General features: G+C 51.2%; 10 protein-coding genes across 18 annotated transcripts in view; 5 read left to right on the forward strand and 5 right to left on the reverse strand.

Moving 5' to 3' along the window:
- The window catches only part of NLK (nemo like kinase), a 168,833-nt gene extending 158,474 nt beyond the window's left edge, over window positions 1-10,359 (forward strand). Inside the window, exons 9-11 of the mRNA XM_039253362.1 lie at window positions 5,219-5,417; window positions 6,325-6,418; window positions 8,510-10,359. Of these exons, the coding sequence (XP_039109293.1) occupies window positions 5,219-5,417; window positions 6,325-6,418; window positions 8,510-8,564 (348 nt within the window). The 3' untranslated portion in view covers window positions 8,565-10,359. The remainder of the gene's footprint in view (window positions 1-5,218; window positions 5,418-6,324; window positions 6,419-8,509) is intronic.
- An 18,174-nt stretch (window positions 10,360-28,533) lies between these two features.
- On the forward strand, window positions 28,534-36,660 carry TMEM97 (transmembrane protein 97). The gene is made up of 3 exons (XM_039253228.1): window positions 28,534-28,767; window positions 34,236-34,380; window positions 35,406-36,660. Exons 1-3 carry the CDS (start codon window positions 28,642-28,644, stop codon window positions 35,663-35,665), a joined length of 531 nt encoding a protein of 176 aa, XP_039109159.1. The 5' UTR covers window positions 28,534-28,641; the 3' UTR covers window positions 35,666-36,660.
- A 108-nt stretch (window positions 36,661-36,768) lies between these two features.
- On the reverse strand, window positions 36,769-43,734 carry IFT20 (intraflagellar transport 20). 6 transcript variants are annotated; one of them, XM_039253254.1, is made up of 6 exons: window positions 43,577-43,732; window positions 40,119-40,303; window positions 39,819-39,947; window positions 38,310-38,395; window positions 37,630-37,733; window positions 36,769-37,186 (listed from the first exon to the last, which is right to left on the reverse strand). In XM_039253254.1, exons 3-6 carry the CDS (start codon window positions 39,943-39,945, stop codon window positions 37,105-37,107), a joined length of 399 nt encoding a protein of 132 aa, XP_039109185.1. In that variant the 5' UTR covers window positions 39,946-39,947; window positions 40,119-40,303; window positions 43,577-43,732; the 3' UTR covers window positions 36,769-37,104. The 6 variants fall into 6 exon arrangements, with proteins under 6 accessions (XP_039109185.1, XP_039109179.1, XP_039109169.1 ...); XM_039253248.1 differs by having other exon boundaries at window positions 40,119-40,340; XM_039253238.1 differs by having other exon boundaries at window positions 40,119-40,361.
- A 207-nt stretch (window positions 43,735-43,941) lies between these two features.
- Window positions 43,942-54,497, forward strand: TNFAIP1 (TNF alpha induced protein 1). 2 transcript variants are annotated; one of them, XM_039253207.1, is made up of 7 exons: window positions 43,942-44,102; window positions 47,266-47,583; window positions 48,153-48,322; window positions 48,738-48,827; window positions 48,904-48,956; window positions 50,102-50,297; window positions 51,873-54,497. In XM_039253207.1, exons 2-7 carry the CDS (start codon window positions 47,379-47,381, stop codon window positions 52,107-52,109), a joined length of 951 nt encoding a protein of 316 aa, XP_039109138.1. In that variant the 5' UTR covers window positions 43,942-44,102; window positions 47,266-47,378; the 3' UTR covers window positions 52,110-54,497. The 2 variants fall into 2 exon arrangements, with proteins under 2 accessions (XP_039109138.1, XP_039109148.1); XM_039253217.1 differs by lacking the exon at window positions 43,942-44,102 and adding an exon at window positions 46,865-47,092.
- Window positions 54,498-54,664: 167 nt separating this feature from the next.
- POLDIP2 (DNA polymerase delta interacting protein 2) lies at window positions 54,665-63,329 on the reverse strand. The gene is made up of 11 exons (XM_039253194.1): window positions 63,113-63,329; window positions 61,693-61,774; window positions 60,735-60,832; window positions 59,977-60,073; window positions 59,728-59,803; window positions 59,423-59,530; window positions 58,807-58,943; window positions 57,779-57,805; window positions 57,510-57,635; window positions 56,458-56,537; window positions 54,665-55,705 (listed from the first exon to the last, which is right to left on the reverse strand). The coding sequence occupies exons 1-11, from the start codon at window positions 63,271-63,273 to the stop codon at window positions 55,591-55,593; spliced, it is 1,107 nt and encodes a 368-aa protein (XP_039109125.1). The 5' UTR covers window positions 63,274-63,329; the 3' UTR covers window positions 54,665-55,590.
- Window positions 63,330-63,460: 131 nt separating this feature from the next.
- TMEM199 (transmembrane protein 199) lies at window positions 63,461-67,743 on the forward strand. 2 transcript variants are annotated; one of them, XM_039254043.1, is made up of 6 exons: window positions 63,461-63,693; window positions 64,745-64,818; window positions 65,160-65,249; window positions 65,778-65,820; window positions 65,941-66,053; window positions 66,347-67,743. In XM_039254043.1, the coding sequence occupies exons 1-6, from the start codon at window positions 63,483-63,485 to the stop codon at window positions 66,440-66,442; spliced, it is 627 nt and encodes a 208-aa protein (XP_039109974.1). In that variant the 5' UTR covers window positions 63,461-63,482; the 3' UTR covers window positions 66,443-67,743. The 2 variants fall into 2 exon arrangements, with proteins under 2 accessions (XP_039109974.1, XP_039109984.1); XM_039254053.1 differs by having other exon boundaries at window positions 65,995-66,053.
- A 2,295-nt stretch (window positions 67,744-70,038) lies between these two features.
- Window positions 70,039-70,908, reverse strand: SEBOX (SEBOX homeobox). The gene is made up of 3 exons (XM_039252107.1): window positions 70,878-70,908; window positions 70,559-70,719; window positions 70,039-70,419 (listed from the first exon to the last, which is right to left on the reverse strand). Exons 1-3 carry the CDS (start codon window positions 70,906-70,908, stop codon window positions 70,039-70,041), a joined length of 573 nt encoding a protein of 190 aa, XP_039108038.1.
- A 1,551-nt stretch (window positions 70,909-72,459) lies between these two features.
- Window positions 72,460-75,397, reverse strand: VTN (vitronectin). The gene is made up of 8 exons (XM_039251658.1): window positions 75,266-75,397; window positions 75,055-75,174; window positions 74,655-74,978; window positions 74,429-74,568; window positions 74,013-74,169; window positions 73,652-73,804; window positions 72,894-73,238; window positions 72,460-72,656 (listed from the first exon to the last, which is right to left on the reverse strand). Exons 1-8 carry the CDS (start codon window positions 75,327-75,329, stop codon window positions 72,544-72,546), a joined length of 1,416 nt encoding a protein of 471 aa, XP_039107589.1. The 5' UTR covers window positions 75,330-75,397; the 3' UTR covers window positions 72,460-72,543.
- Window positions 75,398-77,114: 1,717 nt separating this feature from the next.
- Window positions 77,115-96,288, forward strand: SARM1 (sterile alpha and TIR motif containing 1). Its single transcript, XM_039252374.1, has 9 exons — window positions 77,115-77,584; window positions 82,902-83,520; window positions 85,752-85,964; window positions 86,222-86,313; window positions 86,430-86,665; window positions 88,853-88,955; window positions 89,034-89,223; window positions 94,159-94,280; window positions 94,362-96,288. The coding sequence occupies exons 1-9, from the start codon at window positions 77,115-77,117 to the stop codon at window positions 94,489-94,491; spliced, it is 2,175 nt and encodes a 724-aa protein (XP_039108305.1). The 3' UTR covers window positions 94,492-96,288.
- Window positions 96,289-97,723: 1,435 nt separating this feature from the next.
- Window positions 97,724-104,265, reverse strand: SLC46A1 (solute carrier family 46 member 1). 2 transcript variants are annotated; one of them, XM_039252383.1, is made up of 5 exons: window positions 103,997-104,265; window positions 102,473-103,325; window positions 100,459-100,542; window positions 98,863-99,019; window positions 97,724-98,314 (listed from the first exon to the last, which is right to left on the reverse strand). In XM_039252383.1, the coding sequence occupies exons 1-5, from the start codon at window positions 104,222-104,224 to the stop codon at window positions 98,257-98,259; spliced, it is 1,380 nt and encodes a 459-aa protein (XP_039108314.1). In that variant the 5' UTR covers window positions 104,225-104,265; the 3' UTR covers window positions 97,724-98,256. The 2 variants fall into 2 exon arrangements, with proteins under 2 accessions (XP_039108314.1, XP_039108322.1); XM_039252391.1 differs by lacking the exon at window positions 100,459-100,542.
- Between the last annotated feature and the right edge of the window lie 31,749 nt (window positions 104,266-136,014).

The raw sequence follows: 136,014 nt of genomic DNA on the forward strand, positions 1-136,014 counted from the left end.
GTGCTCTCTCTCTCTCTCTCAAAATAAATAAACTTTAAGAAAAGGAATTCCATTAAGTCACTTGAGATAATATTTACCCATTTTTATCATCGCCTTATAGAACAAGGCCAACCAATATATGTCATTATGTTCTTACAGATTCTTTTTAAATAGGCCTGATGCTTTAGTAGTTTATGACTGATAGTAAGGATTCTTCTCTTTCCAGTTTTGAGGGTTCAGTTGGAAATAGATACCATTTTGAATGAGTGTTTCATTCTGATTTTAACCTGCTAAGTTGAGGGTTAGCGATACATTATGAAGAAATGAGGCTTTATGGGTGCCTGGGTGGCTCAGTCATTTGAGCATCTGACTTCAGCGCAGGTCACGATCTCGTGGTTCATGGGTTCGAGCCCCACGTCGGGACTGTGCTGACAGCTCAGAGCCTGGATCCTGCTTCGGATTCTGTGTCTCCCCCTCTCTCTGCCCCTCCCTCACTCACACTCTGTCTCTTTCTCTCAAAAATAAACATTTTTTTAAATGAGGTTTTTTTAAAAATATCATTAAAAATAGAACATTAACCATAATTAAATCTGTTTATTTAATCCAGTTAGTCTGAAATAATTAGTTAATTACTTTGCTGATCTTGGGTTCACAGTCCCTTGCCACACGTCTGCTCCTGGAGTGAACCATTCCTGGAAATCCTGGCTCAGTTCTGTGGTTTAGTCCAGGATGGCTGTGGTGATGGTATCAGCTGTGCCCATGAGTTTACACCCTGGATCCAGTAGTCAGGAGCACCTGACAACAGCCCTTTACTGAGGTTCTTGTGATGCTTCTCATGGAAAGTCTAATTCTCCAGCTTGTAGTACAAGCCTTTACACAAATATAAGGAGAAAGCAGAAACCACTAGTGGATGAGGTTAAAGGGCTCTGGTTCTTTTATTATTACAGTATCAACAGTGTTGGAAAGGATGGGGTATAATAAATAACCAGTTTATAAAGATGAAATTAACTATTAACTCAAATAGCGAAGGCATTAAACAAACCTCCAGGGACCTTAACTTATCTAAATGCAATAAATAGTTACAAACAATATTTTTAACGCACAACAATAACTATTAGGAATTTAGATAAAATTTGTCACTTTTTTCCTCGTGACAAGCACACATCTATTATCTTGCATACACGTCTCCTATCATCACATATTCTTTTATGCTCTTTAAAAAAACACATATGTACTTCGACCCAAAGGTATTTACACATCTTTTTTGACTATATACTATTCATTCCTCTATAATGTATTAAAGAAGAGCCTTTGTATATTAAAATTATGTTTTCCAGTTGTCCAAAAACGGCTTATTAACTCAAATTAATTATTACTAAGGTCTTAATGTTAACTAAGAATCAGATTAAAATTTAAGGACACATTAAGCCCTTGTGATTTGTAGCATCCTAAAAACTAATTTCTTTTTAGAAGCACTTTACCAGTGCATTGGATGGGGGTGGGAGGTAAAAAAAAAAAAAAAAAAAAGACTTTACCTGTTATCGTTCATCTAATGTAGTTGAATCCATAATTTTGCTACTCCGTAAGCTTAGACAAAATGGTATTAGTCTGTCTGACCAGCAAAATCGGTAAAAAAAAAAAAAAATCAAATTAAAAATGATTAGGCTTTTTGTGAGAAAACAAACACAAACCTTGTAGAATATTGTGGTAGCATTATTTGTACCTGGCAGTAAAATCAGGAAGAAAACAGATGTTTTAAAAATGCTGTACCGGGGCACCTGGGTGGCTCAGTCGGTTAAGTGTCCGACTTCGGCTCAGGTCATGATCTCACTGTTTGTGGGTTCAAGCTCGGTGTCAGGCTCTGTGCTGACAGCTTGGAGCCTGGAGCCTGCTTCAGATTCTGTGTCTCCCTCTCTCTCTGACCCTCCCCTGCTCACACACACACTCTCCGTCTCTCTCTCTCTCTCTCTCTCTCTTTCTCTCTCTCTCAGAAATAATTTAAAAAAATTTTTTAAATTAAAAATAAAAATGCTGTAACAAAAAAAAATATGCTGTAACGATTAACTCAGACTGATTTGTCCAGAGTCAGCTTGAATAGGAATATCACGTGGTCTCTTTATCTTATACAATTACATACCAAATATTAAAACTTTTAAGATATTGAAGAGAAATATTTTGCTTCTTACTCTGTACCCTAGTAACTTAAGGAGTATTCTTTTAATCCACAGTTAAAGCTTAATCTTTGAGTTACAACTCTAGCAAGAAAACATTTCTAAAGAGCCAACATATTTAATACATAAGGAAGAATAATGTTTTAGAAATCTTTCCATTTCTTTGTATATGTCTTTAATGTGTTGATATTGTTTCTGAAAACCAGCTGGAATAGGAGTTTGCCCCTTTTGCTTTTTTCTTTATGTTTATTTTAGTTTTTGAGACAGAGACAGAGTGTGAGCAGGGGTGGGGCAGAGAGCAAGGGAGATACACAATCTGAAGCAGGCTCCAGGCTCTGAGCTGTCAGCACAGAGCCCGACATGGGGCTCGAACCCACGAACCATGCGATCATAACCTGAGCCTAAGTTGGGCACTTAACCCGCCACCTAGCCCCCCCTGCCCTATTTTCTTTTTAAGAAATCTCATAACATGATATATTAACTCCCCTCAGAAGTATACAATGTACATCAATATGTTCACTTAGAAATATTTTGTGTTTGTAAAATGGAAAATCTTATTGGGGTGCCCGAGTGGCTCAGTCATTCAGATGCTTGAAGTCGGTTAAGCATCTGACTTCGGTTCAGATCATGATCTTGCGATTCACGAGTTTGAGCTCTGCATCGGGCTCTTGTGCTGACAGCTCAGAGCCTGGAGCCTGCTTCGGTTTCTGTGTCTCCTCTCGCTCTCTGCCCCTCTCTCACTCATTCTCTGTCTCTCTCTGTCTCAAAAAATAAATAAAACATCAAAAAATTTTAAATATTTTTTTAAAAAATGGGAAATTTTACCATCTCTTCAAAACTGAAAGAGCCAGCTTTGACAAAGCAACAAAATCTAGGGTAGCAACAGGTGTCCACACCTACTATAAATGTTGATCAGTTAAACAAGGTATGTATGGCATGCAGTTAAAAATATATAGGACCTAATTAAGTACCATCAGGTCCTTCCAAAGAACGTTATTGAAAATCTGAATCATTTTGTGATCTCTTTCTCAGTCGAGCAGGGCAGTTCTTTTCAGTGTTCATACCCCTTACGTAATGAGTCTTCTTTCTTTAGCCTTGTTTCAGAAGTCATAAAGAGACATTAATTTGTTTAGAGAAATAGAAGTTGATCATCACATGCTAGGAATTTGATTTACTTTTCGTTCAAAGGCTTCTCTTAGGTAAGACAGTTCAGAGGCGCCGTGTTTGTGTGCACAGAACATCCAAACACAGCGCGTGCTGTCAGTAGTTGGGATAACACCAAACCCTTTTCAACCCTGCATTCTGAAGTTTTGGAAATATCAGAATCCACAGACCAAAACAAAACAAAAAAATACTTAACAGGAAAACCAGATCCCGGCGACTGGCGGCAGCTGACAGGGACCCAATTTCTGACATCTGCCACCTGACAGAAATGACCTAATGGTCAGATAATAAAATTAAAAACCCAGATTCAGGGGCGCCTGGGTGGCTTAGTCGGTGAAGCGTCCGACTTTCGCTTAGGTCATGATCTCGCGGTTCGTGGGTTCAAGCCCCACGTCGGGCTCTGTGCTGACTGCCAGCTCAGAGCCTGGAGCCTGTTTCAGTCTGTGACTCCCTCTCTCTCTGACCCTCCCCTGCTCATGCACTCTCTCTCTCTCCTAGAAATAAATAAAAAAACATTAAAAAAAAAAAAAAAACCCAGATTCAATCACTGTTGCCACCAGTGTGTTCACGATTGGCCACGCTCAATCATAAAAAGAAATAGACTGGGCCAGGAACCAGCTGCAGTGTGCAAAAGCCTGCACCTGAGACCAGCCAGAGATACTGAGGACTCGGAGGGGCCCAGTCCTGGGCAAAGTGTACTCTCTGCAAGCTTGTTTCTTTTGGCTCTGGACAATAGGCCTTTATCCCAGTGGAACCTCCAGTAATAGCTGGACCCATTTAGGAAAAAAAAAAAAAAAAAAAGTTCACTTGCTAAGATGTCCCAGCGAGTCAGGCTGCAGAGGGGCGGGATCACCAAACACGACACAGGACAGGTGGTGAAGGAATAAAGCTGCGGTTGTCCAGTTTACACCTTGTCTGTCCGTGGTGGGTAAACAGCTTTCTTCTGTGATTCTCAGATCCTGAAAAGTCATGACATGCCTTTTAACATCAGCATGGCACAAAACCAGTGATAAAAGTGTTTGTAAGGATCTAGGGTTATGAGAAATATTTGATACTATTTCGTTATTTGGGGGACCAGAAGCAGCCAGGATGATCCAGTTATTTTTGGTTTATTTGAGTGGGGAACAGGTTTCTTTGTTTTTTATTGTGTTGCGTGAAGTGCTTGATTATATCGGGAGCAGGGCTCAGGGTCCATTCTTGTTCTACTCTGTACTGAGTCCATCCTTAAATACCTGAAAATGTACCTGTGTGTCCACTAACCCAAGAAGAGGAGTGACTTTTTTTTTTAATAGAGAAACAAATTTATGGTTTGCATAAATCTGAAACTACTACATGAAGTACTCTAGTCTGAGGTATTAGAAAACCACAGGCCAGAGCCGGCTGTCAAAACGTGGCATCCAGACCATTCTCTGCTGCCTAACGCCACCGGCTTCATCACAGGCTTCGGCTCCTCAGCTGGTATTCCCAGAGGATAAACATTTCAAGCAGCTTTGTAAAATTGCCACCATGATCACATCTCTACCGAATGCTGAAACATATTTAGAAAATAAAAGTGTTATTTAAAATGTAAACTTATCCTCTCCAAAGCATTACATATTTAAATGTCATGGTATTGGCCATGTTTGACAGGCGCATATCCATTTCAAGGTCGGAACTCTTGGGGATCTTAGCAGAGTCACTTCCGAGTACTTTATGGTGGCACTGGGTGGTCGGTTGTCCTAAGTTACATACTCCCTCTAACACTACCTCCCCGCCTCTAAATTCAGTCACCCCCTTATACCCAAGATGTCCCGTAAGTTAAGGATGGGCTGTGAAAAACAGTCGCTGTGTCTTATGAAAGATCCTGTGTGGACAGTCGTGTTTATCTGTAGTGTTGATGTGCTGGTCTCTGAATTTGATTTCAGTCCAAAAGAATATCCGCTAAGGATGCCTTAGCCCACCCCTACTTAGATGAAGGGCGACTCCGCTATCACACGTGTATGTGTAAATGTTGCTTTTCCACCTCTACTGGAAGAGTGTATACCAGTGACTTTGAGCCCGTCACCAATCCCAAATTTGATGACACTTTTGAGAAGAACCTCAGTTCTGTTCGACAGGTTAAAGGTGAGTATCTTTCTTGGCCCCCAGCCAGGTAGGATAATAATGTTTTTCATTATGTGGCTGTGAAAAGGCCGAGTCCGGGATGGCGACCCAAGTTCCTCCATATGTTTATTTTACAACCTCGCGTATAGCTGTTTGGCCAGGGCAAATATGCTCAGAAAGCATATAAAAACCCTGATTTAATAGTACAAGTAGAAGGTCAGGCAGAGAAGCTTCCCAAGATTAGTTACTTAGTGAGTGTGACTCAAAGCAGTTAATGTGTATTCATTCAGTGTGGTTTCATCAGATGAAACATACTGTTTTTTGTATAACACGCAAACTTTACAAAGGATAAATGTCTACTGAGGGAATCATTCCTTTGGACGATCACAGGAGAGGGGAATTTCCGATCGGCTATTCTGAAAATTCCCTGCCGCCATCTCTTCACCAGGGTGACAGTGGAGATCAAGGACATCCAACATTCTGAATGACTTTAGACATTTTAGGGCACTTACAAGGGAGCGGTCCTCAAAGTAAACAGCCCAAAACTATGTACCTAAACACCAATTGAGGGGCTTTTTCAGAGATGTTTTTCAAAAAGGCAATAATTACCGGTAATTTAAAAGATCCCCTCATCATGCCAAGCCTTTGGGACTGCTCTCCAATTTACAGACCATTTTCCTTCTCCCACTGATGGGGTTTCCAATCCATATAATGCCACTTGGCAGGGAAGGGGGTTTGCCTGTGTTTGGCAGCCACTGTCATTTTGGTTTCGAGAAAGTTCCATTGGAGTCTGCCTGATCCGTGTTATGTGCGTTCAATCTAATGACGCCCATCGGAAAGGCCTACAGAGGCGGCCTGTTGGCTGCCAGTGCACTGCTCCCGGGCCTGCAGAGTGGCATGGGTCATGTGACGTTTGCTTTCTCCACAGAAATTATTCACCAGTTCATTTTGGAACAGCAGAAAGGAAACCGAGTGCCTCTCTGCATCAACCCGCAGTCTGCTGCTTTTAAGAGCTTTATTAGGTAACTATATGGATGTAATCCTTACTTTCTCGTGATTAAAAGGATGCCACTGTGATTTGGCGGTGCAGCATATTTCTGGTTTCATTTAGATGAAATCCTATGGAGAAAAAGGAGGTTTTCTTCTACGAGTTTTGGCTTTAGTCCAAAGCAAATTAAAAACTGTAAGCAGTCGTTTTTAACGCGGACGCCAATTCGTCGGTTGCGTCGGGCTGGCGCGTCAGCAGTTTTGTTCCCCGGTGACGTGCATGGGGAGCTAGGGGCCCTCCTGCTGTGGTTGCATGGTGGCCGCTGCCCTCGAGTGAGACGTGGTCATCTGGGCTCCCACCGCCATCCCCACCACCTTAGTAACCGCTGCAAGCAAGGGGGATGATTTTATAGGTGTGAGGCTAGTGTGTCCTGTTTAGAGTTTTGTTTAAAGAGCTTTATGGCCGCTTCGAGTCCAACAAGCCTCATTCTCCTTGTCTCTCTCTCTCTGCCCTTTCTTCGCCATCTCTTTTTCCCTAACTCCTTGCATCAGCTAAGGTCCAGTCAGGAGAAAGAAACCACACCCAGTAATGTGAACAGGGAAAATCTAATAGCAAGAAGCATTGCCTAGGAAAAGATGGTTAACTTCTAAAAAGGTGCATTCGAAGATTCCGGAGTGTCCCAAAGTAGCAAATGCAAAAAGCAGGTACTCCCTGTAGACCGAGGGAAGAGTGAACGAGGAAGAAATCAAGAATTTGGAGGAGGCCCCCCCACCCAAGGCTAATAATAAGATTTGGACCTCTTCAGAGAGGATATGGCTGTCGTAGGAACACATACAGCGTGAGGGTGGTGAGGAAACTTCGCGAAAAGAATGGGCAGAACTGGTCCATCAGAGAGGCCTGTTGGGTTGCAGAGAAGGTGGCCAGAAAGTTTAGGTAGAACAAAACTGGGCCTTCCATGTAAAAAACAAAAAACAAAACAACACTAGAACCAAAAAAACAAAACACCCCACGCCAGAAGCAGGAAGGGAAGCCGCTTCCTGCTGCTGTGACCGTGCAGTATCCCCCCCCCCGCACAAGGCAGGTGGCAGAGGCCAGTGCAAGCAGGGTCTGCTCCAGGATCACAAAGCGGGGCAGAGAAGGACGGATCTGGAGCTGGGAAGCCACCCTCTTCCTTCCCCACCTGCCTTTCTGCCCCTCCTTCTCCCACTTGCCCTTGCTTCCCTTTTAACTGGCCTTGACGTGGTATTGGAAGTTGATTGAATTTGTTAAACCCAAGTCAAGAATTTTTTTAAATGAGGGTGACTTGCGTTTCTTGCATGGATTTGTCTGTGGAGAGAAGGAACTGGGTCGCCTTTTTAGGTTTCTCTGTGGTTTAAAAGGACTTCGTTTTATTATTTTCCCCTAAGAGTCCGTGGCCCAGCCAATCACGTGTTTCCGTACCTTTCAGGTGCCCGTTATTCAGTATCCCGGGCCCCCGGGAAGCAAAGCGCTTACACCCCCCACCCCCACCCCAAGTTTATAATCTAGTTAGCAGAATTAGACAGATACGTGAAATAACTGAGAAAACGGATCTGTGGATAACAGATGCCAAGTGATTATCCATTACTACTGAACTAATACTTGATAAAAGAGTGCTTAGGAGGCTCATTCAAAATAGGCCCCCACAGAAAGTCACTGTATTCTGAGAGGCTGCTTTTAAGTGGATCATTCTGCATCCTTTAAGGTTATTTTCCTGGTTGGTTATAGACACGATTGTTTACAGTACCCACCATTGGCTTCATATTACGAACTAGGCGCGGTGGAAAAACACTTCCCATACATTATCTCACGCGTTCCTCACAGTAGCGGGTGAGGTGGACGGCATCCTCCCTTCTGGAAAAGGAAGGTGAGAGGAGCTGCACAGCGCCCCACAACGAGTCAATGACCTGTCGTTCTCAGGCCCATCGCTGTCGCCTCGCTTACAGGCGCAGATTCTTGAACGAACAGTGAGACGTTAAACAAACAAAAATCCAGAAACGGGCTTTAGGATTTTTTGAGAGGCAGGGAGGAAGCCCCACGTACTGACTCGCGCTCTTGCCCTTGGTGGCATCACCGCCGGTTTCACCGTGTCTCCGTTTTCTTCCAGTTCCACTGTCGCCCAGCCGTCCGAGATGCCCCCATCTCCTCTGGTGTGGGAGTGACGGTGGAAGATAATGTACTACTGAAGATGTAATGTAGCTTTCCACTGGAGTCTGGGATTTGCAATTCTGGAGGTTAATCATGCTCGTACTGTAATTTTACTAATGAAATTTTAAATTAACAACCACTACTTGTATGATAACGAATAATATTTAGAAATGTTACTAGACTTTTAATCTTGTAAAGTGGTTGTGCTTTTAGAAGAAAAATATTTTACCCGGAGTTGCACATGTTTTATGAATTCAGTGCAGCTGTTATGGCCCACGTCAGAACAAAAGAGAACTGAACCAAATTTGGGGTTTTGGGGTTTTGTGTTTCTGTTTTATTTTGTTTTCGTTTTGTTTTTTTAATGAAGTGAGATTGTTCACACACACACACACACACACACACACACACACACACACACACACACACACAGGACAGTCGTCCGTTTTGATATTTGAGCCATTCCTGAAAATTTGGGGTTTTCTAAAATGAGAGAATCTGGAAACCTTGCCTGCGACCAATCATGGCGCCACGTGAGCTGATCGTGGCTGCACCTGGGGGTGGGGTGGGGGGGTGGGGCATGCCACCTAATGATCAAGCCCTATAATTAGCTTCTCATTAGAGCCGTGACGGTGATGTGTGCTGTCTAAAATCCAATGTTGTGGGTAGAGAGAATGAGTTTGTGACTAGGAAAGACGAAACTTCTGTTTTCCTTACCCAGTATAAATATATATATATATATTTAATCTATTTTTATTAGAAGTTTTTCTGCTCTTTCTTACATAAAAGAACCCCCCCCCCCAAGCATGCATCTTCCACGTGTGTAAATAATTCATTTCTGGGCTAATTTCAAAAGAATCCCAACATTGCTGTATAGAGAGAGAACTAGCTTGCACATTTTAGGTCTGTGAAAATTTGTGAGACTTTTCCTGCACTGGACAGTTTAAAAAAAATAAATAAATAAAGACAAAGACGAATTTTTAAAAATTTTAACGCCACAAAAAAAAGGCACATAGGGAATTATGTCAAACGTGTTTTGTGTCCTTAGGCAAAGCTGTGGGAGTCTTGAAATGTCACAGTAGTAAATAACTTATTACTTTTTGACAAATTCTTTTTTTCTGTTGGAACACTGAATTCTTCTGTGCATATGTATATATGAATACAAACTGAAGGCCTCTACCTCCTGGAGTTATACAACTTGGCTTGTTTACCTCCACATTGCTGATGATGACTATTTTTTTTTTTTTAAGTTCAATGTGGAGACTTGAAACTTGAATGTCCCTTCCAACTTTTATATTAAAAATAAAAAGACAAGAACATTGAAGATCGTTTTTCACCTGTACAAGGAATACTAATGGATCGTCTTAAAATTGGTCTAGGAAAAAACCTTGGTGTGTGTTATGGACAATTAACTGTTAAAGTTATTGTAAGTTATCTGTATTTAGCAGAGTATTTTCATCTTGAGTGATCTGAGCTGACTTTGAAGACTATTAATAAGTTATGTTTGGAAGTTTTAACTTCAATGAAGTAATTATTTGCTGTGAAAGAAACAAACATTGAATTACTAAACAAAGATGGTGCAATATCTTTGTTTTTTTTTTTTATGAGGCTCCTGAGAATCACCCCCAACTGAAGCATTTCAATTCACTTGAATGAGAAACGTGTTTAGTATCAAAAGAGCCCAAGAAGACACTGGTGTGAAAGGTACAATCTCAGAGGTTGGTCAATTAACCGTGGCACACTTACTGGTCACTTTGTACAATGTAGATTTGAAGTACAGTGGTGAAAACATTAAATGTGACATTTGAAAAAGATGTGTCATCTTTTCTTAATTCGATTCCCTTCCTTTGTCTTCTCTTCAGTACAGCTCTTGTCCTGATTTGGCGGTTTTAAGACGTTTCCTATTTGGAGTTCTGTTTGGATCTTTGAGGAAATTAGTTGTGGCTTTTAAAAATCTTTCCCGAAACTTACATTGCCAAAACACGTATCTAAAACTTAATTAACTAACATTAAAGACACTGTGAGTCAAATACATAGCATTTGAAAGTCTTTCCAGACCTTAGAGTCTAACCCAGTGGTTTTCTCTCAAGCTTTTTTTTTTTTTTTTTTTTTTTTTTTTACAAAGAACCCTATTTTCAATGTGAGATCAGCTTTCAATACGTGAGCGTCCAATACATTAAATAAATACAAGTGGACTGCTCTGGATGAAGCAGACTGCCGAGGACTTGACCTCACCCTCCTCTTCGTCTCCACCTCCTGCCCCCGGCAGCCCAAATGTAATTCCAGCTAAGGAAGAAGTCCCAGCCGGGTGGTGGGTAATTACGACCTGACCCCAGACTGCCTGACCTCAGAACCCCTTCCCTGTGGCGGATAAGGCAACATGACTCGAGTTTGTAGACGGTGTATGTTTACCCCTATCTTTTCTTGATTTAGCAAAATGAATGGATTTTTATCCTGACAAGAAAGGAGTGGACTCTTCCAACTACTAATACACACACATGTATTAGTCTGTTCATCCAATAAACTTTCGAATACCTACTGAGTGTAAGAATTACCTAGAAGGAAGCCTTGCTGATATAATAGTGCTTAAATAGGAAAACTAGTTTTTATCACTTAACAAGAGAGGATTATGAACTGCAACATATAACACTTTAAAACTAATTCTTCCCAGATAAATACTAGACAGAATATACTGACCTGTTCCCACTGGAAACTGCTCAGCCAACCAAGGGATGTGTGCCTCAGTTTCTTATCTAAAATTGTTGGTAACTGGAGGGCACCTGGGTGGCTCAGTCGGTTGAGCATCTGACTCTTAATGGCTCGAGTCATGATCCCAGGGGCATGCGATCGAGCCCTGCATCAGGCTCCACACTGAGCATGGAGCCTGCTTGGGATTCTTTCTCTCTGCCCCTCTCCCCACTTGAGCACGCTCTCTCTCTCTCTCTCTCTCTCTCTCAACAGGCATCTTTTCATGTGCCTGTTGGCCACCTGTATGTGTTTTTTGGAGAAATCCTTATTCTTCCCCTCTCCCAATTTTTAATTACACTGTTTTTCTGTTGAGTTGTATGAGTTCCTTGTATATTACAGATAGTAACCCTTCACCACATACATGGCTTGCAAATATCTTCTATTCAGTAGGTTGCCTTTTTGTTTTGATGGTGGTTTCCATTGCTGTGCAGAAGCTTTTTTGCTTGTTTATTTTTGCTTTACCTCTCCTTATTGGAGTCTGATCCACCAAGATGCCCCTAAAATCAGTGTCAAGGAGTTTACTACCTGTTTTCTTGGCATTTTATGTTTTCAGGACTTTAATCCAATTTGAGCTAATTTTTGTGTATAGTGTAAGATAGTAGTCTAGTTTCAGTTCTCTTGGCATTTTATGGTTTCAGGTCTTATATTCAAGACTTTCATTCATCTTGAGCGAATTCGTGTGTGTGGTGTAAGGTAGTGGTCTAGTTTCATGGTCTTGCACGTGGCTGTCCAGTTTTCCCAGCACCGTTTATTGAAGAGACTGTTCTTTCTCTATTGTATGTTCTTGGCTCCTTTATCATAGATCAATTGTCTCTGTATGTGTGGGTTTATTTCTAGGCTCTCAATGATGTTCCATTGGTCTGTATGTCTGTTTTTGTACCAACACCATACTGTTTCAGTTACTGTAGCTTTGTAGTATGGTTTTAGATCGAGGAACCTGGTACCTCCAGATTGCTTTGGTGATTCAAGATCTCTTGTGGTTCCATGCAAATTTTAGAATTACTTGTTTTAGGGCCGCCTGAGTGGCTCAGTCAGTTAAACGTCCAACTTCAGCTCAGGTCATGATCTCCCGGTTTGTGGTTTCAAGCCCCACATCGGGCTCTGTGCTGACAGCTCAGAGCCTGGAACCTGCTTCCGATAACTGTGTCTCCCTCTCTCTCTGCCCCTCCCCTGCTAACACTCTGTCTCTCAAAAATGAATAAACATTTAAAAAAAAATAAAAAGAATATGTTAATTTTAAAAATTAGAATTACTTGTTTTAGTTCTGTGAAGTATATATACCATTGGAATTTTGATAGATACTCCATTGACTCTGTAGATTGCTTTGGGTACTATGAGCATTTTAACAGTATTAATTCTTCCAGTCCATGAGCATGGAATACTTTTCCATCTGTGTGTGTCCTCTTCAGTTTCTTTCATCAGCATCTTATAGTTTTCATTATGTAAGTCTTTCACTTCCTTGGTTACATTTATTCCTAGGTAATGTATTCTTTTTGATGCCACTGTAAATGGTATTGTTTCTCATTTCTCTTTTTGGTGTCTTGTTATCGGTATATAAAAATGCCAGCTATCTGTATTGTTTTGCATCCTACAGCTGTCCTGAATTATTAGTGCTAAAAGATTTTTGGTGGATTCGTTAGGGGTACATATGTATACACACACACACAAATACATACATATCTGTATATATACACACATACATACAGATACACATATAAACACATATATACATGCATGATATATACATACATACGTGTCATCTCAAATAGTAACAACTTTATTCCTTTCCAATTTGGATGCCTTTTATTTCTTTTTCTTACCTAATTGCCATGGCTAGCACTTCTAGTACTGTGCTGAATAAAAGTGGCAAGAATGTGCATCCTTGTCCTGTTCCTGATCTTAGAGGAAAAGCTTTTAGCTTTTCACCATTGAGTATGATGTTAGCTATAAGAGTCTCACACATGACCCTTCTTTATGATGCACATTCCCTCTACACTCACTTCGTTGAGAGTTTTTATTATAAATGGATGTTGAATTTGGTCAGATGCTTTTTCTGCATCTGTTGAGATGACCGTGTGATTTTCTTTTCTTTTGTTACTGTGGGTATCACATTGATTGATTTGTAGATGTTGAACTATCCTTGCATCCCTGGAATAAACCCCACTTGGTCATGGAATGTGATCCTTTTAACGTATTGTTGGACTTGCATTGCTAATACTTCATTGAGGATTTTCACATCTGTGTTCATCAAGGATATTGGTCTGTAACTTTCTTTTTCTGTGGTGTCTTTGTCTGCTTTTGATATTAGGATAATGCTGGCCTCATAAAATGTATCTAGATGCTTTCTCTCCTCTTCAGTTTTTTGGAAGCATTTGAGAAAGATTGGTATTAAATCTTATTTGAGTATGCAGTAGAATTGTCCAGTGCAGCTGTCTGGTCCTAGACTTTTGTCTGTTGGGAGATTTTTCATTACTGTTCATCCTCCTTTCTACTGATCAGTCTCTTCCAACTTTCTATTTGTTCATGATTCAGTCCTGGAAGATTGTATGTGTCTAGGAATTTAATTTAGCCTTTTTTTTTCTAGGTTGTCCAGCTTGTTAGTGTATAATTATTTTCCCTACACTTTTAAAGTGACATTTTCAGTGAATGACCAGTGCCCAGAATCTTGGAAAGAAGTGGTAAATTACAATGTCTTCAGGTTGCTGGTGGTAGAAATTTTAGCAAGTGGACCTTCTTGCTGAAAGTCAGCATTTATGTTAGGTAGCTGACTTCAGAGATCTCTGATACAGTGTTCAGTCTCCTCATGTCTCAGGGAAATAATCAAAGAGCTCTATAAAGAGGGGCACCTGGGTGGCTCAGTGGGTTACTCATCCAACTCTTGATTTCACCTCAGGTCATAATCTCATGGTCATGAGATCAAGCCCTGTGTCAGGCTCCGCACTGAGCATAGGCCCTCCTTAGGATTCTCTCTCTCTCTCTCTACCCCTTCCCCACTCTAGCTCATGCACACTCTCTCTCACAAAACAAATACATTTAAAAAAAAAAAAAAAAGATCTCTAGGGGCGCCTAGGTGGCTCAGTCAAGTGTCCAACGTCAGCTCAGGTCATGATCTCACGGTTCGTGGGTTCGAGCCCCATGTCGGGCTCTGTGCTGACTGCCAGCTCAGAGCCTGGAGCCTGTTTTGGTCTGTGTCTCCCTCTCTCTCTGACCCTCCCCTGCTCACACTGTCTCTGTCTCTCTCTCTCAAAAATAAATAAAACATTAAAAAATAAAAATAAAAAAGATCTCTAAAGAAAGATGGGTTTCACTTTCTAATAACACTAATTTTCATAGCTGTGAATGAACCTATCTTCATCCGAGCCAACCTATCTTCATCCAGTTCTTAACGGCAACAGTTATGATGGTTTTAAGAATGAACAGCTTTACTTGCTCGTCTTTGAGAATGCTTATCCTTGAGAAGAAAAGCCTTGCAAAGACAGTATTATGGATTCCTTTTAAAAACCATATGGGTTTTGTGTGTGTGTCAGGATTACATCCACACGGTACCACCCACAAAAGCCTCATGCAAAGGGAATCGCTCTCCCTTAGAGTCAGCCACCCCTTTCTTTGCAGCTTCTGTGGGCCATTCCGGAGACATTCTGCATAATGAAGTTTGTATGTTTTGATAGGAAGGACAGGACACTCTGCACACCGCCCTGCCTTCTTCACATGATATATGTGCAAGATTGTTCCACGTGAACACACAGAGCTAAAGCTTCCCACTTGAGGCACTTTTTTCTATTATAAAGGTGAACAGTCATTCAATTAATTTCCCCCGATCCGTGTTTCTGTCCTTTGTCATGGCATTTTTTTTTCCATGAGGACAAGAAACCAACAAACCCAGTTTTCCCCCGGGTAAGCCGTCGCTCCTCGTAGTCCATGTGTTTTAAATCACCTTTATTACACATTTTCTTAAAAGACAAGTATTTAAACCACAAAAAAACAAACAAACAAAAAAACGGGTACCTGGGTGGCTCAGTCAGTTAAGGAGCCAACTTTGGCTCAGGTCATGATCTCACAGTTCGTGGGGTCAAGCCCCGCGTCGGGCTCCGTTCTGACAGCTCAGAGCCTAGAGCCTGCTTTGGGTTCTGTGCCTCCCTTTCTCTCGGCCCCTTCCCTGCTTGCTCGCTCGCTTGCTCTCTCTCTCTCTCTCTCTCAAACAATAAATAAATAATGAAACATTTTTTTAAAATATTTTTTAAACCATTTTTTTCCAGCTCGCCAAACACCCTAAGAAAATCAAGAGGCATTTAGTTGTATAAACTCTCAACAGGTTCAGATGTGGCCCTATCTACTCATTTGACTGCCTTTTTTTTCATTCCATCCTGTTTGCCAAAAACTTGTGTCATTCAAGAGTTCCTCGGTCATTTTTTTAATTAATGTTTTATTTATTTCTGAGAGAGAGAGAGAGGCAGCATGAGCAGGGGAGGGTCAGAGAGAGAGGGAGACAGAATCTGAAGCAGGCTGTCAGCACAGAGCCCGACATGGGGCTCGGACCCACGAACTGTGAGATCATGACCTGAACCGAAGTCAGATGCCTAGCCGACTGAGCCACCCAGGTGCCCCAAGAGTTTCCAAGTCATTTTACCAACAAGGACCTTAAAAATTAATATGCCTTAGGGGCGCCTGGGTGGCGTAGTCGGTTAAGCGTCCGACTATTGCTTAGGTCATGATCTCGCGGTTCGTGGGTTCGAGCCCCGCGTCGGGCTCTGTGCTGACTGCCAGCTCAGAGCCTGGAGCCTGTTTCGGTCTGTGACCCCCTCTCTCTCTGACCCTCCCCTGCTCACGCTGTCTCTCTCTCTCTCTCCTAGAAATAAATAAAACATTTTTTTAAAAAAATTAATATGCCTTGGAGCATCTGGGTAGCTCCGTCGGTTAAGCACCCGACTCCTGACTTCGGCTCAGGTCATGATCTCATGGTTCATGCTGCTTATACAGAGGTAGACAAGTGTGGAGCCTGCTTGAGATTCTCTCGCTCCTCTCTCTGCCCCTCTCCTGTGCTCTCTCTCAAAACTAAACTTACAAAAAATTCACGTCTTCACATACATCATACATACGGCAAATAAAGACCAGTAGAATGCCCACCTCTTTAATGTCCGTGCTCTTGGCTAACTGTCAAGAATCAGGTGATGTCAAGTTCTACAACCAGTTGTGTTCACTGGTCTTTTTAAGTACAGCGAAAATATTTCCAGCAATACAGATAATTTCATATTCTAAAAGACAAACTCTATTAAACACCTAGGAATTCTTTATGAAATATAGCAATAAGTAGCTAAGCTTACAGAAAGAGGGAAATTTTATGTTTTTGTTTTTGTTTTTTTATTACTGAGACAAAGAAACAGAGCATGAGCGGGGGAGGGTCAGAGAGAGACACAGAATCCAAAACAGGCTCCAGGCTCTGAGCTGCCAGCACAGAACCCAGCACAGGGCCCAAACCCACAAACCGTGAGATCATGACCTGAGCCGAAGTCAGGCGCCCCAAGAAAGAGGGAAATTTTAAGGACCAAAACCAAAGAGTACTGGAGCCACTGCTTCCCTGACACTATTTGCCAACAGGTAAAAATATATAATCTATAATATGCCTATATATTTATGGCAGCCACCAATAATAGCTAGTATTTATTGACTGATTACAATGTGCCAGGCCCTGTTCTAAGAACTGTACAAACACTAATTGTACAACAAGCCCATAATGTGGGTACTATTATTAGCCCCATCTTTCAGAGGAAGAAACAGACTCAAAGAAAATGCCCGTATTTGTCATTTAGAGTTCAGATTTATGCTACCATGGAGGCCTGGGAAATGCAAATCAAAAAAAATGTTTTTTTAAGTTTATTTATTTTGAGAGAGAGAGCACACTCCAGCTGGGGAGGGACAGAGAGAGATGGAGAGAGAGAGAATCCCAAGCAGGTTCTGTGCTGTCCATGCAGAGTCCGATGCAGGGCTCGAACTCATGAACCATGAGATCGTGACCTGATCTGAATGAAGTCAAGAGTCAGACACTTAACTGACTGAGCCACCCAGGCGCCTCGCAAATCAATGGCCTTCAGTTAATGGAGGCCTGGGGTGCCTGGCAAAAGCAAACATAGGTGCTCTTGTTGGGGGTGCATCCTTAATTGAAGCCTCAAAAGATTCCAGTAGATAAAACACACCCAAAAAAATGAGCTCATAATCCCAAATTACAAAACATAAGGAAATAAGTTGCTCTACATAAGAGACAATTAATTACAAACCAAGTACATCAGACACTGGAAGTACTGGATGCAGAATACAAAATGATACGCTTTGGGGTGGTTTGGTCAGTTAAGCTTCCGACTCTTGATTTTGGCTCAGGTCATGATCTCCCAGTTCATGAGATCAAGCCCCATGTCAGGCTCTGCACTGACAGCACGAATTGGGATTCTTTCTTTCCCTCTCTCTGCACCCCCTTCTCTCTCTCAAATTAAATAAACTTTAAAAAAATGATTATGCTTTAAAATACTGAGAAATGAAGGTAGAATGTTGAACTTAAAAAAAAAACTAAACAAGAAATAAAAGTCAACCGGGGTGCCTGGGTGACTTGGTTAAGTGTTCAGTTTTGGCTCAGGTCATAATTTCAGGGTTCGTGGGTTCAAGCCCTACATTGGACTCTGCTGACAGCTCAGAGCCAGGAGTCTGTTTCAAATCCTGTCTCCGTCTCTCTCTGTCCCCCACCCCCACTCACACTCTGTCCCTCTCAAAAATGAATAAACGGTAAAAAATAGAAAAGTCAGCTGAACTATGACCCAGCAAATTTGAAAAATAATAAACTTATACAAATGAAAAGAAAGTCATTAGATGTAAAAATGGATCTATGGATAAGTTAAAGAGTTCCGTTGAACACTGTCAAACTTGTGAAAAATTACCCAGAATACCTAATGTACAGCAGAAACAAATTGGCACAGGAAATAATAAAAGACATTAAGAGACTTGGGGGATAGAGCGACAAAGATCGAATCTGTATAAAATTGTGGAGTCCCAGAGGTAACAGATGATAAGACAAAATTAAGTAGCTGAAATACTCCTGGATTTTGTCATAGGGAATCACTGAATTTAGGAAGCACACTAATAAGCAGGATAGATCACGTGTTCTAGTGGAAATGCAGCATGCCAAAGCGGCCTTAAATGTAACAAAACAATTGCCTAAAGAGAACAGCATTGGAAACTCAACAGCAAGAATCGAAGCGAGAAGACAACAGAATGATCAAGTCAAAGTTTCAAGAAGAAAGAAATCTTAACCTAGTCACCAACTATCATGTAGTACAAAGACCTGAAAATAGTTTCGTAATACACAAATTCAGTTTAATCTGCATAGGTCATTACCGTCAGCAAAGGCACTTCCAAGGATGTCCCTCCAGAGGAATAAGATCTCCTGTGCAAGAATGGTGAGCCTAGGGGCGCCCGGGTGGATCAGTCAGTTAAGCGTCCGACTTTGGCTCAGGTCACGATCTCACGGTTCGTGGGTTCGAGCCCCGCGTCGGGCTCTGTGCTGACAGCTAGCTCAGAGCCTGGAGGCTGCTTCGGATTCTGTGTCTCCCTCTCTCTCTGACCCTCCCCTGCTTATGCGCGCGCTCTCTCTCTCTCAGAAATTTTTTAAAAAAAAATTTTTTTTAGAAAAAAGGAATGGTGAGCCCAGAAATCGGTGAACGTGTGGGGAAAACCCAGGGAGCGCAGACTGCACAGAGCAGTAACGGTGCCTAGTGGGGAAGGGGATAAAATCAGGGACTGTCTAAGCTGCAATACACACCCACAGGGATACACAAAGACTCCAAGAGTCCCACAGGCACATATTTTTAAGGGAATCAACTTCAGTATGTTTCTGCCACCCTCATTCTCCAGGGTGTACCCCCCCCCTTCACAGTCCCCATTCTGCTTCACCAAAGATCTACTTCCTACACCGCAGTGATTCCCGTGGCGCAGTGGCTGTGCGTGTAAAACTCCTGGTTACCAAGTAAAAGGGACAACAGGAAACTGTTTATAAAGCCCTCGCCTCTTTCATCTCCCTGCTCTCAGACAACACATCAATCGGAGAGACCGATAACCTCTGGGAAGCAAAGCAAGGAGAGCATTAGGAAGAAATATTGAGACTGGCAGGGTTTTACTTCATTCAGGCGACAAATTCATACCGCAGCCCTGTTAAAATTCCGAAGTGAGCGGGTTTTTTTTTTTTTTTTTTTTTATGGAAACGTGTATAAAACGAAGCCAGACTTTTTCTCACAGAAACTAAATCTATTTTGACTGCCTGGTGTGCCAATAAGGGCTTTCCAATCCGTTCATATGGTAGTCATGCTTTCCATAATTAGAATTAGCTGGAATCGGCAGCCACCGAGTTCTGACAAAAATGTATTTAAAGCGGAAGATTAAAAAATTATCAAAAAATATTGTGCAAACGTTGGCGAGAGTGTGAGAAGTTGGGATCCTTGTGCGTTGCTGGTGGGAACGGAGAACGGCGCAGCCGCGATGGGAAAGTGTGGCGGCTCCTAAAATTAGAATTATTCTGTGATCCAGCAATCCAGTTCTGGGTATATATATAAAAGAACTGAAGGCAGGGACTTAAACAGATAGTTGAACACCAATGTTCGTCGCATTGATTCCCAACAGCCAAAAGGTGGAAAGAGCCCAAATGTCCATCCAAGGATGAATGGATACACAAAATGTGGTGTGTAGGGGCGTCCGGGTGGCTCAGTTGGTTAAGGATCAGGTCATGATCTCAAAGTTCGTGAGTTCAAGCCCCACGTCTAGCTCTGTGCTGACAGCTCGGAGCCTGGAGCCTGCTTCAGATTCTGTCTGTCCCTCTCTCTCTGACCCTCCCCTGCTCATGCTCTCTCTGTACACACTATGGAATATGATTCAGACTTTAAAAGGAAGGAAATGCTGACATGCTATGTAGGTGAGCCTTGAACACATCATGCTATATGAAAGAAGCCAGACACAAAAGAAAAAAATATTGTAGGATTCTACTTCTGTGAGGTACCTAGAATAGTCAAACTCCTAGAAAGTAAGTATCCTGGGTGCCAGGGCGGGCGGGCATGAGTGGGGAATGGAGCATTAACGTTTTCGTAGGTATGGACCCTCCGTTCGAAATGATGAGAAAGTTCTGGAGATGGATAATGGTGATGGCTGCGCATCAGTGTGAATGTACTTAGTGCCCCTGAACTGTACACTTTAAAATGTTTAAAATGGTAAATTTTGTGTCTATTTTACCATTAAAAACATAGGTATATACGGCTGTGCTGTCCTAGAAACAGATGTTTAATCGTTAGATCACTCATTTCATCTATTTTCAAAGTAATAAAATCATTTTAAGGATATAAAATAAATTAATTGTAAATGGAAGGACTCATTTCTGGACTCTGCATTCTATTGCATTGATTTCTACGTCTGCCTTTATAGTAATCACTAGTCTTGATTATTGTAGCTTTCCAGGAAGTTTTGAAATCAGGAAGTGTCAAGTCCTCCGACTTTGTTTTTTCCAAAACTGTTTAGGCTTTTCTGAGTCCCTTGCGTTTCTACGTGAATTTCAGAATCAACTTGCTAATTTCTGCAGAGGCCAGCTGAGCTTTCGATAAGAATTGCATGAATCTGTAGATCTGCTTGGGGCATTTGCCACATAAATATTAAATCTTCCAATCCACGAACTTGAGATGCCTCTCCATTTATTTAGCTCTTCTTTCAGTTCTTTCAAGGTTTCCTAGTTTTCAGCATGCAAGTCTTACACTTCCTTTGTTAAATGTATTTCCAAGTAGTTATTTTTGATGGGATTTTCTTAATTTCATTTCCAGATTGTTCATTGCTCATATATCAAAATACAACTGAGGGACACCTGGGTGCCTCAGTCGGTTGAGCGTCCAACACTTTATTTCAGCTCAGGCCATGATCCCAGGGTTGTGGGATCGAGCCCCATGTTGGAAAGACAGAGCACTGAGCATGGAGCCTGTTTGGATTCTCTCTCTCTCTCTCTCTCTCTCTCTCTCTCTCTGTCTCTCAAAAGAAAAAAGAAAAAAGCGGGGGAGGGGTGCCTGGGTGGCTCAGTCAGTTAAACATCAGACTTTGGCTCAGGTCATGATCTTGTGGTCTGTGAGTTTGAGCCCCACATCGGGCTCTGTGCGGACAGCTCAGAGCTTGGAGCCTGCTTTGGATTCTGTGTCTCCCCCTTCTCTCTGCCCCTCTCCCATTCACGCTCTGTGTCTCTCTCTCTCAAAAACAAACATTTTAAAAAAATTTTTTTAATTTTTGCTGAAATGTCACCCCTAAAGTATCTCAAAAAACAAGGCCATTATCCTAAATGGCCTAACAACAATTCTACTGTCATACCTAAGAAATTTAACAATTGGTGTTTTTCCTAATATCCAGGACATGATCAATTTCTCTGATTCTCCTCAAAGTTTTATTTATAGCTGGACTTCCCCCCCCCCCCAATTGAGGATCTAACCCAGGATCATGTCTTGCATTTGGTCATCATGTCTTTTGACTTCTGCTTTTTCTTTCGTGCCACTTGGCATTTATGAAGCTGCAAAGCCAACCACCACGTAGAATGTCCTACAAAGATCTGGATTTTGCTGACAGTTTCCTCATGATCAAAGTTAAACGATTTGGGGAAGACTCTTACAGAGGGGAGGTGGTGTACTTCCCATCCCGTCAAATCGGGAGGCACAAACATTCGTCCCATTTCGGGTGTTTGATCTGGCAAGCTCGTAATCGCCAGATCTCTCCCTTGTAAAAGGACCCTTTCCCTTTGTAATTAATAAGTAACCTACAGAAAGTACTTCGAAAGACCACATCTTATTCTGCAACAAACTCATCCAGGGCCCTCACTGATGATCTTTGCCCCAGCTGTTTACTATGCTAGTGTTTGGGAAGTGGTGCTTTCCTAATTCTCTCATTCTTTGTACGCTTGGCTTTTTCCAAGTAGATCCAGCTATATAGTGAAGGGCTCATCGAAATTTCTCTGGGTATCTGAACCTACCTTCCATGAAGGTTCTGGAACTGCCCTTAAGGGAATCTGTGGCAAAAATGGTTTGTGGGTCACGGGAATCTCTCCTCCTTCCCTGGCGTGAGCCCAGACTACGTCCCCAGGCCCCTGGGGGTAACGTGCGGGCATATGTCAAAATTCTCTCTTCAGAGAGGAGCATCATTTCCAGGCCCGGGCCTTCGGACGACGATGTACTCCCTCCGTGCCTTCTTTCTACTTCCTAACTTTGACCGTGAAAATGACAGTGCCTCAGAATAGGAATCCGTAAACTACAACCACCACACGTCAAATCTAGGCCCAGTGCCTGCTTTTTTTCCCCCTCAATGCCAGTTTTTGTAAATAAAGTTTTATTGGAACATGGCCACACCTGCTCACATATGTATCGTCTGTAGTTGCTTTCACGTAACAAGTGGCATGGCCCCCAAAGGCGAAAATATGTATTGTCTGGCCATTTACGGTCCACGTTTGCCAATCCCTGCTCTAGTATTAGTAGGGACTCAGCAAGAGAAATGTTAACTCGTCCATTCAATGGGCCCCTTACTTCTACAACCCAGTAAGTGTATTTGAAACACATCTATCTGGAAGAAAGCCTGACCCTAATACCTCCGGCTCTTTCCTTTAACTGTTAAACTTCTGGAAACACAAGATCTAGTTACACAAATTCCAAATCTTGCTTCCAGCCCCCGCCCACCCACCACCACCACCCCCCGCCCCAGCAGTCCGCCTTGCACACGGGGAACAGAGGAGTCTTCCCAAGACCCCACCCCAAATCCTTCAGGTTCAAGTTCTCCCACGGTCTCTCTATGGCCCTGGCGTCAAACCTAATGGGCTCTTCGCTTTCCAGACTCAGTAACCTGACCCTTCCTCCCCAAGTCAAACTTAGCTCTGCTTCTACCGAAGAACCAGAGCTGGGACCAGGGTGAGGGGAGTGAGACACCCCCCAAGGGGCAAAAATAAGTTTTTGGTGGGTACCAAGAACTCAGTGATCAGGATAGATAATGCCTTAATGCGATTTTTTTTTTTTTTTTTTTTAATCAAAATCACGGGGCGCCTGGGTGGCTCAGTCAGTTAAGGATCTGACTTCAGCTCAGGTCATGATCTCACAGCTCATGAGTTTAAGCCCCACATCATGCTCTGGGCTGACAGCTCAGAGCCTGGAGCCTGCTTCAGATTCTGTGTTTCCCTCTCTGCCCTTGCCCTGCTTGCACTCTGTTGTGTGTCTCGCAAAAATAAACAGTTTAAAAAATTAAATACAGTGGGGCGCCTGGGTGGCTTAGTCGGTTAAGCGTCTGACTTTCGCTTAGGTCACGATCTCACGGTTCGTGGGTTCGAGCCCCGCGTCGGGCTCTGTGCTGACTGCCAGCTCAGAGCCTGGAGCCTGTTTCAGAGTCTGTCACTCCTTCTCTCTCTGACCCTCCCCTGCTCACGCTGTCTCTCTCTCTCCTAGAAATAAAATTAAAAAAAAAAAATTAAATACAGTAAAATCAATGCAAAAAGATCTATGAACAAAATATCCAAATTTTAAATGAAGTCTTTGTGAATTAGCCTCCACCTGCTCTGCCTCCTCTCAAGTTCACATGAAAAGGAGGTAATCACTCAAAACAGCTGGCCAGCTTCCTTCTGCCTCAGTGAAACCCCAGATCTCAAGAGAGATCACTCAACCTCCCCCTCCTTCCACAGCCTCCTTGCTACAGCTCTGGCACCCACGGAATCTTAGTTGTTGTTTTTTTAAGTGTATTTATTGTGAGAGAAACAGAGACAGCGTGTGAGCAGGGGAGGGGCAGGGAGACACAGAGGGAAGGAGAATCCCAAGCAGTCTCCGCACTGTCAGTGCAGAGCCCAGTGTGGGGCTCAGACTCACAAATCATGAGATCATGACCTGAGCCGAAGCCAAGATCCGGACGCTTAACCAACTGAGCCTCCCCGGCGCCCCAGAATCTTAGTGTTTGTTACTGAACACAAAACGTTTTGGTTCCGAGGTGTGAAGCCATCTGCTGATTTGACAGCCACGGTGGCTTTCCGGGTCTCATCATTTTCCACGAGCAGGTGACGATCTCCATGCGGCAGAGGGCTCTTTTCCTATTTAGTTCGCTCAACAAGGACCCCAGCTTTGTCGAAGTAAAATGAAGGTATGGAAGGCACAGTCTTCACTGTCCAGGAACCCACAGTCTCAGCAAAGGTGTGCAGAGACACGCACTCAGATCAGCAGCGCTCAGAGCGAAAGGAACAAACGTGTCACCGAGAGTGGCACAGAGAGGCTCAGAGCCGGCAGCAATGACACCATAGAGGCCAGCAGGGGAGGAGGCCTTTGGGAGGGCCTTGAGACGTGTGGGTGCATTTTAAGTAGCCAGGAAAGTGACCGAGAACAGAGGAGAGGCGAGAACTCTACAGGTGCCGCTAGAAGGGCAGCGGGTCCTTCCCCGAGCACAGCCGAGGTTGCGATGCCAGAATTCCACTCCCCCCACCCCTTGGGGGCCGCTGCGGGACTAATGGTGTTTTGTCTCCTCACAATACGAATAATTTTCAGAAGGTGCTGAACACTGCTTCTTCTCACTCAGAAAGACGGGGTGGCAGCTCAAGCCCCCCCCCTTTTTAAGTCATTCGTTTTTTGTTTTTTTTTTTAAGATTTAGGTATTTTTGAGAGACACAGGGAGACAGAGCACGAGTGGGGGAGGGGAAGAGAGAGAGAGGGAGACACAGAATCCAGAGCAGGCTCCAGGCTCTGAGCTGGCTGTCAGCACAGAGCCCGATGCGGGGCTCGAACCCACACACTGTGAGATCATGACCTGAGCTGAAGTCGGACGCTTAACCGAAGGAGCCACCCAGGCACCCCTAAAGTTATTCTTTGACTTAGCCCTTGCTGTGGGTGAGGGGATCTGCTGACCGACCGGCCACGTCCTCCCTCCTCCCCAGGGCCATCCGCCTCCCCCCACTTCTCTGACCTCAAGTTTAGAGCTGCACTGCTCCCACTAAAGGAATTTCAAAGAGAAGACTGGCAAGTGCACAGAGTTGGGGGGGTTTTTTGGACTGAAAAGCCTTGCAGGGAAAGTGCTTGGCCTTGAAAGTCTTTATCTACAGATAACAAACTTGGCTGGGGGAGAGGTTTTCTGAGGAGCACTCAGATCAGCAGCTGCACACTTACCATGGTCCCCGGAAATCCCAGCTGGGGGGTGGTGCCTGCACACTCTCCCCCCCACATATACGCCCCCCCCCCCAGCAGGCAGTTCTAATCAGCGTGGAGTACAGCCTATGAGGGGCCGCCTTGTCCTGGAAGCCACCGTTGGGGCGGGGCAGAGCACCCCTTGCCAGGTCCCTCGGGAGGAAACTGCGCGGAGTGTTCCACCTGCGCAACAGGCCCTGGGCCGCCAGGACTTTGTGTTCTGACAGCCTCCGACCAGCCCAGAAGAGAGCTTCACCTCCCTCCCCGGCTAGGCTCTCCTTCCACCGGACTCTGACTCTCCTCCCTAGCAAACAGCCCGCTCCTGTCCAGAGCCGAGACCCCTCCAGGCCCTCAGGCTTTCACCTCCTGCCAGAACTGACACGTGGCTCCCCGCCCTCCAAGGTCATGGCTTCCCCACAGCCCTCTCCCGTGGAAGCCGTTCTTTTCTTCTCCCCGCTACACCAGCCTCCCTGCTCCCCAAAGCCACGACCTCCACTCTCTGAGCTTGAGCCATGCCTCGGCCCACGCCCACCTTCCCCCCCCCACCCCCCCGGGAACTCCCCTTCCTCTACCCTGGCAACTGGCTCCCCAGCCTTCTCTGCGCCCAGGTGGTCCTGGCAGGCCATCCATCCAACACCTCGGCTCTCTGTCCCTTGACTCCCTGTCCAAACACCTTCCCCTCCTCTCCATCTCGGCCCACACCTTCCCCTGCACGTGAACCCCTTCCCGAAACCAAGAATTCCGACATCTTGGCCCCCTGTCATGGTCTCCCAACCTTCTGGCCTCTTCATCCAGTGACTCCCACCCCGCCAGCACTGCCTCCTCCGCCTCACGTTCACGTTCACATTCGGCCACACCCTCAGGCCCTCGAAACGCATGCTTCGCCTTTTCAATCACCTTCTCACCCTACGTCTCAAAATCACCACTGTGTTTCCTTTTTGTTTTCTTTCAACTCTTTTTACAGTTTACTTATTTATTTTGAGGGGGCAAGGGGCAGAGAGAGAGAAGAGAGAGAGAATGCCAAGCGGGCTCTGTGCGCTATCAGCCCCAACACGGGGCTCGATCTCACAAACCATGAGATCGCGACCTGAGCAGAGGTCGAGTCAGCCGCTTCTCCGGCTGAGCCACTCCTCACCACTGTCTTTCTGAACCCCAGCCCTGGGTGAGAGAGAATGCGCACAAGAAGGGGAGAGGGGCAAAAGTAGAGGGAATCTTTTTTTTTTCTTTTTGAGAGAAAGAGAGAAAATCTTAAACAGGCCCCACGATCAGCGCAGACACGGACGCAGGGCTCAATGCCATGAATCTGGGATCAGGACCTGAGCAGAAATCAAGAGCTTCTTGGCTCAGCAGCCTAGAACCACCCCGCCCTCCACGCCCTCAACAGCCTTTGTTCTAAGCAGACCCCACCCTGGAGAAGAGCACACGGCCTCGGAGACTGGGCCTCCAGATCGGCGGCCACCCACCTTGGCTGGGCCCTCCACACTGCCACCACTCTTTCTGTCCCAGTCCCAAGGGCCCATCCTGGGGCACAGAGCTCCTCTGCTGTAACCCTAAACCTTCCATTCTCTCCAGCTCCCGGGGAGCCTTGAGCCACATTCCTGGCCTTTCTTCCTCCTTCAAGAACAACCTCCCTCCCTCCCCCAGAAACTTCAAACAGCATCCAAACAAGCAAAAAGTGTCCTCGTCTCTCTCATGAGAGAAATAAATAAGCCGTCTCTGGAACATGTCTCCAAGCCAGTGCCCCTCCCCCTCCTCTCCTTCCTAACCAGGGGTCTCCACTCCCCGCCTCCCTTCCCCACTTCCTTACTGTCTGCTGTCATCTGCAAACCCCCCACCACCACCACCACCGCATACAGGGCCACGGCAGGGGCCACTCGGTGTTGCTCTGACCCAGCTGACCCTCCTCCCCACCATGTTTGTGACATCACAGGCCTCTTGTGCACCTGTATCCCATCCCCCTCCTCACCCACCCCCGAAGATGGAGCGCCCTTAAGACCCTTAAGAGAGGCTCTTTGCTGTCAACACCAACTGCCAGCAAACGCCGATGTCACACTAAACTGCGTCTCCAGGCAGGTTCCTCCAACGGCCCTCTGACTTCTCCACTCAGATGCTGCAGAGATTGCCCAGGGTCAACACAGAACCTTCTCTTGGACCCACTTCTTCGGCCCCACTCCTCAGGGAATGGCTGGGCCTAGCAGACAGCTAAAGATCAGTATTTGCGGAACCAGGGGGCGCCTGGGTGACTTAGCTACTGGCGGACTTGGCTCAAGTCATGATCTCACGGTTTAGCTCTCACGGTTAGCTCTGCGCTAACAGTGCAGAGCCTGCTTTGGATTCCCTCTGCCCTACTTGTGCGCGCGCTCTCTCTCTCTCTCTCAAAATAAATAAATGAATTTAAAAAAATCTTTGCAGAATGAATAAATCCTCCCCCATTCATCACAGCCAATCCCTGTCCCCGCCAAGACCTGCCCATCCTCTTACTATATCCCTGTGCTTCTTGCTTAATTGAAGCTGACTCTCTCCTAGGCAACCTTCGGAAGGCTTCCAGGCCCCTCAGGTTCGGCGGGGCTGGGACCTGGCGGGTGTTCCCACGGCCCGTGAATGCCGCACCGGCGCATCACAACGCGCTGTGCGGCCGGCCCGGGTCTGCGGCAGCGCGGCTGCAGTAGGAGCTCCACCTCCACGAGCGCCCGTGGCCCAGCACACAGGGGCCGCTCAGTAACCGTCACACGTCTGCAGTGATTCAATGGGGTGCCGAGCGAAAGGGACCACAGCGCGCCACGTAGTTAGCGGCAGAGCCCGGCGGACGTCAGCCCGGCGCGTCCCGCTCAGTCCGCACGCCGCATGCCCGAGGCGGCCAGCGAGGAGCTCCGCCCCCGTTCCACGCGGCGCCCCCAACGGCCAATGGAAATGGACTGCGGGACACCTCCTCGACACGCTATAGTTGTACGAGCCAATGGGCGTGCCCTGCGGCGAGCGCCCCGCCCGCCGGGGCTTTGCAGCCAGCCAATGGGAGTGGTCGGCGTAGCCCTTCCCGGGGGCGGGGCGGGTGGTCAGGGCGCGGAGTCCTGGGACCCTGCGCGGGCCGGGCCCACTTCCCACGTCGGCGTTCCGGGCCAGCGCGGCTTCGGCTCCTCACCGGCGCGACCAATCGATAATGGGGGCTCTGGGCGTCCGGCGCGGCCTGGAGTGGCTACTGGGCTTCTACTTCCTGTCGCATGTCCCCATCACTCTGCTCTTGGACCTGCAGGTGGTGTTGCCGCGCGAACTCTACCCGGTCGAGGTGAGGGCGACGGTCGGTCCAGACTGCGGGGTCGCTGAGCTTGGGGCCTCTCCGCGCGCTGCGGTCCCTCCCCGGCGTCCCCAAGACCTCTCCTTCCCCGTTCCCGCCGCCCCCGCCAGGGTTCTGCACACACACCCCTCCCCGCGCCTTTCCCTCCCTCCCTTCCCATGCCCCGGCCCCTCCTTACCCTTCATCTCAACGTCTTGCTTGGGGTTTTCGTTGGCCCAGAGCGTTCCCCAAGCTGCTCTGGTCCCTTTAAAGACAGTTCTTCCCTGGGTATGCGTGAGACTCTCACACCCCACCTCTGGTCACTTGTATTTGAGGGACGGAGCCTGGATGAACCAGTGTCCCAATCGCGTGTTGGATTTGTGTGTTCTTTGGAAGAGCTTTAAGATAGCGTCTGATCCCAGAGAAATAGTCCAAGTAGCATTAGACCCACAACACAGGGCATTCGCGGGTCGTCGTTACCTCAGTCTTGGGCTCCAGCCTCTTCAAAAGCTCGGAAGTAAATTAACGACACCTTTGCACGTCAGCCCTTTTAATTAGGTTCAGGGAAGACTGATCACTTGAATAGAAATAGAGGCGAAAAGCCCCACGTCCTGGTTGTTGACGAGTAGTCTTTATCCCAGACTTTGCTTTAATGCTTTGCATTTCTTCAGAGCCCCTGTTTTCTTTTCCCTGGTCTTTTCATGTCTGGACCCTGTAGCCTTCTTCCCTGGAGACCCTGTCCTGTCCTGGTCCACACGGTCTGCACAACTGGGGGCAAGATGACTTGTCTGCCTGAAGATGTGACTTTGCCTGTTCAGGTGCTTTTTCTCTGCAGAGCAGGAGTTCTTGACCTAAGGCCCCTGAGCGCCTGATGGGGTGTGCAAAACTGCGTGTGCCTTGTGTTTCTGGGAGGAGCGTCTCTAGTTCCCATGGGCTTTTCCAGGGGTGTGACCATGCTCAGCGATGTATTCCCACTCCATAGTCGTCTTGTTTGCTCCTAGATCCCAAGCATAACTGGGAAGACCTCTGACCTATCTTTCCTTGGGAAAAGTACAGGGAGGGTGTGCAAGTCCAAGAGCATCGGACTGCAGTCTGGAGCCGTGGTTCTTTCAAGAAATGCTTCAGCGGCTTGGGCAAGTCAGGGCTCTGTAGCCTCACCCGCCGAGTAAGAGAGTGAGTTAACTTACAAGCCCAGGCACACAGGGTGTATTCGCTTCCTGTTGCTGCTGTAACAAACTACCAGAAACGTAATGGCCATAAACAGCATCTGTTCTCTTAGGGTTTGGGAGGCCAGAGTTGCAGGCGAATCTCGCGGGCGCAGGGGGATCTTGGAAGGTCCCTAAGGGAGAATCTGTTCCTTGCCTCTTCCCGTTCTGTGGTGGCTGCCGGGGTGCCCTGGCTTGTGGCCATATCCCTTCCATCTCAGCCTCTGTCACCGTTTGGCTGCCGCCTCTTCTAGAATCCAGTCTCCCTCTGCCCCACTTTTACCCAGGCACTTGCGGTTACATTGAGAGCCAGCCAGGTAGGCAGCATGACCCCTCCCCCGCAGCTCAGGACCCGAGACCCTGAACTTAATCACATCTGCAAAGTCTCTTTTGCCCTATCAGGTTACGTTCAGAGCTTCCAGAGATCAGGTGCTCTGGGAACGGTTGTTCGGCCTGCCACACAGACCCAGGTGGCACCCACTTTCTCAGCAGGTCGCCACAGCTCCGCTCCAGCCGCTAACTGCGTTGAAGGAGCCTCAGCTGTGGGTTTGAGTCTGGGTGGCCAGCAGAGCTCAGGCAGCCTGCCCGTTTAGGCTTTGATGTGATCAATCCCTTTAACGCTGGGCACCTACACTACTCCAGGTATTCTAGACCCAACAGCTGCTGCTGCTCTATCTTTTCCGCCTGTGCTGTCCCCACAAGCCCTTGCTTTACCACCCCCAGATACGGCGAAAATGTGTCCCGCACCGTAAAGACCGCACTTAAACTTCCATCTTTGATTCGGGAACGTTTTCTCAGTTTTTATTAATGACGACTTACTTGCAAAAGGTCAAGGGCCATTGCAAGTAGGACCTGGCCAGAAATTGTGTACGTGCGTGCCGGGTGTCGGCGACACACGGGCGTCCTGCTTTGGAAGGGCTCTTGTCTCTTCACTCTCGTTGCCTGGGACTAGAGATTGATGGTGGTGTTGCTTCCTTATGGGGAAGATCGTAATAAAAGCCTTGAGTTGTTCGCAGACTCTCTTTGAAAAAAACGCCAAATCTTAACATCCGTTGTGTCTGCCATCCCTCAATAGGAGGGATTGCCCCTAGAACGAAAATGCTTGTGGAGATCACATAGTGGTTGGGCTAATCTTCCTCGCTTTGAGCCCATCAACACTTGGAAAACCTCTTACTGTGAAATGATATCGAATTTAGGATTGGAACGTGGAGAGGAGGGGCAGAGCCCTCTAGTATCGCCAGCAGCTGGGCCTCGTTGGTTCTATTTAAATAAGGATCAAGTGAGCTTGTGGGTGTGAAGTCACCTGTGCTCTCATTCCCAGGTAGAGAAGTACAGGATCATTCGGTGGCACTCCTGGCTTAGAAATCCTTGTGCAGGGGCCCGTGCGTGACTCAGTTAAGCAACCGGCTCTTGCTTTCGGCTCAGGCCATGTGATCTCATGGTTCATGAGTTCAAGCCCTTCGAGAGAGAGAAACCCTGCTTGGGATTCATATTGTCTCCTCCTGTCTCTCTCCTTCCCCCTGTCTCCCTCCCTCTCCTTCTATCTCTTCCCCTCCCCCCTCCCTCTCCCTCCTTCTCTCCCCACCTCTCCCCCCCTCCCTTTTCCCCTTCCCACTCACGAGCCCACGGGCTCTCTCTCAAATAAATAAACTTCATCAAAGAAATAAACTTCCAAAAAATGGACTGTGGCCTTAAAAAATATAAAATAATATAACCTAAAAAAAGAAAAAATCCCTGTGCATAGGCCAGGTCAGTAGTGTAATGGATAACAATGGTAAGTTGAGTCCAATGTGAGTCAGGTATAAACCGTTTGGGGAGACTTAACCTAATAAGAGTAGTTTTTGAGGACCAGTTGCTGAGATCTTAACAGGATCAAACTTGAATTTCTCCATATGTGTGTTAATTACGTTCAGTTAAGTAACTGTCACATTTACTATGTGCTTGCCCTTGTTCTAAGGACCACGTACATCAACTCAGTTTATCTTCCCATTCGTGAAGTAAGTACTGTAATGGGCAAACAGGTTCAGCAAGATTTAAGTGCTTTGCCCAGAGCCAGCACTCAGAGTCAGACAATGTCCGTCACGCTGCCAGGGACCTGTCCTTTGCCTTCCATCTGCCCTTAGTCCAGGTCTGGCATCGTGAGGCTCATAGGTGACTGGGGGCAGGTGCTAGGATCCTAATGGATTATCACATGAGCTGACTGATTCCGTAATTTTAAGTTTGGGGGGATTTTTTGGTCGTTTTTTAAAAATTTTTTTTAATGTTTATTTTTGAGAGAGAGAGAGTACAAGTGGGAGAGGGGCAGAGAGAGAGAGAGAATCGAAAGCAGGCTCTAGGCTCTGAGCTGTCAACACAGAGCCTGGTGTGGGGCTTGAACCCACGAACGGTGAGATCATGACCTGAGCTGAAGTTGGATGCTTATCCCACTGAGCCACCCGGGCACCCCTTGATGATTTTAAGTTTTGATCTGAGAGACTGTATACAAATTGAATAGAAAATGAAATTCAAACCAGAATGCCTTTTCATTTCTATGGTAAATCCTCAAAGCAGGTCATTCTCCAGTATTCTTTTAAGAAAATCTAGAGAGCAAAAATAGATCTTAAAAAGCATTGGTCGGGGCGCCTGGGTGGCTTAGTCGGTTGAGCATCCGACTTCGCTTAGGTCATGATCTCGCGGTTCATGGGTTCGAGCCCTGCGTCAGGCTCTGTGCTGACTGCCAGCTCAGAGCCTGGAGCCTGTTTCGGAGTCTGTCACTCCCTCTCTCTCTGACCCTCCCCTGCTCATGCTGTCTCTCTCTCTCTCCTAGAAATAAATAAAACATTAAAAATATTAAAAAAAAAAAAAACATTGGTCAAGGTCGCTTGTTTTATGGATGAGGAAAGAGAGCCCAGGAGAGGTGCAGTGACTTAACCTTCATGAATTCTCTCTGCCACCTGACCATCCTGAAAGGTGCCTAAAAGGAAGCTAAGGGTATTGCTGTGAATTTCAGTATCAAATCAATTACAAATTCGATATCACTCGGTCAGTATGTTGGTAATCTAGCCGGAGCCTTCCTGAAATTAATATCATGCTGGCAGAATGTTTGTTTCTGGATATTTGCTTAAAGCTTTGTTTTAGCTGTTTCACAATGGTGAGCCTTTATCTTTTGATTAAAAATTAACAGGAAAAATATTGCAATGGAAAAAAATGGCTTTTCCATTGCAAGCTAAATCCTTACATCAGAAGTTCCCTTTATTTGTCATACTATCAAGACATATATTTGGCTTTGGATATGCATGTGTCAAGACCGCGCCATCTCTGGGATGTCAAGTGTGACAGACTATGCTTTGGGCCCTTAAAGGCACAGAATGGGCAACCTCAAACCTTCCTGCTGCCTTCCTCTGACGGTAGCCATGGGTCTGCAACTTTCCCCCCACCCCTTACGCGAGCGCATGAGTCGGGGAGAGGGGCGGAGGGAGAGAGAGAATCTTAAGCAGGCTCCAGGCTCAGTCCCACAACTCTGGGATCATGACCTGAGTGAAAAATCAAGAGGCAGTCACTCAACGGACTGAGCCACACAGGCGCCCCTGGATCTGCCTCTTTTGATTTAACAGTGTAGTTAGGAATGTGGGCCCCAAGCCAGAACGACCACTGCTAACCCGCAAGCCTTGACATAGCCTGGGTGCTCTATAGTTTGTGGTTTGGGTAGTTTGTTCTACAAATACCCTGCGGGTCTCCTAACAGAAGTCTGCAGAGCTACAATAGTTAAGGATGAGGAGGGACTTGAGATTTAGGGATTCCGTTGTCTGAAATTGCGTCTTTATAGCAGCTAAACTTCTCTCCCTTCCATTCCACGCCACCCCCCCCCCCCAAAAAAAAAAAAGACAAACTCCATTCTTTTCTGTATTTGAGGCAGCCTGGCCCTGAGAACTTGGTGTGCAGCTGCTCCTGTTCAAGGACAAGTGTTAGGATTGCTTCCATGGCTGTCCCTGATTTACCAGGAAAGATACTCTTGGCAGCTACATTGTTCCTGTGTGTTAATTTCAAAAATAGCCTACTAAGCGCTAGGTATTGTTGCTCCCTGCAGTGGCTGACAGGGAGAGCCAGTGTGGCCACGGTAGCAGAGGGGCTGGCAGAGCTGAGGGAAGCTTGGAGGAGGTGACATTCGAGTCCCAGCTAGGGAGTCCTTAGGAAGGGGCCATCTGGGCTGCCATGGGGCCTTGAAGGCTCTCCCGAGGTGCGGGGAGGGGGAGCTGCCGGGTGATGGATTCATCTGTTCTCTCTCTCTCTCCTCAGCTGAGAAACCTGCTGAAGTGGTATACCAAGGAGTTCAGGGACCCTCTGCTACAGGATCCCCCGGCCTGGTTTAAGTCCTTCCTATTTTGCGAGCTTGTGTTTCAGCTGCCTTTCTTTCCCGTAGCAGCCTACGCCTTCTTCAAAGGTTGGTGGCGGGGGATGTATCCCATTTTTGCTGTGACATCTGGTCCTGGATGTCTTTTGGGAGAGTGTCTCTGAGAGTGGTCCCTGAAGTTTGTATGAGGGTCGTCTAGGGTGGGGCGGGAATGGCCAGGAGAGATCTTGTAAAGGGACATCGATGTGGCTCAGGTGGATGCCTGTGGTTAGTGGAGCCGACTGACTGCTCAGTCACCTGGAAATCTTTCCAGGTGTGGGGCGCCCGGTGGCTCAGCCGGTTAAGCATCCGACTTCGGCTCAAGTCATGATCTCACGGTTCGTGAGTTCAAGCCCTGCATCGGGCTCTGTGCTGACAACTGAGAGCCTGGAGCTGCCTCAGATTCTGTGTCTCCCTCTCTCTTTGCCCCTCCCCCACTCACTCTGTCTCTCTCTCTCTCTCTCAAAAATAAGCATTTTAAAAAAGTCTTAAAAAGGATTGAACTTGTTCCTTTTTATTGTCTTTTTTTTTTTTTTTTTTTTTTTTTAATTTTTACCCCTGCAGAATTTATTTTAGCACTGGCTTTTACTTTGCTGATTTGGGTAGCACCAAGCTAATCCCTGAAGGGCTTAACTTCTCATTTATTCTTAGAGTGTTCCCGTGAGGCTAACGCTTTTATAAAGATGGTGGCCATAAACATGTACATGGTAACTGAGCTCGGACCACCAGTTTCCCACTGGAGCCTCCAAATCCATCTTTGAACCCCGAGATCATGACCTAAGCCGAAATCAGAAGCCCCACTGAGTTTTTTTTAACCGACTGAGCCTCCCAGGCGCCCCACTAGAGTTTTTTGGAATTAAATTCCACCCCCCACGCTCAGTCCTGGGCAGTCGGTGGGCTAGAGCCCCAGCACTGTGCGTTAGACAGCGTAACACATCGGGTTTTGCATTTGTTTGCACTTAGACAGGAGGCAGGTTCCGTGGAAACGGGGCAAGCGTGGAGAGTGGTGGGCCCTGGAGTCGCGCCCCGACCTAACGCTCCCCTCCTTCTCTTCTCCCCCCCACCCCCGACTCCAGGAGGCTGCCGGTGGATCCGCACCCCTGCAATCATCTACTCCGTTCACACCATGACAACGTTAGTGCCAATTCTCTCCACGTTGCTATTCGAGGATTTCTCCAAAGCCAGTGGCTTCAAAGGAACAGGACCTAAGACTCTGCACGAACGACTGACCCTCGTGTCTGTCTATGCCCCCTACTTTCTCATCCCTCTCATGCTCCTGCTTTTCATGCTGCGGAGCCCCTACTACAAGCATGAGGAGAAGAGAAAGAAAAAATGAGAGCGGTGACTGCTGGCCCGGCGGGAGCTGCCCGGAGGGCAGTTTCATGGTGGACCCAGGATGCGGAAAACTGCTCAGACCCCATGTTTTTCAGTAACGTTTGAAACACACCAGCAACACCCCAAAGCAAGGCACTAGCAGGAGCCCCATCAAAGCCTCCCCTTCTGAGAACACTGGCACCTGCGGCCCCGTCGCCTGAGGATGGACGAAGGGCGCCTCACCGTGTGCCCAGGTCCCATAGCAACCAGGAGCAGACCGGAAACTGGATGGACTTCAAGACACGTGGCCTGCCTGGCACATTCCTGAGTCACTTGACCCACAATGGACAGGTGACTAAACCCGATGCAGGATTCTCCACGGCCTGTCATTGACCAGCAACAGTTTCAGGCCACCGTTCAGTTCGAAATGATGCCTCTTTAATACTCATTAAAAACGATATCCTGGTGTGTCTGCCTTCACCTCTGGTGCGGGGAACGGGTTCCGTGAGAGGTTTAAACTTGGTTTTGCTCAATGGGTAGCTCTGGCCTGACTTTCAGAAATGGGTTGAACTGGAAGGTGTCTTGTTTCTGTCTTAAACAGGTCATCCGGGAAAAGATTTTCTTTCAAGTCTCCTTAAAAACCTTGTTTTTACAGACCGTCTCCCGTAAGGCCCGCTCTGAGGTCTGGGGTCTCAAAGCCGAGCCAGAAGCGTGCTTCTTGTGGGATAACGTCACCCTCCCTGAGAGGTGCATCGTCATTCCTGGCCTGTCCTCTGAGTGGAAGGGCAGCTGGGTGTGACACGTCTGTTGTGTCAGTACGGGGTCTCTTCACTGGTGTTTCTTAGCTTTCTCTAAATTTGTGCTCAAGGCCAGCTGAAAAACAAACTCTGTGTGACGCATGGAAAATGGCAACTGGCCCTTCCTCTTTTTATCTGTTTTGCTCGCAAGCCATATTGGTCTGCTTGAGGGGACGATCGTGTGCCATCTGTGTCTCGTCCAAACAGAGGGAGCCGCTGACCCCTGCCTGGTTTGTTTCGTGGCCTGGGGGCTCGAGCGGCCCGGGTTCCCTGACAAGGCGTTCAATGTCCACTTCAAGGGCAACAGGAAAAGAGGCAGGTCAAGTCATTTGAAAACAATAATTTATTGCTCTTCCTTTGAAAGCTTTGTGAATTTACAAAAAAAAAAAAAGATCAGAATGTACAGACAGCTCAGTTCAGGCTAAGAACGCCCAGACCACCGCGCCCACTGGGTAATTGACCAGCAGATGTCTGGTGACATCTGCAGCAGGCCACCCCCCCCCCCCGCCGGCCCCCCGCTTGCTTACTGCCTGCGGAGGTGCTGTGTTTTCCCCATGCCATCTCTAAGGGCACACTTGGGCCACTGGTCAAGTCACTGGGATGGTACAGAGGGGTTTTGGGGGGGGTGTTTTTTGCCCGCCTGCTATAAAATGAAACCTTCAGTTCATTTCTGAAAAATAAATTGGTCAATAAATTCATTTTGTTCTGCTTCTACTTTACACAAAGCTTCATATTCAACCCGATACCTGAAAGACAAAATTGTTAGAAGCCCTAAAAATGGGTGAAAGAAACCAGGGGTTTGATTCTTCTAGAGAAGAATATATGTGATTCAAACGATCCCAAGAAATGGTGTGAGTTCGTAATGAAGCAGTTAGGGTGAGAGAGAGAGAGGAAGAGGCAAAGCCCCCCCAACCCAGGGCCACTCTTCCTTTAGGGGGACTGGCCAGCTTCATGGACAGTCGCTCCCTGAGCTTTCACACTCTCAAACTACCAGAGGTGGTTTTGTATTAAGGTGTTCTTTTTCCTTCTCGTTAAACATGGTTTTATTTTTTTAAGCCTTCAAATCAGAGGACAAGCGAGACACTATTCCCAAAAGCACGATGATGAATAAGGACGAAGGTGGCCATTCAACAGGGAAAAATAGAATTGTAGTTGAGCAAAGAGCTTGCTTTACATCATAACCTCTTACCTTTCAAGCTGCATTTTTTTTTCTGCTATCAGTGCTTGCAGTTGCTGCTGCTGGGCCTCTCGCTGCTTTGCGATGGATTTGAGCAAGTTCCGAGCACCGATGGCCTAGAGAAACAGTGTTGCCAGAGAAGGTCATGGCTTCATCCAAACCCTCTTCAGCTAAGTCCTCAGCCAAGGAAGGGCCGCATGGGGGCTAGCTCAGTGCCCAGCCGGGGAAAGACACTCGAGCCCCAGAGCTTCAGGTAAGAAGGGGGATTAACTGCACGGTCCCCCACGTGCCCAATGGGACCTGCACTGCAGCTCAGGAGCAGGTCTGCGAGTATCCCCGGCATCTGGCACACGGTGTTAGTGGCCTATTTGGGGCACCATTTAGCCCTGTGACCTTTGCCAGGTCACTGACCAGCCTCCCCCCCCCCCCCCACACACGTATGCCGCCTTCACTTACAAAAGCAAAAAACCACCCATCTCAGTGATGTGACCATGAAAGGAAATAATAACGTGTACTAGCATAAGAGTTCGATAGGAGGTTAACTTGCCTGGGAACTGCCACTTAAAATCCTGTTTTAATGAACTAAAATCATCCCACACCCCCTCCTCAAGTAAAAGTCAAGTGGGCAGGCGGGAGGCTGGTGAACCCTGCGTCCCAGGCCAAGACTGAGAAGGCATGCATATCCCTCTTACCTTCATCTTCTCATTCTCAGCTTCTTTCGCAAGCTGGTCAACGAGCTCAATTAAACCACCAACTATTTTCTGAAACTGGCCAATTTCTTGTAGGGAAAGAAGAACAAATAAAGTGTTTTATTTTCGCTGCATTATCATTCCCTTAGTGTTCCCTTGTGGCGAGAAAGCAGGCCGAACAGCCCGTTCTCACTGGTGTCCAGACAGTTTGGAGCGTGCTGGCCCAGACTCTTCCACCCTCGGGCTAACCCCCGAGGAGGGTGGAGGGTGGCCGGTGCTCGGAGCTAGACCAGGGCACACTTGGACCTCGAGTCCCAACTGAGCCAGCCAGTGACTGTTAACCTCTGTCTGAGAGGCTCCTGGTGGGCCCATCCTCCACACGGACCCCTCCTGCCTCCCCAGGAGGGAGGGGAAGCGCAAAGGGCATGTGCAGGGAAGGACTGACTCACGACGTGAATACAGGCCTAGATTTCAGTTAATGGTGGTGGTGGGGGCCGGGGTTTGCCTCCTGTGACCAGAGCTAATAAAGAGCTCACAGCGTTTTAAGTTGCCTAATCTCCCATTCGCTTTTTTCAATGTCCTTGGGTGTGGTGGGACCTCGCTCGTTCTACTGAGGAGCGAACTGGACCCAGGGAGGAGGGACGACATGCAGTCGGAAGACTGGCCAAGGAGGCCAAGCTACCTTTTGCCCGTGGAGCTCTCTACAGACTACGGAGTGCCCGGAAGGCCCAGAAATCCCGCTTTCACTACACGTGCTCTACTCCCTGCCCTTGGGCTTGCTTGCCTGCTGGGACACGAGGTGTCTTGGGGATCTAGCTAAAAAAAATGACTTCACTGAAGTGCCTGGGTGGCTCAGTTGGTTAGGCGACTGACTTTGGCTCAGGTCATGATCTCACGGTTCGTGGGTTCAGGCCCCACATCGGGCTCTTATGCTGACAGCCTGGAGCCTAGAGCCTGCTTCAGATTCTGTGTCTCCCTCTCTCTCTGCCCGCCCCCCCCACTCATGCTCTGTTTCTATCTCAATAATAAATACAATTCTAAAAAAAAATTTTTTTTAATTAAAAACAAAAATGACTTCACTGAGTCCTCTGAGCTACTTCTACAGACTCTAATTAATCCATTTTCACTCCAAGTGATGATAACCCCGCGACTGAGAAAACGATTTCTTCCAAGAAATCAAATCATGAGTACGTAGCTCTCTCCCACCCCCAAGCCCCAGTTCTGCTTCCATGAAGTTCTGCTTCCATGAAGGTTTCCGAGAGCAAAACGATCAAAAGACGGGACAGCCTCTCTACATTTCACCATGTGTTTTGATTGTGCTGTGCGTGGGACCACGTGAGCGCACGAGAGGGGCAGGCGGACGAGGGGGTTAGTACATGGGAGCTGATAAAGGCCAGGCACGACTCCCAGAGGGCCGTGACTGGGACAAGGGCTTCGGGCGGGGGCAGGGGTGGGGCACAGTTGGAACAGCTCAAAGCTGAGTGGCCCCACGTCTCCCCAGACGACACTCACTGTCCACAAAGTCCTTGCACTCTTCCTTGAGCTCCGTGGTCTGCTGGGTAACCTCGGGGTCCAGTACCCGCAGCTTGTTCAGCTCATCAAAGTGCAGCCCTGCTTCACCCAAGATGTCCTTGGCCATAGCTGTGGAGAAACCAGCCTGAATCCCCCGTCACCTCCCAGCCACCCAAGGAAATGTCTGCTCCCGGCCCAGCCCCGCTCCCGCCCCCCCCACCCAGACACCAAGGCCAAAAACCCAGACGTTCCTCCTCCGAAGGCGCCCCTTCCCTCTGCCTCCATCTCTCCGAGCCTCACCTGTTTCCCTTCCAGCTTCCCTAGAGAAGAGAAGTTCGGCTCGGAAGGGCTGAGAGTGGCAGCCGGGAGGAGGTGTGTCATAGGAGCAAAGGTCAGGAAAGAGTAAAGTCCAGCCGCTTGTCACAGGCACCGTTCATTCAACACACATTTCTTGAGGGCCTGCTACAGGCCACCACTGCTAGATGCTGGGGGCACAAAGATGAGTGGAGCATGGTGCCCGCCCTGGAGAAGCACATAGTTTAGCTGGAGGAAGACAGACACGTAAACTGCAAAGTATACTGTGTGAAGTGCTTTCACAGAAATATCACTCAGGTGCCGGAGAACAGAGCAGTCAGCTTGGGGGGAGGGAGGAGCATGGGAACGAAGTGTGAGCAGTCATAAGCGTGCTTAGCCCCCCACTGTGTACCCAAAAGGACATGAGAAAGCTTTTCAAATACAGTACTGGGATCGCACCAAAAGCAAAGTCACGCCGAAAGCAAAAGAGGAAATCTGCGTGAATTTCAGATTAGAGTAAAAAAATAAACCAGGAGAAGACCATTACCCACGATGTACACCACAGGCCACCGTACACTTGCCTGAACTAGGCCCATAGTTGGTTCAGTCTCCTTCTAGCAGAAAACACAAAAAGGAAATGACGTACCAGCCAGAACATACCAAGTAAGGAGGCTGGGGAAAGGCGCTCCAATCAGAGAAAACAGCGAAAGCCTGAAGTCACTGAAAGAGTATGAAAGGACTGACGGTGTGGCTGAAAAGGTCGCCTGGCGCCAGATCAGGAAGATCGTGTGCGCCAAGCCACGGAATTGGGGTTTCCTTCTGCAGGCAGGAGCACCACCAGGGGTATCCTTTCCCCTCCCAGGCCACCTCACGCCCCTGGTCCAAAGGATGCCTCGATTCTGGGAAACGCTGAAAACTCACCCTCATTCTGGCTCAAAACAAAATAAAACAGAGGCGCCTGGTGGCTCAGTCGGTTAAGCGTCCGACTTCAGCTCGGGTCACGATGTCGCGGTTTGTGAGTTAGAGCCCCGCACTGGGCTCTCCTTCAGATTCTGTGTCTCTCCCTCTCTCTGCCCTTCCGATGCTCATGCTCTGTCTCTCTCTCTCTCAATAATAAATAAAAACGTTAAAAAATTAAAAAAAAAAAAAAAAGAATTAAGTCCCACAGTGATCAGGACTGAATTTTCAAGACAGCCAGATTTATACGTGAAATCTGATTTTTAAAGGAAAGCACTGAATTCAAAAATTTAAAGGAAGTACCGCATCCAACACTGCGGGTCGACTAATGCATGTCCATACACTGGGTATGACGGTGGCCCAGAGCCTCTCACCCACCGGAAGGAAAGAGGCTAGCATCTTCTTCCTCTTGCAACATTTTAATTATCCCAGGCTTCCTTTTAATCAAGCTTTTTATTTTTTTATATATAGTTGTCCCTTTAAGTCCTTCTTTTTATTTTTTGTTTTTAAATTTTTTTTTTAATTTTTTTTTTTATGTTTTATTTATTTCTAGGAGAGAGAGAGAGAGACAGCATGAGCAGGGGAGGGTCAGAGAGAGAGGGAGTCACAGACTGAAACAGGCTCCAGGCTCTGAGCTGGCAGTCAGCACAGAGCCCGACGCGGGGCTCGAACCCACGAACCGCGAGATCGTGACCTAAGCGAAAGTCGGACGCTTAACCGACTAAGGCACCCAGGCGCCCTTGTTTTTAAATTTTAATCCAGCTTTTTTTTAAAAAAGCTCTCTCTTTTCGGGGCACCTGGGTGGCTCAATCAGTTAAGTGTCCGACTTTGGCTCAGGTCACGATCTCACGGTGTGTGGGTTCGAGCCCCACGTCGGGCTCTGTGCTGACAGCTCAGAGCCCAGAGCCTGCTTCGGATTCTGTGTCTCCCTCTCTACCCCTGCTTGGGATCTCTCTTTCCCTCTTAAAAATGAATAAACGTTAAAAAAAATTTTTTTAAAGATCTGTTCTCTCTTCCTGCTTGTTCCGTGACATTAACACATACAGTCTGAGCACCGAACACCTACCAGGGGATTAATCAGACCCACTGCTCTAGAAAGCTTCCAGTAACCCGAGGGAGCAAGTAATCTTTTTCGACGGCCACTCCCGTCCCTGAGAGGAGGCATTTAGTCAGATACATCTTCTGCGCCCCCGCCCTGGAGACACAGTACTGAATAAGATGCTTTAGTTCCTGACCTCTGGACAGAGAGGAAACAAAGAATCACGAACTGTGACAACAGTATGAGGAAAAGCACAGGGTGTCATACGAAGCTGCTGCAAGAGGACACAACCCATATGGGGCCCGGAGTGTCTCAATAAAAGCCCCAAAGACCATCCCAAAGTTTGCCAGGCGGGGAGGAGGCATTCCCGGCAGAAGGAAAACACTAGGTGAAGATCCTGAGGCTGAAAGAAAGTTGACGCATTCCAAGAACCGAAAGGCCAGTGTGGTTCAAACCCAGTGGACAAGGTGGAGTGCGGAACAGGGTAAGTCTAGACGGGGAAGCCAGAGCTGGTTCACGGCGGGCTCTGAAAAGCGCAGTCGTGAGCTTGGATTTTCTCATAAGGGTAGCGGACAGCCCGCAGATTCTCAGCAAAGTGGCACAGATCTATCTGCCTTCTGGAATGATCACTGAGACCCGGGATGGAGAATGAACTGGAGGGAACAGAAGAAAGGGCCGCACCTCCCTTGTTCATCACTGTAACCCTCGCATCTAGCACGGTGCCTGCACACACCGAGTGCCTGCAACTCGGCAAATGTTTGTGGAAGGAATGTGGAAAGAGGAAAAAGAAAAAAAAAAGAAAAGGCTGTTGCGGTAACCAAGGCTTGGAGCTGAAACAAAGCGGTCCACTTCGCGATGTCATGTGAGTCTAGGTGATAGCATTTAGTAAAGGATTGAATGAACGTTAAGGGTTTGGGGACGAGAGAAGAAGAGTCGGCCAAGATTCCCTTGGATGCGGCTTGAGCGCCAACTGGATGTTTGGAGGGCAGAGTAGTGAGATGGATAGGACGGGAGAAGGAGGGTAGGGTGAGGGTTCACGGCCAACTATCAGATTCTCTCCCGACCCCCACCACACGTGCGTGTCTGGGCATCTGAGGAACGCCGGGCACAAGAGCCGCACGGAGCTCCCCGGCGAGGACACCGGCGACACTCTCTCCGCCCCCTGGCTCTCCCAGGTCCACTCCCCGCACTGCAGGCGCCGCGGGCGGGGCGAGGGGAAGGGGCGCGGGGCGTACAGTTAGGAAGACCTGGGTGACGGAGCTGGCCGTCCACACTACGCAAAAGCCTGAACCGCAGTTTCCTCACAAGACGGTGGCGAGCACCATCAGCGCGTTTAAGCTCCAGGCCCAAGCTGGGCGTGACACCGCCCCGCAAAGAATCGCGCGGAATCCCCACGTTTTCTTTCGGCCTGTCAGGTTCACTCGTCCCGGGGTCCGCCCGCGTCCCCCGACCCGCAGTCACTGCCTACCTGCCAACCCCGTAGCGGCGGCGCGCTGCGGCCCGGGCTGCTTGCGACAGGCAGTTTCTCTCCCCGGTTAGCGGCAGCCGGTGCCTCCTCGCCCGCCGGCCTCAGCCGCTGCCACGGATACTGGACCTGTTTACCCACACGTCATCACCTGACGGCGGAAGCACTCACCCTGCCCAGCCCGCAAAGCCTGCTGGGAAACAGAGCCCCACGAGGGGGGGGGGGGGGGGGGGGGGGGGCGACTGCCTACAAGATCCAGAGGCCTTTGCGCCGGAAAGGCTGCAGGAAGTAGCTGTGCGCTCTCCGCGGGCCCCTCCCTCCCCCGTGATTGGGTGCCGGGCAGGACCGGCCTCAGAGTCCCGGGCTGCGCGGGGCGGGCGGGGCTGCGCCGCGGCTCGGGGCGGGTACGCGCGCGGGCGGAGGATGTGAGCTCACAGCCCGGGATTGCTGGCGGGCAGGCGGCCACAGCCCAGGGCGGCACGGGGTCGGCTTGCAACCCAGCTAGGAGGAGAGGCGCCCCCCGGGGACGGTGAGAGCCGGGCTGCGGATGCCCTGGGGGACAGGATGGACGGGCCCGGGGCTGGAGCAGGGAGCCCCACCCAGTCCTGGGGAAAAAGGCGTGGAACGGCGTAGGGGAGATGGAGAGCTCAATCTTCCGCTGGGATGGGTGTCAGAATCGGTCCGTTTCTCGGTGGTGAGGAGGGGTGCAGGCTGGGGAAGACCACAGAGAGGTTGGGTCCCGCCAGATCTTTCCAGACCCTTTGGACGAAGCCTCAGATTTATACCTAAGATTGCTGCTAGATCCCGCCCCCTCCACCCGAGATCGGCCGCCCGCCCCACCACCACCTTGTGTGATGGATTTCTGGGTCCTTCTTCCTTTAGGACCCCACCTTCTTCCATGGCCGTGGTTGTTTTTCCTGCCCTTTATTCTGCTTAGGTTCCCATTAGCCTCGCTGAGAGAGACGGATACGCCCTCAGCCCCAGGCAGGCATCCCCAAATATCCACACACAAAGTCCGGAAGGAACAGCACTGAGGCTATCCGTGGAAACTTCATTCTCACTGGAATTACTTTCTGGGGCGTCACCTGCCACAAGATTCCTGGAGCCCATTGGCCTGGGAAGAATCTGAGCGGGCGGCATCTGAGCTGACGTCATCTGGGGGCTCAAAGCAGCCGCTTTGTAGGCTCCGTTGGCCACCGCCTGGCCTTTGAGTTCCTTTACTTTGGCACAGCATAGGTCCGCTGTCTTTATCCTGGGGAAATCGGGGCGAGACACAAAATACGCGCGGAACTTGCTAAAACCTGTTAAGGAGTGGATTTATTCCTTTGGGGTGGGTGGAGGAAGGTGCGGCAATTTCCTACTATTCGTGTGTTACTTACTCATGGGGCATTCCGCAGGTGAGAGATCATCTCATCCTCCAGGCAAATGGGTCTCAGAAATTCAGAAGAAATCCTGAACTGCACACAGCACCCATTCTGGCCCTTTTTTGAGACATCCTTCCTAGGGACCTACCTAAATCTTTTTGGGGGACAATTTCAGTCTGACAAACTGACATGGATTAAATACTTCTAACGGTGCCTGGCGTTGTGCTAAGCGCCCCTGTAGACAGTAGAGCGGTAAAGTTGGGGAAGCACCACCTTGGCTCCTGGATTCTACTTGCAGGCGCAATGTGTAACTGTAAATGTTTGCGTGTCGTGATAACTACATGAGGTAGTTTCACCTCTTCTCTGGCTCCGTGACCAACACTGCAGTCCAGGCCTTCATCTCTTGCCTACGCTGCTGCTTCCTCTGGTCTTCCCACTTGCTCTCTTGCACCCTTAACGGTCCTGTCCGTTCTCTACACGGCAGCCAGTGATCCTTTCGAAGTGTGAGTAACTCGGATTCTAACGCTCCCCTGCTTAAGACAGTCCAGTCGATTGCCGTTGCAGTTAATGCAAAATGCAGACTCTTTAAAAAATTTTTGTTTCTTTTTATTTATTTTTCATTTTTTTAATGCTTATTTATTTTTGAGAGAGGCAGAGCGCAAGCGGGGGAGGGGCAGAGAGAGGGGGGGACACAGAATCCGAAGCAGGCTCTAGGCCCCGAGCTGTCAGCACAGAGCCCGACGCGGGACTCAAATCCCGCGTCTCACTGCACCAGCAGTGAGATCACAACCTGAGCCGAAGTCGGACGCTCAACCGACTGAACCACCCAGGCGTCTCCTTCCTAAAATGCAGACTCTTTAGTAGGATCCGGCCCCTGCGTTACCTGGCTTTACATCAAGCCAAGATGCGCACTAGACATCTTGGCCTTGTTTCTGTTCTAAAACTCGTATCTTGACTGAGAAACTTTGCACTTAACTCTCCCATCTGTCTGGAATGCGCTTTCAGCCTTCAGCTGGAATGTCGCCTTCCCAAAGAGGCTTTCCCTGTACCAATTAGTACTAAGCCCTAGTCACTCTCTTATCACCAGCTTATTTACTGCATTTCTTACCTTCTAGAATTGCTCGCTTATGTGTTCATTGGCTAGCTTATTGTCTGGCTTCCCCCTCCCTAGAATGTAAGCTCCATGAGGCCATGACTTATTCTCTTCTGTATCCTCAGTGCCTGGCACATAACTGCCAACTCTCCTTATTTTTGTTCTTGTTAACATTGTGATGCTTCTTTGGACTCCTTCTAGGCAAGGTCAGTATCTTTTCATCCCTCTGTCTCTACTGCTTAACATAGTAGGCGCTCAGTATTGTTTTATTGCTGAATGAATCAAATGAAGTAATGTATATATATTAAGTCCCTAGATTAGTACCTAAACATAGTAAACACGCAGTGCATGCTGGCTTTTTTTTTTTCCCCCGGTGAATGAATGAGTTAGTGATTCCTTAGGAAACCAAAGCATTAAGGCAGAATCTCGATCACAAGGGGTGAGCTGGCTGTGCCCTCCTTTGTGTCCTTGCTCCTCCCTCCTATAAATGCCTATCGGCGCTTCAGTTCCCAAATCAGTTGCTTTCAGATTTATCATCTGATCTTTTGGAGCTCCTTCTCCCCAGTCTTGTGGGCAGAAAGAAAGGAAGAGAGAGGGCTGGGCCTCCCCTCAGGAACAAAGAAGCAAAAATAGCCATCCTGTAGTTGTTCTCTCCTGAAACCTGGTGACAATTTCAGGAACTTGGGACAAGGCTGGAGCCATGAAAGGGGAAGGTCAGGAAACGCCACTGGAGCCAGTGTAACCTCTGCCAGGAACACTGGGCCGGCGGCCTCCAGCCTGGCTCCTTCCATGCTCTCCTGAAGCTGCTTTTACTTTCCTTTCTGAAGCCAGACTGGAAAGGGCTGCTTCTGCGCCTGGAACTTTTAGAAAGGAAGTGCATCCTGTCCCTCTGGCTCCTGGGAACCTTGGGGAGAAAATAACTGGCATTGGACGGTGGATTCCCAGGGAGCAGACTCCCGCTGCCCTATCTGTTCCTCCAGCATCTCCGACTAACTTCAGGGGTTTGCTAGACCATTTGCCGCCTAGAGCTGAGCCGAGTCTCAGGGAGGCTCTGCTGAGCTGGTGAGCGGGCTCTGGGGGACTGTGCTGGCTCCTGGTACCGGAAGCAATAGCAGGAGGGTCTTCCTTTGCCGTTTGCGTGTCAAGGAGAGAATGGCTACGTGGTCTCCTGGCCCCTCTCGGCCTACGGCTGTCGCCCGCTGACTCCTGTCTCCTCTCCCGTCTCCTGCTCACAGTGCCGAGAGTATGAGGCTCTGGCCTCCACTGGCCGCTCACTCGTGATCCTTCCACCACGGCGGAGCCTGCCAAGCCGACCTCCTGCCGTGTGGTGATCTACCTGCAGCGGGAGATGTCAGGGGACACCTGTCTGTGCCCAGCGTCAGGCGCCAAGCCCAAGCTAGGCGGCTTCAAGGGAGGAGGCCTGGGCAACAAATACGTGCAGCTCAATGTGGGCGGCTCCCTCTACTACACCACGGTGCGGGCGCTGACCCGCCATGACACCATGCTCAAGGCCATGTTCAGCGGGCGCATGGAGGTGCTGACCGACAAAGAAGGTGAGGCATCGGGGCTTGTTGGGCTGGCCAAGGAGGGAAGGACGTGTCCCTGAGGAAGTGCCCTTGGGGCAGGGCTTACGCCTAGAAGAGCTAGACTCTAGGTTGGCTTTTCCTGGTAACCCAGTACGGGACTCCCTCACCTGGAGTCCTCGGTAGAGCTTCGGGATTCTTCGAAATTGCACGTAGAATGATGCGTGCTTACCGGCTTTCCAGGGAGGAGATCTGTACTCCTTAACTGTTCGCGGAGGACTAGATTCTTCCAGGAACCATTGCGGTAGTGACTGGGCAGTACCCGGAAGGCAGGCAGGGCTCAGGGGTTTCCGTTCCCGGGAGGTGGTCCTGAGCAGTCCTGTGAGCCTCTGTCCCCACAGCACGTGCCAGTTCTTGGTCGAAGGAAGAACAGCCAGAGGCCTAAGAGCTAGAGGTAGCGTCCCGCTTCTGCGACCCCGTGGCGGGCACTCTGTGCTCATGAGCTTACCACCCGCCGCCAGGCTTATCAGGTGGCCTTTGCCTGCTGCCTGCAGCCTGGAGACAGAGAGTCACTGTCTGGGGCCTGTCTGAATCCCCAGGCTGGATCCTCATAGACCGATGCGGAAAGCACTTAGGCACCATTTTGAGTTACCTCCGAGATGACACCATCGTCCTCCCGCAAAACCGGCAGGAAATCAAAGAATTGATGGCCGAAGCAAAATATTACCTCATTCAGGGGCTGGTAAACATGTGCCAGACTGCCCTGCAGGTACGGGGATACGGTTGAGTCAGGCCGAGGAGGTGGGGAGTTGGGCGTCTGCCTCGGGGACGTCAGGGTCCAGTTCCCGGAAGGCTGTGTGACAGGTGCGGGGAGTCCGGACCCAGTTAGGTGCCCCAGGGAGGTGGTGCCCAGGCCAAGGACACCGGCAGCTGGTCCGTTTGTGAGGCGACCGACTCCGGCGTTTTGACTAAGCCCAGCTTCCAGTTTCTACGCTTCGATATCCGGATTTTAGGCTTTCTGGAAACGGGGTGCCGCCCGCCAGCTGGCAGTTTCTGTTGCCAGATATCTCAACAAGCAGAGGGTGGCCTTGGCACAGGGGCTCGGACGGCTGCTGGGGAAAGCCTGATTTAGCCTGGCGAGCAGGAGAGCTCAAAAAAGATCCTCGGCTGTGTGTGTCACCCAGGACAAGAAGGACTCCTACCAGCCTGTGTGCAACATCCCCATCGTCACATCCCTGAAAGAGGAAGAGAAGCTCATCGAATCCTCCACCAAGGTACCGGCACCTCTGAGGGCTGTGGGTGGGGGCGGACGGGACCCTGGCCCGGCCCTCACGCTCTCCTCCCTCCCAGCCCGTGGTGAAGCTGCTGTACAATAGAAGCAACAACAAGTATTCCTACACCAGGTAGGGTGGGCGTCTGCGGGCTGAGGGGGCGGGCGCCGGAGCCGGGGGCAGGGCTGCGGAAGTAGCTAGAAGGACTAGGCAGCCGGCAGCGGGGCGGCAGACCCAAGAGAAGCCGCCCACACCCCCCGGCAGGGTTGGCGAGGGGCTGCGTCTCAGGAGGGAAGAACGGAGAGGAGAAGGGAGGTCAGGGCAGAGGCATCTAGAACCTGGCGCAGGGCCCCGGCTGGGGATATAGATGGGAATGCGCGTGGAACAGGCCTCCGCCCCGACGCGTCGTGTCAGGCAGGGCGCCGGGTGTTTTCCCGGCGTTATCTCATGAGGCGGACACGGCCTAGGCCGGCCTTTGTGTTCATGGCCGGGCCACGGTTAGGTCGACCCAGAAGGCCACAGGCTCGGGGAGTCTTGTGGACGGACATGTTCCCAGCGTCACCCCCATAGCAAGGGAGGGGGGCCTCCTGCCTCGATGGCAGCCAGCCTCCCTCCTTCTGGGCCTAATGAGAGGAGACCTCCCTCCTTCAGTTCTTTCCGCTTTAACTTTTTTTTATATATGATTTTTTTTTTTAAGTTGACTTATTTACTTAGAGAGAGAGTGAGCACCCGCGTGAGTGCATACAAGTGGGAGAGGGCAGAGAGCCAGAGAGTCCCAGGCAGGCTCCACCCTGTCAGCACAGAGCCTGATGCGGGGCTCGAATTCACGAACCATGAGATCATGACCTGAGCCGAAGTCGGACACTTAACCAACTGAGCCACCCAGGCGCCCCTCTCTCTGCTCTAACTTAAAACCAACTCCCCTCTTTATCCTCACAGACCCCCAAACCCAGAGGGTGCCCCTTGACCCTTTCTCTTCCTGCCCCCCGCCCCCCCCCCCCCCCATCTTGGCTTTCCCTCAGTTGTGTGTGATGGGGAGGGGCAGAGAGGGAGGCCCCCCCCCCCCCCCCCACCTCTTGTGTGGTTAGCAACGACTACAACAGTCCATATAATTTGAAGGTTGATCCTTGGGGAATACAGTGTATACTTANCCCCGGCATCTTGGCTTTCCCTCAGTTGTGTGTGATGGGGAGGGGCAGAGAGGGAGGCCCCCAGCTAGCCCCTCTCCTGTGCTGGAACCTCATTCCCCGGCCCACCGGCCTTCGTGGGTTTTTCAGCAACTCCGACGACCACCTGCTGAAAAACATCGAGCTGTTTGACAAGCTGTCTCTGCGCTTCAACGGCCGCGTGCTGTTCCTCAAGGATGTCATTGGCGACGAGATCTGCTGCTGGTCCTTCTACGGGCAGGGGCGCAAGCTGGCAGAGGTGTGCTGCACCTCCATCGTGTACGCCACGGAGAAGAAACAGACCAAGGTGAGGGGCTTCCCTCTGCATGGGGGGGGGGGGGGGGGGGGGTGGCGGCACATAGCAGCGCGGCCTCAGCTGTGCCTTTCACCACAGGGAGCAAATGAGGTGTCCCGTTTGCTCTGTTGCCCCGAAACTTTCGTGATGGTGCCGGACGGCTCCAGAAGTTTGGGGAGCGCTTACAGTGTGGTACAGGGGAAAGGACCGGGTCTTTGGAGCTGGCCCAGCTCCGGTTTGAATTCTGGTTCCGCCATTTACCAGTTTTCTGACGCCGCATAAGCCACTTAGAGCTTCCTCCTCTGCAAACGCGGGAACGATAGTGGGAATTCGGCGGAAGCAGAACGAACGTGAGACAGCTCCCAGGAGAGGCAGTACAGGCTGGCTGGTGGAAGTGGCTGTTCTGCTGTCCCCTCTGGCCCTTGCTGCTTGCGGGTCCCTGGTCACTCAGCGCAGCCTCTGCTGTGACCACGCGGCGCCGGGTACAGGAGGGATTTGACAGGTGACAGTTAACACAGACTGCGAACCCCATTCTCCAGGGCTGCAAGCTGGCGGGGACCTGGCCACCCCAAGAGGGTGTGTCACGGAGGCAGCAGGGCTTTGCTGGGCCCGGAAGACAACTTGGGGGTGGGGGCGGAGACAGTTAAATGTGTGAGGGGCTCAAAGCCACCAAGCTTGTGGAGCAGCTGCTTGGCCACTGCGATGCCTCTGGCTGGGCAGTCTGGGGCTTGGGCAAGGACAGCTTCCAGGAGGTAGCCCTGCTTCCTCCTGTCATTTCGGGGGTGAGGCCTCCCATGTGCGCGTGTCAGCGGAGTCGAGTCAGGGACAGGTCTGTGGGGGCTGGTTACACTGTGGAAGTGGCAGCGACACCTGCCTTCTTCCTAAGCACTTTCTCATTTGTGAACTTTCTGACCCCTCCTCCCACACCTGTGAGACAGGCTGATCTGGACTGTTCTCCCCATTTGACAGCTGACGGAACAGAAGCTCAAGTTAGGCTAGAATTCAGGTGCCTTGAATGCCATCCTTTTTTTGGGGGGGGGACAAGTTGGGGAGGAGGACAGAGGGAGAGATACAGAATCTCAAGGCAGTGCCAGGAGTGTGATGTGGGGCTCGATCCCGTGACCCCAGGCCCATGACCTGAGCCAATGTCAAGTCAGATGCTCAACCGACCGAGCCACCCAGGCACCCCGTCTTTCATGTAACGTCCGCAACTCTGAAGTAAAGATTAACCATGATTTTTTTACACATGTGGAAACTGAGGCACAACAGCTAGTGAATGGTGGGGCGGTATTTAAGCCGAGGTCTGACCACAAAGCCAAGACCCTAACCTCTCCGCATAACCAGTCCGTTGGTCTGGGACTGGGCGGGGCATGGGCCGCGTGCGAGGCTTTGGCACCCTCATGCCCACAGGGTGCATCTCCTCATGTCTTCAGAGAGAGCCCTCCCCTCCCTCACGAGACAGAAAGCCGGCCGTCTCGTGGGAGAGTTCAGGAGGCCTCACGGAGGCAGCCCAGAGCCAGGGGCCCCGCCATGTTGCTCCCTCCGTCGGATGGAACCTCATTCAGCTCTCTCGCCCCCCGCCCCCAGGTGGAGTTCCCGGAGGCCCGGATCTATGAGGAGACTCTCAACGTCCTCCTCTACGAGACCCCCCGCGTCCCCGACAACTCCTTATTGGAGGCCACGAGCCGCAGCCGCAGCCAGGCCTCCCCCAGCGAAGATGAGGAGGCCTTCGAACTGCGGGACCGTGTCCGCCGCATCCACGTCAAGCGCTACAGCACCTACGACGACCGGCAGCTCGGCCACCAGTCTTCCCACCGCGACTGACAAGACCCCGGGGGAGGCAGGGCACGGGCCGCCCCGCCTCCCCTCCTGGGGAGCCCTGCCGCACTGGCCGCCCCGCGCTGCTGCCGCCTGGGTTTCCGTCCCAGCACCCGGAGGCACGACAGGGAGTTCGAGGGCCTGGGCAGGAGAGGGACCCCCTCCCTTTGCCCCGCTCCCCGAGCCCCTCAAGGTGACGGAGTCCTGGACCCTCTGCTCGGCCTTCCTGGCAGCGAGCCGCTGCCGCCCCCCCGGGGTGAACGGACTGACCGGCCCACCTCCCACGAGAGCATTCCCCTTGGCCCCTTCGCTCCACCGAGGGGCTGCCTTTGGGCCTCTGCTGAGGTGCACGGGGAATGGGTTCATTCCGGTGCTGGGGAGGCCCAGTCTCTCTCGGAAGGTGGGGCTCCTTTTCCCTTATGGTGTTTAAGCACAGCCTTCACAGTTTTGGTTTTTAACAAATTATCTAGAAAATGAATAGTTTTAAATCTTTAACAACGAGGGCCCTGGGTGACTTGGGCTACCCCTCAAGGGTGCCCTCACCGTGGGCAGGGCATAGCCCTTGGCCTTTTTTGATGCCTTTGGGATCAGTTTCTTTAAAGCACTTTGTACTTTTATTCAGGAGATTTGTATTCTGCCCTGACCCCCTCATCTTTTTCTGACCCCAACCCCCTCTTTCCCACAGAATCAGAGGGGCTAGAGAAGCAATAAAAGCAAAGCCACCACCACCGAAACCAATTTACTAGCTTTGGCTCTGCCGGGCTGGCCAAGCAGCCGGCCCAGAGAGCCCACAGGAAGAAAGGATGTTTAAATCGGGAACTGGGGTCCTGATGATGACTGTGAGAAAGGACCTTTTACCCCAATGTCTTAAGGTCACGTACCTGACTCCTAGGGCCTCACATGATGGCTCTTTCCAATTCTCTTGCCCTCACCTCCAAGGCGTGCCTTGTTTTACTTACCAGAGAGCTGTTGGAGCTGGGAGCATGAGCCACGGTGGGCAGGCTGTGGGGCCTGTGGGCACTGCTCTTGGATGCCCATCAGCCGAGGACAGTGAGCACGAGCCCCGCATTCCCGGCTCTGTGCCGAGGTGGCCTGTGCTTGGCCATATAACCACCGTCCCCCACCGCCTATTATGGGCTTCGTGTCCCGGCCAGGACGGCGGTTCTGCCCAGCGCAGAGTCTGGACGCGGGGTAACGTGAGCAGCCGAAGTCCCTTGAAAGCTTCCTTCGTTTCCTTCTCACTGGGTCACGTGGCCACGCACCAGCTTTTGGGCAAGGGTGCAAGGTTCTTCCTCGGGGCTTTTGTCCGCTGCCTTCTGTTTGGCTTGGCCCTTGGGAGGCTGCTTACCCAAATTCTTCTCCAGAGGAATGCTCTCAGGGAGGGCTCTGTTCAGCCAGCCTGACAAGACAGCGTGGCCACTGGGTAGTAGTCACCCGGGAAGGAACGCTGCTCATCAGGTTCATCGCCTGCCTGCTGTCACCATAGCTAAGGGGCCTGCTTGTGGCTGACCCAATAGAGCCTCTGGGCAAATGCCAGGCTAAGGACAGTAGACACCCACAAGGACCTGAAATGACATGATGGGGCCAGGGGCTGGGACTGACCAGGCATTTACACTTGTCACAGCCTTGAAAATAACAAGACTTTCAAGAAAGGCACCCTGGTTATCGGCTCAGACACTTCTTTCAGCCCTCGCTGGAGTAACAAGATGAAGACAAATCCGTTTCTGTGGCCACATTCCGGCAATGGCTTTGTGGCTTTCCCACAGACGCCGGAATGCTCCTGCCAGAGGCCACTGGCCTATTTCTTCCTCTGCCCTCCTGAAGCCTTCTAATGCTCCAAGTGCCGGCTCCCCACTGAGGTATTTTAATACCTGCCCTTTGACCTCCCCAGTCCAGCAGTCTCTCTTTACTGCTTTGACATTTACAGCCGGCCCTCAGCCATTTCCGTGGGGACTGCTCTCTTCCCGAGAAAGCACAGTAGTCCTGGACTGATGCAAAGTATCTCCTTGGTCTTAAGAAAAATACTAACATTGAAATCACTGACATAACTTTAGCTTCTTTAACCAGACTTTGTGGCACAAGTGCTTAGAGAACTTTCTTTGAGTTTCTCAGCCCCCTTCAGAAAGAAGCTCTTGGCTTTATTTTTCGACTCCGAGCAGCCCGGGGAAAGTAAACAGAAAGCGTGCGTGAAGGTCAGACCTTACGGGTTTCTGAGAAAACCGGAAGCCTGCTGGTGACCCCGTGTACCCATACTGGGTGTCATTCAATTTCTTATCTGACTGATACCTGCCTAAAGGAAGGCCCAGAACTTCTTTGTCACATAACGACAATTCTTTGTTGCTCAACATAGGTGATGGAAACAAACACTAATTTCTAATAAAATTGTGTTACAGAGCCCTGCTTACAGTGGTCATGGCTGGGGCGGCGTGGTGCCCTGGACGTGAGTCTCCTGTTTCTGTTCACTGTTCACTGCCTGTGTCCTCCCTGCGTCAGAAAGCCTACGGCACTCAGTGGCCCTGTAACCCAGGCTCCCCCTGGCGGAGGATTAAGGACAACACTAATAAGGGCTGGAACCGAGATTTAATATTAATCCAAGAATAAAACCATCTCTTTGACAATCACTATGGTAGCAGGGAAGCAGGAATCCTAAGATTCAGGGGGAAATGCAGCACATTTCATTTCTGGCTCTTGGAGATCTGCGAGCAGCCCAGAAAGTAGCTTGGCTCAGTCACCGTCTGTCCGTACCTAACGCCCCTCGGCCGAGTTTCTGCAGTGGTGGCCTGGGGTCTGACGGACGCATGCTCGTCCCGCAGGCCTGTTCTAGGAAACTCAGCTGGCTTGCCCACCCCTTCCCAGGCTCAGGGAAGCCGGCGGTGTCCATGGCTGGCCAGCGCTGAGCACCTGAGCCTGAGGCTGGCCTCCTGCTCTGCACTTGGGATAAAGAACGGGAGTCCAGGCTAGCCCCCACCCTGCTGGCTGAGGGAGGCACGGTGACCCCGGGAGACGTCCAGCCGACCCCCAGCTTCAAGAGGGAAACAAACACATAACTCTAGTGGATGGGGCAGCCTCCTGGAAGGGCAGTCAGGAGAGCATCCGAAGGCCCCCGCTGCATCAAAAAGGGCCTGGGACCCCCGGGGGCAGAAATGGCGAGGGTGGCCAAGTGTGCACTGGTTTATTGACCAAACCTATTTCAAACAACGTGTGTGACAGGCCGGGAAAGCCCCAGCCCTTGGCCGCTGGACACAGAATTCCTGGTGGAAAGGTTTACCGGAACACAGTGTAGCCGGGGGAAGCCAGCCTCGGAGGGGTCCTACACGGGCCTTCTGGAGAAAAGTACACCCACCCACCCACCAAAAAAAGAACCCCGCAGTCAAACGGTGCAGCGACAGAGAGACCCACTGTGGCCCACGGGAGAGAGAGTTCTGCAGCAACCGTGGGGCCAGAGCTGTCTTCGGGGCCGAGCCTAGGCACCCCGGCCTCAGCCGGCCTACCAGTGAAGGCCTGACGGTGGTGTCTTCTCATCTTTATTGCTTTCCAGAGAGAAGGGAGGGATCCGGACGTCAAAGTGGGAGCCATCAGGCCTCTCGAAGCGGAACGTACCCCTGCGGTCAGAGAGAAGCCGGGTGAGAGGGAGTGAAGGCTGAGGCCCCCCTGAGGGTCCGGAGAGCCCTTCGGCCACAGCTCCAGAACTGAACACGGCAGGATGAGACAGGCCTGGGCTCTCTTCTGCCTGGTCCGTGTCAGGGTCACCCCAGTCCACAAACCCAGGAGCCCTTCCGAACCCTACGTGAAAAGAAGAGACAACAGCCGCCCTGATTCAGGCCCTGAGATGCGCACCGTGCGAGCTGGCCAGCTATACTTCCGCGTTAGGGAGTGAAGCACCAGGGAGAAAAAAACTACACGGGCAACTCAGCGCAGCATCAGACCACCAGACCGCCTCGGTCCAAGCCCCCAGCCCACCAAATCACAGGGAAACTAGAACACGAGTAGTCATTAAAAAAAAAAAAAAAAAAAATCAGACAAGTGTGGGGCGCCTGTGTGGCTCATTCAGTTGCGCATCCGACTCTTGATTTCAGCTCAGGTCATGATCTCGGGGTCATGGGATTGAGCCCCAAGTTGGGCTCTGCGCTGAGTGTGAAGTCTGATTAAGATTCTCTCCCTTTCCCTCTCCCCCTCTCTCCCCTGCTTGTGCCCCTCTCTCTAAAAAAAAAAAAAAATAGAGAAGGCCCACACAACAGCGGACAGCAGATAAGGCTCCGCCTGAGGCTGTTGCCTGACCCAGGATTAACCGCAAACTCCAAGCTTTCGCTTCTCCGTCTGCGGAGCGGCGGCCCTGTCCCCAGCTCGCACTCACCACATGTGGCCGCTGGAGGCCTGCAGGGAGACGTGGCTGCTATACTGGAAGGCGGGCTGCTCCTTGGATAGCACTGGCTCCTGTAAGCGTGCGGACAAGATAGGTGAGGCCGGACAAGCCCCTGTGCCCTGGGGCCACGTGCTGCCTGCCCGTTCATCAGGACTGGGTGCCCCCCCCCCCAGGCTTCCCACAGCAGCTGCCTGCCGGTATCTTTTATCTGGATTCTGGAAAGGGAACCTCAGACTGAATGTCTGCGGGCCCCGCGACCCCAGGCACAGGACCTACTCTGTAAATACGCCTCCTGGCGCCCATTCGCTGAGTGCCTACTGCCAAGCGCCAGGTGCTCTGCAAACATTTGCTGACCTAAATCCCCTAGTAATTGGGTGTGACTCCCATTTTAGCGGAAAGAAACTGACTTTTGCTTAAATAACGGGCCCAAACTGGCATTCAGAGCCAGACCATCTAACTCCAAAGCCCTGTCCCTATTCACTATCCCACCTGCTTCCCAAGTCCCCGCTGATGTGACTAAATACATGTTCAGTGTGGCTCCTGGCCATTTTTCGGGACTTTGTTTCTCAGGGGACAGGGTGGGGTAGCGCGCGATTTGCAAAATCAGATCTCACGGACCAGCAGAGGGTGCAGGCATGTAAGAAGGTAGAGGAAGGACAGCTGGGAGTCGTGGCTGGGGACGGGGCGGGGAAGCCCCACCGAAGTGCACTCAAATTCGTATTGTTGATAAGGCCCCGTGCTGGCAGCAAGAACTCTACACAAACTCTGCTGTCAGCGTCGCTTGGGTTCAGATCCAGGTCCCGCCACTACCAGCCATGGGACCGTGGGCTGTATTTCATTTTGCAACCTTTCCCTTCCTCTGCGAAACAGGTTGTAAGAAACCTGTCTCTCAGGGTCGTTGTAAGGTGTCACCCAAAACAGCCCAACGCGTTCACACACGCAGCCCCCGGCCCCAGCCACAGAGGAGCAGGAAAGCACGCGCTCGGCCCCCAGGCCTGCCGGGCAGGGCCACGGACAGGCCGTCACAGCCTGGCGACGCTCACCCTGCCCACCACCCCGCGGCCTCGCACAGTCTCCAGGGTGCCAGACAAACTGAATATCCTCCAGTGTCGCTCCCGGAGCTGCACCACGTCGCTGTCGAGGTTCTCCAAGCGGATGCAGTAGCGCCACTGTGGGGGCGGAGAGAGTCACATCTGAGAAGGGACAGACCTCGGGCCAGTCCCCCCAGAATTCCAGGAAAGCAAAAGGCAACAAAGACTTGACAATGCGCCCCATCTCCTGAGCTTCTCTCCTCCCACAGGGAAGCACTCACCCAGTAGACGTGGGAATTCTGGGCTTCCTGGGGGGGGAAAATAAAACAAAGAATTTAAGTCTCAGAGGGCAGGACCAAGTGCGTTCCAATCAACATCTCTGCAAATGAGGAGACGGTTCCAGGAAGGGTACGGAGGCAGGACAACACCGCGAGTGTCTGCAGGGTGATGACTGAATTACGGCCAACAAGCCCAAAAGAAGGCCGCCTCCCCTGGACCCATCCCTGGCCTCCCTGCCCCTCCCCCATCAGGTTCAGCAGTGGAGCCTAATGCCAACGGAAAGCAGCCACAGGGCCCTCCCCTTTCTCCTGTGTCTTCCGGCCCGCTGCTGCCCCCGGCCCTTGCTGCCCCCGGCCCGCTGCTGCCCCCGGCCACTGCTGGCCCCGGCCCACTGCTGGCCCCGGCCCCTGCTGCCCCCGGCCGCTGCTGCCCCCGGCCCGCTGCTGGCCTCGGCCGCTGCTGCCCCCGGCCCCTGCTGGCCCCGGCCCACTGCTGGCCCCGGCCCCTGCTGCCCCCGGCCCGCTGCTGGCCCCGGCCGCTGCTGCCCCCGGCCCCTGCTGGCCCCGGCCCCTGCTGCCCCCGGCCCGCTGCTGGCCCCGGCCCCTGCTGGCCCCGGCCCCTGCTAGCCCCGGCCACCACCCTCCCCTGCCCTTCCAGAGCCTGACACCGTTACGATACTCGGGATGCTCCATGCTGGCCTCTCCTACCACCGTGAGCTCCTCCTGGAAGGCAGCGGCCATGTTTCATTTTTATTTGAGGCTCACCCCCAAGCAAGAAGTAAGCCACTAAGCACCTAATACATACAATGGGTGAAGATCAGCCTCTGCTGGTTTAAACTTGCATGTGTGTATTCTTCCTACACGTGTACACAGGACCCCCTCTGAACCAGAAGAGCAAAGTCAGCCTGGAGGCCTCCTTCCCAGAACCTGAGCGTCTCCCTGCTTCGGCTCTTGGTGTCGACCCAGCGCGTGCAGCACTAGGAAGCAGAACCCGCGTTCTGGGGGAATCTGGGCCCAGGCCGGCCACATACCCTCATGCCCATGTAGAAGGGGATGACGGTGACACGAATGTTCTCGGTTGTCTCCCGGTGGACGTCAGAGAGCTCCAGCCAGGGGTGGTTCTTCTCTTGCCAGGCCCGCAGCGTCTCCCGGGCCACGAAAGGGGGTGCTGGGGCAAGAGAGAACTGGTCAGTCCAGGCCGGTGTCCCAGGTGCCGCACTCACTCTCCAACTGCCTCTCCTAGAAAACTCTTCCCAACGCCGGTCCTGGGCAAACAAGGCACCCAAACGCGAAGCAAAAGCACAGGCTGGAAAAAGGCCCAGAGCCGCCGCCAGGAGTAAGCCCAGAGGAGGTCTGTGGTGACGTGGTGGTGGGAAGAGACGTGGGCTGGGAACGAGGAGCCCGAGTTTTCAGACCCTGCTGTAACCTTGACCTTGCCGCTAACTAAGCAACCTGGAGTCCCTTCTTACCATCCCTGAGCCTCGGTTTCCGTATCTGTTAGGTAGAGGCCACAGCCATCCGCCTGTCTTGGGGCGCTGATGGGAGGCTGAATAAGGTTGCGGGTGTACGGCTTTGAGGTTACTTCTAGGACACTGTCTCTGAAGAAAGGGCCCTCCCGTCCCAGCTTCCTTCCCTGTGGGAGATCACCTTTTGTCTGGTCATACAGAAGGAATCTTTCAAACAGCTCGTGCTGGATGGGAACCTGATCGGTGGAGGTGTAGGGGAGGATGTCTTCATGGCTGACATAGTCCAGGCCTGGCACAGAGAGGGAAGAGAGACAGTGACACTCACAGGGGAAAGGGGAGGAACAAGGCTGGGATGAGCCCGGCACCCCCACTCTCAGCCTCTATAACCCCTCCTAGCCGATTCAAGGACGTCAGAAAGGCATCAACATCTTCTCGCCGAGATACCCCGGACGTCTCAAGGACAGGCACACGCAGCTCACAACTCACCTGGGATGGCGTAGAGGGCCCGGCTGTCGTCATGGTTAGCCAAGAAAGTCACAGCTTCTGTCTGAGATCTCTGAGACTAGGCAAGAAGCGAGTCAGAGAGTTTCTCAGTCGCTCTCCAGTCCTGAGAAGTTGGGGCCCATTGCTGATAGGGGCTCTTTTTGACCCTCCCTCCTCCCTCCCTCGGTCCCCATCAGGCTCGGGCCTTTCCCACAGAGAGAAACCCTCAGCCCAGCCACCGCGCCTACTTACTATATGCGGACAGTCTCGGGCATCGATCAGCACCTGATAGTAAGTGTGAGTTTTGCCTTTCACCTCCTTAGAGCCGTGGCCAGCAGGATTCTCTGCTCTACAGGGTAGGGGAAGGAGCCGAAGATCACCCCGCGAAAAAGAGAAGCCTGCCCCCGCTCCCTACCTCCTCACCAGAACACACTAGTGCATGATCTGAAGGGGCTCCTGCATGAGCCGGGTACGGGCTCAGCAGCCCCCCGCCTGGCTGCGGGGCAACGATGGAATGTGAAGGAACCTCTGTGTCGTACTCTCTGGCTGCTCCCTAGAAAGGGGCCATGTTGAGAAATTCAAATTGCTGCCTGCCTCCAATCCTGGAGCCCCAGGTGCCCCGCTCTTCTCACACCCCTGGGGTTGTCTCTGATCACTTAACGGAGCTGCGTCTCTTCTGTGTCAACGTACTCCATACTCCATATGGCGAGAAGAGACAGAGAGATTCTAACCGAATGTCAAGAATTCAAGAAAATTAGTCCCGCAAATGCCTTCTGGGCTGCTTATAATGCAAACAGAGGACAGCTTGGGAAAGCATCCTAGGAGGGCCTAAAGGGACCCTCTGGCCCAATGAGCGTGTCCCTGGCACTCAGCACTTTGGTCTCCACGGTGTCCGGGAAGCACTCTGGGACTGTTCTGATAGCCTGGCAGGATGCTGGATTCGCCCCTGGGACCCCCATTACGTAGGCTGGCCCTGAGTCAGGCCTCCTCCTGTAAGTAAGGGTACTTACTTCTCGGGGGCCGTAGAGGCCACATCCCGGTCATAGAGTCGGGCCTGCCAGGGAAACAGGACAACACCTCGGTAGCCAAAAACACTATGAAGAAAGAGCTAGAAGGAAAGAGAGGCCTCAGTGAGTGGGCACTTCCCAAGCCCTCACAGGTGCACTCAGACAGCTAAGGGGCACAGGTATAGCCACAGCGCCAGATGACATCTTGCTAGTCTTTCTCTTGAACTCTGCGATCCACCCCTCCCAGCTTTGGAACACTCTTACCCCCTCCCCGCCCCCTTCACCAGGCCAACTTCTGCTGATCCTCCAGGCTGTAGTTTAAACCTCTAGGAAGCCTTGCCCGAGCCCCCCTCCACTTAGCACAGGGCTTGGCCACCGACCCCATCATAATTCATCTCTAGGCTACCACCTCCACAAAGGCATTGCTTCCTGATTCAACTCCAATGCACGTCTGGTCCAGTGCAGGCATACCAAAAAAAAGGGGTGGGGGGACGAGGAGTTGAAGTAAAAAAAAAAAAAAAAAAGTCCTTACTGACAAGGGGCTTCAATCTGTCTCAGTGGATCTGGCACAAAGCTGATAGAAAAACAAGAGCCTCACACCCACGGCATATAGGACACTGCGATCCGTTCAGCTGTGATGAAGCATCAGAAGTTTCCTTTTCTAAAAGCTCCCTCCACTGGCTTCCCACCACCCACTATATTACAGGACTCTTCAACAGCGTGGCTCTCTCCTCACTATGGTCCAAATCATCTATGTCCACACTAACCTGGAAAGGGAACCCAGCAACACGTGAAATGGATGGATTCAAAACCAGGAAGACAGACACTCCATCTTGAATCTGTGATTCTGATCTGGCATTGAAGCACCAAGGCCAAAAACCGTAACATAAGGGCCGAAGCGGACCCTCTCAGAGGCCGGGCGCGCCCCGAAAATGCAAGAGGAACCCAGCCCAGCACTCACCTGCCCAGTCTCATATTTACCATTCTGCTTGGGCACCTCAAACACACCAACCGTCTCCAAAACTTTGCCCTCTGGGCGGTTTCTGATGAGAAAGGAAAAGAACAAGCAGCTGACACAGCCGAGAAGGTAATGGTACCGCCAGCACCAGATAAAGCTACAGAGGGGCCAGGCAGTGGGGCAGGTGAAGCAGGTAAGGGTCCTGCCAAACCACAGCTCCAAATTCCGACTTTCACCCTGTGAGATCCTGCCTCAGTGTCTCTGTTAGATCGGACTGCACCCGGACCCCTTCTGCTCTCTCTGCCTTCCTCGCATCACGCCCTGGCACCACCATGTGCACCCCATGCCTGCTTCTTCCCTGACCCACCCTCCTGACCTCCCACAGCATTTAACCGCCCTTCCCACCTTGCATTTTCGTTATCTGTGCCCATGTCTTATCTTCACCAAAGACTGCACGTTCCCCGGGACCAATGCCGAGGTCTGATTAGCCTGTTTCCCCTCGGAGCCTAGTGTACAGGAGGTGCTCAAAAAACATTTGTTCTGTTAAAATTCCATCTCTGTCTACCCGCCCCCGCTAAAGTGCAGCCTTCACCCTCCCCTTGGAGGGCATCATCTCCGGATGTCCAGCTGAACTCCCAGCACTGCACAGAACAGTCTCTCGATCTAGTTTTTGTCCAGGTTTCCCAGGAGTGCAAATTTCACAGGGGTCTTAAAACTGCAAATAGTGATCATCTCTCGCCAATCCCCGAGTCTAATCTCAGCCACTAAAACGTCAGTTCTCTCTGACCTCTCTGGGCAGGGCTGCTCTTTCTAGGAGTCTTCCGAAGGTCTACTATTCTCAGTATTCTGGAGGGGTGAACCTTATGCTTCCTCTCACTTGATCCTCCAGCCCCAATGTGATCTGCCTGTCCCATCGCCAGAGACCGTGTTCACACCACCCACATGGCCTCCGAGCCCCCTCGCCAAGTCACACAGAAAGAATCAGTCTCCCCAAGGTCACGCTGAAACCTGGATCCCACGCAGGGCCCACACTCAAAAGTCTTGCTTCCCACTTCGAGCATCTTTCTGTGGGAGGCCTGGTCTCGATCCCGGGCTGGGGGTTCAAGCCACACGTCCTACGGCTTAATTAAAGGGCTGCCCTTTAACAGCAGCGCTCGAGATCCCCACTTGGGGGAGGAAGGATTCGCTCCGGGAGGGTTACCAGCTCCCCTTCGGAGCCAGCCCTGCGCAACCCCGGGGCTCTGGGCCGCGCTCCCTTCTCTGTTCCTGGCACACGTCCCAGCCAGGGCACGTCGGCTCCCGGCCGGGACCCTCTCCCGAGTCGAGCTCCAATCACCCTCGGCCGGCCCGGCCGCCTGCCTCCTCGCTGGCCGAGAAGACGCTCCCTGAGCTCCACGTACGGCCCCCGCACTCCGTCCCTCACCGGGACGAGAGGTGCCTCCGCGTCGTCGTGGTCGCCGCAGGTGGGAAGGCCCCAGCTCCATCCGCCGCACAAAGCGGCCTCGCTCCCCGGGCCCCGGTCAGCGAGCGCGACCACCAGCGGCTGCCCACGGCGAGGGCCCGCCGGGCGACGCAGCCCGCCATGTCCCGCCCGAGCGCCCGCTCGGCTGCTGACTCTGGGCCCAACCCGCGGCCCGGAGGCGTTCTGCCCCCGCCCCACACTGCCCCGCGCCGCGTCCCCGCCCCCTTGGCCCTCTGACCCGCCCCGTCCCGCTCCGCGAACCCCGTGCTCCTTCCGGTGCGCCATGGGCGGAAGTCCCGGCCCCGGGTCACCTGACCGCAAGCCGCTGGTCATGGCGTCTCGCTTGCTGGCAGGCGAGCGGCTGGTGCGCGCTTTGGAGCCCGGCGGCGAGCTGGAGCCAGAGCAGCTGCCCCGGAAGCTGCGGGCAGAACTGGAGACCGCGCTGGGGAAGAAGCACAAGAGCGGGGATGTTCCCAGTGGCTCCGCGCGCCTCGTTTCTTTCCGCCTGATCCGCGATCTGCATCAGTACCTGAGAGAGAGGGGTGAGCCCCAGTCTCCAGACCGGTCGCCTCCTTCGTTTCCAGAGTCTTGTCCCTCCTGAGCTTTATCCCACCCCTGGCATCGTTATGAGGAGGGAAAAAAAATCCCATCAGTCTCCTTCGGCCGCGAACGGTCATCTAGCCAACCCAAGAGCCCCCTCGAAAACACTAGGGCAACCCACTCCCTTAGCAACTCCCAGGAGGGTTTCTCGTGGCTGACCAAATTTATTTGTGCACTTTTTTTCTCCTGAAAGTCTCCTCGTGAACCACCAGGCCTACTTAGGGCCGCCTGACCTTTGAGGAAGACCAGTTGTACTTAGGGTAGTGAGCGTGTCCTGTTTGGGGATCTGGATTTCTTTCCCTCTCAAAAACAAGTCAAATCTGATACTTTCTCTCCCCCACCTTTTTTGTCTTTTCTTTTCTTTTTTTTCCCCTTCTTTTGCATAGGGTTATGGAAAACTCTCTTCAAAGACCTGAACTGGAGTCGCATCTGAGTCCTAATCCTAGCTCTGCCACAGACTCCCCTTAGAGAAGTCACTTCCCCCTTCATTGGGTCTCAGTTCCCTTAACTGTAAAGGGACGGACTAAGACAAACTGGCTTGTAAGGTCTTTTGCCAGAAATAACATGACTTACCCAGCCGTACAAAGGGTAGACCGCTTGACTGTTAGAACTGAAAAGTACCTTAGAGATCACCTAGTACGCTGTCCTCTGAGTATTTGGCATTATTGTGGCTGAAAATTATATAGGGCAGTTCTGTTGTGGCCACAGCATGACCTAATCTAAAGGCAAGTGTAAGTGGTTTACGTGTTAGCTGTGACTTTGGCAAGATAAATGAGCCCTGACGCTTAAAAGTCAGTATGCACGCTAGGAGATATTTATGTGGAATTGTCCTTCAGTTGTTCTCAATTGAAGATGATCTTGGAGATGAAATGAAATAGGAATGGCCATGTTTTATTTTGGTAGAAGTTATAGAAAGGCTAGACCCTTCTCTGATCTAATCCTTTGACCTCAGTTCTATGTATCATTATGCCTGTGGAAATCTTTTCTTCCCAGGTTCCACACTATACCTTCATGAGCTCCTAGAAGGCAGTGAAATCTATCTCCCAGAGGTTGTGAAGCCTCCCCGGGTATGTAAGGGATATATTTGTGAGAATGGGTATTGGCCGCATTGGACTTATTCACGATACGCTCGGATTCATGAATCAGCCTTTGGGCTCGAACATTTGTCTTTTAAATCCTTGAGAGCTGGGGTGGGGGAACTGGATATTGTCCTGCCTGTTTTGACAGCTTGGGAAACAGATTCCCACCCCACAACCCCCCAAAAAGACTTCCAAAGCAGTGGAGGCAGGACTGGTGCATGGGTCTCTTAGCCCCCTTAGCAGTGTTTTGCCCCCTGAGACCAGGGGTTGTGACATTGCTTTCTGGCAAGCTGCGAATACCCTTCTCATTTGATTTGTTTCGGCCCCAGAACCCAGAGTTGGTTGCCCGTTTGGAGAAGATTAAGATACAGCTGGCCAATGAGGAATATAAGCGGATCACCCACAATATCACCTGTCAGGTAAGAGCCTGCTCTCCGATACCTGGACTGAGTAGCCCCTGAAGGCGGCATCATGCTCTGGGAAGAGGTACAGAGGGAAGAAATGACGTGGGAGCTTGGTTTTTACACTGTTCAGGGGCCAAGGAAGCTCTGTGCTGCCTACAAATCTAATCTGATTCCCAACTCAACTCACTGAGACTCTGGGCTCAGATCAGATGGTGACTGAGGTTTAAAAGTTGCAGAGATGGAGATAAACCTTGGCACCTTTCTTCTGACTGGGCTCCCTGTTGTTCTGTGGCATGCTCCTACCCTGGCGCAGGAGAGGACTGGGTGGGTCCTGGGAGCCCGTGCCCTTTCTCCAAAATGCTTGATCTGTGGTTCAGAAACGAATACATTTGTCCCTCTGTTGTCTGTTCTCCCGGACAACAGCATCAACGGAGAAGGCCGAGTTGATGTGTTGGGGAATAAAGAGAGTAGAGCCCAGCCTGACAACTGGAAACTCTCTGGGCTGCTTCCATTCTGAAATCATTTGTGTTTTCTTTTTCCCAGGATTCAAGGCACAGTGGGACTCTTAGTGATTTCGGAAAGCAAGGTGAGGTGCTAGGGAATCAGTATTGCTAAAGCCCAGTTAGCGGGGGAGGCAGCCCTGAGATAAGAGAGTCTTATGGAAGATACCGACCTAAAGGTTTCTTCCCTGGGTTCTTCCCCAAAGTGAGGTCAGTGAAAGCTCTGGTCATTACCATCTTCAACTTTATCGTCACGGTAGTAGCTGCCTTCGTCTGCACTTACCTTGGAAGCCAGTATATCTTCGCAGAAATGGCCTCCGTAAGTAGACACTGGGCCGGGCGGGGTGCCCCAGGTGGGGGTGTTGGTGGAAGAGGGAGGAAGGTATGGGAAGGTGCCTTGAACAAGTTAGGTGTTAAACAAGTTTTTATGCAGTAAACAAGAGGAGCGTTTGAGCTGTCCAGCAGTCATGGGGGTACATGATAACCTCAAGAGAAGCCAGATCCTCTTTTCTTCCCTTCCCCGCCATCCTTATTATCCTTATTAGAGGTGCTGGAGGCTGCAGAGTTGGGTGCTGACCTGTATGCCCTAAGCCCGGTTCTCTCTCTCCGCAGCGGGTACTGGCTGCACTGATCGTGGCCTCTGTGGTGGGCCTGGCCGAGCTGTATGTCATGGTGCGGGCGATGGAAGGCGAATTGGGAGAGCTCTGACGGTTCCTCAGAGGTCTGGAGCGGATCTGGGGAGACGCCAGGCTCCCAGTTGCCAGTCACTGACTCTCAGTCAACCTACCAGGCGCTTTGTCGTCAGCTCTGGTTACACAGAGGGCCGAGCCACGGCCACCTGCTGTTCCTACAGACGGTCCGGGCGGGGGGAACCCCAACCTCTGTGAGTTTCCAGAGGGGCTCTAAAAGAGACTCAGACAACAACTGAAAAGAACTGGTCTTTCAGTACCTTCTCCTGACCCCAGGACTGCCTTCTCCAGTCCACCTGGGCACTGCCGAGGCCGGAGTTTTCCATCAGGAGTACATAGAACCCAGGGCCTCCAAGAAGCAGACAGTACTGCCTTGAAATTGCCCAACTGCACAAATTGATGGTCACCCTCTGCCCATACATCCTCGATGCAGGCCTGTAATTGAGACCAGTAGGCTCTTAAAAAAAAAAACCAAAGGATTCCCTTTCTCCAGTTTGTGCCAGAAGAGGAACTGATCACAGCACACCGAATAAGAGAAAGACCGGTTGGCACGGGCTGGTGAAATTGGGAGCTAGGCAGCTACCTTTCTGGGATCTTCATTTCTGTCTTCGTCCTCTCCCTTCTGCCGGCCTTTTACACATTTTCTGTGTGTTCCTGCCCGTCTCTGCCACTCGTCAGCCTTCCTTGAACTTCCCACCTTCCCATCACCCTTTGCTCTGCCTCCAAAAATGAAACCAGTTCAGAAGGCAAAACAGTATGTGTGCTTTTAGTTGAAAATCTCTTGTGTTTGTGTGTGTTGACGGGAAGAGTATGCCTCCTGTGGATTCTCTGTGCTATTAAAGGGAGGTGTTCTTTGTAGATACGGAGTCTTGTCAGGTTTAACTATATGTGTGATTACGAAGGGACGTTACACGTGATTACAGACACGTGAGTGTGTGTACATATTGTTATATGTAAACCTATTGGAGGATTTTTTATGTACGTTCTTAAAATATTGGGGGGGGGTGCAAAAAATAGTTTAAATGTGCACAGTTGAGTCATTGCTTTCCACAGTTGCTTTTTGCCTTTACAACCATCCTGGAGGTTGGAAGAGGAAACAATTTTAGGCCCCTTTTCCCGAAGACAAAACTGAGGCTGAGGGAGATCAGTTGACCAGCTGTGGTCTTTCTTCTGTAAAGGGAGCCAAAGGCTTCTAGGCTGTTCTGAAGTCCCTGTGTAACGTTAAACTTCCAAGAATTTCGATTAGTGGTAGAGTGATAAAGTCTGTATACGTGTACTTAGAAACTGTTAGCAATAGTTATCCAATAAATATTTATCGTACGTGCTGTATTTCGAGTCTTGTGACAACACAGAAGCCCACAGGTTCCATAGTTCTGATCATTGTTCAGGGTCTGCTCCTAATGGTGTACTCCTTTCCATTTGTTCCCGCTGGGGGCTCCTGTGGTCTTTTGTTTTCCCCCAGGGTACTCTTCTGTTCTTAGACAGAACCCTGGCTCCATAGACCTTTGCTCTACAGTATTTGCCAGTTTCTGCGGGATACATAGCCAGTCTGAGCTTCTCCAGACAATAACGTGAGAGACAGGGAGGGTTTAGGGTCTTCCGTTCCACCGCAGATCCCTGTGTTGCAAAATCTTAGAATTTTTATTGTTGGTGAAAAGAAGTGTCAACCGTGAGGAAAAGCACGGGTATCATTTTATGATGTTTCTAGCAAGCCAGTGTAGTTTAGAAGATACGCTGAATTTTTGTGGGGACTCGTGGCTAGACTGGCGCTGAACTCTGAGGGCCAGGTAGCCTGTGTGCGCACATAGCCTTAGGCTTTCACACTCCCCAGATCCCTGGATTGGAAGGTTGGAAGACTTTCAAATGTTAGATCAAGAGCAGGACCCCTCAGACAGCTTCTGACGTAGGGTGTCTTCTCATACTGAGATCAGAGCCATTCCTCACACACACCCCTTTCACTAGAATGGGGTCCTTACCTGATCCCAACCCCCGACTCACAAGCCAGCAGGCTTCTGTGGCCTCGAACACTTACTGGGAACTTCTCTATGAGCCAAGTACTGTGCTAGCTTCTGGAGATCAAGAGGTGGAAGACCTAGCTCCTGCCAAGGTGACCTTCACCTTGCAAAGCGGGTTTTCCTCTGCAAGGGCAGAGTCGGAGACAGCAATTGGGTGGCCCGTACCCTGGTTCTCATTGCGGTGAAGGGAACTCTGCCCTCAGCCGCTGCCTCCTGCTGCCTGTCCCATACTTTTCTCCAGGGCAGTCTGGGCCCAGGGAAGAAAGGGAGTGCTTGGCAGGGAGCCAGAGGAACAAGACATTTGGGGCCTTCCCCAGTTCCCATAGCCTGCTGTGTCCGGAGAGAGAGAGGCAACATGCATGAATTGAGAGCTTTCGTAACAGGTCACAACCACACGAAGCCCTTCGCTTAGCATCATTGCTTCTCATGCCCAAAATGGAGAGAAGACATACCACCCCTGTTGTGCAGGCTAGTGGACTTACAGGGAGCTGTGAGGTCACATGGCAGAGCCAGGATCTGAATTCAGTTTAGACCCGCAGTCTAACTCTGTGCTTTTCCGGAGCAGAGAGCTCCAGAAGTGGAGGCAGCCAGAGTGTCCTGGAATCAGCGGGAGCTAGGACAGAAGGTGCCAGCAGGCTCCCATCTCCCCAGTCTCGGTCGGCCAGAGCCCTAAGCCCTTTGGTTAACTGTCCCCCTAACTAATCCCAGTAGAAGCCTGCGTAATACCGCCCACCCAGTATCTGTGTGGAACCTGACCCTATTTGGGGATTACGTGATGGAGATACTTTTCAAAAGCCAATGGCCCTCGCCCCCATTCATTTGCAGCACATAACAATCCAGATTAAGGTATAGAGTTTGGGTTTTATTTGGAGATTAGTTGGTATTACAGATGATGGCGATACGAAAACCCAGTGTGGCCGGCGCGCACCCCCCTCACCTCCCCGCCCCATGCTAAATCTGTCAGGTTGTCTCCACAGCCTCAGGTCAGAGGGCAGCCAATCTGATCTTTGTGAAAATTAAATCAACATAAGCCCGAAGCCCTTCTTTCCCCTGTACGACTCTAATACCACTTCCTCTTCAGATCCATCGATCTGACTCATTTGTCTAGGTGGTGGTAGGTCAGGAGAGGGGCCTGGACCATGAGAGGGCGGGTTCCCAGCCGCCTGGGGTGAGTGTCAGCACTCTTGCCACCGTACTCACTCAGCAGCTAACGGGCCGAAACCGAGGGGCTGAAACCGAGGGGCGGCTGCTCATTCTTTACAGAGAGAGAGAGGAGTTGTCAGCTGGGATGAGAAGACTTGGGGGCCAGGCCTGGCGTGGGAGGTGGAAAACACGGCCCTTACCTCATCTCTCTGAAGGTACCTCCTGCCACGGCGATGGGCATATGCCCCAGGAGGGGCAGGGCGCCGGGTAGCTGGCGACCCTAGGCTGGCCTGGAGGGCGATGGAGGGGAGGGATCTCTGAGCTAACCTTCCTTCCAATAACAGAACTCCCCTGTGTCCAAGGAAGGGCAGGGGACCCACTTCTCATGTGTTGGGTCCTGACGGGCAGGGGTGGGCTGCGGGGCCAGAGGAGGGGTCTCACAAGGTCGGGACTTAGATTAGGAGTGGTCCTGGTTGGTGACGATGGCCGAGGCATAGATGAGGTCAGACAGGCTGCCCAGCGAAGTCTGGGGAGTAGCTCGCTCTGCAGAAACGTGGACCCCCGAAGCCCCAGCTGGTCCCCATGGGGCTACGGCTTTAGTCCCTGCCCAGGCCGGCCCTGGACCCAAGCCAGGCGCTGGGCCCGAGGCACGTCCACACAGTGAGCCACAGCGAGGTGTGCTGTTGGAGGGTGGAAGCTGGCCTGGCTTTTGGGGCTCCTGGGACTGCTGGAGGGTGTCTGGAAGAGAACGGGCTCTCGGGGGGGGCTCTGGCCTGGGGCTTGGGCCTCCTGCCTTTGTATTCTTGATTCTCTTGGCCCGGCGGTTCTGGAACCATACCTGGTAAGGGAAAAAGGAATCTCTTCTGGCTCCAGCCCCTCTCCCCCAGCTACAGGGAAAGCAAAACCCGGAGGCGGGATACCCAGAGGAAAGGGGCTGTGTGAGAACACCCTCGCCCCGAGAGGGCGTCCCTGCTCACCTGTATCTTGGCCTCAGGAAGGCAGGTGACCCGGGCCAGGTGCTCACGGGTACCAATGTCAGGGTAGGGCCGGGCTGCAAACACACGCTCCAGCTCCAGCAGCTGCCCTCTGCTGAAAGTGGTCCGCTTTCTCCGGTGGGGACCCAGCCCACTGGCATGACCTGTGGGCCGGAGTAGGGGTCAAGCTGGGACTCCCCGCAGAGGCCTCCATCCCAGCCTCAAACCCCCCAGCGGACCCTGAAGCCCCTACTCCGCTCCCCTGCTTCAGCCCTTCCCGCAGCACATCTTCCCCCTGCCCACCCTTTCCCCACCAGATCACCTGTTGAGGGTGCACCCACGGGGCTAGCCATGGAGCCGAAGGAGAATGAGGAGCCCGGGGGCCATGCCGAGACTGTGCCCACGCCACACCCCTCCTTGTGGGGTTTTATCCTGCTCAGAGGGCTGGCCCCGCCTCCAGGAGGGGGAGAGGTTTCATCTCCAGCCCGAGGGGAGCAGAGACTGTCCCACAGGAAAGAGCGGAGGCCAGGGGCAGGGCTGGGGCTCGTGCAGGTATGGATGGGGCAAAACCGCTCTGGCCCCCGCTCCTCCAGGGGTTCACAAAGGAAGCTGGTCCGAGTCCCTCTCCTCACACCCCAAACTCCACAGTCTGTGTCTGAAAGCCTGTACTTTGTGAAAATCCTCCCAGGATCTTCCCAGAAGGAAGCCAAAGGAATCCTCTCCAGCGCTCCCGGCGCTTCACCTGCCCCCTGGGAGCCCTCAGGGGCCCCGGGCCGCCGTCGGGGGACGGCAGACGCAGTCCTAGGCCTTAGCTGAGGGCTGGGCTGCCGAAGGCAGGCAGGACGAGGAGGCCGACGGGGAGACCGCAGCGTCACCCCCTGCTCGCCCTCGGGTCTGTTTCACAGATTTGCCTGCATCGAGCCCGGTCTCCATGGCCCCTGGAGACCCCAGATGGGCTTCCTGGAGTCCAGGAACCTAGAACCAAAGGCGGCTTCACAGGTACAGCCGAGGAGTTTTAAGAAAGACACTTCGGGGGGCACCTGGGTGGCTCAGTCAGTTGAGCGGCCGACCTTGGCTCAGGTCATGATCTCACAGTTTGTGAGTTCGAGCCCCACATCAGGCTCTGTGCTGATAGCCTGGAGCCTGCTTCCGATTCTGTGTCTCCCTCTCTCTCTGCTCTACCTCTGCTTGTACTCTGTCTCTCAAAAATGAATAAACATTAAAAAAATTAAAAAAGAAAAAAAAGAAATACACTTCGGGGGTTTTTGTTTGTTTTGTTCTTTCGTTTGGTTGGTTGATTTTTAAGGAGTATTCATCCTTGTAAGTCTTCTGAGTCCTTCTTCTAAGACACGTGGGTGCCTCTGGACTTCCTTTGAGTTCTTGCCCTTTCCTCTCCTAACTACAGTGCCCCAGGCCCCAGACCCAAGACAGAGGCCTCAAAGAAAGCCTTGTCCTAGGGGAGGGTGTGGGGGGCACACCGACCAGTCCCCTGGGCTGACCCCCTTGCAGGCTCAGAACGGGCAGAAAAGCTGAACCAGAACTCCACGCCCCCTGCCCCGTCTCTCTCCTCCAGGACCCTAGTCAACTTCAGGAGGGCAAGGAAGCCCTGGGCCGGGAGGGGCACTTGGTGGCTCCTGTCATCACCGGAGCTGTTCAAGCTCCTGCCGACGTTGGTGGGCTAGCAGGGCCCCCTTAGCTCAGGAGGAAGTCCAGCGCTCACGAGGCCTTCTCCTGCCCGGGGCTTTTCCGGTTCATGGAGAAAAGCTGAGCCCAACACGGATAGGACACAATGACACTGACACTCTCCTCCTCCAAGACGTCGTGACAGCCTAGCTTCCCCTCCCTTCCCCGGGGAAGATCCCAGTCTCTGCCCGTCCACCCCAGTCAGGACAGTAGTCTGAAACTCAGGACCAAGGGGACTTTATTGGGCTGGGAGGAAGAGGTTGAGGGGGGAGCCGCGGGGGGCCCAGCCGTGCTGGCTCCGACTCCTACTCGCGGCCAGGGTCTGGGCAGCCCAGCCAGTACTGGGCGATGGAGCGCGGGTAAGGAGGGCTCACAACGTCCACCTGCCGTGTGCGAAGGTTGACTCGGTAGTACTTGTCTGGAAGAGAGGCCAGCAGAGGGTGTGTGAGACCCAGCGTGTGGCCCTGCCCCCTCCTGCCCTGAGAAGGAAGACCTGGGTCTCTCCTGGAAGGCTAAGTGAACATCCACAGTGCAGCTAAGGACTCCCAGCCTGGCTTTCTGGAGTCACCTCCCAAGGGCCCTGTTCAGCCCACGCAGACCAGGGAGAGCAGGGAAGACCCCAGCTAGACCAGCTCCAGGGATGGCACGGGCTCACCTCCTGAGAAGAAGTAGACGCTTTGGATGGGCTCGCAGGTGGAAGGCACGAGCCAGTCTATGTCATAGTCGTAGTTGAAGGTGGCCAGGCTGTCCTCCTCGCTGGAGAACAAGGACAGCCAGGCTGAGCGGGACTGCCGGTGGGGGCTCTGGCTGCGGCCGCGGCCACGGCTACGGTTACGGCGTGAGCGGTAGCGTTTACGGTTACGCCGCTTAGACTTCTGCTTCCTGGCCCAGGACTGGGGAGCCGAGCCTGAGATGTAGATGCGGCCGGCCATGGCCGCATCCACTTGCCTGGGCACACCTGGCCAGTCTCGGCTGATGAGGCGGGGCTCACTAGCACCACCTGCGGCAGGGAAGAGGTTAATGAGAGCGTTGGGGGCCTTGTAGAGGCCGTCTGGGGCCACCTCGCCCAAGGACACAGCGTGCTCATGGCAGAACGCAGCCCCCAGCCCTCGGACTCCCTGTTCAGTGCTCTTTCCCCTAGCCTTCCTCCACCGTGTCCCTCCCCACGTGCCTCAGTCACAGCCCCTCCTCCCGGTGGCTGCGCCCTCAGCTGCGCCAGGCAAAGTCCAAGGTGTGGGGTCCCAGTGGGCCTCCCCCCAAAGGTCAACAGAAGCAAAGTCTGGCCTGAGCAAACAGCTTTTGAGCCCTAGCTCCGCAATCGCAGCCCCTTCTGGCCAGCGCTGCCCCGCCCCTACCCTGGAGATCCCAGCCCTCTTGGGGAGAGGGCGAGGCTCGCCCACCCGCCCCCCATACCAGAGGACCCGGTCCAGAAGAGAAGTTCAAAGAAACTCTCCCAGCTGTCCCGCTGCAGCAGGGCGAAGTGTTCAAACACTGCAGACAGGGAGCTGCCTTCACACTCCTCCTGGCTGGGCTGCTGCTGGAATTCATACTCCCAGTACTGTCTCCCTGTGCAGGGAAGTGGGATGGGGGCAGGCTCGTGAGCAAGGCTGGAAAGCCAGCGCCAAGGCCAAGGCCGCTGGCCTTTGTGGGAAAGGAGCTCCTGGCAGGGGAGTAGGGGTGGTGAGCGTGATTTGAAGTGTCCCCGTACGGGAGTGTGGAGGAAAGCCCAGACTGCCCCACCGCCTGCTCTTGCGCCCACCCACTCCCTTAATACCCTTGAAGAAGTAGACCCGCTCCCGGCCACTGTAGCTATGAGCAGGGAGAGCCAAGGCTGCATCCACATTGTCCGGAATGCCCTTGAAGCCTTCAGAGATGTTGCGGGGGTAGTCCGGGTCCAGAACCCCATCCTCGAAGCGCCAGTACTGATAACCCTGAGAGGCAGGGAAGGAGGAGGGAGCGAAGAGGTGGCTGGCTGGGCACAGGCTGAGCCCCCCACCCAAGGCAGCTGTCCCACTTCCAGGCTTGTCACCCAGGACCTGGAGCCTTGGGCCTCCCCGGCCTCAAGAACCCCAGCCAGGACTTTTACAGGCTGTGATCCAGCCGTCTTGCCCACCCGAGTCCTGGGCACAGCAGCCCTCAACCCCTGCCTAGATACCCTTGGCTCTGACCCCCGGCCCCTGGGTCTGGCACCTGGAAGAGATAGGTCTTCCCCTGACAGTTGATGCGGGTGAAGGCAGCATCAATGGGGCCCTCAATGCCCCAGACGTCTCGGATAAGCTTGGGGTACCCAGGCCTCACTGCCTTTTCATCCAGCTCATAACAGTACTGCCCTAGAGGAGGGGGGGGGAGGCTGTGTGAGGGAGCGGTTGTCCTGGGGGGCAAGCCCCCACCCCGCGACACCTGCCCCTGGAGTCACCTCGGAAGGCAAAGAGGGAGCCGTTCTTGAGGTCAGTGAAGGCGTCGAAGGGCTTCCCACTGCATAGCTCCTCCTCCGCTGGGGACTCAGAGGTCTCAGGCCCCAAGGCCCCCTGCACAGGCCCTGTGGCCTCTTCCTCGGGTTTCAGAAAAGGTACCACAGAGGCCTCCGGGTCGGGAGACACTTCAGCCCGGGCCTGCAGGCCGGGGCTCTGGGTGGCGCCCCCTGGCTGTGGGAGGACACTGCTGTTGTCCCTGATCTCTTCATGGTAGTCGTGGACCCCGTACTCATCTTCTGGGAGGTTGAATACATCCCCGCGAGTCACTGCGGGCACGGTGGGCGGTGGTAAGTCTCCGGCTGCAGAGGGGACCCCGGGCCCACCCAGCCTCTCCGGACGTACCTTGGGGTTTGCATTCAGCCACGTAGTCCTCGCAGCAGCTCTGGTAGTAAGAGCAGAGCTCGTCACACTGACACTTCCTGTCAGCGTTGAAGCCCTCTGTGCAGCGGCCCTTGCACGACTCTGGGGAGGGGGTGTCGGTTGGCACGGCCCGGCCCAGCCCACCCTCACCCACCCTTCGTCGACCCAAACGGCCACCACCACCCTCTTGCACCTTGGTCGGCCAGAACAAGCCATGGGAGCAGAGCAAGCATCAGGAGGGGCCTTGGGGATGCCATGGTAGGGCCACCAGCTTCTGGCCTGGCTGGCGACCTTGGCTCTGCTCAGTCTCCACTCTGGGCTCTGGGCAGTCTCCGCTGTGTTGCTGTAGAGGGGAGCACAGGGAGGGAGGGAGGGAGCCAGAGGAGAGGAGCTGCCTTCTCTGCTGCTCTATTTGCTCATTCTCTGGCCCGGCCCCCAGTGCCCCAGACCCCAGTGGCTGCAAAGGGTCACATTCCTGGAACTCTGGGCCTGGGAGAACTGTGAATAGGATCCTTGCCAAGCTCAGCCATCATGTCAGAAGGGGACCTGCACCGTGGGTCTGGAGGACAGAAAGAAGGCCCACGGTGCCACTCACGGGCTGCGTGACCCGAGGCAAGCGGTTTTACCTGCCTTGATTTTCCTTTTTGGTAAAGTGAGACTAAGAATGCTTGCCTCAGGGGGTGTGGGGGGTTACATAAGCTGAAGCGGACAAAATGCCCCGCGCCTGGAGTAGCGCCAACCTCACTCTCCACTAATGGTTGTTTATCTGTGATCTGTTTGATCAGGCATCTCCCTGGCCGAGGGAGCCACCCACCCACCCATTGTGTATTTAGGGCAGTGAAAGGCGGGGTGGTGGTGAAGCAATGCTGGTAAGCACCCTGGGAGAATTTTCTTTCAATCGTGCAAAAACCAGAGTTTTGTGTTTAGGTTCATCCCTTGGGTGCATTGATTCCCCCAAGCTGGTCTTCACAGCACAGCAAGTTGGGTGAATATTAACCATTTGGATTGAATTTGATTCCTCAGTCTCCCACGAATTCACTGCTCCCTTTTCCACCTTCAGTCTCCCCATCGGTACAGAATAGCCTAGTTCTCTGCACTCGAAGACTCTCTTGAGAAGTAGCATCCCTCTTTCCAGAAAATGCCCCTGGCCCGCAACGCCTGATTTTGTGCCCACGATCAGGGGGCCACAGGCTTCCTGAAATCCTCCCACTACCTGGAAGAAATAATTCTGAGTCTCCAACTGAATTTGTCTGATCCTTAGTCAGGGAGGTGTGTGACTTGGGGCAATGCCTTTTCTAAGAGCCTCAGTCCGCCGTTCAGCTGTTAAACGGGAACACTCATCTCTACCCCCAAGGCATGTTGCAAGGCTTAAATGAGAAACAGGCACGAAGGGTCTGGGGAGTTGTACCGAATCGTTATTATGATTGCTTTGACCACTGTCTGGGCAAGGGGCAGGCTCCGCGGTGTCGCCTTCACGTTGCAGTGCCGGGGGGCTCGGGGGCGGGGGTGGTGGGGAAGGGAGGCTGTCCCGTCGCTCTGCACCCTCTTCCCCTGGTCGCCTCCCCCGCCCCTCCGCAGGGCGTGGCGTGTCTGGGGAAGGCCCGAGTGCAAGGCTAAGCACGCGGCAGGGGACGGGTCCCACGTGACTGAGGGGCGGAGTGTCAGCTCCCCGGGCTGCGGCTTGTCAGAGGCGGGGCTGCTGCAGAGCATCTCCAGGCTGGAGCTGTGCTTTGTTCTCGTTGCTGCCTCCCAGACCTACTGGCTGGCGTCTGGGTCCATCCCTCGCTCCCCTCGGGCTCCTCCCGCCCACCCTCTACAATTGGGCCCGCATCCCGTTACCCAAAAGCTCCTTCCCAGATCCCACCCTCGCCCCTCCCCCAAACTTCTGGCCAGCGCCCCTGCCTTGGTACCTTCCATCCATCCCTCCCTCCCGCACCTTCTCCTCCCTGGTCCCCTCTCCTGTCCCCGTCTTCCCAAGTTCCGGGTCGCTCCGCCCGGCTCCGTCCCTCCGGATCGGGGATGTCCCCCGCAGCCCTGCTCCCATGGTCCTGACGCTGCTCCTCTCCGCCTATAAGCTGTGCCGCTTCTTCACCATGTCGGGCCCACGGCCAGGCGCTGAGCGACTAGCGGTGCCGGGGCCGGACGGGGGCGGCGGCGCGGGGCCGTGGTGGGCCGCGGGCGGCCGCGGGCCCCGCGAGGTGTCGCCCGGGGCGGGCGCCGAGGTGCAGAGCGCCCTGGAGCGCACGCTGCCGGAGCTGCAGCAGGCTCTGTCTGTGCTGAAGCAGGCGGGGGGCTCCCGGGCCGTGGGCGCAGGCCTGGCCGAGGTCTTCCAGCTGGTGGAGGAGGCCTGGCTGCTGCCGGCCGTGGGCCGAGAGGTAGCCCAGGGTCTGTGCGACGCCATCCGCCTGGACGGCGGCCTCGACTTGCTGCTGCGGCTGCTGCAGGCGCCGGAACTGGAGACGCGCGTGCAGGCCGCCCGCCTGCTGGAGCAGATCCTGGTGGCTGAGAACCGGTAGGGAGCTCGCGGGATGAGGGGAGGGCGCGGGGTGCAGTGGGCTCTCGGAGCTCTCGTGCGACTCGCTCACCAAATCCCTGTACAACACCCCTGCTGGGGATCAGCGTATCCATTTGACAGATGAGGCAAATGAGACTTGGGAAAGTTTGATGACTTGCCACAACACCGTAAACTGAGGGTGCAGCAGGGATTCGCTCCCAGGACTGGTGAGGTGAAGAATGAGACAGGGAGAGGGAGAACAAGAGTAGCTGGACAGGAATCTGTTCCCGGTTCAGCATGGAGCTGCCCAGCCCCTCAGACCTCCTCCCGGTAGGCCCGGGTGCCCTTCTGTGCTGCCTTCCCTCTGCCACTGAGAAAAAGAGAACACAGTGCTCAGGAAATGGGGTCGGAGGAGGGGGGAATGATTGCTGACGTGAGTGCTGGCCTAAGGGTTACTTGCCCCCTTCATGCCACCCCCGATCCACCACCTGCTTCCTCCCTCTTCATTTTGGCCCATGTAACAGGCCAGACATGATCTCATTCTGCGGCTGCTAATGGGGAACCAAAGGTTTTCTACTGGGAGGAATGGGCCAGAGAAGAGGAAACAGGTGCGGAGCTAAGCAGGGACCAGAGTATGTGTTCTCTGTCCTCTCCCCCACCCCACCCCCACATACTGCCAAGATACAGTAGGCAGGGTCCAACTGAGGCCTGCCTGACACTCTCTTGTTCCCTTCCTGGGATCTCCCCTGGAATACGAGGACTCTTGTGCTCACTTTCTCTCCCATCTGATGTCAGAGCAGACCAAACTGTCACACAGCACTCTCATGCTAGAATTCTCAGGCCCTTCTGGTTTAGAAAGGTCTTGTAGGGGTCACTTTCGATTCATGCAGCTCTCGTGCTCGCTTCGGCAGTACACATACTCAATTCATGCAGCTCTCACAAGTGTGAGGGCATGGGTTAGAGGTGCTTTCCTTGCCATTTTCAAAAATTAAAAATAACCTCGTGGATGATGGAAATAGTACAATTGTCAAAAACGCACGAATGAAGCGATTTAAGTTGGGAGAGCAAGTTACGGCTTTGCTTGCTCAGCAAATCATTGATTTCCCATCTAACCTCAGTGAGTTCGGAGGGCTAGCAAACAGAGTGGGTGCTCACTGGATGTGGTGGGCACAGGTTGGCCGGTGTACTCTGTAGGTGGGATGTGGCAGCTATAATTAGAACTCTTGGGAAATGGGTGTAGCCAACACCCTAGGAAGAGGAGGGCTGCAGGATGCAAACTGCACTGATGTTTTTAAAGCTTGAAAATAACAACACTCCCCTGGTTCAGAATTCCTATCTGTCCTGGTCTCAGGAAACAACGTGAAGGTAAGGACAGCACTTCAGGACCAAGGACAGCATCCAGCGCACCCCGTGGCCCTCAAAATTTGAACAGAGAGATGACACACTGAGAATTTTCTATGAGATCTTGCCCTTCCTCTTCCTTCATCAACCAACCTCCTCTTAGAGAAAGTTCCTCAGTCAATGCACACACTCCTTTTCCCATTCCCTTCTTCCCATAGTGCTGCCACACCCACTGCCCAGGAGCCTCCATCACCATGTCCCTCACCCCCAATGCCAAGGAAAGCCCAACAGCGTAGGACTTTTTGAACTTGGTCCCATGACATCCAGTGAGGGTGTGACTGCTAGCCTTTGAAATTTACAGTGTAGCCCCATCAGGGGACCATAATTAGGTTAAATGGTTTAACTCAGGTTAAATGACTTTCCCAAAAATACACAGTGAATAAGGGAGAAGACGTGTCTTTAAATAAACAAACAGAGGCACCTGGGTGACTATCAGTTAAGCCTCCTACTCTTAATTTCAGCTCAGGTCGTGATCTCAAGGTTTGTGAGTTCCAGACCCGGTTTGTGAGTTTGAGCCTCGCGTGGAGCTCCATGCTGACAGGGGGGGAGCCTGCTTGAGATCCTCTCTCTCCCTCTCTGCCCCTCCCAGCTTGCACTCTCTCACAAAATAAGTAAGTCAACTGGGGGAGAAAAACCGACAAAAACCAGAGAGCTATTGCATATAAATTCAAAAACTGCAAAGGTACACAAAGATACATGCTTAAAAGTTTTTTTTTTCCTACCCAGGCCCCCTCCCTGGAGACAAACCAGCAAGCAAAGCAAGTTTCTTGCACAGTATGCCCTTCTAGAGAAATTCTATGCATGTACAAGGATTTACACACATGTGTCTATTATATATACATGCTTGTGTGTGTGTTTGAGTTTGTGTATGTGTACAATTTCCGCCCTCCTTTGGAGCTGGGATTTGAACCACAGCCTCTGGGGCTGCAGAAGCTGGGAGCCAGGTCAACAGTTCTCACAACAAGCACACAATTAAAGTTCTGTGAAGGTGTCAAGTGCATAGGGAAAGGGGAGGGCTGGGGGTTAAGAAACTCAGAATAAAGTCCTCTCTCTGAATTGATGTTCCTGAGCAAGACTTTCCCTTCAGTGGTTCTCAGGAAATGAAGGTGTTGGATCAAATGACTGCTCAAACATATCCTGGTCCTGATATTCTTAGAGTTATGTAGTCAGGTTGTTCTGGAAGCACAAAGTAGAGCTGAAGGATCATGACCTCTAATCATCCTCTGAGCAAAGTTGTGTTGGCCTTATGCCATGTTAGCAGCTCAGCTGGGACACAAAGTCACAAGCACTGTGGTCACTGTGATGCTCATGGGGTAAGGACTCCATGGCTGGAGTCTTCGAGGGTAATGTCACTTGTTCAAGACATCGTTTGTGGTGGCAGGAAAACAGAAAACTTTCACCTCTGCCTGGAGTATGGCAACTCTCCTGTCTGCTGGCATCCAGGCTGCCTCCCTGGGCCCCTTCCTCCCTATAGCTGCCAGAGTGAGTTTCTCAAAACCTATGCAAGAGCAGGCCACTCCCCTTCCTAAAGCCTTCAGTGGCTCCCCATTTTCTACCAAGACTTGTACTTCAGAAATGCCTCAAGATGGCTCAGAAGGCCCCCACGACTCTCCCGACTCCCCCCTCGCCTTGAACCTTCCACCTCAGCCACTAGAAATGGCTTTACTTCAGTGTGGCTGCAGTGGGGACAGGTCCCAAACTGCGCTAGTTCTCAGACACCTCCTAACCTTTGCATACATCTGTGCCTAGATTACAGTCTCCACAATCTTCCCTACTCCTCTTCATTCACGTCCCATTTCTTTCTTTCTTTCTTTCTTTCTTTCTTTCTTTCTTTCTTTCTTTCTTTCTTTCTTTCTTTCTTTCTTTCTTTTTCTTTCTTTTAAAAGATTTTATTTTTAAGTAATCTCTACACCCAACATGGGGCTGGAACTCACAACCCCGAGATAAAGAGTCTCATGCTCCACTGACTGAGCCAGCCAGGCACCCCCTGTCCCACCATTTTTCTGACTTAATGCCATAAGCACCCATTCTATATATTTAATGTGTATCTTTATATCTGTATCCTGGTAAAATCTTTATTTTCTTGTGTTGTGCACATGTATTTTTAGTTTACACAAATAGTGCTGTGTTACATAGCACATTCCATTTCTGACTTTCACCCATATTATATTTTTAAGATCCTTCAGATTGTTATTTTATCATCTCTTCAGTCACTTGTAACTGCTCCGTAGCCTTCCAGAGTGGCCACCTGCCTGTGTTACCTCTCCACCCTCCCAGGCTTGACACCAGTGTGCCGCCATCTTCCCCCACCACACACAACCCTGCAGTGAACAGCCTTTCCCACATACTTTTGTGGATCTGTGATCATTTCTTTGGCTGTAAGCTTGAGAGCCCCACTTTCTGGCTCGTAGGGTGTGTACCTCCTTAATTTCATTCACACAACCCAGCCTGCTTTCCATATTGACTGCCTCCCAGAGAGCTTGGGCGTGTTCATGGTCCCACACCTCATCAATCTTTTGTGTTACCCAGCTTCTGCTGTTTGCCTATCCAATAGGTGTGAAGTGATAGCTGATTTTTATTTACGTATTTATTTAGATTTAGGGAGAGGGAGCATGTGAGCATGCGCATCAGGGAGAGGGACAGAGGAAAAGAGAGAGAATCTCAAGCAGGCTCAGTGCGGAACTCCATGGGGCTCAATCCTACAACCCTGGGATTATGACCTAAGCTGAAATCAAGAGTCAGATGCTCAACCGACTGAGCCACGCTGTGACAGCTGATTTAATTTTCACTTCTCTGGTTACTAATGATTACAAATTATTTTATTTGTCAACATTTTGGATTTTCTCTTTTATAAATTGCCATTTATATCCTTTGCTGTTCCCTGTTGAATTTGCTGCCCTTTTTCTTGTTGATGTGAATATTTATATACTCTATGCGTGAATCCCTGTTGATTTTATATTTTTCCTCGTTGGTTTTAAACATTACAGATATCTGTGGCCTTCTTTCTATTCCTCAAACATGCTGAACTTACCAGCCCTCAGGGCTTTTGTCCTCGCTGTTCGCTCTGCCTGTCAGGCTCATTTCCCAGACACTTTCAGGCAGGAGTCTCCAGATACTGAACTCTCTGATGTCACCTCCTCAGATATATCCCTCCACCCACGCACTATCCATTACATCACCCGGCTCTGGTAGCATTCTGGCCACATCACTGTTAACCTGCTCACTCATTGTTCCCTTGCTTATTGTCTCCATATTAGCTGTGTATAAGTTCCAAGCACTGTTAATCACTGTTCAGCGTCAGCCCCCAGCACATAGTAGTTCCTCAATGAACATCTGTTGAGTGAATGAATAAATACACACCCGGCACACTGCATGGGGTGAAGAAAGAGGTTTGAGGGCAAGGCTAAGAGTGCTGTACTTCATGTGATACTTCAGCTGATGCCAAGTTAACATTTAGTGAGTCTTCCCTATGCACCAGGCACTGTGCGGAGCACTTTACATGGATTATCACATTCATTCTCATAATGACCCTACCGCATAGGGATTCCTTTCATTTATGAGATGAGGAACCGAGGTGGAAATATAAAGGAAGGCTTTCTAGAAGAAAGCAGGGCCCAGGGACTCTTCTCCAGAGTTAGGGTTCTTAACCACTACACACACTGCAGGGGGAGGAGGCAGTGGTAAGGGAGGAAATGGGTGCGGCCAGAACGCAGCACCCTTATAATTCGAGAAATCTGTCCCCCCCGGACGGGAAGTGAAAGGGGGAGACAGGGAAGATAATGCTCTCCCTCGTGTCCCAAATGTGAGGCCAGAGAGGTTGAGTGACCTGGCTGTGGCCCCCAGGGGACAAGCCAACTCTCCCCCCCCCTCCTCTCTCCTCCCCGCCCCGGGGCCGCCGCCACTCCCTACGTCCCTGTCGCCTCTTTCTCGACAGGGACCGCGTGGCGCGCATCGGGTTGGGCGTGATCCTGAACTTGGCAAAAGAGCGCGAGCCGGTGGAGCTGGCGCGGAGCGTGGCGGGCATCTTGGAGCACATGTTCAAGCACTCGGAGGAGACGTGCCAGCGGCTGGTGGCGGCCGGGGGACTGGACGCGGTGCTGTACTGGTGCCGCCGCACGGACCCGGCGCTGCTCCGCCACTGCGCGCTGGCGCTGGGCAACTGCGCGCTGCACGGGGGCCAGGCGGCGCAGCGGCGCATGGTGGAGAAGCGCGCCGCCGAGTGGCTCTTCCCGCTCGCCTTCTCCAAGGAGGACGAGCTGCTGCGGCTGCACGCCTGCCTCGCGGTGGCGGTGCTGGCAACCAACAAGGAGGTGGAGCGGGAGGTGGAGCGGTCCGGCACGCTGGCGCTCGTGGAGCCGCTCGTGGCCTCGCTGGACCCCGGCCACTTCGCCCGCTGCCTGGTGGACGCCAGTGACACGAGCCAGGGCCGCGGCCCCGACGACCTGCAGCGTCTCGTGCCGCTGCTGGACTCGTCGCGCTTGGAGGCGCAGTGCATCGGGGCTTTCTACCTCTGCGCCGAGGCGGCCATCAAGAGCCTGCAGGGCAAGACCAAGGTGGGTGCGGGCGCGGGGGGGGGGGGGGGGGGGGGGGGGGGGCGAGGACGGTCTGGAAAAGCTTCCCAGTGGGAGCGACAGGGACTTGAGGCACACAGAAGAGTTAGGTGAAGCAAGGAGCAGGATGACAGACCGGTCTCTCTGGCCTGGAAGGCAAGAGCAAGGATTTTAAGCAGGGAACGTGCATTTTTACGATTATCCTGGCTGCGGCGTAGAGATGGGATTGGCAAGGGTGAGGCTGGAGGCAAGGGGGCCAGACGGGAGGCCATGACAGGGGGACAGTTGGGAAGGTGGGCTGGGGCACGACAGCAGAGGCAGAGAAAAGCAGACAGATCCCGGAGGGAGGTGCCGAAGAGATAGAATTAGGACTCGGTGGGGGGCGGGGTGGAGAGAGAAGAGCTGAGGATGACCCCTGCCTGGCCTTGGACACAGACAGCTCCGTGGGTGGTGGCACCTGGTACTGAATAACTGGAGAGAGGTTGTGGTGGGGGAGGGGAAGAAAGTGAGTTCACTGGGACAGGTTGGGTTCGGGGTACATGAACGATGACCAGCTGGGGTACTTCAGCGGGCCATTTGGTCACGTGGGTCTGGAGTGCAGGAAGGAGGAGTGCAGGGACAGGGGTTGGGGGGCGGGCAGGACATCAGTATGTTGACCGGATAAGTCCCACCTGTGTCCCAAGAGCGTCCCATGCCTAGGGCCTGAACCGAAGCTTTTGCCATCTGCTTTAACTTGCTGTGTGACCTTGGCTAGCTGGCTCCCCCTCTCTGGGCCTCTCTATGCTTCATTTTTATCCTCGGGAAAACTGAAGAGGCAAACTACAGCAGCAGTTCTTATCCTGCCTGTGAAACCCGTAATGGTTAAATTATCCAAAGTTTGTGGTTTTGTTTTTTAAATATTGCAGAATCAAGATTATCCCTACGACACTCCTCTGCCTCCTTTGCATTCCTCTGGGGGTTTGGAGTTGATGACAGCTGGTGCAAGGGGTTTGTGGACCATCCGGTCTGTACCACAGCTGTCATCTGGGCTGCTCGGAAAAGAACGTCTCACAGATCATGGTCACCTATTGTGTGTGTCCCCACAGATTAAAAAGAGACGATTGTGGGGGCACCTGGGTGGCTCAGTCGGTTAGGTGTCCGACTTTGGCTCAGGTCAGGATCTCACAATCCGTGGGTTTAAGTCCCGTGTCAGGCTCTGTGCTGACAGCTCAGAGCCTGGAGTCTGCTTCGGATTCTGTGTTACCTCACTCTCGATCCCTCCCCCGCTCATGCTCTGTCTCTCTCTGTCTCTCAAAAATAAATATTAAAAGTTAAAAAAAATTTTAAATAAAAAAGTAAAAAGAGACTATTGTGTTGGGGGGTCCGGGAGGCCTCTTCCAAGGTCTCATGTTCCAGGAGCTTCTGATTCTCCCCCCTATGCCCCAGAGCTGGGCCACGGGAGGACTGGCTTTATAAATCAGGTCATTCTGCTTTGGGAAAAGGGACTTGAAGGCAAGTAGGGAGTGAGGGCCCCAAAGATGGAGTGTGGGCAGCAGCCATGAGCACCACCTGTGGCACCCCTTTTCCAACAAGGTCAAGTGAATGCAGTTCAGTAAAGAGATCGCAGCCGCCGTCCTGTACCCTGCAATGTACCCTGCAGGTACAGGACTCCAAAGGTGACTAAAACATGACGTCAGCCTGTCACCGAGTGAAAGTTGCATTATCAACTAACAGTGGTATGTAGAGTACAAGGGCTAATTGGAGGTATGGGCCACGCTGTGGGTAAATCAAAGCAGGCTGCATGGAAGGGGTGCTAATCAACTTGAATTCCAGTGGATGACTAGGATTCGCACAAGCAGGCTGGAAGAACGGAGTCTGGGAACAACACCATGACTGGGCCCAGAGATTGGAGAGCCTTAGTGGGTCGGGGTCAGCCAAGCATGGGATCATGAAAGGGGAGTTGAGCTGAGAATGGTGGGCAGGGTGCTACCCTGTGCCAGGCCTGGCCGCCATACTGAGCGCTCAGACTTCATCCCAGGGAGATGGAAGCTGCTAGAGGGGAGGCATCAGGTCAAGAGTGGAGAGAGTTTCAGGAGGCGGAACCCACAGAGCTGGGTGACATATTGGATGCAGGCAGGGCGAGGGTAGATGATGGGCGTTTCTTGCTGAGGAGAGGCGAGGGGAGGGACTGGGCACGTTTGGGGATGGCTGGCGAGCTGGTGGACCCCAGACCCCCTCTCCCCATCCCTCCCTAGGTATTCAACGACATCGGAGCCATCCAGAGCCTGAAACGCCTGGTTTCGTACTCCACCAACGGCACCACGTCGGCGCTGGACAAGCGTGCGCTGCGTCTGCTGGGTGAGGAGGTGCCGCGGCCCATCCTGCCCTGCGTGGCCAGCTGGAAGGAGGCCGAGGTCCAGACGTGGCTGCAGCAGATCGGCTTCTCCCACTACTGCGACAGCTTCCGGGTAGAGCGGCGCATCCCAACGGCGCGCGGCCGCTAGGGGCGCCCTGCGCACAGGCCACCGCGCGCCCTTTCCGCCCGCATCCCCGCATCCCCGTGGCGCCAGGGGGCTGTTTTGGGGGTGGGAGCCTGCACTCAGCCGCTTTCGGGGTCACTGGGCTCCGATCTGAGTCCCATCCGCTTCCCCCGTCTCCCTCTTCGGTTCCCTGTCCTTGCATGTTACGCTCGGGGTCCCTTCCTTACATCTGCCTCGTCCCTCAGGAGCAGCAGGTGGATGGCGACCTGCTTCTGCGGCTCACGGAGGAGGAGCTCCAGGCCGACCTGGGCATGAAATCGGGCATCACCCGCAAAAGGTACGGAGCCTCCTGCCGGCCGGCCTTCACCCGCCCCCGCCCCCCCACCGTCACCAGCCAGTCCCGGGGTCAGGCAGGACCCTCAGCGTCCTCTTCTCCCCCGTTCCCGATGGCAGGTTCTTCAGGGAGCTCACGGAGCTCAAGACCTTCGCCAACTATGCTACGTGCGACCGCAGCAACCTGGCCGACTGGCTGGGCGGCCTGGACCCGCGCTTCCGCCAGTACACGTACGGCCTGGTCAGTTGCGGCCTGGACCGCTCCCTGCTGCACCGCGTGTCCGAGCAGCAGCTCCTGGAAGACTGCGGCGTCCGCCTGGGCGTGCACCGCGCCCGCATCCTCACGGCCGCCAGAGGTGAGCCTGCCCGCCTGGGCCCCCGCCCCTGCCCTGGCCCCAGCCCCGCGGGATGGACTGAGCACGCGCGCGGTGCCGGACAGGGTTCTGAGCGTGCAGAGACCAACGTGCTGCACTTTGCCCTCTAAAGCTCCCAGGCTGAGCCGAGTAGGAGGGTGGAAGTAAGGCGGGTGTAGAAACGGGTCGGTGACCACAGCAGGAAGCATGGCCAGGAGTCCAGCGGGGGCTGGGAGGAAGCGCCGCCACTGCGGTCCACCCAGCGCTAGGCATGTGGAGAATGTCTGGCCAGGTCTTGAAGGATGTATTGGGGGAGGGGGTGTGGCAGGAAGAGCAGCTCGGAAGGAGGGAACAGTATATGCAAATATGCAGGAAAGACTAGAAGGAGGGGGCAACACGGGGAGGGCAGCTTATGCCACTAGCCAGCAGCTTAGGGAGTATGGGTTCTGGAGGTGCTCTGGAGGAGGTCGTGAGGGCAGAATGGATTCTAGGGCTCAAACAACCCTTTTTATTTACTAATTTATTTTAATTTGCTAATTTACTCTTTAGCTAATATTTATCAATTACTATACATCTTAGGTTTTAAACAGATATTATCTCATTCATCTCTACGTCCATTCCATGCAGTGGGTGTTAATTTTTTAAATCAACTGTTTAAAAATGTGTAGGTAATAAAAGAGGTATAATGTAAAAGTGTCCAATTTCAGGGCGCCTGGGTGGCTCCGTAGGCTGAGTGTCCAGCTCTTACTTTATTTTATTTTTTGTGTGTTTATTTATTTCTGAGGCAGAGGGAGACAGAGCTTGAGGCCGGGAAGGGCAGACAGAGAGGGAGACACAGAATCCAAAGCAGGCTCTAGGCTCCAAGCTGTTAGCACACAGCCCAGCGTGGGGCTTGAACCCACGAACTATGAGATCATGACCCTAAGTCGGACGCTTAACCGACTGAGCCACCCAGGCGCCCCTTGAGCGTCCAACTCTTGATCTCAGCTCAGGTCTTGATCTCAGGGTCATGAGTTCAAGCCTGGCATCGGGTCCCACACTGGGAGTGGAGCTTCCTGGAAAACAAAAGAAAAAAGAATGTCCAATTTGAAGAATCTTGAAAAATGCTTACATGTGTAACTACCATCATAATCTAAGAGGAAGAACGTGTCCCTTAAGGGTGTTAATTGTAAAGAAGATGAAACTATGTTTTAAAGAATTTAAAGCCATTTCCTGATGTTATTCCTTGGGAAATCCCAATACATACCCAAAGCCCTTAAATTACAGAGCTGGGATTTGAACCTCTGTCTTCCTGCTTCAGAAACAGACAAATGCTCTCTGTGAGTGTTAGGTCCGAATATTGTATGAGGATGGATTCTTTCCACTCATCTATTCATGCAGCAAGCTCAACTAAAGCAGGTCAGCTTTTATTATTTTTACAGTGCAGCTTCCAATATACCCCTAAGATTTCATTTTTTGAAAACAGGGAGGTCCTACTATAAAAATAGCTTACACATTTTTTAAAAATAGCCGTGCACATTTTTTTAAGTGGCGGCAATGACACCCTCAGACTTGGATTTTAGACAAATCCCTCTGGTTGCTGTACAAACAGATGAGACCAGGCAAGTGCGGATTTGGGGAGACCACTGAGAAGGCTGAGTTGGGGGCTGGACCTGGGGAGGGCCCTGGGAAGTAGGAAGGATGCAGAGCACAGAGCCAGGGCTTGTGAAGGCTTGTGTGTTCCGTTCCGTGCTGTATCCCAAGCACAAAGGATAGTGCCAGGCACACAGTACGTGCTTCGTGAATACTCGTTGAACGAATGAATGAGAGGTAGGCGTTCAGGCTGATACCCGGGTTCTGGCCGCGGTGGGAACTAGGAAGGGAGGGGCCAGGGGTGGACTCGGGATGTGTTGGGTTTGCCGTGTCTGTGGGCAGCTGGCCATGTGGGTTGGAGCCCCAGAGAGAGGGCGGGGCTGGAGGTGCAAATCCACGACCCTACAACACCATGCCCACCTCCTGAGATGCCCTCACGAATAGTTAGCGGCCCTCCTTCCTGTAGGCCCATTCTCTCTCTCAGTGACCCTCTTTCGAAGCAGGCCACCATGTCTGGGCTGGGCCGGGCTGAGAAGGCGGGTGTGCGGGCAATGATGTACCTCATGGTGAGCGATGAGGAGGGGCTGCCCTTACCAAACCGTCTCCCGTCCGCTTCAGAAATGCTACACTCGCCGCTGCCCTGCACGGGCGGCAAGCCCAGTGGGGACATCCCAGATGTCTTCATCAGCTACCGCCGGAACTCAGGCTCCCAGCTGGCCAGGTGAGGGAAGGGGTGGGCAGGTGGGCGGGCCGGGGCCTCGGGGCGAGGCCAAGGCAGTGACGCGGGGTGTCCTTCCAGCCTCCTGAAGGTGCACCTGCAACTTCACGGCTTCAGTGTCTTCATTGACGTGGAGAAGCTGGAGGCGGGCAAGTTCGAGGACAAGCTCATCCAGAGTGTCATCGGCGCCCGCAACTTTGTGCTGGTGCTGTCAGCTGGGGCGCTGGACAGGTGCATGCAGGACCACGACTGCAAGGACTGGGTGCACAAGGTAGGCGTGGGCCTCTGTGCCCCCGGCAGTGGCCAAGGTCCTCCGTTCCTTCTCCTCGGCGTCTGCCAGCCACCTCCGCGGCGCAGCCGGAAGTCACCGCCCCGACTGTCATCGGTCTTCAGCAAGTCACTTAGGCTCTCTGAGCCTCGGTTTTCTCGCTTAGAAAATGGGGATAACGTCTCTGTGTTCTTTGCCTTATAGGATTATTGTGAGAAGGGTGAAAAGGCTTTGAAAAATAACCTCTGTGGGGGAAGAGGGGCCAGAGAGCCTAGTGGCGGGTGCAGCCAAACCAAAGCTGAGTTTGACTCCTGGCTCTGGCCTTGGGCGAGGTACTTAATCCCAGTGAGCTTCGCGTTTGTTACTGTAATGTGGGATGAGTGTAGTCTCTAACTCCCTAGGATACTGTTATAAGAATTAAAAGAGCTAAAATGTGTGAAGTGCTCAGCAGAACGCCTAGCTCTGTAGTAATTGCTTTATAATGGTAGCATATTATTGCAATTATTATGAGTACTACCACTGTTTAATTAATACCGTCGTATTTTTAGTGCCTGACGCATAGTAGAAACTTACTAAATACTTGTAGAATGGATGGATGGGTCCAAATCACATCTGCAGGTGATCAATTATTAATCAGTGAGTAGGAATCGGGGGCCTGGGCTGAGAGATAAAGCAGTCATCTGAGATGGAGCTGTTGTCCTAAAACAGCTTAGGAGACGAGAATATGCCCAGAATGACCAGATCGTAGGTGGGACGGTGTCAGTGCTAAGCGAGGTGGGTGAACCTCCTACTTCCCAGAGGGGTATGGAGAAGGGAGAAAACATTAAGGTCTGGAATAACCAGGGAAGGCTTCATGGAGGAAGCCGAAGTTGAGAAGAGTCTTAAGAATTTAGCTGAGTGGAAGAGAAGGCGGGAGAACTGTGTGAGCAAAGAACAAAAGTGGGGGAGAGGAAGGCGCATCACTGGGAACTGCTTACAGATGAGGAAACTGAGGCTCAGAGAGGTAGAATACTTTTCCCAGGGCCACGCTGGTGCCGGAATCAGAAAAGCTGGGGTCTGAACTCCGTCTATCGGACTCCAAAGCCCACACTCTTTCCCGGGACCTGACTGTTTCACGGCACAGATCTGAGGGAGTGTGAGGGCAGGGATAGGGCTGGGTTCAACCGCCACCGGAAATGATTGTCCGCATCTCTTCCCAACTCCACGTTCGGTGACATCGTGTTGGTAGCCCGAAATCAGTCACGGTGGGCGTATTTACGCTGAGGAAGTTGGTAAACAGTACAAATCAGGGTTTTATTTGGTTGGTTGTCCCACACCCCAGAGAGCTCATTGTTTTTTGTTGTTGTTGTTTAAAATTTTTTTTAATGTTTTATTTATTTCTGAGAGAGAGAGAGAGACAGCGTGAGCAGGGGAAGGTCAGAGAGAGAGAGGGAGACACAGACTCTGAAACAGCCTCCAGGCTCTGAGCTGGCTGTCAACACAGAGCCCGACGCGGGGCTCGAACCCACGAACCATGAGATCATGACCTGAGCCGAAGTCGGACGCTTAACCGACTGAGCCACCCAGGCGCCCCGAGAACTCACTGTTACACGCTGACCAGCACACCACTGGCTGGAAATGAACCACGGAACCAGTTTGCAGAGTACCTAAAGGCTGGGAGAAGACCTATATTGAAAGCACTGGGAAGAGGGATCCCACAAGGGCCGTGACGCCAGGCCAGGGCTTGTTGGAAGAAGGCTCTGACACCAGAGCATCCAGACTGACAGTGGGGAAGAGGGTCAGGCCCCAGAAGCCATGTTTTAGGGGTTGACTACTGGGCTTGGTTTGGTGTGGGCCAAAGAGACTCCTGGAAGATCATGGTTGACGGCCCAGAGCAGGTGGTATGTGGCCCGCCCCACGGGAGTTCAGACCTTGCCGTGGTCACTCCGTATCCCGGATGCCCACAGCCACGCAGGGTGCAAAGCGGGCTCTTGAAGAGTTTATGGAAGGAGTGAATCAAAGATTAAACAGATGGAGCAGATCTATCCCCCAGGTTTGCCAGGCCAGAACACCTGACTCCAGTCAAGTTTTCGTTCTGAACCTGCTGGGTGACCTTGAACAAGCCTCTCTCGGCCAGACTCTGAATCTGTGCAGTGGTTGTGTGTAATTCTGGTTAAAACAAAGGTCTAAAGGCTCCCAAATCAATGTCTGCAGGATCCAAATTCATACAGGTTCTCAGCAGAGAGGCAGAGGGGTTGAAAGAGCCCTGGACTTGGAATCTGAAGGCTTGACTGAGAGACCTGGCCCCTCAGGGCCTGGGCATTTGTGTGACTTGGGAGCAAGGCCTTCCCCTCTCTGGACTTCCTTCTTCTCATTCATAAAATGGAGAGGGTCCCCCAAAGCCAACCAAGGTGGAAGTCATGCAAGCTCTTTCCCCAGGAAGGCTCTGCTCCGTAAGGGTGCCTGACACCCAGCCTTGTCCCAGCAGATCGTAAGGAGTGGGGAGGCAGGTGGGGTGGTGGGAGCCTTGGCCTTGGCCCAGGCCCAAAGGCTCCATCAGCCTTCCTTGGTTGTTGTTAGTGCTTGATTGCCTCTGGCTTTAAAACTCCTTTCCCTGAAGCCACATTTAGTGGGTAATCAATATGGAAAACCACAAGTGAACTGCACTCAAAAAAGTCCAATCCCTGAGGTTCCCCCTTGAAAGGAAAAGAACATTCAATAAGCACTTACCAGAGCACCCATTAATAGTAAGTAATATCTTCAGAACAACCTTGTGAAGTAGGCTTATTATCCCCCTTTGCAGAGGAGGAAATAATAACACCTGTTATTTATTAAGCACCCACTGCATGCTGGGCGCTATTCTAACCACTCGTGGGACATCACAGGTATCCCCAACCACCCCACCAGACAGGGACTGTCGTGAGCCCTATTTTGAACCTTATTTTTTATATGAGAAACACAGAGGCTTTGAGCGCCTGTTGTTTGCCTCAGGCCATAAAGCCTGTGTCAGAGATTCGATGTGGACCCTCATCTGATGATTCCAGAGTACAGCCCCTAATTGCTATGCTATGTTCTTTCTTTCTTTTCTTCCTTCCTTTCCTTTCTTTCTTTCTTTCTTTCTTTCCTTCCTTCCTTCCTTCTTTCTTTCCTTCTTTCTTTCTTTCTTTCTTTCTTTCTTTCTTTCTTTCTTTCTTTCTTTCTTTCTTTCTTTCTTTCTTTCTTTCTTTCTTTCTTCATTCCAACCATCCAGCCATCCATTAAGTTTTTGGCAAGGGCTGACTATGGACAAGGCTTTGTAAAAGATGCTGAGATACAAGATGGGTAAAAACCAGACACATGGGAAAGACAGGCATTAAGTAAATTACTCATTAACTAATTTAAGTTTGCAACTGTAGCATGTGCTGAAGAGCCTATTATAAGAGCCTGTAATAGGGAGAGGGGCCTAGTCAGAGAAGTGAGGGAAGACTTCCCTGGGAAAGTATGGAGTGAGCTCAGATCAGATCAGAAAAATGAGAAGGCATTAGTTGGGGGAAAGGGCAGAGAAGAGCGTTCCAGACAGCGGAAACACCATGTGCAAAGGCCCTGTGCAGGAGAGGGGATGGCAGATGTAAGGGGCTACAAGATCTGTGTGGCTGGGAGAACAGCACAGGGGTGGAGTCTGAGAAGTGAGCTGTGGTCAACCACACAGGGCCTTAGACCACATTAAGGAGTTTGAATTTTATTCTAAGAGCCATGTAAAATCTTGGAAGAGTTTTAAGCAGGGGATGACGTGATCAGATTTGCATTTTGCAAAGAGCCGCCAGGTGAAGGGGCAACGTAGAGAACAAGTTAGAGGGGCTGAGAGTGGATGAGGAGATAAAGATGAGGGGGGCTGGAGCAGGGTGGTGGCGGGGTGGGAGAGACAAATGGGTGGATTTGAGAAACAAGTAAGAAATACAAATTGGCAGGGCTGGTGATAGATCAGTTTGGCTGCAGCGGGTGATGTCTTTCTTCTGACACCGAACCGTGTGGGTTTTTTCTAACACCAACAAACCAATTCTCCCAGTTTGCCAACACCATCTGGGTGTCCCACAGTTCAGTTCAATTCTGATGTGGACTTACCCAGAGCAAGTGTCAGACTCCAGAGCGTTAAGGACCCCGCCCCACAAGTCCACCCTCCCTTCAGACACCAGTTGAAAGTCCTGGGTTCCCAGGCTACCCACACTTGTCTGACTTGACCTCCAAGTCAGTAGTTCCTGTAATGTACACATCCCCCCCGCCCCCCCGCCGCTCCCCCTGGCCACTCAATAATTTGCTAGAAGGACTTGCAGAACTCAGAAAGCACTTAACTATTACTGGTTCATTGAAGAGGATATAACTCAGGAACATCCAAATGTAAGAGAGGCCTGCCTGGGGCAAGGTATGGGGCTGCGGGCTCGCGCAGGGGAGGCACAGAGCTCCCGGGCCCTCTCCAGGCCACCCTTTCAACACCTAGATGTGTTCACCAACCGATCCTGTCCTTGGGGGGGTTTACGAAGTTTCACGATGTAGGCATGATTAAGTCATTGGCCACTGGTGAGGGAACTCAGTCTCCACCCCTCTCCCTCCTAGGAGGGGTGTGTGTGTGTGTGTGGGTGTGTGAGCGCATGCGCGCGTGCGAGTGCGTGAATGTATGTGGGGTACTTAAAGTCCCAACCTGTTCATCATAGCTTGGTCTTCCCGGCAACAAGCCCCCGGCAGGAAGTTGTCCAGGCACCCCCACCCCCATCCTCCAGTCGGCTGGGGACTCCCAGGGTTTCAGGAGCTGTATGCCAAGGATCGGGGGCAAAAACCAAATATATACCACAAAAGGTGAGGGCGAGGTCAAGGTGGGCCTCAGCACCAGCACCCCACCCCGGGCTCGGCCTTGGGTGGTTGGCCCCCCAGGTCCCTAGATGGGGACCCATGTCTCTTTCCTCCTCCCCTCTTTTCTGTCTCCAGGAGATTGTGACTGCTTTGAGCTACGGCAAGAACATTGTGCCCATCATCGATGGCTTCGAGTGGCCGGAGCCCCAGGACCTGCCCGAGGACATGCAGGCTGTGCTCACCTTCAACGGCATCAAGTGAGGAGTGGGGGCGGGTGCCCAGCCCACAGCCAGCGGCCCGTCCGCCGGCCCTCTGACCCCGAGCCTCTGTGCCCACAGGTGGTCTCACGAGTACCAAGAGGCCACAATTGAGAAGATCATCCGCTTCCTGCAGGGCCGCTCCTCCCGGGACTCGTCCGCAGGCTCGGACACCAGTTTGGAGGGGGCCGCCCCCATGGGCCCGACTTAACCAGCCCTTCGTTCCCAAGCCCTGCCGTGACCCCCATCTCCGTCGTCCCCCCTGAAGAAGCAGCTCCTCAAACCGGCCCCCCTCAGCGGCCAGCAGCCTGGGCCGTTCTCAGGAAATGACTGTCCCTCTCTCCCCACCCCCATGGGCCACCTTAGAGTCTGGAAAGGGAAGGGAAGCCGGGCATTGGGGGTGGTGAGGGTCAGACCCCAGCCCCAGGCCCTGCCACCAGGTTTTCTAGCTCAGGTGTGGGAAAGGCACACTACACCCCCTCTCACCCTGACAGCTTGAGTAGGGGGAAGGCAGGCAGCCTCTGACAAGAGTCAGGGCCACGGCCACCCTCTCAGCGGGGCCAGGACCCGGCTCCTGGCCAGCTGGCACCATGGTCCAGTGACGGCTCTCCACCTAGATCATGCCTGGCTTCTGGGCACACCGCTTCCTGCCACCCTGTGGCCTTGACCTGTAACCACTCAGTGTCCTTAGCTGGCCTGGCCTGGTCCCAAGTCCCCTCCCAGCCTTTCTGAGGTGCAGCCCCCTTAGCCACATCCAAGGTCAGGGCTGAGCCCACCCTCACTCTGGCTGGTCTGCGGCTACGGCCAGCTTTGCTGCACTCGGTGGTGCAAAGGAGCCCCCTGCTTGGGCCTGGGCAGCTGAGGCCGTCTCAACGGGCAGCTAGCCACCCTACTAACCCTTGTCGCTGTGCCTCAGGTCCCTGCTGGCCTGGCTCGGCTGGTTTCCCAGGCCCCTTCCCCACCCACGTGCTCGGGGGGAGGGGAGGCCGGGGGGAGGCAGCACCCTGTGGCAATGGCAGCAGTCTGGGCAGAATCTGCGGCAACACGTGGAGAGCCAAGATCCTGAAGGCCCAGGCGTGCATTTGAATCCCCCCCCTCCTGGGAATTTTGCTAAAATTGCATTCAAGAGACCAGGGCGGGGCCTGGGTTTCTGCATTGCTCACTAATTCCCAGGGGAGTGGATGCTGGTGGTCAAGGAATGACCCCCTTGAACGAGCAAGGCTCTGAAACACAAATCCCTCACAAGTATCTGCCGTCTTCCAGACACACCGCTCCATGGTTTCTGTAGGCACCGAAGCAAACCCTACGCGGGGTGATCTCCATGTGACAGAGAGGGAAGTGAAGGACGCACCATTTCCCAAATCACTGGTGGCAGTCCCGGGACCCAGGCCAGGCTGCCTGGTGCTCTGTCCACTGCCCATCCTGAGAGTCATCCCGGAGGAGGCTGTACCCCGGGCAGGGCTGCTTTCTCCTTTGCTCCAAGAGTCTAGCAGGGCGAGATGGATTTGCACAAAGTAAGGCTGACCCAGGAGCTGTGCAGAGATAAATGAGCAGGAATGTCCCTCAGCCCCTTTCCCCACTAGGGTAGGGGAGCAAGGAGGTGGCCTCCCTCCAGTAAACCCAGGCTTTGGCTAACAGGGTCAGCTGGACCCGGCCCTGCCTCTTCCCCGCCCCGGGGCCATGAGCTCACACCTCAGGCTGGCTCAGCTTCCAGAACCACCTCCCACAGGTGCTGCCCGGGTCACTCGGAGCTCTCGAGCCACATCATCAGAAAAGTCAAAGGTCTCGCTTCAGGCTTGGGACTCATTCCTTCCACTCCCCCTCCGGCCGGAGACACGGTCTTAAGCGGGTCCTGGCCCCAGCTCTGGCCTCCACTGCTCTCGATGCCTTCATGCCACACGAGTGCCCTTCAGTGCCAGGCCCTGGGTGCGATGATGACTGAAGCAGACTGGACGCTGCCTTTGCAGAGCAGAGACAGTAACAATAGCGTGGGATGACTACCCTCCAGGGGAAGCTTTCTCTTTGTCCCCGATCAGTCCCACTCCCTCCAGAGATGCCCCATGGGCAGTATTCAGAGAGGTCGTGGGCTGTTCGTACACCCTCTACTGCTGCCTGCCTGTCTCCGGGGAATCAGAGCCCAGCTGCCAGTCCCGCCAGAGCGGCCCAGGTGACGACCCCCCAGCCGGGCCAGTGTGTTCTCCTGGCCCTCGCCTTCCACCCGGGCCTGGCCCCACAGGGCTGGTCCTGGACCAGAGGGCTGGGAGGTAGCCTTTCCCCCCAAAGCCTGCTCTGACGCAGGTCTGCAAGGTTGGGCTCTTCTGCTTGGCTGGGCATCGGCTAGGTCCTACCCACCCCACCTTACCCCTCTCCCCAGGGACTAAGGAGCGCATGTCCATGAGGAGGCATCTCATTCCAGCATGTAGGAGGTGGGAAGGGTCTCAGAACACTATCTAAATCCAGTGTTTCCTAACCTGTCCACCCGCGTTCAGATAATCTGGGGCATTGCTGACCTAGCCCTTCATAGGAGGCCTTGCTCAAGGTCACAGGCAAGCCAGAGGCGGTGCCCAAAGTAGCACCCAGACCTGAGACCAGCCCAGAGCCTTTTCCTGACCTTCCTCAGTGCCTCATGCCGGGACAGTCAGCAGAAGGCCCTCTCCTTGCTTTGGTCTTCCAGTGACAGAGGCAGGGAGATGAGAATCTGGGAACAGGCCCAGGCTACAGAGGCCACTGCTGACTCTGGTTTGTCCTGCCCCACCCCCACTTCACCTGTGTGATTCCCAGGGCAGGGGAGGGAGAAGGAGCATAGCAGGAACCAAGCCCCATGGCGGGTTCATGCTTGCACTGGGTGCCACCTGATCTGGGCCCTGTGGCAGCCTGCAGCCCTCATCAAAGCTGGTGCCTTGAAACTGAAGCCAGCCCTGCCTTCCAGCTTCTGGTCCAGGCTTTCCCAACACCCTAGAAACAGGCCCCACAATCTCTGAGGAGCTGGGGCCCCCGGGTCATATCGGGGAGTCAGGTCCATCTCCAGGTTCCCATTGACCTGCAGCTGCACGAAGGATGGCCCTCCTGAAATGAGTGCCAGTGCGAGTGCTGGAGGGCTGAGCAGTGACAAAAGCTGTCACTGCTTGTGCTGGTGCAGCCGGGCCGACCAATGCAGGTGCCTTCAGTGAGCGGATCTCTGACCCTCAGGAATGGGCTCCTGCCCGCATCTCCCCAGGAGCCTGATGCCAGCCTGGCAGCCTCCACACCCCAGCAGCTCAGGGGAAGAGGATGTGCAGTCAGATGCGGCAGGGGCTGCCCATGCCCCAGACAATCCCATGGCAGCTCAGGGGCTCCCGCCCAGCCCAGAAGCTGCAGCTATCTGGCCTATGGCAGGCAGGCTGGGACCAGGAAAGCAGAGAGCCCCACGGCCCATGCCTCGGGGGCCAGAAGGTTCACTTCACTGTGATTACATGGATTTATTGTGATTGGCACTGCTAAGTCCAGAGGATGGATTCCAGCCAGAGACAGCAGCACTTTCCAGAAGGGAACCGGCCCCTCTCACCGCCTCCCCTCAGAACCACATCTGACCGCAGGAGTGGCTGGTGGCTGTGCACAAGGAACGGAGCCCTGTGAGCTGTGCGGTGTGGGCTGGGGAAGCAGAGATGCCAGCCCTCGTGCTTCAACTGGTCCCTGCGGCGTCACCTGCATCGGGGACCTCTCCTCTCCCCTGGAGGGTTCGGTGCCGCTGATGGTCAAGGGTAAACAGACCCCATTCCCGATGGCCCCCTCCCTGCCTCCCGAAGTTGGGCTGTGTGGGTTACAGTTCTAGATTCGAGTCATAGTCTGGCCCAGCAGTCTAGCTTGGCCACTCTGTCCAAGGCTGGCACTTGCCCTGTGCGGGGCAGTGCTGGGGCTGCTGGGAGCCGGTCGCGTGCTTTCTGCTGGTTAGTGTTCACTTTGCTCTCACCGCCCTCTGTCCTCGGGTCCAGGCGGATCAGGGGCTCTGGGGAAACTGCTGGAATTCAGGGCGAGGGTTAGCCTTTTCCAGCGCCCTGTGAGAGACCAGAGAGAGGGTTCAGGTTTGACGTGGGGAGACAGCCTCAACTCTTAAAAGAGATGTGACAAGATGTGGCAAGGCCTTACTGGGTGGGCTGGTATAGGTCTTTCTCCCAAAGCTGGGCGGAGGAAGACAAGGCAATGTATAGAGACAGAAGGCTCTGGAAAGCAACTCTTAGGGCTACGGGGGAGGAAGTCAGTAGTTCAGACTGGCCTGTGGCCTAGACATAACGAGCTGAGGAAGTTCTCCAGGCTCCCCTTGAGCACATTTGTGCCACCACACTTCCATCTGTGAAATGGGAATGAAGGATGAGGGGAGCTGAGGAAGAGGACACAGCCTTGCCAACAAGCAGTGCTCGCCTGACCCTTCGCAGCCGCTCCTCTGCCTTGCCCTCGGGCAATGGTTCTCAGATGATCAGGCGGCTGGCTGTCTGCAAGGGGAGAATCGGGCAGAATGGTTTTTGGAGTAGGTTCTGGTTGGGGCGGGAGGAGGACAACTTTGGGATAAAGGGTATTATGAGCAGGGGTCAGAGCCCAACATTACCCAATCAGGATGGCCGGGATGAAGAGGAGACCGGCTCCCAGGAGGAAGGGGAACCCTTTCATAAAGTTCAGGGTGGCTGGGTAGAGAGAGTTAAAGATGCCAGAAGCCATCAGCATGGCCAAGGCATTGACGCAGGCCACAGCAGAGAAGAGGGCACCTGTGAAGAAATAAGCATCACCCAGTGAGGTCTGAAGACCTAGATTCAAATCCTACCACCCCTAGCTCGCTGCTGTGTGACCTGGGGCAAGTCACTTAACCTCTCTGAGTCTTATCTCCCTCGACGATAAATCCTCCATCGTGCATCGTGGTAAGGATTCAATGAGATCATGCACAGAAAGCACTTGGCACACGGGGCTACAGACAAATGGCTGTTATTAAATCCATGTATTAAAAGTACATGTGAGATCTTCTACCAAAAAGCCTGATAAAACGGTTTTTGTTTATCTCCTTTTGAAATCATCTCCTGTTTGGGATTCATTGCTGGGTTAATTCCCAGTTCGAACACTTATTATCTGTGTGGTTGATGAATCAGCTGCTTATCGTTCTGGGTTTCTGTTCCCCTTCTGTTAAATAAGGCTAATACCTATTTCATAGACTGCTGGCAACATTAAATTCACATGTAAAGTATCCGCCACAGGCCCCCTGGCATAGTAAGTTAGTAAGGGCTGCTCTTTTCTCCCGTTCCCCTTGGCATCTCAGGGCAGAGGGAAGGTGCTGCAAAAAGAGCCTACTGAGGGAATGAATGAAGGTAAATGGTTTTGGAAGGCAAGAAAATGAACCTTTACTGGGCTACATACGGCACCAGATCCTCCGTCCAGGGCAGGTGGGGAAAAGTGCAGGAGCCGGATGTTTCCAGACTAGGGTCTAAAGACCCAGAGGCCTGAGAGGCTATTCTTTACAGACATGCCAGCAGGACCCAAATGTTGCAAAATGAGCAACAACCCAAGGGAAGTCGAGTTTGAACCCTATCAGGCTGTCAAGAGCTGCAAAGGCCTTGTCATCAAGAGCAAACCGCTCACGTAACAGACGAGGGAACGGGTGCAGAGACGGTAAGGGACCTGCCCAAGGGCTCACAGCTCTGGGTGACAGAGCCAGGACCCCAAACCACACCCCAAGACCTGCTGCTCTGAAGAATAGACCCGGGTTTGCATCCAGCTCCACCATTTACTCAGTGACCTTGAGTGACCCGATTGAACCCTCTGGGTCTCTGCCTCTTCAAGTGTCACTTGGGAACAAGGAAATATTGAAAGGTCGTCTGCTTCCTCTAAGCCTGCGCGCAGACCCTGGGGAGGCAGGGAACTCTAGCACCGTCACATGCCTTCCGCAGCTGGAAAAGCGGAGTTCTGGAGAGTCACTCCTGGGCGTGGGATACCCGGGGGCACAAGGGGGTTCTGCCGACTGCACATTCCAACCCTGAGATCGGAAAATCTGAGGCACTGTGGCCCCGGGCCAGCCCCAGGCACTCTCTCTTGGCTACGAACTCCCCCTGGGTGGAAGGGAGGCAGGTAAGCCGCCTGGCGGCTCACAGCTGCGCTCTGCCCAGTCCAGCCAACCCTGGGCAGGGGGCACCAGATGCAGGCTGACCCTGCCACTCACCCTGCTCGGACTCGCCCACCAGCCTGGAGAGCTTGGCCCGGACGACGGGGGTGGTGACTAACGACAGGAACAAGAGCCCGTACCCTGCAGAGAAAGAAATGCAGTCAGGGAGGGGGGGCCCAGCACCCTACGTAGCAGAACTCCTATGCATACCCCATGCGGGCCTCAGGCTGGACACAGGAAGAACTTCCTTGCTGGTGAAGGAGACAGCGACCAACGAGGAAGGGAGACTACTCGTCTCAAGGCTGCTCCCTCTTTCATGAGTGAATGCTGATTCCCCACCGTGTCCTTGTCACAACACCTCTGCAGGTGGTCACTGCAGGCGTCACCCACCCATCTCGCACGTGAGATGGCATGGCCCAGAAAACAAGCACGGGCTTTGGAGTCAGCCCCGAGTTCTACACCCACCACCGTCACTTCCTAACTGTGTGGCCTTGGACGTGACTCCTATCGGTGAGAGGATAACAAAGCCCTCCTCACGGGATGGTTCTGGGTATAGGAGGCTGAAGGACGGTCCCCCCTAAGATATCAGGTGTGAACCCCTGAAATTTGTAAGTGCTGCCTTATTGGGAAAACGAGTCCCTGAAGATGCGTTTAAGTTAAGGATCTTGAGCTGAGCTGATTTTCCTGGCTTACCAGACTGGGCCCTAAATGCAACCACACGAGTCCTTAGAGGGAAACAGAGGGAGATGTGACACGGGACAGAGAAGGCACACGGACGAGGAAGAGACCATGTCACCACTGAGGCAGAGATTAGGGTGGCACGGCCACAAGCCAAGGAACTTTAGCAACCGCTGGAAGCTGGAAGAGGTGAGGGAGATTCCCTCCGAGAGCATCCGAAGGGAGCCTGCTACCCTTGATTTCGACCCCAGTGAGACTGATGCTTGGCATCCAGCCTCCAGAACTGTGCAAGAATAAATTTCCATTGTCAGGGCGCCTGGGTGGCTCAGTTGATTGAGTGTCTGACTTCAGCTCAGGTCATGATCTCTCAGTCCGTGGGCTCGAGCCCCACGTCGGGCCCTGTGCTGACAGCTCAGAGCCCAGAGCTTGCTTCAGATTCTGTGTCTCCCTCTCTGCCCTTCCCCAGCTCACACTGTCTCCCTCTCTCTCAAAAATAAACAAACATTAAAAATATATATAAAAAAAAAATCAGGGGTTGCTGACCAGCTGACTTTGTAAACAATGTATTTTAGGACTCTAGCAAAATTCATCTGTTCCTTTCATTTTTTAAAGCCTATTTATTCATTTTGAGGGTGTGTGAGAGAGGGAGTGTGCACGTGAGTTAGGGAGGGGCAGAGACGGAGAGAGAAAGAAAGAGAGAGAATCCCAAACAGGCTCCACACTGTCAGTGCAGAGCCCGACACGAGGCTCCGTCTCACGAACCGAGAGATCGTGACCTGAGCCGAAACCAAGAGTCAGAGACATAACTGATGGAGCCACCCAGGCGCCCCTCATCTGTTCCTTTAAACAAGTTCACTTCCTCATTTCCAGCCGCCCCTCTCCTACCGGGAAATAAAAAAAAAAAAAGAACAAGAAAAAGAACTAACGCAGACAGGAATCTGATATCTGTGGTCTGAGAAGACTGGCTTTTTTTTTTTTTTTTTAAACCCAAAGAAGCTGACCAAAGATGTTTGAGGTAGGGCCCGTGATTCGTATCAGAGAAGCGAGCATTAGGGCATTAGTGGCCTGGACTTTGTATACGAACCCCATAAATACCAGCTATGGGAGGCCAAGGAGTGGGGCAATTAGCCTACGAGCCATACTTCTGTCTTTTGCTCTATCTTACTAATGACGTTTATAGTTGATAATGAGGATTAATTACTGAAGGTCTATCTCCTCCATTTGACAAAGATGGCATTTTTATGAAGTTTCCTCGTTGTCTGTCCTCCGCTGCAGGCGAGGAGCACAACAGCGTTTCCAGACACAGGCGTGAACCCAGGGCTGGGGAGCGTCTGCCCCCCAACTTTCGCCCAGCGCCTCTGGGACACGCTGTCCCCGAGCCCACACACTTTACCTGTGAACATGAGGGGGGTGATGGTAGCAAACGCAAAGACCACCATCCCCAGAATGTTGAAGGCCAGGCCAATCTCGGCCACCCACGCGTCAGCCAGGCAGTGCCGCAGAAGCTGCAAGCCCAGCAGGCTGGTGAGGTACGGGAGGTGCTGAGCCGCAGAACCGTAGCCGATCAGCTTGGAGTCCCAGCAGAGGGGCTTGCTCAGCTCATAGAGGGTCAGGATGTCCTGGGCCCCAAAGTGCACAGTGACCACCATGAAGATGGCCAACGAGTACAGGGCTAAATGCCTCCTGGACTTCTCCGGGGCCCAAGTCACGTAGAGCCGGACAAGGGAGCGGTGGTGCCGGAGCGTGAAGAGCCGGGCAGGCTTTGGCTCCTTCACCGTCTCACCAAAGCAGAACGCGGCATAGAGGGTCATGGCTATCAACAAGGCCAAGGCCAGCCAGAAGGGGTTGGCGTACCCCTGGGCCCGGAGCCAGTGGCCCCCGAGGAGGCTCGCCAACATCCCCGCGACCCCGATGCACGATTCCAGCAGGGCCATTCGCATGGTGCGGCTGCGGCTGGAGCTGACGTCCGCCACCGACGCGAAGCCGGCGGCCAGGAGGCCACTGAAGTCCCCGAGGAGAGCGCAAAGGATGCGGCCCAGCACGAAGTAGCCGACGTGGAGCTCCAGCTGCACCACAAAGATGGACACGACGGCCTGCAGCAGGAGGCCCAGGGAGGCCAGCACCAGCAGCGGACGGCGGCCCACGCAGTCACTCCAGGCACCCAGCAGCGTGAACGAGAAGAGCCCCACCAGGAAGCCGCCCAGGTTCATGTAGAGGGTCCAGTGGGAGGTGAGGGTCTCCACTTCCTGCGGGGACATGAGTCTTACCAGCGTGCCGTTGCTCACTCCGGGTTGCCTCGCCCCGCCCCCCAAACCATCACCACCCTGGGAGATACCGGGATGGGGACTCTCTTTGGAGCCCTGAACCTCCGAGAACCGGCCCTGGGTTAAGGGGGACGGACCACGGTCCCAGTCCCTTTTCCTTTTTCTTTTTCTTTTAATATTTTTATTTATTTCTAGGAGAGACAGACAGCGTGAGCAGGGGAGGCTCAGAGAGAGAGGGAGATACAGACTCTGAAACAGGCTCCAGGCTCTGAGCTGGCAGTCAGCAGAGCCCGACGCGGGGCTCGAACCCACGAACCGTGAGATCGTGACCTAAGCGAAAGTCGGACGCTTCACCGACTAAGCCACCCAGGCGCCCCTCTTTTTTTTTTTTTTTTTTTTTTTAACTCCCTTTTGCTAATCCTCCCGGCCTTGCTCTATTTAGAGGAACTTGAAGCAGCCCCGACACTTCACTGGTCGGTCGGGCGCCCGCCGGGCTCTGGCCCCGCCCACTACCCAATCTCCATACCACCCCCGACGCCCCCCCCCCGCAGCCTGGCCTCGCCCAGACGCAGGCCCCGCCCCGTCGGCGGCCCCATCGCTCCGCCCCGCGGCCCACCCCGCGCCGCTGCCGCGCGCCCCTCCGGCGCCGGTACCTTCATGACGGGGTCCGCGCTGTGGTTGCTGCAGCTGCCCCTGTCGCGGGTGCCGTTGTAGCCGAGGTCGGCACTGAAGCGGTGCCACAAGTACTGCGTGGTGAGCGGGCCCTGCAGGACCAACGCGAAGTTGGCGAGGAATATAAGCGGCTCCACGGGGCCGCGGCACAGCACGGCCGCCGCGGCGCGGCCCCGGGCCCCACCCGGGGGGCTCGCGCGCCCCTCCATGCGCGTGCGAGTCGGGGCCGGCGCGAGACGGATGGCTGGACTAGTCTGCGCCTGCGCCCAGAGTCCCCTTTTTTAAAAAGTCGGGAGGGGCGGGGCCGCTGTTCCCTACACTCTCGCCCCGCCTGCTCCTGCTCCGCCTGGTGCCGGCGGGAGAGGGGCCCCTCACCCCTGCCTCCCTGGATGACCTCACCTACCCTCGGCAAGGATACCGCCCTACAGCCCTCCATTCCGGGACCAGAAACACTCCTACCAATAACAAACAACATCACTAATTAACATTTATTGATCGTTTACTGTGCGCCAGGCACTGTACTCAGCTCTGCGTGCATTGGTCAGCCAACACCCCAGAAGGCTAGGCTTTATGAATGATCACGGTCTACAGCTGAGGAAATGAGGACATGGGGCGCAGGCATGGGGCACCCAAGGCAGAGCTCGAAGAACACTTGACCTCTGACATCTATCTACGCTGATGTTCGGCGCTGCAGCAAAGGCAGCTCAATGAGTGCAGCCTCACGCTTCCACTGTCTCGGCTCTGCCTGCCACTGCCTTGGGCATGCCACTTACCTCCCTGTGCCCCGTTTCTTCATCTTTAAAATAAGGGTGCTAATACACCCCGCCTCCAAGAGTGGCTGTGCAAGATGAGTGTCGGTACATTCTAATTGCTGTTATTGTTATTAATAGGCTGTTACTTGCTCCACTCCTGCCCTGGGTCTTTTCCTTGGGGAACCCGTCCTAGGACTGGCTCTGCAGGGGACTGGAGGGCCCTGGAGGCCACGGGTGTGGGTGGCCCTGTGCCCCTGGGTGCTCCTGCTCTAGGAACTGGGCCAGGAGGCAGTCACACCGCCTGTCTAGGCACGTTTTCTGGCCTGTAAAAGGGAACAGCATTAACCTGCCTTTCTCCTTTATCATTTACCCACTCGGCCTATTGCTTGATCGCCCCTTAGACGTCAGGGACCATGCTGGGGGTGCTCCAAGGGCACAGCTGTGGAGGAAACAGGCAAAGCCTTTCCCAGGCCCTGTAGTTCTTAGAAGGGTCGGGGGAGAGACCTCAAAGAATCCTGCTAATCTGTGTAAGAGCTCAACTGTGGAAAGTCCTTTACAGGAGAGGAGCCCTGGGACTCCAAGACTTCTCCTTCCGGAGCCTGCCCAGGTCTAGGAGCAGGGCCAGAAAAGGCCGCTTGCCTTGACAATTGAGCAGTGGAATGAACTTCTGGAGACAAGCTCTCTGTGCCGTGACCCACAGGCCTGAACTTTGAGATGGTGGGGGCCATCCATTTCTGGCTACCGTGACTGTGCATGGGCTTGGTGCTGGCTTATTGACCATCCCCCCACCTCCCCTGAGGCAGAAGGAGTCCGAGGCTCCCAACAGGTAGATGCTGGCTAGATACTGGTGGACTGAATGAGGCCTGCACCCTCACGGGACCATTATCACCTCGTCTAGGAAATTCCACGAGACCATTATCACCTCGTCTAGGAAATTCCACATTAAACACACCAGCCCCGGGGGTTGACTCCCTCCCCTCCCCATTGCCTACACAAAAGCTTGGCCCAGTTATGTCGGCAGCAGGGAGCAAAGGGTGCCCAGCTGGACTTTTATTGTTATTTCCTGTAGAACTAAGATTGAGAGACAGAATGCCAAGGCCCCTCAGCTGGGAATGGGTCCGGGTGTAGCTCATCCCAGAGCTGGAGGCTGTGGTGCTACTAAACAGAGGTCTCTTCCATCTCTTTTAAGACCTAGCTATGGGGGCACCTGGGTGGCTCAGTCGGTTAAGTGTCTGACTTCGGCTCAGGTCATGATCTCACAGTTCGTGGGTTTGAGCCCTGCGTCAGGCTCTGTGCTGACAGCTCAGAGCCTGGAGCCGGCTCCGGATTCTGTGTCTCCCTCTCTCTCTGCTCCTCCCCTACTCATACTCTGTTTCTCTCTGTCTCAAAAATAAATAAAAACATTTAAAAAAAAAAAGACCTAGCTATGGTCAGGTCACTGCTCTGTGCAAAGCCATCCACTAGTTTCCATTCATTCAATGAATGGAAGGCCTGAAGACCACGTGCCCTCTCTGATCCTTTCCCTACATTATTCCTGTCACTCCTTTGTTCTAGCCATAGTGGCCTCCCAGCGCCCAGGATCTGTCTAGCAGGCCCCTGCCTCAGGGATTTTGCATTTGCTGTTCCCTCTTCCCCGGAATGGTCTTCTACGAGCTCTCCATCTGACTGGCTTCCTCACCTCGCTCGCATCTCTGCTGGACTTCCTTTCCACGAGTAACCAACCACAGCTCCTGAAGAGCTGTTCCCGTTTTGGGATATTAAGAGGAAGGGTGGAGAGTGCACCAGGGGAAAGCCATTTCCTGTTTCGAGTGTGTTCTGCACATGCCAACGCTAAAAGTCCAAGCGGCATACATGTCACAACCGCCGTTGTCTGGAGCGCTGAGGTGGAAGCCACAACTCCATCTCCCTCACTGCGAGACTTTGGCCAGGTGCCTTTTTGGCTTCCTTTTTCTCATCTGTGAAGCAATTCCTGGCCTCTGTTTCCTTGTCTGTGAAGGATGAAGTCATTACATCTGCCTCTGGGGTGATTGTTAAGATCAAATGAGAAACCATGTGTGGCTGGGTCCAGGTGCCAGAGATGGTTTCTGTCCAGCTGACTTGAAGGTGGGGAGGGATCTCACCAGAAAGAAGGGAGGCTGTCGCCAGTGAGGGGATCACCTGAGTCTTAAAGACTGCTGGCCAGAGTCCAGAGAGGGGCAGGGCTGCCTAACCACTTACCCCCCAGGAGAGATTCCCCAAAGCACTCCCCATCTTGCGGCTCCTACACTTGGTCTCATTATCTTTAAAGCTTTTAGGGGTCCTTAATGATTTCTTTTTTTAAGTTTATTGATTTATTTTGACAGAGAGAGAGAGAGAGAGCACGAGCAGGGGGAGGGCAAAGAGAGAGAGGGAGAGAGAGAATCCCAAGCAGGCTCCGTGTGGGGCTCTATCTCACAAGAGTTTACTCAGTCCCTTCCCCTAGAGGGGTTCCCAGGTCAGTGGAAGGTGCACCACAAATCCAAAGTCCCGATAATAAAAGTACACACAGGCATAAATCAGTTCAGAGGTTCCTCAAGAAGAAGTCGAAGAAGGATTCACGTCAGGGGAGCCGGATTTGGCTTTTGTTTTTGTTTTTAAATTTTTTTAACATTTTTAAAAATTTATTTTTGAGAGACAGAGCATGAGCAGGGGAGGGGCAGAGAGAGAGGGAGACACAGAATCCGAAGCAGGCTCTGAGCTGTCAGCCCAGAGCCCAATGTAGGGCTCGAACTCACAGACTGTGAGATCATGACCTGAGCCGATGCCAGACGCTCAACCAACTGAGCCACCCGGGCACCCCTGGAGGAACTGACTTTTGAAGCAGGAAATGATGAAGAGAAGTCACCAGGAGAAGAGAGAGAGGAAGTGAAGAAGGGTTTTTTTTTTTAATGTTTGTTTTTTTTTTATAGGAGAGAGAGAGAGAGACAGCGTGAGCAGGGGAGGGTCAGAGAGAGAGGGAGTCACAGACTGAAACAGGCTCCAGGCTCTGAGCTGGCAGTCAGCACAGAGCCCGACGCGGGGCTCGAACCCACGAACCGCGAGATCATGACCTAAGCGAAAGTCGGACGCTTAACCGACTAAGCCACCCAGGCGCCCCAAGAAGGGTTTTTTATAGATAAGATAGGTCATCTAATTATCCATGGATCACACGGTTAAATACTGTTGTGTGCATGTGTGTGTGCATTAAAACATGTTAATGCGTTAAATGGAAATGTTTAAAATATACTATAAAAACCTGTCCTGGCAAATGTTCCTTTTTAATTTGTCTGGATCCTCACATAAGAGATGTGGCCCCAGGCCCCTTGACCTCTGGGAGGCCATGGAGGCACTCCTCCCGGCTGACGCAGTTTTGGGGGTGACAACGTGGGTCATGTCTGGGGGTCCTCAGGAAGGACATCTTTCGCCCAAGCCCTCCCTCCAGGCTCAGAACCCCAGCTGCGATGGTCTGGGGCACCAGGCTTTTCTACGTGCATCGGAGAGCTAAACACAAACCAGGCTGGGGCACGAATCAGAAGGCTGTGCAAAGACCGTATGGCCATATGGCTCGTCTACAGCTCCCCATTCCCAGTACAGGGGAAACGAGCAACGGAATTACTGAACTGTGAGGCTTTGTGACTCAGTCTCCCCTTCCTTGGTGGTGTTCCTGAACCCTGTTGTCCTGTGCTGACCATGTAAACATGTTCTTTTTACAGATGCATCAGCTGTGCTGATGCAGCGGTAATTGACTTCCGTTTAGGGAGCCGCTCTGCGCTGGCCGTTTTACAAATATGATCGCTCGTGCTCATTACAACTCAGGGAACTACTCGAGCTGGTGTCCGTCTGACTCCAAAGCCTCCACACCGTCTCTTCTCTCCGGTTCACAGACCATAACCCGCAGGCGAGATATGGGTACGGTTTTGAGTGATTCACGTGCTGTTCTTTTTTTTTTTTTCCTAGGATAGAGAGAGAGAGAGAGAGAGAGACAGCGTGAGCAGGGGAGGGTCAAAGAGAGAGGGAGTCACAGACTGAAACAGGCTCCAGGCTCCAAGCCGGCAGTCAGCACAAAGCCCGACGCGGGGCTCGAACACACGAACCGCAAGATCATGACCTAAGCGAAAGTCGGACGCTTCATCGACTAAGCCACCCAGGTGCCCCGATTCACGCGCTGTTCTTAAACCGTCAGTCGGCTCGCATCGTATATTTTGAATTTTGAATTCGTTGCCGACCTTTAACTGTTGCAAGATTCACGGGGAAATCCGGATTTCTGGCTTCTCTTGAAAACTCAGAGTATGTGGCAACATTCACGCAAGCGTCAACCGGGTAAAGGGAGGAAGGAACCGTCCCTTCCTTTGAGGGGGGGCATATGTCCTCCAGCTCATCACCGCCCTGCTGCTCACTGTCACTCAGAGGAAGGACGGCTGGCCCTAGAAGCCATGTAGCTTGCGACCCCTTGAGGGGCCCTGCTGTTGTCTGGGGATGGGACCCCGAAGTTTCCATAGGTTCTATGCGGAGGCTTTCTGAACAGAGAGCAGATGGGATCACTGTGACAGAATCCCAAGCTGCTATTCTAAGGGTCTGCAAGCATTCTGTCCCCTCCCATATTAGGTTGATTTAATTAGCTATAAGGCCAGCTCAGTGTTGAGCCCCCCACAATCAGGTGTTGCTATGGAGAGAGAGCCTGAAGCCAGAGAAGTCGAGAGGGACCAGGTTATGCCTCCTATAAGGAGTTCCGTTTGGATCTTACTGAGTTTGAGGTGCCTGTGTGACCTCCCGGTGGAGGGGGGCTCCCGTGGGCAGCGGTGCCCAGATCCATGAAGAAGGGTAGGCCTGGGAGGCATCTGCGTTTGTATGATGTAGACTCAGAAATGCACAGACCTTCCAGAGAGGACCCAAGTGAAAGAGAGCCCCTGTCAGTGGGGAACGCTGGACAGAGGAAGAAGAGGGAGGAGGAGAAGAAGCAGAAGAGAGTTCTGAAGAAGCCCAAGAGTAGAGACTTTGTAGGCAAGAGTGGTGATGTGCCAGCTACGAAAGAAACATCTAGAAAAGTGGCAGCAATTAGGGGCCAGTGCTGGGCACGCCAGAAGTTCAAGCAACTGAAATAAGGGAAGAGAAGGAAGTCAGATCACGATGGGCTAAGTGAGCATCCATTGGATGTTTAATACAGAGGAACGAAGCAGAGGTACCCCTTGACAAGCTCACCCTTAGAGAATGTAACAAGCAAGATACTGCTCACTCCGGCATGAGGTCAGCTCCTCTCTCAAAGGCGGAGCTGAGGAGCCTCAGGGAGGGACCCGCAGGCCTCATCTCAGGGACCAATGCAATCTCAGCGAAGCATATCTGAGGCTGAAACCTAGTCAGGGGGAGCAAGAAAGCGAAAGATGCAACTCTAGCTAGTTACACGGATGACAGCAGCAGATGCCTTCTCGAATTCTCCACAGCATTAACCTGTCCAGGCAGCCAGCTGCCCTCCAGTCTGCACACGGACCCTTTCATGCCTAGTCCCCAGCATCCTGGGTCACCTGTTGGGGGCTAAGCTGGGACATCAGGCTGCCCCATGGTACCTGCCCCACATTTAGCTTCTCTGGGTACTTCTTTTGACATTTCATTGGCATTTGCTTTTAATCTGTAAGACTGGGTAGGAAAAGGGAAAAAAAACAAGGCTGATTCCAGTGCCTTGTGCTTCAGATAAAAATGAGAGTCAGCAGGTACCGGAGAGGCATTTTGGGCTACAGGTGAGTGCTCACTGCCCTGAGGGTGAGTGAAGGGTGTTGGGCAGTGAAGGGAAAAGGCAGATTTAAAGAACATCTGTGAAGGGTGCCTGGGTGGCTCAGTCAGTTGAGTATCCGACTCTTGATTTTGGCTCAGGTCATGATCCTAGGGTCATGAGATCAAGCCCCGAGTCAGGCTCCATGCTCAATATGCTCAGTATGGAGCCTGCTTAAGAGTCTCTCTTCCTTTCCCCTGCGAACATGCTCGCTCTCTCTCTCTCTCTCTCTCTCTCTCTCTCTCAAAAAACAGAACACTTGTGAAATGATGGGCCTGCCTTTCCAAGGGTGTTTTTGGAACATGAAGAAATGGGATGTCTCTAACAAAGATGGGTTAGGGATCAAAACACCCACCTAGACAAAGCCCCCAGATAATTAATGCCAACATAACGTTCTTGCAGGATTCATAAGTTTTCCCCCGACTTTGAGATATAATTGACATATAACATTGTGTAAATGTAAGCTGTATAGCATGATGGTTTGATATAAGGTTATATTGCAGAATGATTCCCACAATGAGGGTAGTTAACATATCAATCTCCTCACAGTTGCCTTTTGTGTGTGTGTGTGTGTGTTAAGAACTTTCCAGGTCTCTCTGAGCAACTTTCAAGTATATACTGCAGTGTTAGTAACTATAGTCACCACGCTGTACATTATATCCCAGAACTTATCCTTTTTTTTTTTTTTTAAGATTTTATTTTTAAGTAATCTCTGCATCTAATGTGAGGCTGAAACCCGCCACCCTGAAACCAAGAACCACATGCTCCATTGACTGAGCATAGCAGGCAGGTGCCCCCAGAACCTATTTATCTTTATTTATTTATTTATTTACTTATTAATATTTTTATTTATTTCTAGGAGAGAGAGAGAGAGAGACAGCGTGAGCAGGGGAGGGTCAGAGAGAGAGGGAGTCACAGACTGAAACAGGCTCCAGGCTCTGAGCTGGCAGTCAGCACAGAGCCCGACGCGGGGCTCGAACCCACGAACCGCGAGATCATGACCTAAGCGAAAGTCGGACGCTTCACCGACTAAGCCACCCAGGTGCCCCCACAACCTATTTATCTTAAAAATACTTATTCATTGGGGCGCCTGAGTGGCTCAGTTGGTTAAGCATCCAACTCTTGGTTTTGGCTCAAGTCATGATCTCACAGTTTGTGAGTTCAAGCCCTGTGTCAGCACAGAGCCTTCTTGGGGTTCTCCCTCCCTCTCCTTTCCTCCTCCGCTAGCGCTCTTCTTCATCCATTTATCCATCGATGGACACTTAGATTGCTTCCATATCTTGACTACTGTAAATATTACTGCAGTAAACATACGGGTGCAGATATCTCTTTAAGACAGTGGTTTCGGGGTGCCTGGGTGGCTCAGTCAGTTAAGCATCCGACTTCGGCTCAGGTCATGATCTCACTGCTCGTGGGTTCGAGCCCCGTGTCAGGCTCTGTGCTGACAGCTCAGAGCCTGGAGCCTGCTTTGGATTCTGTGTCTCCCTCTCTCTCTGCTCCTCCCCCACTCACATTCTATCTCTCTCTCAAAAATGAATAAATGTTAAAAAAAAAAAAAGACAGTAGTTTCATTTCTTCAGGCATATACCCAGAAAGGAAGAATCTGGCAGGATTCCTACTTCTTGACCTTGCTTGCAGCTGTCATTTGTCACAGCTACTGCCAGTTTCTCACCATGTTCCTCTCCTCCTGGGTCTCTCAGGGTCTTTAGAGCCTACTGAACGGACAGGTATAAACATGGGGCTTGTATATCCTCAGAGAGAGAAAGATGAGCTTCCCAGAAGCAAAAGCACATCATATCAGACCTTCTAAATGTTAATGACGCTGAGCGAAAACTCAGTGACTTTCTCTTTAAATGTGTATTTGAATTTCCTTTCAGATGTGTACTTTGTGCACCGTAATTCCTCTTGTTTGCAAAATGTGTGTTTGACTCTCTTTTTTTAAACATTTATTTATTTTTAAAAATTTTTTAATGTTTTATTTATTTCTAAGAGAGAGAGAGAGCGTGAGGAGGGAAGGGTCAGAGAGAGAGGGAGACACAGAATCTGAAGCAGGCTCTAGGCTCTGAGCTAGCTGTCAGCACAGAGCCTGATGTGGGGCTCGAACTCACGAACCATGAGATCATGACCTAAGCTGAAGTCAGATGCTTAACCGACTGAGCCACCCAGGCGCCCCTGAATCTCTTTTTAAATCTATAGTTTCTTTATTTTATTTCCTCCATTGTCAAAGTGTGCACTTGAATCGCTTTCAAGTATGTACTCTGAGCGTGTGCGCTGAGAGTGCAAGGAGTGCAAGGGAGAGATCCCTCCCCGTGGATCTCACACCAATTTCTGGCCAAGTGGCTGTGGCGTGGAGAAATCGTGGGTGATCCCCGCGAGTGAGAGAGAACCTGCAAAACATGATATGGGCAATCGTTTCGCTTCTAGATAGCGGAATCTACCCCCACTTTTCCCCACATGCATACTTTTTGAGAAAGTCATATTAGAAAAGAAATTAGTAATGACAAGAAACGTCAGTGACCCAAATATAGCAAGAATAATAACAGTAGCTAATGGTTAATGAGCATTTACATATGCTGAGCATAGAAAGAACTCACTCTAATAAAATTTTATGAGGTGGTTATCAGCATTCCCATTTATAGAGGGGTAGACTGAGGCTTTTCGAGATTCAATGACTTGCCAAAGATCCTATGGCTTATGAAGGGTCAAAGTCAGGACCGGAACTCCAAGTGTCTGTCCCCAAAGCCAGACTTCTCAGCCCGGTACTCAGCCCCCTCCCAGGTCCGTGGAGCGGTTGGTGGACAGTCAGCTCATTACACATTCCGTTCTCAAGAGAACAAACAAGTATGCAATTTCCCCTTGAAAATTTCCAAGACAAGTCACTAAAAGCCACCCACACCACAATCGGTGACTCTATCTTGTGCAAAATTTCTGTTGAAAAATCAACATCAGCAAGCCCTTAAAATGAATTTTTCCCAGGGAGCCTGGCTGGCTGGGTCAGTGGAGTGTATGACTCTTGGTTTCGGGATTGTGAGTTCAAGCCCCATGCTGAGCACAGAGATTACTTAAAAATAGAATTTAGGAGGCACCTGGATGGCTCAGTCAGTTAAGTGTCTGACTTCAGCTCAGGCCATGATCTCACAGTTCATGGAGTCGAGCCCCGGGACGGGCTTTGTGCTGACAGCTCAGAGCCTGGAGCCTGCTTCGGATTCTGTGTCTCCCTCTCTCTCTGCCCCTCCCCGACTTGTGCTCTACATTTCTCTCTCAAAAATAAATAAACATTTAAAAAGTTTTAAAAATAAAAATAAATAAATACATAGAGTTTTAAAAATAATAATTTTTCCCATCTCTTAAATGAGGTGAGAGAACAAGAGTTGGGTGGTAAGAAATTACCCTAGGAACTTTAGTTTTATTACTACTTATATTTCATGTTACTATGTAATCCGTCTTTAACTTTTTTATTATTTTTTATTTTTTTAATGTTTTACTTATATCTGAGAGAGAGTATGAGCAGGGGAGGGTCAGAGAGAGGGAGATACAGAATCTGAAACAGGCTCCAGGCTCTGAGCTGGCTGTCAGCACAGAACCCGACATGGGGCTCGAACCCACAAACTATGAGATCATGACCTGAGCTGAAGTTGGATGTTTAATCGACTGAGCCACCCAGGCGCCCCTGATTTTTTTCTGATTATGAAAATGTACACACACACACACACACACACAAAATAGAGTGGTGCAATGAACCCCCGTATACTCATAACTTGGGTTCAACAATGATCAAATCTTGCCATGGATTCATCTATTTTTGTTCCTTGCTAAAGTGTTTTAAAACAAATTACAGACATTATGATATCCTGCCATTTCTAAAATATATAGACATTTTCTCACATAAGCACCGTGTTATTATCACCTCTTAAAATTGAACAATTTCTGGGGCACCACCCAGGACATGATCTCGTGGTTTGTGGTTCGAGCCCCACGTCAGGCTCTGTGCTGACAGCTCAGAGCCTGGAGCCTGCATCAGATTCTGTCTCTGTCTCTCTGCTCCTCCCCTGCTCAAGCTCTGTCTCTCTCTCTCTCTCAAAAATAAATAAACATTAAAAAAATTTTAAATTTAACAATTCTTTGACATGATCTAATACTGGGTATTCAGCAACTGTTCCCAAGAAATCTCTTTATGACAGCTGTGCTTGAATTAGACTTCCAACAAGCCCACACCGTGCATTTTCAGGGCACGTTATGGCCCTTAAATCTCTTGTTCCGGAACAGTCTCTTCATTCCCCACCGTCCCCGTATTTGCTTTCACTGCGTTGTACAAGAAAATACCCGTAAACATTTACATAATAAATAGGGGTTTTGTAGCACTTGTGAGTTCCAGGAATGGGCTCCACCATATGACACGTAAATCTATTTCCCAACTTCTGCCTCCTTAACTGCCACAATATGTGAGAAATAAGGCACTGCTTGAGTGGGAAAATGTATCAACAGAAAAAAGTGGCCCAGAGTAGGGTGGGAGAGATGCCCAGAAAACGGAGATCAAAGGGAAAGATGGAATGTGGTAATTTATCCACTCCAGGATGAGAGGCGATGAATTCAGCTGACGTGAGCCCTCCCGTTCACAACATCATGGATGCATCAGTGGACAGCAGTCCTCACTGCAAGGTGCTCGTGGCCGTCCTAGATAGCCTCCCAGTGTCCCCACACGCCTACACCCACACCCACACCTCATTCTCCTCTTCCCTTGGTGACCTCTGATGACTCCCCAGCCTTGAGAGTCCTTGACGAGTGGGTAGAGATGCCTAGTGGGTGGCCCAGGCACTCGGTCCTTCTGGGAAGATCTATTTAGGTTTTCAGAAGTTTGATTTTTTTCTTTCTTTCTTATTAACATTTTATTTATTTCTTTTGAGAGAGAGAGAGCATGTGCGAGCAAGGGAGGGGCAGAGAGAGGGAGACAGAGAATCCCAAGCAGGCTCCACACTGTCAGCACAGAGCCTGCCGAGGGGCTCAATCCCACGAACTGTGACATCATGACCTGACCTGAAATTAAGAGTCAGACGCTTGACCAACTGAGCCACCCAGGTGCCCCTTACATCTGATTTTCTACTGGGAGGTAACTCGTCAGTACTGGAAACTATGAAGCAGTCCCTTATGGGTTTGGTTACTGCGTGTCAGCCTCTGAAAAACAGACAGTCTTGCTGTTGTGACTGTACTGTTGCCTTGGCCAGGATGGCTTTTTGGGAGGCCTCCTGCCGACCTCATCACTAAGTGTCCTGCCTGGTGGACAGACCTTCTGGGACCTCATCTTTTCCCTTCCTCCTCCTTATGATGCCACCGCAGTAACCCTCCAACGACTCCTTCTCTGTCACCCCTGCCACTACACCTGCCAGACCCTTCCCTCCTCGGACTATTCCAACACCTCCTGACCTGTCTCACGCATGCTAGCTTTGCTCTGCTTCCAGATCTTTTCCACAGTGATTTTCTTTACTGTAGATTTCATTTGGGTCTTCCCTTCTTAACAGCCTTCAAAGGTGAAGTTTGGCTGGGTGGCTCAGTTGGTTAAGCATCCAGTTCTTGGTTTTGGCTCAGGGCATGATGTCAACTCCTTCACACGCAGTCCCCACTCCATGCCCGGTCCCCATATAGCCCTGGCACCGGCTACTGCCTTTGCCTAGAAGGCCCCACTCCCGTGCCCACCCCACCTGCCCATTTGCTGAGGTATCTCCTTCCTACACATCTTTCTAGAACTCACCTTAGATATCCCCTCCTCCAGGAAGTCCACTCCCCATCCGGGGCCGGCACTGCCACTGAGTCCTGTACTCCCCCCATCGGGGTACTAGACTTAGTTCTCCGAAGGAGAATGTGTCCTGCCTTATCTAGCAGTGCCTGTCACGCCAGGAATTATTGTCAGGTGACTGAAAAAGTGACATTTTAAGATTGCATGCCTTCTTGGCTCCAGGCTGAACTCCTGGAGTTCACCTCCTTCCACTACCCCTCCTTCGATGAGATTTCCAGATTCCTCCCTGTAACAGCTTTTGTTTTCTTTCCTCTCCTTTCCTCCCTTCCCCTCCCATCCCTTCCCTTCTTTTTTCTTTTCTTTTCTTTTCTTTTCTTGTTTGTTTATTTTGAGAGAGAGAGAAAGTCCATGAGCACAGTGCAAGCAGGGGAGGGGCAGAGAGAGAGAGAGAGGGAGAGGGAGAATCCCAAGCAGGCTCCGCTCTGTCAGCGTGGAGCCCGACACAGAGCTTGATCCCATGAACCGCGATATCATGACCTAAGCCAAAACCATGACCTGATGGAAACCCAAGAGTCAAATGCTCAACCAGCTGAGCCACCCTGGTGCCCCAAGTGGCCTTTCTGGCAGGGACAGAGCACTCTGCAGGGGCCGCATGAACATCATTTGGTTTGTCCAAATGCCCCATTCATGAAACCATTACTGGGGCAGAAAGGGCATTGTCACTGCCTTGCTGGCTTCTGCTGTGTTAGTTCTGGGAACCCCCCAGCTCCCATCCCGTGCTCTGCTCCTGGGTCCACTTCCACCATCAGGCCCACAGGCAGGTGGTTTTGGACCCCTGTCAGTCCCATACAAGTATCCCCGGCATGTGACATCACCTTGTTAAATTTGGCCCATCTGTGTCACTTAGCATTCTCTAGCTGCAAGGAAAAATAAATGCATTCTGTCTTTTTCTTTTTTTAATGTTTGTTCATTGTTTGAGAAAGAGAGAGAGAGACAGCGTGAGAGGGGGAGGGGCAGAGAGAAAGGGAGACACAGAACCTGAAGCAGGCTCCAGGCTCTGATCCGTCAGCACAGAGCCCGACGTGGGAGTCCAACTCACGGACCATGGGATCATGACCTGAGCCAAAGCTGGATGCTTAACCGACCGAGCCACCCAGGCACCCCTCTGGCTGTCTTTTTTACATGAATTTGTTTGAAGACCTTGGAAGGGCAACTCTCAGAATAAGAGGATGCCCAACAGCCAGGTCACAATTAGGACAAGACGCAGGACAGTTCGGGGAATCCAGGCAGTAGAAACCATCAGACATCTTTTACAGGGCGTTGCCGTAACCCATTTCTAACACTCAAGATTCCGGTTCTGAGGAAACAGGCTGCTGGCCTGGCTGGGTCACATGCCTGCCTTTGGCAAGGAGGGAGGCACCTTGATTCTTCCGGGGCTGCACCCAGTGGGTGCAAGATGCTGTTATGAGAGGGTGACTTAGGGGAAAACACTGACCTCATGCCACTGGCCTCGTGTTAGAACTTGGATAGATTCTAGAGATCAAGGAAGCCAGGATGGGGAAGATTCCACGCAACGCTCAGAGGATACTTGGGTATCAGGCCCCAACAGGATCCAGCCAAGGTTCTCCTTTGAGTAGCTTGGCAAGTGGTGCTGAGGACAGCTGGGCAGCCAGCGTGGCTCTAGGGCACTGGTCTATTCGGAATCAACCCTACCAAGGGACAGGCTACAACGTACGGAGTGTGTATGAGTTCAGTGCTCACCACCCCACAGTTAGCACCAGGCACCAGGCTTCAGTAGCAAGTTTCACTCCACAGCCTAGGAAGTTTTCCTGCTGTTTGGTGCCCAAGAGCCTTAGCTGCCTCCTCCTTCCTTCTCTCCGTGGGTCCTGCTTTTAATGGATTTTCTCTCCAGACCCGGTTCCAGCCGCTCTTGCTCGCCCCCTGATGGCCATGCCTGGTATGACAGGGCTCTCTGATCTCCAAGAAAAAAATCCCTAACCATCTTGAAAATGAGCTTGGGTGATCAGGCAAGCATATTTTCCCCAAAAAGAACTGTCAAGACAGAAGTTTTTTTTTTGGATGGGTTGATTTATGTAATTAATGACATTTCTGTAAGGGTATGAATGAACCATTACATCCAGCAAGCCACAGCTGAGTCATCTACAAACAAGAAGTGCATGACACCAGGACTCTCCCTGAGCGTTGCATCTGTCAGAGAGACCAGCTCTCACGGCTCCGTGGGGCTTTCCGCTGGGGAGAATGGTGCACACGTCGGAATGTTAGCCTGCCAGCTCGTCCTGTGCTCTTCTACAGAAACTTCCTTCTCGGCACGCACACCTCTTGCCCTGGCTTCCTTGATCGCACAACCCCTCTTGCCCCCTCCAGGCTTGACTGCAAGTATTTCTTCTCTAGATCCCATCAGCCTTTGACTCACCACCTCCCGTCTTCAGCTCCCTCTGTTCCAGAAGATAGGCTATGCCCAGAAGATAGGCTATACTTCATGGTCAAAGAGAAGAAAAGAGGGAGAATGAGGGAGAAAAAGAAGGGGGGAAAGGAGAAGGAGAAACCGATATTTCACAGAAGAGAATATTCAAATGCCCGATAAACATATGAGAAATTGTACGACCTCATACGAGTTGAAGTTCTACACACACGTTGAAGCCACAATGCCGTATCACCACACACCCGAGTAGCTCGAGGAAGAAGAAGATAAGCATCAAATCTTGACTTGAGGGGCCAAACTCTCTGGAAACAACTCAAATGTGTCGTCGGTTGAACAGAGAAGTCGTGGGTATTCACACAAGTGAATATTAAAGAGCAAGAAATACAAGAACAGGTGACAGCCAAGTGTTGAGTGAAAGAAATCAGACACTGTACATGGTCCACACAGAGCCAGTAAGACAGAGTCTATTTTATGAACCGTTAGGACACTGGTTACTCTTGGCAGGAACATGGCGGGCGGTGGTAACTTGGGGGGGCAGTTTCAGGGCAGCTGTCAGGAGCTGTTAATGTCCCTTGATGTGCGTATGAGTGCTGGTACGTGCGTGCACCCCGTGGCAAGGCATTCAGCTGTACACTTACGGTTGTGCACTTTTCTGTATGGATATTTGATCTCGAGGAGAAAAAAATGCAATTCTCTTTCCTCCATTACTCTGTACCTTTCAGTTGGCCTGACGTTTCTCCATTTCTGCCTCCCAGACCCCTCCTCCCCTGTTCTCCTGGACACCAGTCACCCACTTTTTAAATGTTTATCTATTTATTTGATTTATGTATTTTATTTTTGAGACATAGTGTGAGCAGCTAAAATGTTTTATTTACTTATTTTATTTTTGAGACACAGAGAGAGGGTGAGCAGGAGAGGGGCAGAAGGAGGAGACAGAGAATCACAAAAAGGCTCCGGCTGTCAGCACAGAACCTGATGAGGGGCTTGAAATTGTGAGTCGTGAGATCATGACCTCAGCCCAAACCAAGAGTCAGATGCTTAACCGACTGAGCCACCCAGGTGCCCCTTTACTTTTAAGGGGAGAAGGATTGGACAGAAGAGAATAACAGTAACATTTCATAGGACATTTCATGGGACCATGACCGTATGGACCAAGTGACTTAGCAGAACAGAGAAGCAAAATTCTGGCATCGCAGCAGGAAAGTAACCATGTGTTACCTGTAGGATCCTCAAAAACCATTCCTGACCAGAAGCTGAAATTGTATCTGGAATTGAAGATGGAGTGGGAATGAAATTTAAAATACGGAGGATTAGGGGAGCCTGGGTGGCTCAGTCGGTTCAGCGTTCAAATTTGGCTCAGGTCATGATTATGGAATCATCCCATGCAATGGAGGATTATTCTTAGTAGAAGGAAAAACCAAAGGTCCTTGCATGGGGGTGGTCTACTGGCCAGTTAAGGACTACACTGGAAATGGAATTATGTATACTATATACAGTATAATATATAATAATTACAGTATAATATATACTAAATACATATCCATGCTGAAAGCTGAGACCTCCATGCCTTTCCTCCGACTGGGTTCCCAGAATGCTAGAAGTGAAGCCCATATCCTCTAGTTGGAAGATTAGAAGAATCTTTTCTGAGTAATCTGAAAGGCCAAAGGGAAAAGATCTAGAGATAGAGGCATCGGGGTTTCACCACAGTGACATTTGAGGTGGATCAAGAGCATCCAATTTGCTGGTTGTTTCTTCGCTCTTAAGCATAACCAAAAGCACTGAGCTTGCCAGCATCCAAGAAAAACCTCAAACACTGATGGTAGAGATGAAAGCAAGCAAACAGAAAAAAGAAAGAAAGAAAGAGAAGAAATAGAAATTGATGTGGGAAACAAAGGCAGAAGGAAATGGTAGATAAAATTAAATTTCCTTATAACCATCAGCCATTGGCAAATACAAGAGTATACCGTGTCTCCAGGGACCCCCCCCCCCCACTGTCTTAATGTTAATACCCTCCTAGAGGGAAAACTTGAGCCTGACAATAGCTAGGTCTCCTGGGTCCTGTGAGTCTCTAGCTTATGAAAATCCTCTTGGAAACTTCTGCTTGCCTTTACCTCCCCCACCTGCCAAGGATACAATCAGTCACTCCTCACAATCCCCGGGCAGCTCTCTCTGCCCACATGTCCTGTCCCTGTGCTTTAATGAAACCACCTCTTTTGCACCGAAGATGTCTCAAGAATTCCTTCTTGGCCACTGGCTCCAAACCCCAACATTTGCTACAACGTTTTGGCATCCCAAGGTGGGGCTTCAAGGCTTTTCACCTGGACCCTGAGCCTCGGCGCAAACTCGGTGAGTACTTCCCCTCCGCTCTCCTTACTTCCGTTTCAGAGACTTTTCAAGGGACGTGGTTATTGGAACCTTTCATGACGATCGCTCAGGCCCAGTCCTGTAGCCCGGGTTCTTTACGGCCTTCTCAGCCTCAAATCAAGACAAGGCACAGCTAGGCCTTTGGGGAGAGGCCTCAGCAAGGCAAACTTGTCCGTATGCCGCTGGCGCCTGTTGTAGTCTAGAATGCGATGGGGGAAGCAGGGGTGGGGAGAGAGAGCCGGTTTCCCTCCTATAGGGCCTTTAAGTTTTATTTATTCATTTAGAGAGAGAGCACGAGCAGGGGAGGGGCAGAGAGAGAGAGGGAGGGAGAGAGAGAGAGAGAGAGAGAGAGACTCCCAAGCAGGCTTCACATTGTCAGAGCAGAGCCAGACTCGGGGCTCGAACTCATGAACCGCGAGGTCATGACCTGAGCCAAAATCAAGAGTCAGACACTCAACCGACTAAGCCACTCAGGCGCCCCTAGACCTGTCTTCAGAGCTATAAGCATTAAATATGAAACTTTTAAAAAAAATTTTAATGTTTTATTTTTGAGAGAGAGATTGACAGAGTGTGAGTGGGGGAGGGGCAGAGAGAGAGGGAGACACAGAATGCAAGGCAGGCTCCAGGCTCTGAGCTGTCAGCACAGAGCCCAACGCTGGGCTCTTACCCAAGAACTGGGAGATCATGACCTGAGCCGAAGTCGGGCGCTTAACCACTGAGCCATCCAGGCACCCCTAAATATGAAACTTTTATTCTACCAAAGGTTACTGAAGGTCAGATATACTCCTGTTATCTCGGTTGCAATTTGTCAGCAACAAGGTAACTTAAAATAATGGTTAGTTTTGTCTGTCTCAAAGTTTTCAATGGGTAATTGTTAAGATAGCTTTCAAAGTCTTTGGTGACCTGAAACTTTAAAACTCTGCTTGGCTGATAAATTGGATTGAATTCGTTGTACATCCAAGTCTTTTCCAAATAAGATAAAAAGCTAAAGCATTGATCATTGAACGTAGGTTTGTGCTTTTGGCTTCTTATTGCAAAGGAACTAAGGATATTTGGGTCTGCTGGAAAACATGCTTTGTGCTTAAATGTATCCATAAATTTACCATCCAAAGAATTCTGGTGTAACAGTGCACAGCTGGTTACTATTTAGTTTTCACTGGAGATTAATGTTTCTAAAGAGTTAAAAATTCTGCTAAATGTAATTAAGACTGACGGAAATACGGGAAAGGGACTCTGAATAAAATTATTGTAGGTTTATGAAGGGAAACCTTTGGAAAGGAATTTTATGTGTGGTCAGGACTGACTAAAATTGAAATGAATGAATTTTAAAAATGCACTGGCATAAGATTGAAATTCTGTTTTCTCTCTGTTAAAAAGACAAAGTTTTCTTGAATTGTTGTCTGCTCTTGATAAGAACGTGTAAATAAAAGGGTTTTTTTTCCCCTCTTTTGTCTGCCCAGAAAACAAATCTCTTAAGTTTTGTCTTTATCAGGTCTTTGGTAACTATAGTGAATTAAAGCTTCTCACTATTTAAAAAATTTTTTAATGTTTATTTTTTTTAATTTTTATTTTTTAACATTTATTTATTTTTGAGAGAGAGAGAGAGCATGAGCTGAGAAGGGGCAGAGAGAGAGGGAGACACAGAATCCAAAGCAGACTCCAGGCTCTGAACTGTCAGCACGGAGCCCTGATGCGGGGCTCGAATCCATGCACTTTGAGATCGTGACCTGAGCTGAAGTCTGTCGCTAAACCGACTGAGCCACCGAGATGCCCCAAATGTTTATTGTTGAGAGACAGAGAGAGACAGAGCACAAGCAGGGGAGGGACAAAGAGAGAGGGGGACATAGAATCCAAAGCAGTCCCCAGGCTCTGAGCTGTCAGCACAGGCCCCAATGCGGGCCTCGAACACATGGACCATGAGATCATGACCTGAACCAAAGTCAAACGCTTAACCGACTGAGCCCCTCAGGCACCTCTAAAGCTTCTCACTATTAAAGGAGCTAAGTTTTGCCAAGAGCTATATAACCCTATATATTTGTCTTTGGAATCTCCTATTGTCACCTTGGGTAAATAATTAAGTTCTGTAATAACCTGTAATCTTATTTAGGTGTGTGCTTTAAAACCTTCTAAAGTTTATAAACAAACTTTCCAGGATTTCAATTGTAAATGAAGTCTCTTTGAATAATGAGGCCTTCCTATTTGGTATGTTAAGTTACTCTGGAAGCAATGTCAAATAATAAGTCTTAGGTTACATTTGGGTAAATGGTCTAACTATTCTAGAAGAGATTATATGCAATTTCTAAAGTTTTAATATGTTCTGGCATAAGGTATCACTTAACATTCTGATTATTGAAGTGTGTGTCACAGAAAGAAAAAGATTTCTTTGTCAGCTACATTATAATGAGCTCTCATCCGATCTTTAACCATGCCCATTTTTGAGTCTTTTTTCACTTATAGTATTTGTTCTTATCCTGCGACATCTTCAAGGGAATTCATAAAAAGGGCTTTTGACAAATACATGATTTTGACATCTTTAAAATTCTAAAACTAAAACTGGTCAAAATTTCCAGAATTAACTGAAATCTGCATTCAAACTGAACCAAGAATTGGTACTTTGGGACTAAATGAAATGAGGAAGATTATAGTTTGTGACGCTTGTTTAAAACATTGCTGGTTCTCTAATATTTGCTCTTCCAGATTAAGGAAGCTTTCTCTTAAGATATCTATGGCTTACAGGGGCGCCTGGGTAGCTCAGTCAGTTAAGCACAAACTCTCGATTTTGGTTCTGATCACGATCTCATGGTTCGGGAGACTGCGACCCTCAATCGATTTTGCACTGGCAGGGCGGAGCCTGCTTAGGATTCTCTCTCTCTCTCTCTCTCTCTCTCTCTGCCCCCCCTTCACATGCACTCATGCTCTCTCTCTCTCAAAATAAATAAATAAACATTGAAAAAGATATCCATGCCTTATAGAAATGTGATAAAGTGTTTCTCTGTGAACAATTGAAGCATTTAACTTTTCTCTCTACCTGAACCCTCTGAAATTCACAAACTCCCCATGAGTATTCTTTCTTTCATGATAATTATGGTTTTTTGCATAAGTGCAGCAAGAATCTGTTCTCCTTTTGGGGCGCCTGGGTGGCACAGCTGGTTAAATGTCTGACTTCAGCTCAGATCATGACCTTGTGGTCCGTGGGTTCAAGCCCTGCATTGGACTCTGTGCTGACGGCTCAGAGCCTGGAGCCTGCTTCGGATTCTGTGTCTCCCTCTCTCTCTACCCCTTCCCTGCTCATGCTCTGTCTCTCAAATATAAATAAATGTTAAAAAAAAAATTTTTTTTTAAAGAATCAGTTCTCCTTTTGATAACACACCATTGGGAATATTATTTTACCCAGGCTTTGACTGGAATGTCATCCTATTTGAGAGATCTGCATAGATTCGGATATGACCAGGCAGCTTTAAGGAACAAAGGTTGACATCATGGAGCCAATAAAGCCCCCCCCCCCCGGAAATGGAGACCTGATACCTTGCTTGCAAGTTCCCAGCTGCCTTACCAGGAAGTCAGGAATGTCCGTTCCTGGCAGGTGCAGAAACCACAGGATATACTGGGGACTTCGAGAAGAGGAATTCACCCAAATCTACAGGTATTGCAGGCGTATCTGATGGTGAGCACTTGGCTTGGCTTTTGGCGTGGAAAGGCTACTACAAGTTCAGTAGAGATTCCTTGCGAAAGTTCCAGCAAGGCAAAATTTTAAAGATCTATATGATCAATCACTATTCTTGTTGAACTTATGTAAATAATTAAGCCACGTTTGTTACTATTGGGCTTTTTTTAACAAAAGAAAACATCTTGATTTGGTAATCTCTGGAAATGAGGGTAATTATAGAAGAAATTATTTCAATAATACATCTTTGTAGATATTACATTATAATACTATTTATTAAAACTAGACCAGATCCCGAATTTTCCTGGTTTCCTCAAATATTTGGCTACGGCTCTCCAAACTGAGAATTCCAGTCTTCTTCCAAAAAACCTTTTCTCACTGTAGACCTATTAGTAGATAAAGACTACAGTTGCTTTATTAAATTATTCACTTGAGGCTGGGTTAATTCACATATCTGTAAATGAATATGCAAATCATATCTTCCCTAACCCTGATCTGACAGTTACTAGGAACCCACCGCATATAAACTCAAGAGACATAGTTTATTTGAAGGATGTGAAGTCTAATACAGCAGGGGATTTAACTCCCAAATGGAAGGGTCCCTACCGGGTCATATTATATACTCCCACTGCAATAAAATTAGAAGAACATTCCTCATGGACTCCTATAGCAAGAATTAAACCTGACGCCACCTGGTGCCTCAGGCGGTTAAGCATCTGACTCTTGATTTTGGTTCAGGTCATGATCCCAAGATTGGGGAGTCTGAGCGAGGAGCCTACTTAGGATTCTCTGTCTCTCTCTCTCTCGGCCCCTCCCCGGCTCGCTCTCTCTCTCTCAAAATAAATAAACACTTTTTTTTAAAGTGACTCCTTCAAGGGGGGGGCTGACTTATTTTTTAAAAATTAAAATTAAAAACCTGTACCTTCCTCCTGGAACCTAGTATGTCAGGTGACATGCCTACTTGTTCCTATAAACTTGTGGAAGACCTCAAATTTCCCTTCAAATGACAATAAAGGGCTGGAGGAAAATATCAGTTAACTATCAAGGGTCTTTTTATTCAGGCTATTTTGTCTTATTATTAACCTTATTTTGTTGTCTTCCAATGTCTCTCTGCCTACTGCCAAGGGTCCTTCACTGCCGTAACTCCCAGCTGACCAAAGATGTTTTCTACTCAGAGAGGTTTATATGTGTCGTCTCCCTCGGATCGGCTGGCTCTGCCTTTGGTGATGCCTATGTATAAATTCCCCCAACTGGCCAACATTGATCCATAGGCAGGGACATCTCTCTACGCCTCTAATCAGCAGGAGAAGACCTTCCACCCTCTGCAGCCTTAAAGATTGAAGGGTCAAGATTTAAGGGGAAGGATGTGGGAAACAAAGGCAGAAGGAAATAGCAATTTCCTTATAACCTGTTAAGTTTCCCCGTAACCTGCAGCCCATTGACAAATACTTGAGGCAGGCAGAAGTATGACCTTCTTCCAGGAACTCCCAACTGTCTTAATGTTAATGTTTTGCTAGAGGGAAAAACAACCTTAACTTGACAATAGCTAGGCCTCCTGGGTCCTGTGAGTCTTCTTTAGCATGTGAGAATCCTTTTGGAAACTTCCCCAAGTCTTTACCTCCCCCAACTCCCAAGTATATAATCAGTCATTCCTCACCAGACCCAGGGAGCTCTTTCTGCCCACAAGGTCCTATTTCGGTGCTTTAAAAAAACATCTTTTTTACACTGAAGATGTCTCGAGGATTCTGTCTTGGTGGTCAACTCTGAACCTCGACATTTTCCACATCAGAAACTATGCAGGAAGAAGAAAACTTTAAAAAGTCCCGATCGTTAATATTATCAGAAATATTAGAAAATACTGTGTCCCTGAAAAAGGATATCAGGGGAGGAAAAAAGTTAAGGAAACAAAAACAAACAAACAAAAAAAACATGAGAGTAGAAATGAAAACTTCAAAAGGAAGTTGAAAAAAGCCCCAAGATCCTAAGGCAAAAAGGAAAATAAAAAACAGAAAGTATGAGGGGCGCCTGAGTGGTTCAGTCGGTTAAGCATCCAACTTCGACTCAGGTCATGGTCTTGCAGTTCGGGGTTCCAGCCCCACACTGGGCTCTGTCCTGCCCGTGCGGAGCCTGCTTCAGGTCCTCTGTCTCCCTCTCTGCCCCTCCCCTACTCTGTCTCTCTCTCTCTCTCTCTCTCTCAAAAATAAATATTTTTTTCAAAAGAAAATATGAAAAAACGTATAAACTTAAACTGCCTAGCAATCCTAAAAATCAAATACCCCAAAACAGAAAATAGAGATTAAAACATCAATGAAATTATTCAAGAAACTTTCTCAGAATTGGGGGATGTGTGCTTATAGATGGATGAGGCCTACTGAATGTCCACACAATTATTAAAAATAGACCCACTCCAGGGCACATTATTGTCACATTTTAGAGCCTTAGAGGAAGAACAAAGAGATGACCTACAAGTTTCCAAAAAGAAAAAAAAAATTTCTTAAGAACGAAAATCAATCGGGGCACCTGGGTGGCTCAGTGGGTTAAGCATCCAACTTCGGCTCAGGTCATGATCTCACGGTTCATGGGTTCAAGCCCCGCACCGGGCTCTGTGCTGACAGCTTAGAGCCTGGAGCCTGCTTCTCATTCTGTGTCTCCCTTTCTCTCTGACCCTCTCCTGCTCGTGCTGTCTCTATCTCTCTCTCAAAAATAAATAAAACATTAAAAAAAAGAAAAAGAGGGGCGCCTGGGTGGCTTAGTCGGTTGGGCGTCCGACTTTCTCTTAGGTCATGATCTCGCGGTTCATGGGTTCGAGCCCTGCATCGGGCTCTGTGCTGACTGCCAGCTCAGAGCCTGGGGCCTCTTTCAGTCTGTGACTCCCCCTCTCTCTGACCCTCCCCTGCTCACGCTGTCTCTCTCTCTCCTAGAAATAAAAAAAAAAAAAAAAAAAAGAAATCAAAACAACTTTGGGGAATCTGGCTGACTTAGTCTGGAAAGCATGCAATTCTTGAGCTCATGATCGTGAGTTCAAGCCCCACGTTGGGCGTAGAGTTGACTTAAGAAAAAGAAGAAGAAGAAATCAGAATGACTTTAAATTCCTCAAAAGTGTCACTCAAAGCAAGAAAACAATGGAGAAGTGACTTCAAAAATCTCTAAAGGAAAATTATTTCCTACCTAGAATTCTATAACCAACCAGACTCTCATTCTGTGTGTGTAAAGCAAGAAATCAGGTGTTTTCAGATATTTAAGTTCTCAAGAAGTTTACTTTATATATCTTTTCTCACCAGGCTGTTAGAAGTTGCCTCCTACCAAAACAAGGATGTAAATTAAGAGACAGGAAATGGCTACTTGAACCAGGAGCTTTGACACAGAAGAGATGGGAAGAAAATCCTCAGGATGATGGTGAAGGGAGATTTCAGGATGACAGTTGTGCCCCAGGTGTAAAGGGTGACCCCTCCACAATGAAGCAGTGTGACTCATGAGACAGTCTTATTGGGGGTAGTCATAACCATGCCCTCTGCTGACAGACGTGCTCCACGAAAGGAAAGAAGGAAATCAAAGAGGAAGACAGGAGCCCCAACTCAGGAGAAAAGCAAAGGAAACTTCTAGAAGAGAACAAAAGAAGTCCAAGCTCTGCAGCGGGGCTGGAGAGCAGCTCGCCTAGACTGAATGAAGGAGACTGGAGGTTTCTAGGATGGAGGAAAATGAAGCTCTCCAAGAAAGGATGTGAAAGTGACATGTCACCTAATGTGAATAACCTTTGGGAAAACTACCAAGAAGAGGCTTTTACTTTATTTTATTTAAAAAAGTTTTTTTTAAATGTTTATTTATTATTGAGACAGAAACAGATCATGAGTGGGTGAGGGGCAGAGAGAGAGGAGACACAGAATCCAAAGCAGGCTCCAGGCTCTGAGCTGTCAGCACAGAGCCTGACGCAGGCTCGAACCCACGAACCGTGAGATCATGACCTGAGCCGAAGTCGGACACTTAACCGACTGAGCCACCCAGGTGCCCTATGAATTTAAAATACTTTTTTTTTAAAAATTTTATTTTGAGAAAGAGAGAGAGAGCGAGCGCACAAGTGGCAGAGGGACAGGGAAAGAAGAAGAGAATCCCAAGCAGACTTTGTGATGTCAGCACAGAGCCCAAAGCAGGGCTCAAACTCATGAAGCGTGAGATCATGACCTGAGCCCAAACCAAGAGTTGGGCACTTAACCCACTGAGCCACACAGACGCCCCTCTAAAATATTTTTATATAGCAACTGGCATTTGTTATGGATGTTCCATATATTTTTCTCCATAGCCAGTCACTGTCTCTCCTTTGTTTCTAGTCTTTAGCCTTAGAGAATTTTTGTTAAGAATTTTTGTCTTGAGTTCAAGCCCCCGTGTTGGGCTCCGCACTGGGCATGAAACCTACTTAGAAAAAAAAAGGGACTGTACGTCATAGGCTAAAAGTTGAGAATAAGATCAGACCAAGGAAGGGGCGCCTGGGTGGCTTAGTCGGTTAGGAGTCCGACTTTCACTTAGGTCATGATCTCGCGGTTCGTGGGTTCGAGCCCCGCGTCGGGCCCTGTGCTGACTGCCAGCTCGGAGCCTGGAGCCTGTTTCAATCTGTGACTCCCTCTCTCTCTGACCCTCCCCTGCTCACGCTGTCTCTCTCTCTCTCCTAGAAATAAATAAAACATTCAAAAATTAAAAAAAAAAAAAAGATCAGACCAAGGAGGACTAAAGGTGGAATATAAAGATGTGACCACAAGACAACTTAAAAGCCACCAATGACTACAGTCGGTGGGAACCCGAGTCCACAAATGGTCCGAAAACATTCACACCTTTGTCAGGGAGCTGTGCGTAGGGCTGGATTGTGGGGCAAGTCGCCGCCTCCCCAGTACTTACTCTCTCCTGTTAGGTGACAGACTGCGGGGCCCCCCCACACCCCACCACACTCCAGAGCTGCCCTGGGTGGGGAATTCTGTGCTGGCCCCTGCCTCTGGTCTGTGCCTCTGCAAAGTGATCTGGGGTGACAATGTGCCCCAGGAATCACCCGATTCTTGCACGGGCCCCTGAGCACATGCGGGTCACCTCTCAGAGGGGAACACAACACAGAGACTTGGTCCTGGAGGAAGTGACCTCTGGGGTCCTGTCCAGCCCAGCATGGGGATGCTTGTCTGACAAGCCAGACGCATCCCACTTGGGTGGGCTCGTAGGCTCCAATGGCAACAGAGGTCACAGAAGCCCCAGTAACGGGGCCAGTTTAAGGCCCTCCTAGGACCAGACTTCCTAATTTCTGCCGTCCCACTTGACATCCCTAGTAAGTAAGATGTGCATCCCACATTAAGCAAGCTTTACACATTGAATTGAATTGCCTTGACAGGTTACTTTGGGGGGAAACAAATAATTAATTATTAAGTTGTTAATTTTTATTTTGCGATTTTATTTTTGTAAATTGTCTAATGTTTTTATTTATTAAAAAATTTTAATGATTATTTATTTTGGAGAGATAGAGACAGAGCATGAACGGGGGAAGCCAGAGAAAGGGAGACATAGCATCTAAGCAGGCTCCAGCCTCTGAGCTGTCAGCACAGGGCCCAAGGAGAGGCTTGAACCCACAAACTGAGAGATCATGACCTGAGCTGAAGTCGGATGCTTATGGACTAAGCCACCCAGGCACCCCTGTTTTTATTTATTTATGAGAGACAGAGACAGAGCATGAGTGAGGGAGGAGCAGAGAGAGAGGGAGACACAAAATCTGAAGCACAGGCTTCAGACGTGGGGCTCGAACCCAAGAACCGTGAGATCATGCCCTGAGCCGAGGTCAGACACTTACCTGACTGAGCCACGTAGGTGTTCCATGGATTTTTTTTTTTTTTTTAAGTAGGCTCCACACCCAGCATGGGGCTTGAACTCATGACTTTGGGATCAAGAGTCAGATGCTCTACTGACTTAACCAGGCGGGTGCCCCAGGGCTTATGGACATTTTGTATTCAGCCAGGAGGCTGTGGGCCCCCTCTCCTTGCTCTACATGGCACCTCTCAAGCCTGTCACCTCAAGAAGAGTCGCAGGCAAATAGGGACAACTGGTCACCCTACGGGCCAGCTACCAGCTGTCCAGATTTTTTCTTTCTCACGAGGTACAATGATACTTCATGGAATGCTGGTCAAATCCTCCCCGCCATCACTGGAATATATACACGGAGCCACGCATTCTAACAGCACATTCTATCCATTGCACACACTAACATTTATAAACACATTCATACAAGCACATACATTGCAGACAAATACATACACACTATACTCACTGTGCATACATACGTACACATGCATACGTATCACAGATCCCACGTATATATAAACACATGTTAGCTAAACATGGATAAAATAAATACCCACACCCTCAAACACAAGCACATCCGTTTGGCTCTTGGAGAGATGGACGAGAAGTAGAGGCGATCATTGAGTGGGATTGTGTGGATGGGACTGGGATTGCAAAGGGAAGGGAGGCAGGTTATGGAGCAAAGAACATGAATGTTGTAATGCATGGAAAGAGCGCCAGACTTGGAGTTGGGTAGTCCTGAAATTAAATCGCAGCTCTGCCATTTACCAGCTGGGTGACCTAGAGCACTGACCTAACCGCTCTGGACTTCATTTTCCCATCTGTAAAACGGGAGGTTGTAAAGCTGTAACTAAGTTCCAGAATACTGTAGGTGCTTAGGTCGCAAATGTTGTTATTATGAGGTGTGTGTGAGGGGACTCAAGGTATTTGAGCGGAGGAGCCTTGATCTCCATGAGGTGGTGTTTCGGGGGGCGAGTGGGGGAAACTTCCTAGAGACCATTGTTTTCATCATCCCGTTTGAGACCAAGAAATCAAGGCCCAAAGCAATGAAAATGACTCGCCCTGGAACAGGGTGTGGAGGATGCTTGCAGAGTAGGACATGTCCAGCAGATATGAGCCACGTGAGTAGGCCCTGGGCTGGGCATGTGGCTGCTACCAGGAAGGCGGGATTGCCTGGATGGCCTACGCTCAGCTACCCTGAGCTGTCCAACAGCATTCCTGAGGACTTTGAGGCCTGGTTTGCATGATATGCAAAGCAGGGCCATATTCTGCCAGAAGGCCACTGTTCTGGCCCCTTGCCCACATCGGTGGCACCCAATGTCTCCAATGGGCCTAAAGCTTTACCCTTCCCTCTCAGCTGGGCATGGTGCCAATTCCCCTAGCTGCCTTTCAATAGCAGCAAGGAGGGACTGTAGGCTTGGTGGAAAGGGTACTGAGCTGAGGAATCCAGTCGAAGTGTCTGGATTCAAGTGCTAACTTGGCTCCTCACTAGCTGTGAGGTGTTGGGCCAGTCCTTTCCCTTTCCTGAGGCCTAAGTTTGCCCCTCTGTCCAATGGTAATACTATCAGCTCAAACAGCATGGTGGAAGTTCATGTGAGATGTGGAAATCCCACCGTGGGGCACCTGGGTGGCTCAGTTGGTTAAGCGTTGGACTTTGGCTCGGGTCATGATCTCACGGTTCCTGGGTTCGAGCCCCACGTCGGGCTCTGTGCTGACAGCTCGGAGCCTGGAACCTGCTTCAGATTCTGTGTCTCCCTTCTCTCTCTGCCCGTCTTCCACTCACACCCTGTTTCTCTCTCTCTCAAAAATAAGCATTAAAGGAAGGAAGGAAGGAAGGAAATCCTAGACAGATCCAGGCTTACAGAGGTGACTCATTAATGTTGGCTGAATACATACAGTGAAATTTATAAAGGAAGAGGCCTGGTGTAGGATGTGCTAAAGTCTCTTCATTCCTCTGGGCCTCAGTTTCCTCACCATGAAATGAGAAAGTCAGCCTGGATAATCTCTAGCATCCTTTCCAGCACTTTTATTCTTTGATCTGAACTGTCAGAATGGATGTCTTCTTCTGATCCATTCCTCAGAGGCACACATGTAGAGAGTGAATATGTCAAGGCTGGAGACAGACACAGAGGGCCACCTGTATGTGTTGCAGATTACATGGTAAGGGGCTCTGCTTTGACATCTTGTGGAGAGAAGTAGGTTGGTATGTATGTGTGTGTGTGGCGGGGGGTAGTTCTGGGTGCTTGATAAGGGAAGCCAGTTGGTCTATCTGGCCCGTATTGACTGTCAGCCATCATTGACCTTCAGACCTCTGTTCCGAGAAGAGCACGGGGCTACACATGGAACAAGTAACCAAAGGTGGGCGAACCAGATCCCTGCTCTGCTCCCCAGGCTTTCAGAGTCTAGTGACACGTGCCAGGGACAAATGGTACCACTAAAAGTATAGTTTATGCAGGAAACCAGAGCAACCGATATATTCCAGAAGGAGTTCTGGGGACAGTGGTCAAGATGGGGCCTGACATCTGGCAAGGGTGAAGGGAGCAATCTGGTCTTTTGGGATGGGAAGGGTTTTCATGGACTGGAAATGAGAGGGATGGCCTATTCCAGAAGTGAAGGCTCTATTCTGCCCGGTGAGGGTGTGGGGGGCGTGTGGTGTCCAGTGTCCCGAGGATGTAAACCAGGCAAGCTGCACAGCGCATTCTCATCGCCATCCCCACCATCCGCGTTTGAGAGGCCAGCAGGAAGCAGAGGCTCAAGAGGAAAGGCAGGAGGAAGGCAATCTTGGCCTCAGGACCGTGTGCCGCATGTCCTCATGTGTGCCGCATGTCCTCTCCCATAAACCCACCCCAGCCCTTCCGGGCAGATTTCTCTTGTGCTCATTTTACGGCTGAGCCCACGGACACTCACAAAGACAGAGCGCCAGATGCACTGCCGGGCAGGGGCAGAGCTGGGATTGTGAGCTGGGTACAAAACCACAGCCCCTCCTCCAACCCCATCTTCTTGGAAGCTGCTTTCTAGGCTTTGCAAAGCTGAGGATCCTTTCGCAAGAGGGGAAGACGGTTTCTCCCCAGGGAGGACCAGCCAGGGCCCCCTTCTCTTCTGGGCAGCTTTCCAGTTGCAGTCCTCATCAGAGAGTTCTATGATCCAAACAAACCCTGTTACTAGCTTTATTAAGCCTTATCAACCAGTCCCCACCCAGGACAATCTGATTAAATACTGCTGTCACCAGCGAAAGCTCTATTATAAAAGTCTTTGCTTTCCACAAATAGAACCAACTGGCTTCCTTGCCAGACAGAGCACACTCCCCACCTCCTTGCTTTCAAGGTCAGGACACAAGAGGGGAGGGAGGGAAACTGTCATTGTCACAGCAGGGGAGGGCTTAGTTTTGTCAACAAGTAATGATCTCTTGAGCAAATAAACTGAAGTTGAACCCTAAGGGAGTGTTGTTTCCTTGATCCGGAGACTCAAGGAACCCTGGAGAAGGATTACAGTCATCCAGAAATAATAGTGGCTACCATTTATTGAGTGCCCACTCCACCCGGCCTGTTTGCACACAGGGCTTCCCATTCTTCCAACAACCCGGCAAAGTAAGCTCAAGTGTTCTCTTCTGGCCACACTGCCAGTTTCTTTTTTGCTTTAGAGAGAGAGAACGGAAGCTCAGAGAGGGTGTTCTGTCCAAGGTCATGTGTCGGTACTAAGCTTGTAAAGCCAGGATTCAAACCCAGGGCTGTTTGATTCCAAAACCCTGCCGTGTTCCTGTGTAAGTGTTCGCTGGATGAATGAATAAATGGATGAACGGACATGGGATGCATAATGAATGGATGGGATCAGGTTCAGAGACCCAAAGATTGGAAGCTAGCATTAATCTTACCATCTCCTCCCTGCTCTGTGGCCTCCGGAGATAGGTGAAATCGGGTTAAAATAAATGTCAAAAGAAAGTTTAAACGGGAAAACGGAAAGGCCTCAAAAGAGCTGGGTATATGTATCTAAGAACACAATCAACAGAGTGAAAAGGCAGCCGATGGAATGAAAGAAAAACATTTGCAAACCATATATCTGATAAGGGGTTAATATCCAGTATAGAAAAAGGACTCCTGTGACTCATGATCAACAAAACAACAACAGAAACCAAATAACCTGATTCAAAAATGGGAAAAGGGCCAATCAACATGTCTCCAAAGAAAATGCACAAATGGCCAACAAAGAAATGAAGAGTGTTCAACATCACTAATCACTAGGGAAATGCAAATTAAAACCACAATGAGATATCACCTCACACCCATTAGGATAGCTGCTATTTAAAAAAACAAAAACAGAAAATAACAAGTGGTGGCGAGGATGTGGGGACATTGGAACCCTTGTGCGCTGTTGGTTGGAATGTAAAACGGTACAGTCACTATGGAAAACAGTATAGAATTTCATCAAAAAACTAAAAACCAGGATTATCATATGATCCAGCAATCCCGTCACTGGGCATAGAGCCAACAGAATTGAAATCAAGTGATTTGTTCATAGCAGCATGATTCACAATAGATGGTGCCTGGCTGGTTCAGTCAGTAGAGCACGTGACTCTTGATCTTGGAGTCATGAGTTCAAGCCTCATGTTGAGGGTGGAGCCTACTTTAAAAAAAAAAAAAAGAGAGTAGAACCCAGAGAACCAGAAAGTAGAATGGTGGCTGCCAGGGCCTGGGGCTGGGATTGGGAGTTAATGCTTAATGGTGTAGAATTTCAGTTTTGCAAGATGAGAAAGTTCTGGAGACTGATTGCAAAGCAACGTGATTATACTTAACAGTACTAGACTGCACACATAAAAATGATTAAGATGGTAAGTTTCACCACACTGAGATACCACCTCACGCCAGTCAGAGTGGCTAAAATGAGCAAATCAGAGAACTCTAGATGCTGGCGAGGATGTGGAGAAACGGGCACCCTCCTACACTGTTGGTGGGAATGTAAACTGGTACAGCCCCTCTGGAAAACAGTGTGGAGGTTCCTCAGGAAACTAACAATAGAACTCCCCTATGACCCAGCAATAGCACTGCTAGGAATTTGCCCAAGGGATACAGAAATGCTGAGGCATAGGAGCACATGTACCCCAATGTTCATAGCAGCACTCTCCGCAATAGCTAAAACATGGAAAGAGCCTAAGTGTCCATCAACGGACGAATGGATCAAGAAGATGTGGTTTATCTATACCATGGAACACTACATGGCAATGAGAAACAATGAAATCTGGCCATGTGTAGCAACATGGATGGACATTGAGGGTGTTATGCTGAGCGAAATGAGTCAGGCAGAGAAGGACGAATATCATATGTTTGCACATATAGGAGGATTAGGAGGAACTTGACGGAGGAACAAGGGGGAGAAGAAGGGCGGAAATGGTGGGGGAAAGGGAGAGAGGCAAACCATGAGAGACTCTTGAATGCTGACAAAAACTGAGCACTGATAGATGTGG

The sequence above is a fragment of the Hyaena hyaena genome, unplaced genomic scaffold (assembly GCF_003009895.1).
Source record: "Hyaena hyaena isolate Hyena2069 unplaced genomic scaffold, ASM300989v1 scaffold_10, whole genome shotgun sequence".
Lineage (NCBI taxonomy): Eukaryota > Metazoa > Chordata > Mammalia > Carnivora > Hyaenidae > Hyaena > Hyaena hyaena.

What these genes read in the sequence shown, in the direction of transcription:
- SEBOX (XM_039252107.1), bottom strand. Translation starts at nt 70,908, where the DNA reads ATGGCTAGCCCCGTGGGTGCACCCTCAACAG. An exon ending in CGTGGGTGCACCCTCAACAG is followed by an intron (nt 70,720 to 70,877) that starts GTGATCTGGTGG and finishes TCCGGCCCACAG; the next exon opens with GTCATGCCAGTGGGCTGGGT. An exon ending in TTCCTGAGGCCAAGATACAG is followed by an intron (nt 70,420 to 70,558) that starts GTGAGCAGGGAC and finishes TTCCCTTACCAG; the next exon opens with GTATGGTTCCAGAACCGCCG.
- SLC46A1 (XM_039252383.1), bottom strand. Translation starts at nt 104,224, where the DNA reads ATGGAGGGGCGCGCGAGCCCCCCGGGTGGGGCCCGGGGCCGCGCCGCG. An exon ending in GCGCGGACCCCGTCATGAAG is followed by an intron (nt 103,326 to 103,996) that starts GTACCGGCGCCG and finishes ATGTCCCCGCAG; the next exon opens with GAAGTGGAGACCCTCACCTC. An exon ending in GGTGGGCGAGTCCGAGCAGG is followed by an intron (nt 99,020 to 100,458) that starts GTGAGTGGCAGG and finishes ATTTCTTCACAG; the next exon opens with GTGCCCTCTTCTCTGCTGTG.
- VTN (XM_039251658.1), bottom strand. Translation starts at nt 75,329, where the DNA reads ATGGCATCCCCAAGGCCCCTCCTGATGCTTGCTCTGCTCCCATGGCTT. An exon ending in CTTCTGGACCGGGTCCTCTG is followed by an intron (nt 73,239 to 73,651) that starts GTATGGGGGGCG and finishes TCCCTGCCGCAG; the next exon opens with GTGGTGCTAGTGAGCCCCGC. An exon ending in CGTCTACTTCTTCTCAGGAG is followed by an intron (nt 72,657 to 72,893) that starts GTGAGCCCGTGC and finishes CCTCTCTTCCAG; the next exon opens with ACAAGTACTACCGAGTCAAC.
- POLDIP2 (XM_039253194.1), bottom strand. Translation starts at nt 63,273, where the DNA reads ATGGCGGGCTGCGTCGCCCGGCGGGCCCTCGCCGTGGGCAGCCGCTGG. An exon ending in CGGAGGCACCTCTCGTCCCG is followed by an intron (nt 61,775 to 63,112) that starts GTGAGGGACGGA and finishes CTTTCTCATCAG; the next exon opens with AAACCGCCCAGAGGGCAAAG. An exon ending in GTAAATATGAGACTGGGCAG is followed by an intron (nt 60,833 to 61,692) that starts GTGAGTGCTGGG and finishes CTTTCCTTCTAG; the next exon opens with CTCTTTCTTCATAGTGTTTT.
- SARM1 (XM_039252374.1), top strand. Translation starts at nt 77,115, where the DNA reads ATGGTCCTGACGCTGCTCCTCTCCGCCTATAAGCTGTGCCGCTTCTTC. An exon ending in ATCCTGGTGGCTGAGAACCG is followed by an intron (nt 77,585 to 82,901) that starts GTAGGGAGCTCG and finishes CTTTCTCGACAG; the next exon opens with GGACCGCGTGGCGCGCATCG. An exon ending in ACTACTGCGACAGCTTCCGG is followed by an intron (nt 85,965 to 86,221) that starts GTAGAGCGGCGC and finishes CTCGTCCCTCAG; the next exon opens with GAGCAGCAGGTGGATGGCGA.
- TNFAIP1 (XM_039253207.1), top strand. Translation starts at nt 47,379, where the DNA reads ATGTCAGGGGACACCTGTCTGTGCCCAGCGTCAGGCGCCAAGCCCAAG. An exon ending in TGTGCCAGACTGCCCTGCAG is followed by an intron (nt 48,323 to 48,737) that starts GTACGGGGATAC and finishes TGTGTCACCCAG; the next exon opens with GACAAGAAGGACTCCTACCA. An exon ending in TCATCGAATCCTCCACCAAG is followed by an intron (nt 48,828 to 48,903) that starts GTACCGGCACCT and finishes CCTCCCTCCCAG; the next exon opens with CCCGTGGTGAAGCTGCTGTA.
- TMEM199 (XM_039254043.1), top strand. Translation starts at nt 63,483, where the DNA reads ATGGCGTCTCGCTTGCTGGCAGGCGAGCGGCTGGTGCGCGCTTTGGAG. An exon ending in TAGTGATTTCGGAAAGCAAG is followed by an intron (nt 65,821 to 65,940) that starts GTGAGGTGCTAG and finishes TCTTCCCCAAAG; the next exon opens with TGAGGTCAGTGAAAGCTCTG. An exon ending in TCTTCGCAGAAATGGCCTCC is followed by an intron (nt 66,054 to 66,346) that starts GTAAGTAGACAC and finishes CTCTCTCCGCAG; the next exon opens with CGGGTACTGGCTGCACTGAT.
- TMEM97 (XM_039253228.1), top strand. Translation starts at nt 28,642, where the DNA reads ATGGGGGCTCTGGGCGTCCGGCGCGGCCTGGAGTGGCTACTGGGCTTC. An exon ending in GCGAACTCTACCCGGTCGAG is followed by an intron (nt 28,768 to 34,235) that starts GTGAGGGCGACG and finishes CTCTCTCCTCAG; the next exon opens with CTGAGAAACCTGCTGAAGTG. An exon ending in AGCCTACGCCTTCTTCAAAG is followed by an intron (nt 34,381 to 35,405) that starts GTTGGTGGCGGG and finishes CCCCGACTCCAG; the next exon opens with GAGGCTGCCGGTGGATCCGC.
- IFT20 (XM_039253272.1), bottom strand. Translation starts at nt 39,945, where the DNA reads ATGGCCAAGGACATCTTGGGTGAAGCAGGGCTGCACTTTGATGAGCTG. An exon ending in GTGCAAGGACTTTGTGGACA is followed by an intron (nt 38,396 to 39,818) that starts GTGAGTGTCGTC and finishes TTTCCCTACAAG; the next exon opens with AAATTGGCCAGTTTCAGAAA. An exon ending in AAAAAAATGCAGCTTGAAAG is followed by an intron (nt 37,187 to 37,629) that starts GTAAGAGGTTAT and finishes TTTGTCTTTCAG; the next exon opens with GTATCGGGTTGAATATGAAG.